The sequence below is a fragment of the Falco rusticolus genome, chromosome 15, assembly GCF_015220075.1.
Source record: "Falco rusticolus isolate bFalRus1 chromosome 15, bFalRus1.pri, whole genome shotgun sequence".
NCBI lineage: Eukaryota > Metazoa > Chordata > Aves > Falconiformes > Falconidae > Falco > Falco rusticolus.
In genome coordinates, this window is record NC_051201.1 from 10199501 (window position 1) to 10324509 (window position 125009).

General features: G+C 39.1%; 2 protein-coding genes across 6 annotated transcripts; both read left to right on the forward strand.

Moving 5' to 3' along the window:
* The first annotated feature begins 8483 nt into the window (after positions 1-8483).
* On the forward strand, positions 8484-37279 carry CDH5 (cadherin 5). Of its 4 annotated transcripts, none has more exons than XM_037409086.1 (13): positions 8484-8695; positions 19737-19825; positions 23895-24096; positions 26355-26643; positions 26733-26849; positions 27601-27765; positions 28179-28366; positions 30149-30402; positions 30955-31097; positions 31886-32010; positions 33164-33272; positions 33562-33807; positions 34608-37279. In XM_037409086.1, the coding sequence occupies exons 3-13, from the start codon at positions 23908-23910 to the stop codon at positions 35099-35101; spliced, it is 2319 nt and encodes a 772-aa protein (XP_037264983.1). In that variant the 5' UTR covers positions 8484-8695; positions 19737-19825; positions 23895-23907; the 3' UTR covers positions 35102-37279. The 4 variants fall into 4 exon arrangements, with proteins under 4 accessions (XP_037264983.1, XP_037264982.1, XP_037264985.1 ...); XM_037409087.1 differs by lacking the exon at positions 8484-8695 and adding an exon at positions 18415-18511; XM_037409085.1 differs by lacking the exon at positions 19737-19825.
* A 22861-nt stretch (positions 37280-60140) lies between these two features.
* On the forward strand, positions 60141-121384 carry BEAN1 (brain expressed associated with NEDD4 1). 2 transcript variants are annotated; one of them, XM_037409090.1, is made up of 6 exons: positions 60141-60411; positions 61456-61530; positions 73619-73753; positions 101421-101630; positions 104241-104382; positions 117730-121384. In XM_037409090.1, the coding sequence occupies exons 1-6, from the start codon at positions 60249-60251 to the stop codon at positions 118076-118078; spliced, it is 1074 nt and encodes a 357-aa protein (XP_037264987.1). In that variant the 5' UTR covers positions 60141-60248; the 3' UTR covers positions 118079-121384. The 2 variants fall into 2 exon arrangements, with proteins under 2 accessions (XP_037264987.1, XP_037264988.1); XM_037409091.1 differs by lacking the exon at positions 61456-61530.
* The last annotated feature ends 3625 nt before the right edge of the window (positions 121385-125009 follow it).

Genomic DNA, 125009 nt, shown 5'->3' on the forward strand with positions numbered 1-125009 from the left:
GGTAAAGGTCTGGGTCAGACCTGCTCTGGCTGAACTGCCCCATCCACCGAAGGGCCTGGATTTGGGATCTGTTGCTCTGGGGTTTGGCCTCGGCAGCCTTCAGAGGAGGCTATCAGTTACTCTGTAACACAAATTATATTAATTACCAGCTGCTTTATTTCATACATACTTGAAGCACATTTAAAAATACTGCACTTACTGTGCCTATAATACACAAAGGGTGGGTTTTTTTGAAAATCCTAGTGTTTTAAAAATATGCCTTTTCTTTTTAAAGTTAAATCAGCATAATTTTCCGCTGTGTTAAACTGGTGACAAGTCAAAATAGCTGTAAATCTACTTGCAGTAATTCAAGAACATTTACCTTTCCTCTTGTTTATTGTAAATATATCTTTACACTATCAATTAATTTAGTGGCATACTTTTTCAGGAGCACGCTCAGAATATAGATCCTAATAGAAGTGTTCATGTACAACCTCTGCAAACCAGCAAGATCAATCATTTTTCTGTTTCTCTGAATTTCCAAAATTAATGTAAATCCTGAAAAGTCAAAGCAAGGATTTAATTGTCCTAAATTTTCCATTGTGCTTTTAAATATACATATTCTCTCCTTTGCGATTCTGTTTGGATGTTAGTAACCAACTCTTATTCTTTTTAACCTCTGTAAAAGAGCACAGGGATGGGCACAGCATAACCATTTGTACATGCAAGATGAAATATCAGCAAAAGAAAATTTTCCAAGGCAGATATATTTCAGCATGAATCATTAATTCCTAAAGCTTGAGTCTTTTCATTATTCATTACACATTTTTCATTCTGCATTATTCCCTCAGTTAGCAGAGTTGCAATGAGATCCGTACAGCTCCAGAGTGTTAGCATGTAGCTGGGAAGACCAGTCCCATGCCCCAGCACTATCAAACTGAGCAATTCACAGGTAACCAGAAGATTAAAAATGACTTTTCCACTGCATTGCAAAGATCATAGCCACTGAAATTTGGCATTTTATAGACCAAGCCCTTCAATCTCTGTTGAAGGTTTCTAGTGTTGACTAGTTTCCCTGACTAGTTGCAGGATACTTCTTTATGCCAAAACTACAAACAAGAAAACCTAAACCCAAATCCAGATGTCATCAGATCTTCCATCACACTTGTGCTGTCGGAAGCTACAAATATATTTATTCAATTATAAATATATTCCTTCCATTAACAATTAAATGTTATTTTATCAGTTCTAGGGAAAGACTGAAACTTTATATTCCACATTCCACCGTAGTGGCTAAATTCAAACTAGTGAAATCAGAGCAGCTTCACTGCAGAGGAGACAACATCATAGCAGAGAATGGCCTTCAGCATTTAAATAAAGGAAAATACTAGCTGCTGTTGCCTCCACAAAGATGGCTCAGTTTCAATGGGTTGTGGGAAAAAAATCTATACTGACTGATTTCCAAGCCATTAGGATTTCTAACACATACACTCACTGGCTAAAAGAGGCACAATGCAGACTGCCGGATAGAACAATACGTGGGGGACTGTCAGCGATACACTTAAACCATCTGCATTTGCACAGTGTTTGGCAGCAAAACCAGAAATAAGGCAGCCTAGGTCTGAGGGTATAATAAAGAGAGTGGATATAAATGAGTAAAAGTCACTGAACCAGTTTACAAGGCATTAGTGCATTGGCTCCCAGACTCCAGCTCCTCAGCAAGAATTCTTTCAGAGCAGCTCTCTCCACTCTCCTTTTGGCAAACGCTCAGACATGCTCAGCCCAGTGGACAGATCCACAAACAGCTTTTATAGAAAGCACGTGTACTGCCTTCCCTTTTCCCTTGAGCTACTTTAACAAAACAAAACCTCAGTCTGAAATCCTGTGCCCTTGGGAAAAGGGTGGCAGCAATTTGAGACTCGGGTCCATCTGATCTCTGTCGCAGAAGCCTGTGGAGTCTCACACACAGTCTGTGCCGTGCAGCGGAGCCCAGACCCCACGCCTCGCACTTCTCCATCCCGTCGCTGGCACCTCACACATCAATAGCAGGGTGTTGCAGCCTCTCTCCCACTCCATGAAACCATATGCCAGAGAGATCTGGCCAGCCCCAACCGTGATCTGCCAACCAGCTGGGGCTGGCACGCCGTGCTCCCAGCAGGGCCATGGCTGAGCAGCAGCAAGACAGCACGTGTGTGCACGCGCCTCAATAAAGCACAGCCGAGCATTGCTGGAAGGTGCTCCAAGCGCAGCAGCAGAGCTCTTCTGCCCACCCCTGCATGATGAAACTGGGGGGGAAGGGAGAGGTGATCCATGACCTGGTTCAGGAGACACTAACGTCAATGGCATGACTTCACACGTGGAGATTAAACCACTGGAGTGTAGGCAGTTCAATGTAACAAGATAAAAGGAATATCTAGAGACCTCAAGGGGCATCAATGAAAGCATTTCAGATATGGGTCACCTCATGTCCTGTAAACACCCAGTGCAACTTCCCTTCCAGGAACTTGTTTATTTGCAGACTCATCTAGCACAGAACAAAGCACTAGTGAGACACACGCCTTCTCTGGCAAGTGTGCAAGCGGATACAGTGCATAAGCGTTGGGAAAGACACTGAGGAGAATGGCGCCCCAGCATCACCCTGAAAGCAGCCCCAACTGTGTGACATACACTTTATTGTACCTGCTCTTTCCACCTCAGTACCATATAATCTTACTCTCAAGATAAAACTCCTGCTGCACTTGATTAGCCACACGAATCCCAGCACCACAGAGCTATTTGTGTGCTGCAGCTTTTGGGATGACATCTTTCCGATGTCTGGAATGGTCATTTGGTATAGAGCCTGCAGTTCAAGCAGTAACCTGACTTTTTATCTCCCCTGAGGCTCTCACAGAACAGTAAAAGGCAAAAAAAAAATAGGTTTCAGTGGTTTTTGAAAGAAAAATCAACATCATTTCAACCTTTATTAAAGTTTATCTCAAATCTTCTGTTTTAGAGCTCCCTAGCAGACGTGCAACTTCAGAACAAGTCAAACAGTGTTGCTGAGCGCAGGGACCGAGCTCTGCTGCCCTTGGTCACCCTACCCACCGAAGTCAGGAGCTTGCAGCCAAGAGTTTCAGCTGGCAACATCTGACCCATCAATGGGGAGAATGTCATATGAAAGCCCGTATCAGGATGGGCATGTGTGTTATGTAAATAATGTAGGAAGGAAGGAGAGAAGGGCATATCCCTCCTTCCCTCCAGCTCCGTCCTGCTGATATGCTGCATCCCTTACAGAGCAACGAATCGCAGCACACAGTCAGGACACGAGCACAGCGTCCAGAGAAAACACAGGACAAGGCTCAGAGGGAAACCTCCCCAGTCCCTCTTGCCCCAGCAGCTCCACAGCACTACCCCTCCATCACCTACTACAGACTCTGGTTCTGTTTATTTTTAAAATTAATGCCACAGGCATAAAGAGTGTTTGCACTGCAAACTTTACCAAAAAATTAAAATGGATGTTGTCCTTCTCATTTCAAACCTGGCATAATAGAGAGAGAGAAAATCTTCTACACCAAAACATGAGCTTCCCATTTACATTACCAGAGGTGAACACTGTGCTGCTTCTACAATCAGCAGTGTTAATGAATGAAAGGTAATGATTTTCATCATTTTGGTTTAAGTGGGAGAAGAAAAGACTGTGTTGCTTTGCGTTTCTATTTTAAGGGACATTTCAATTAAAGCAGATATGTTCTTTGGGAGAAAAAGTTTCACTGAAATGACCGTTTATCAAAAAACATTTCTGGAAAATATTTAATTTCTGCATTAGAGTGGCTCTTCAAACTCAAATCACATATCAAGGTTAATGTGCCTGAGTTAGCCTGCAACCTTGCTTGTTAAAATCCCCGCAGATTGTGTTTTCTATGAACAAAACAAAGGGATTCATGATTCCTTTCTTTCAGTCCATTGGTAAGGCAGTTCCGTTTTACAGCTCCTGCTCAGGGTGCTACTAAGTTTTAGTACAATATGGGCACATTTTCTAACATTTATTTTTTCCTGTAATTTCCAAACAAGGAAACAAGATCATTTGGGATCAATCCCTGCTGAGCATTTTAGACGCAAATCCTGCAGTCATTAGTCTTTATGCAGCCAGAGGTCTCATATAAGATGAGAGATTTGCCTGATTATGGAGCATTGGATTTAACCTTCCACGCGAGATCCAGTTTAATGAAATGCATATGGTACAGCCACAACAGTACTCTGGAAAACACTTCAGAAAAATGCCATCACATGTCCCCAGCAAACGTTCAGTTCCACCAGTTCTAACTAAAATACCTCAGTAGTTTTTTTAATACACCTTATATTAAAAAATAAAAAAATAAAAAAAAGCAGGGCTACATTCTTTGTTTAACAAACCTGACAAAAGGAAGCTGAGTCAGACTCACTCCAGGATACGCACCTCATCTGTGACAAAAAGGAAAACAGTTACCAAGTGGAAATGACTAAGAGCACTGCACTGCCCTGATTAAAAATCCCAGAAATAACAACACAACATGGTGCAGATATTATGCTTTCCACATGGAGCAGTAATTGTTATTTTTTAAACTTTAAGTAATGTTTCTTCCAGAGAGGTTTCAGACAACAGTCAGATACAATTGCAAATTTAAAATGAGAGGGATTTTACAACGATTATCTGAGCTATTCAAAATTAGCATTTCAAGTTTATTTTTATAACTGAAGGAAACCTTATGCTCTACCCTGCCATAATTCTTAGCTGGTCATAAAAATACTAACACAATATTACTGCTGTGACTGAATTTCAAATCTTGGCAGACCTTCACTTCCATAGTGCCTGTAATGTGCTGGGTTTAGCAAGACAGACTACTAGGTCTAACCTTTACAAATTGTTACAAAAGCGTTCTTGAGCTGTATTGCCAAGTGTAAAGCCCTTCTCCAGTGAAGAGCTGAATATTAGGATGACTGCTTTTAAGAAATTAAAACATCATTAGTTGCAGCTGTGACAATAGCGGTCTTTGGTTTTGATGATGGTGCTTATTAAGGGCTTATTTATCATGTGGAATTTCACCGTAATTAGAATCACTTGCAAAGAAAAAAAAAATATCCATGTTTACTCAGTGAAAGGCATGGGCTGTTTTAGCAACTTTACTGGAATTAGTGCTGGTTAGGAAAGCAATGAACTTGATCCTAAAACCATGGTTTCCATGAATTCTTTGACGAGAACTTCACAGAGCACTGATCAGATGAGACAGCAAACAAGCACTACAGTGAAAAACTGAAACAAGATATAACCAAAAGCTATTAACATAAGAGTCAGCCTGCCTTGCTGACTATGCAGAAAGTAATGAAATTGGAGTTTCAGATCACCTGACCAATCTCCTCAGCAATAAATAAAATGTAATTCTGAAAAAAGATGCAAGCTTTAATCTCATATTTATTCTGTGCAGTTATCAATTTCACTAACTTATACTAACCTACTCACAAGTATCTGTGTTAGTGAGAGCAGTCAAATTTAATAGATTTAGCATAGTAAATGAGGGCTCTGTTTCTGCCCATTATAACACATTGTTCCTTTCAGCAGTAGCAAGATGACAAGTTATTAGATTCCCAGAAATGTAAAATTCAAACTATGCACAAGCATCTTCAAAGCAAAGTTGAGTTTTACCCCTTTTATACAAGAAAGGAAAGACTGTTTTAAACTTTACTAGCATAAATAGTCTGGAAGATTGCTCAGACACCAGCACTGAAGTAACATAGGCTAACATTACAAAGTTTCACAGAAAAAGACGCTGATCTGAACCAGACACATCTAATCCAGGTGCCACAAAATCAAAAAACAGCAGCTAGCAAACATCTGTGGGAAAACCTCAGAGAAAAAGAGAAATGGTCCAGTAGGGAAAGCTGGACATAACATGGAAGAAAACTTGTACAGCAGTGGTGAACAGACCAAAGAAAAAGGCCTGGTGTCATTTGGAAAAAGGAAATGCAGAAAAACACTGTGAAATGTAAAGTAAATAATTATCGCTCCTCTTACTCATGCCGCCAGCTCCATCCATGAGTCACACATAGTAGTGGAAAGTTGTTAGATGCCAAGGATTCTATTAACATTTTACCTATCCCTTTCACCTCCAGAAGTTTCACTATTAAATAGGATTTCTGGCATAAAATGAGGCACCTAAAAGGTAGGTATATCTGCTAATGTCTGATCATGCATTGATGTTTCTCAGTAGCAAAACTTGTGTGAATTAGTATTTGGTTTAAAATGTTACCTCCTCGCTTGCAAAGCAAGATGTGGTGCTTAGTGGTGTAGATGTGGTGCTTATGGACACGGTTCAGTGGTAGACTTGGCAGTCCTGGGTTAACGGTTGGACCTGATGATCTTAAAGGTATTTTCCAACCAAAATGATTCTATGATTCTATAAAAAGATACCAGTCACCAAGGAATTTTTCCCAAGTCTGTTGATTTGGCCCTAATGATAAAGAAGTCTGAAAGCTGAAGATCTACAAGAAAACATGCTTGCTAGCATTTGGAGTCAGTAGCTTTGAAAACATGATGAAATTCATCACCTAGGAAGAGTAGCAGGACAAATGTCTGGGATTAACCAGAGGGCATGGCATGGTCTGAACCAGTAGGAGTTTTGCCACCTTTGGAGAGGGCTGCAAAGATAGGGTTTTCATTTGTTAAAATCCCAATGGACATAGCCAGAAACAAGACTTAAAGAATCCGTTCAGCAGAGATGAAATGTATAAAGCATAATGTGGTCTTGAGATATTAAATCAGGTTTCTAAAATTTAAATGAAAGTACCTTCGTCAAAGCTTATAAATAGTTTTCAGTTATACTATTGAGCTCTGAAACACAGCATGCTGAAAATACCTATAGAAACTTTCTCACTTCTTTCCTAGAAACTTTCTGTAGAGATAAAATAAACCAACTAATAAAGCTTATGCAGCTGGCATCAAAACAGAACTTGATAATCTATGTCTCGGGGCATACATAGAGAACATGGGGGGTTTCTCTTCTCCTTTTCTGAGCAGCGGACGTGAAGGGCTCCCTTATCCTCATTCTTTGTTTAGATTAGCTAAATAGCATGCTCACTCCCAAGTCCACAGATATGAACATCAAAGGCTATGCAACGGTTGTAAATACAGTTGAAGTCATTTGCAAAAGTAAATCATATCTGGGACCGTTGTCTGCTGTGCATGCCAGATTATCACTGAGCTGCATCCTGACCAGATAACTGCCGTTCCCTGGAAAACTCCTATCAACATCCTCCCTGCTCTTCTCTCAGTAATGTCACAGGAACGGCCTATTTTCTTGTAAGAAAACTTAACTCTGGTTGGTCTCCTTACGTAAGACTTTGAAAAATGTCTCCTCATTAGTTGCTTAACTTTTCTGAATAATTAATGCATCAAATATTTTAAAAAGCTGTTCATCTTTGCTGCTGTACATCATAAAAATGTGAAACAGTCTAACCAACCTCAGCCTTCTAGCAAGCCGGGAAATCAATGCCATCACCTGTGCTGGACTGTGATGACAAATAGGGGCATGAGAGTATTTAACTGTGGAACATTATAATTTAAAGTCCTACTTAAGATACATTGAACATTTGTCCACATTTATTATAACTGGTTCAAAAAAAAAAAGTGCGTTTTAAGTTCCACACTTCTCAGATTTCCTTCTGCATTATTTAGTAAAAAAATTCCTCTTCCATTTGTTCTGTACAATGCCAGAGATACACCCTTGCGTTCAGTTTCAAAATGCAGATAGGGGTCAGAAAACAGCAGGCAGCACTGAAGAATGCATCACCATACTGCAGAAAGGTTTGAGTCCTCAGGCTAGGCTGTAAAAAGGCCCACTGGCTCACCAGGCTGGGCTCACTGAACGATATCCTGGCCTAAGTTTTATGTGGGTGACAGTATTAGAGACACTGATGCCCGTGCTTTGCCACGGCCCAGCAAGCCATCCTCAGGAATGTCACACAGATGCTGAATCTTTCCCTTCTGTTTGCTCTAAGTGCTCTCAAGACTTAAAATTAACCATAATCAAGGTGTTACAAACATTTTCTTGTTCTGGAATGCCCACCTATGCTGTCTTGCTTCTAGGGTCATAAATCTACATCCAGTGGTGACAGAGCCTTACAGGAACCTGGCCACATTCTTATAAGGGCCTTAGCTTTTTTGCTTGCAGGTATAAAAATCCTTATAGACAGGACATCTCCAAACTTCTCTGAAATCTGTTTGTGCAAAACAGGCATAGTCTCTGCTGATCAAATACCAGACACTATTTAAAGTACTATTCAGATGTTTGCTAACTCCTAAAACTCTTTATAAAACAATACTAAATAACATACCAACTTTTGTGTTTCTGTCAGAGCCAATTTCCTTTTATTCAGCTCCCTCATTAGAGTCAGCAACAAGTAAGTAGGTATAGCAATAATAAGGCTAAGTTTATCTTGTTTCCTCCACTCCCTTTTCTCACTGTATTACTAAGATTTGGAACAATAACAGGATGCCGGGATGCAGGATGGGAAAAGGCTGACTCCCAGCTGGAAAACCTTGGAGACTGGAGAACTGAACACTCCCAGTATTGCTTAACGAAAAGAGAAGTGGATTTTTCTATTTGATCTTCATTTTCTGTGTACTGCTTAATATTTTGGGATATTGCTGATTTTAGTTTGCCTGACTTGGGAACAAACCGAACCTTCACCAACTGTGACTCAGGTAAGGGATAAATGGTGTTTGCTGTCATTCAGTTATGAAGTTCATTTCTCAGCTTTTTTACTTCCACCAAAAATCTCTTCTAATGCATTCAATAATTCAAGAAATGCCAGCAGACAGGCTATGCATTTTATACATACCCACAGAATCCTTTGGGCCTAACTTTGATGGCACTTAAACCAAATTAAGTGCAGACAAAAGCAGAGCTGTTTACAATTGACACTGGAAGAGGAAAATCTCTGGCTTTCTTGGGCTATATCACAATATTCCCAGATTGTTTAAAAGAAGAGGTATTTTGTACTTTTTTGTAGTTCTGTTTTGTAATATCTAGATTATGTTGCCAAAGCTCATTCATAATGGAAAAGAGACAGAAATGATACTGCAAATTTCTCCTGTAAACTCTTAAGGAAAGGATTTTATTTGCAGTGTGGACAGTTACAGACAGTACTGTTTGAAGCAAGCAGGTGTATGCTGTGCTATGGTTTGATGCGGTATGTTTTATCAGAGTGGGGGGTGACTTAGTATCTGTCTTTAAGGTGCTATGGATTTATTGTGACCAATGCCAAGAGGAGGTGAAAGCCACCATGTATACTATCCAGTTTTGGCATCTCTCTCCTGCTGAGAGATTTGTTTAAGGCTTAGAGGAGAGTTTACATAAACACATCAGTGACTAGGTCCCCTAAATCTCAAATTTAAAGTGCCCCAGGTACTTTAGCATCCTAACTCTGGAATACCAGGTTTTACAGCCCCTGTTCTAAATGACCAGTGATTCTTATTTTAAAAGTTTCTTGATCTCTGTGGTTCAAAAAGAGCAACTTATTCTGACAAGGTATTTTACAAGCAGTGGCTTGATACATAAAGTTGGCTGAAAAGGCTTTATCTTATCCTAAAGATAGTGTAGCAAGTCCCCGAGCTAATAAGTTTGCTGTACGGCTTGCAGAGACAAAGTACTTATGCATAAGAGATGAATAGATACTGCTTTTTTTGTGAGAAGTCTATTCTGCAATAGTGGGTCTGTCAGTGTGCACAGTACCTTACTGTGCTGGTTGTCATGCTGTAATAAAGATAAAGGAAGGAAAGAAATGCAAGGGAAACAGATATGGAAGAAGATTAATTTCCGTGAGAAAATCTGTTCCATTCTTAGCTACCAAAAGCATTAAAAGTTGGTTGCTACTGCAGTTAACAAAGGTATAGTTAATCAATGTGTCCCTGCCTCCACTGATTAGAAAACATTATATAATTTGTAAAAGCATACGGTATTATAGATGTTTATGTAGAAGGAAAAATTAGTCAAAGGCAAAGATACTCCAATGATTTACAAAAGCTTCTCATCTTAGGTTAATTTGTGATTTGTAACAACAACCAATATAACAGAAACAAATCACAGAAAAGCTGACTTGTAATTTATCTGTGGTATCTCCAGGAGTTACTTTTTATCCTTAAATAAAGGGTGACTAACAGGAGAAAAGGACACCGAATTAATTTAGCATATGAAAGCCTTAGAATAATACAGTATACTAGAGAGAAGAATGTGAAGTTACAAACAATAAAACAAATGAATTTGAAAGGAAAAGATAAACTCAATTAACAAATCATTCCTGCTTTGTCCACAAACCTGGGCTTTATTCGTTATGCCTGCTACAGCTGCACTGCATTGTAACAAGAAGTATTTGCCGAAGTTTTGCTCTTTAACATAAGATCATAAAACTGTTTCTTAAACATTTTAAAACAAATGCTAGCACTGAAATTATGCCATGAAACAGCAGCTTAGGCAGAGACAGTTCCACCCAAACAGTTAACAAACAGGTTTGTTGTCAGGTTTGCTTCATATCCTGCCTCTGCTGAGTGAAACTGCAAACAGGATCTAGGTAAAACTCACTGGGCATGGTTTAGAAGCTCCTCTGATTTATAGCACTTAGGGAACAAAGAACTTCACTGTGCATATGTAAATCGATTACTTCAATTGATATTTCAAATGGAAAATAGAAAAACTTTTCTAAAATTCTTTTTTATTGCCAGGGCACATATCAAAAAAACTACAGGCTTAAATCAGGCCATCTAATCCTTTATCTTTTCTTAAAAAGCACAGGTTCGCAGCATAGAGGTAACTGATCATTTCTAGCAGCTGAGCTTTCTGTAAGAAATCTTCATGGTTATTTTTGTCATGCGTTCATAACTCCAGTTTTTGCTCAGGTCCTAGAAGTTTAATAAAGATGTTCAAATGTTAGTGCCAAGAATAAAATAAGAGGTTCTCTGTCTTTATGAGAAATTTGTCAGCCATGAAAACATTTTGGTGTATTTTTTTAAAAAAACAAGTATCTTTCCTTTTGTTATCCTTATGGGTTTAGAAATCAAAAATCCCTCAAAGTTTAGCCCTGACATGACTGGCTTCCCTTCCACCCTAGAACACAGCAGGCAGTGATTATTTGTGTAAATCAGAGATTTGCTAGAATGGAGAGATGCCCAGCTCATAACCACTAAGGTACAACAATTCCTCACCCATGCCTTTGAAGAGCTCATCGGAATCTGAACTAGGAGAACAGACCTTAGCAAACCCAGAGCTGGATACCAGCTTAATTCATGGTGAGAGTCTGCTTGATCCACCTGTGGATTTCAGTTCGGCACCCTACTCCATTTGAAGGGTCTATGCAGGTATGTTTCCACCACAAACACAAAGCAAACACCACTCTGGTGTCATGATCAGGAGCTGCCATTTTTGCTGCCAAGAAACTTACAGGCATCTGGCTTCAGGGCCTGTCCTCAGCCCACGTACAGAGGCCACTGCAAACCCAGGGATCCCACCAACACGACTAATGCTGGGAATAATGATGTGCAACATGAATGCACGTCTCTCACCAACTCACGTGCCACCTACCTCCTAAATTCTGCAATAAGTCTGATCTTGAAATATAAAAAAGGAATAAAAAATTGTGAAGAACATGTTTACAGTTCAGTGTGAAAATACGAATTAGCCCTTTCATTCCATGAGAACCTGAGCTTCACTCATCTTGACCTGAATTTCAAATCTGTCAATACACGTGAGACTAGCTATATTTTCAACATAGGATTTTGCTGAATATTTGAAGTAAGTTCTCTCTGTAACATACTTCTGAGATGGATGTTATTTGTGCCATGAGTCTGTTTTGTGCATATGCTGCCATACACATCTGTTGGGCAGGCAGTGAGAAGACTTGGGGCCCAGCCCCCCAGGTGCTAGTTAAAGCCCACAGATGGTCACAGGAACTGGAACAGTTCAAGAGCTGTGTTTCCCAGGGCTGGACAAAGACAGGGGAAGGGCAGAGAGGAAACTTAGCAATCCATTGCAGGTATTCACACTGCCTACACTTCAGTTTTGGTACTCTGAATATATCCAAGTAAAGATTTACAACCAGGAAACCAGAAAGGGTCAAGCACAAGGATGGACACTCGGGCAGACTTTTCTCCAGACAGGTATTTTGGTGTGAGACAGCAAAATTGTTTTACAAAAGATTGGGAGCCCCATGTGAAAGTGTTACATGGTATCATCCATGAAAGGATCCAGAACTTATAGTGAAAAATGACTAATATTTTAGAGAAAAGGCAAGCATGGTACCTAGGACACTGCAGAAATTGTACAGAGACCTTTCCAAAAGGCCAGCCCTAACACTGTTATCTGAAAGGCAAGGAATTACAGAGCACCACCATAGTTAGAGGTAGACCAAAAGCAGAAGTGTTTCAAATTCTGCATTTTTCAAAATTCGGAGAGGTGTTTTCAGAGAGTCAGCCTACATGTCATCAAAACCCTCCTGTTTCTGTCAGAGGTTTCACCACCATCCTCTGCAAAATCTTTAGGAGAAAGAGCCCCCTGTTTCTAGCACACATTATTTTAACAAGCCTACTATCAGTCTCCACAAATTAGCGGTGGCCTGTCTGGCTTTGCCCTCACTGAAGTCATCCATTTCTCTGCATCCTCCTCTCTTTCCCAAGCCCACCAGCAACATCTGGATTGGTCCTCCTGACACCTGGCAAAGTTCACAGGGCACAAGGTGGGTTATCTGCAGCACACACATGCCCTTGTCCTTATTGTGTATGACAGTGTGAAGGGAAATTCCACTTCCACAGTATGTCTGGAGGATACAGTTGAATTCCTTCTCCTGTCTTTGTCCACATTTCTAATGCTTTGGTAGGATCAGCCTTCCTTTTCCCCTTCCTTTTATGATGCTATCTGATATGAATTTCTGATCTGGAAATCCTCTAGGAGTGCAAAGTCTACCTTACAACATACCACTTGAGGAGACTAAGGGGCTAATGTTGCTCTCATGCAAATGATAGGAAATCCTGCCATTGATGGGAATTGTTCCTGTGGTAGGTTCAGCTTCATCGGCAGAACATTCCACTGGCACACAGTTTTAGGTTAGCTTCTCCATTCTTTTTGTAGGATACTCCCTCCCTCCACCTCCAATCCTACACCTGAATTCAGAGATTTGTATTATCTCACTGGCTTTTATTGCCATAGTCTTTCAGATATATATGATCTGTATGCAAGAGAACCTGATTATTCATGTTAGCATTAGACCAACCAATCAATACTACTAATAAGGTATCAAACTCTTCACCACCTGAACTAGGAACCCAAACCTACAATGAAATAGTATATACTGTCTGTTTGCTCAGAACTGTTCATTTAGCTTTTTCGACTGTCATTAAAACATAAACAAATACTGCTACACTATGCACATTTTAGTATCGCCCAGATTAGCAATGCACGCCACCTAAAGCACGTATCCAGTACGGAAATTAAGAAGCAAGGGCAGAAAGCAGACAGCAGAAAAAGCAGGAATGATTTTTGGAATGGGTTCATTTTACAAGGACAACAACGTGAACTGGACAAGACAAAACTGGTGTGGAGACCTATCATCTGTTGCGCCATTTAACACATTTGCTTTGTACAACAGATTTGCCAGCAGCAGCCTTGGTAAAAGTTTAGGATTAGAATAGATACTGAATCTTCCAGTAATTGCACTTGGAGACGACCTAAGTTTCAAACAGGAAGAAAGGGGCACATTTCTCTTTGGAATACGTTGCATCATTTTCCTGCTGTGAAATGGTGAGCTGTATTACCTGCCTTATATGGATTGATCTTGGGCTTCTTTAAATGAAGAGGAAGCCTTTATTCGCACAAGAAAGGAGTTTTCAGTGGCCATGATTAAAATATGAGCTGTGAGAGAACTAAATGTTCCACTTACACAGCCACTAACGAAGGAGAAAAAAAATTCCCACCTCAGCTTAAGAAGTATCTCCAGCTGTGTTCGGGATTCAGGCAGCAAACCCACAAGTGCAGCATTGATGTGAATAAGAACTTCCCAAACAGCCAGGTTACTTTAAATCCATCAGCTCCTGGGGGGGATGCAGGCTGCTCCCCAATGCTCACAGCGCTGTCCCCCAGCAGGGCAGCAGCAGCAGCCACCAGCCTAGATCCTGGGTCCTGGCTTAAGAAGACCTGTGAGCAGATGCGACCCCAGGCCAGACAGCTGAAAGCCCCCAGCTCTCACTTTTATCACTGCCACAAAGACTTCTTTCTTACCACATTGTAAACAAAAGCATGGCCTGCCTTGAAACAGGGTCGCTCCTGGAGTCACATCTTACATGTTGAACTAGCACCTACTATGGCTGCAATCATCGCCTCTGGGCTGGGGTTGTAAAATTCATCAGACTAATGACCTGCTTAAGCCAGTGCATAGATACTGGAGCAAAACACCACAAAACACTGTGTTAAATCACAGTCACTCCCACATGGAATCAAATCCATGCAGAAAAATGTCTAGCTCTAAAATAAGTCACAAAATTTACAACAGCTTTCCTCATCTATTTAAGATCCCCTGCGTCTGAGGCCTGAATTTTCAGGCCTTCCAGCTTCCCTTTATCAGTACTGTAAGCTGGAAATGTGCTTCCCTAGTGTTATTTTGATTTGAACAAGAGATTTTCCTGACAAGAGCTAAGCTGTAAGTAAAAACACTGAAAAGCTTGTTGTAAATTCATAAGAGCAGTAATAATGTCGTATCATCTCACAACACATGGAGATTATAACAATGGAAATGTTGCAGGAAAAGACTAACTCTAGGGGTGGGCAGAAAAGGTCTTAAAGTTAATTAAGCCTGGTTTGGAAGTCTAGCTGAGTAAGGGCAGGAAACAGAGAAGAATGAACTGACATTTGAGTTAGACATTTTAAAAAAGGAGAAAAATAGTAATTACCAAACAAAATATATCCAGACACACCCTGGTTTTTCAGCCTCTTGCCCAGCCAGAAAACAAGATATTTATGTATATGTACATGTTTTATCTGCCACAAAATTAATTTTCAGAGGAAATACTAATGCATTCAGTTACCCAGTAGAATAACCTGGACAAAAGAACTGGAACACACAGCCAGCTAAACATGGTTTCTCTGGTTCAGATTACCATTAGCGCAATAAATATCAATTACTGCGACCTGTGCATGATGCTTGTGTTCAAGACAGATACTTTTGCTCTTGAGCTTTTGTTGAAGGTAAATGTCAAAAAAATCTTATCTGCTGTAAACACAACTACACTGTACTTTTTTAAAAAATAAAAATCATATTTATTACCTGCAGTTCCTCAAAGGATGGGTACTTTTCCTTAATCAAAGCCACTCGGTTGCAGCTCTGTGCTAGGAAGCCTCTCTGATATTAAGGCTTTATCTGGAAACAAAGAGGAAGTGGAAGAAGCTCTATAATTGTCATAGTGTACCTTATTTTGTTTCAGCTTGGCCAAATTCTTAAACATTCAGTGACAGCTTCAGCTAATCTCTGTGTACAGCAGAGCTAACCAGGGGGCAGTATCAAAACAGATAAATTCTGAAATGTGCCTACAATTTGTTGCAGGAAACAAAGCTTCTGTTTAGAGATGCCTGAGAAATCTTTCTAGTGATCACAAACATCTCTAATATACCCACACCGTTCCACCTCTGCACTGGGATGAGCCAAATAATTTTTGGAGGATTTCCTTGTCCTCTGCTCACCCAAACCCCCACTCTCCAAAAATCAAACAACATTATCTAAGTGTGGGAAGTGCAGGGGACAAGGGAGGCTCAGTGCTGAGACACCTGCACTGTGCCTCTCCTACCAAACCAACCATAGTTTGGGCTAAGCAAAAGGAAATTGGCTCAAGCAAGCAAGAAAAAAGCTGGATCTACAGCCACATAAATACACCACTGAGAGTGGCAGAGACTCAATCATTCCTCAAAGTCAATGAGACCCTGACTGCTGTATCATCCCTGAAACAAATTTTTGGATACAAGGATGGGAACAAGTTCTTTGCCTGTCTGTAACACTGGTACTTCATCACTTTTTTCAGCATCTGTCTTTATCAGTAATTAATCTGATGGGACATATTTTCCTCTTAGCTTTGTATTTTGGACAAAGAATTAATAGGGGAAAATGTTTGCAGTTCCAAACTATGCATGCAGAGTTTATCCTACCCATCTTATTAGCTCACTTCAGAACAGAAAGGCTGTACTTAATGCAGCTAACCCCCCCAAAATAGCTCAGATTTCAACAGCATTTGGCAACTGTCATCAAAAGACAAGAACAAATTTTCTGTCAGTCAGTTGTTAGCTTCACCCCTGCAACATCTGTAAATGTCCTCCTACCTTTGAGATTTTGGGCCTTGGTGCTTGACCGTCCCAAAGACTTGCCTCTGAATTCTCTCAAATAAACCAGCATTCAGCAGCAAAGGATTTTTTGTGAGCCAAAGTGAGGTCATGATTGTATCTTGCACACCCAGCTAAGAGATAGTAAATGTTATGAGTCTACTGATGCAGTTATCAGGATACCTTTGGAGGTTTGTGTTGTAAGGAACAGAGCTGAAGTAGCACCACCAACAAAATTATTTCTCTGGTTGTCCCACAGGTCATGCCTGTATATAACGGGTCAGATTCAAAGCAATTCAGAGCAAAGATGGACAAGAGCACAAAGCACGATATTTCTGGCCTACTATGATGGCTGACTGCATCTGTAGTACTGCACTATTCATAGATTAAAATGAGCAAAGCTTGCTATAGATTAGTCTTTCCCCACTCATGCCAATATTTCTATTTTTATTAATCTACAGCTAACATATTATTAGGCACATCACTGATGTAAAACAAACTACAGTAAAGTCAGGAGAATTCACTGGTACAAGATCAGATCCTGCACCTGACTCATCCTGCTTCTCTTTCAGATGAGGAGACTTCTAGCAAACAAACTGCAAATCTACACATCCCTTTTCCATAAAAGCTTCTTCGCAAGGAACAAAGACCTTTGCAACCTCTTAGAACCTTCTTCCTCACTCCTCTAAAATCATTCTGTTTACAGCAAATGTCTTCTTAGACCATATATTTCTTATTTTTCGTTCATACTCAGCCTTTTCATACACCCTTCTCTCGATATTTACTGCAGCACTTTAGTCCTGGAATCAGCAAGTCGCTTGCTAAAATGCAAGCAGGGGAGTCAGGAAGCTCTGGGGGGACATTCAGGTAGATCTCATCATTCCTGCTCAACTGTCCTCAGTACACAAGCTCTCACTCAACTAGCCTGGAGGGTGGCTTTATTTCTTAAAAAAAAAAAAAAAAAAAAAAAAAAAAGCACCAAAACGGTGCTTGCCTCCACCATTTTAGCCAGTTCTGTATCTGAGGTAGAAGGACCGGGAGACCAATTTTGCTACCTGCTTTCCACCAGGCAGTGAATCTTTAACATATACATGGTATTTATAGATCTTTATAGCCAAATTTCTTTACTGCTGAAAGAGTCATCTGTCCTGGCTGAGGACTTCATCCACCCATGAGACGAAGTTGTATTTTGTATCATCCAGGAGGGAATTTTTGGGTGAGTTGAACAAACAGGGGAATAAAATCATTAATACATTTTCCCCAGACCTACCAAAAACTCAAACCTGAAATGACAAAGAACTTCCAGATTAGAATTAGTCTCTTTTTCCTGGAAAAAATATGAGAAGCCAAAACCAGAGACAAAATCAGAAATGCTGAATTATGTCCTCAGCAATATTGATGCACAGTGCTGCAGCATCAACACCAAGAACTGAATAGGACCAAATGCACACAAGAGGGCTCTCACAATACTGAGTGACATGGGGGATTTTTGAAGTAGCAAGTTTAGTTAAGATATTGCTGAAGTGGTTATTCATTCAAAGGTACTATCACAAGTATAAAATGTCATTTTATAATCAGTTTTCAGGCAGGCATTTGCTCTTCAGTCTGTTTAGTCATCAAAGTGGCTATTTACTCAAAGATACTATCACGCATATAAGAAGTCATTTTATAGTCAGTTTTCAGGTAGGCATTTGCACTCCAGACTGTTTAGTCATCAGTGGAAACCACTTCTCAGATGCATAAAATCAACATAAGGACAATCAAAAATATAATACCAGATAGGCACTAGGTCTGTTTAAATCAGCTCAATAATCTGGAAATGAAAAAGCACCGCAATGTTCTCAGGAAAAGCCTATTTTTAAATGAATCATTGTACACTGCTGAGAACATGTGACAAGACAGGTTTAATAAGAAACAAGAGAAACACTGAGTAACCACCCGAAATAAATTGTATCTGAAAATGCAACAAAAAAATGATTGCTCCAAGTCAAACATTGCACAATTTACTTCGGTTTTTTCAGTGATGTTACTAAAGTTTGAAGACCTACCCTAGTTCCCATTCTCACTGTACTCATTTACGTGCCCCCAACTCTGCTCCCATTGTAAGCTCAAAGGAGCGACAGAGGATCACAGTTTTGCAGCTTCGATGCCAAGCAGACACTGGAGTGAAGGTAACAATTACACCTGTGTGATTGCTTTGCTGCCATGTTTCTCTGGGTTTGTTAGCAGCTGGTTAGAGCAATGTTGTGTAATTACGAGACAAACTGGGAGGACAAAATCTGAGACTTGTTACTCCTGACCCTGGTCCACTGTCAGGAGATGACAAACACACTGAAGTCCTCTGTGCTTCAAAGGTACCTTTTGAAAGGGATATTGCTTTTTACCTAGCTGCAGTACTTCACACAGGAATGAGGAGGCTTTATCAATTCATGTTTGTGCAGCCATTAAAGGCCCCTGACAGGCAGTGTTAAGTATTGCTAGGACTATTCTCTTTTAATGATGTTTTGCTTGCTTACCAAAACTACAAGCATTGCAAAGAAAAAGGTAATTTATCCCCCTCCTGTGTTTGGTATATTACCTTTCCATTTCTTAATGCTGACTGCATTCACACATTTACCTTCAGTCTTAAACATCATATAAATGAGAAATTAATGTTAAAAATGGATTCTGTATGGCAGGGTTGTTCAGGGTCGTTTTGATACTTGACACTAGGTCAGATTCCGCTCTGTATCTATCATGGCTTCATTGAGCATAGTAATTTTGGAGGTGTTTAGATGATGTATCAAAGTAATTTTCTTGCATCTGAAAAAAATTTTGAACCGCTGTATATTGTAGGATTTAATACACTGCAAATTCAACATTATTTTTTGCACACAGCTCCTTAGGAATATTGGGAAGGGGTGCAACAGACACGAGGGGGAAACAGAATCAGAAAATACTTATTAAACTAAACTAAAGCTATCTAAAGTCAACTTTCCTGAAAAAGCTTTTGTGAAGAATTCTTTCTTAATTTTCTTTCTCTTTTAGCCCAGCCTGCGCGTGCCCATGGGCACACACCCATCCTGACACCCCACTCCCCAAGACACCACAGGGCCAGGGCCCCCACCCACAGCAAGGGCAGCTTAAGCTGAGCAAAAGCCCTCCTTCAAGCTCCATTTTTCTCCCAGTTGACTGAATACAGTATTTCAGATATTTAGTATTCCCTACATTTACATGGCTGCAGGCACGACAGCTAAGGTTTGATTAAAAACCAGAAATAGCAAAATTGCCAGTACTGTGGAATGGAATAGATTATGTCCTATAGTATCAATTTACTAGTAATGTTGTTGATATTTTCTGCTTTGATTAAATTCTCATTTTTGCATGGGGTTTTTAATTTTCATTTACATTGTTCAGATTTCAGCCATGACACTGTAAGAAAAAATAATCAAGTTTCCAGCTCAATCATCAACAATAATTTCATTTCCAGCTTTTCTGACAATCAGGTATGCAAATTATCTAAACAATATGGACACAAACCTTTTTAAATATATTTCTTTTCTGGTGAATGATAGCCACTTCAAGCAAATTTCTCTCTTAGGATGTTCCTTATCACTATTTCTAGTACTATAGCTGTTTTTCAGATGCTGAAAAATTCTCAAAGTCTAGCATAAGATTTTAGTCCAATCAACCAGAAAAATACATCATTTCAGCTACAACTGTCTCCTCATTTACCAAAGTTTAGAAACCTGGTTTAACATCTATTTAACAAGCAAGCATAGAACAGATTTCTTTGTCAACTAACCTAACCTCATACAAGCATTAATAAAGAATTTTAGAGTGAGAAGTAAACCAGATAAGAGGCAAATACCTACCACGGAAAAAACCACAAATGTTCACAAGAATATTTCATCAAATGTGTTTTCATTACATGGAGACTTTATTTATACTGGCTGCTCATTGACCTTACAGTTGATTCCTTACCAAAACACCTTGTAAAATGCAAATTTTTAATTAGTACAGTATTGTCTGTATCTCCGCCTGACATTTGTTTAGTAATTACTCCCAATCTGCAAGAAGAAACTATACCTTATGAGTCATGTGTCTCATAAATCAGTTTGAATACCAGAATTTCTCAAACTGTCTACAGCACCCTGCAGACCAAGAGTTATTTGCTAAAATAATTCAACGCATAAAATGAATAATGTTGGTGGGAAACCCATCATTCGCTGAAAGAAAATTTAAGAGCAAAGCAAGAAACTTAACTACTTGAATAAACCATTACCCTGCTAACTTTAAGGAACATTTATAGTCCCTGCTTAAATTGAAAAAAAAGTCTGAATTATTGGTCTAATCAGTTAGAGACAGAGGGGTAAGTGGAGACTGTATGTGAAGGTAGACTAGTGCTGGGGCCGCATGGCAGCCTGCCAGGGAGAGCCACACGTGGCAGGGCATGCTCTGCCATTTCCTTCTGCAGAAGCATGTGGCCACAGGGTCATTATTTGAAAGGGTGCATCTTATTCCCTTTTCTCAGTCCTGGCTGCCACAGCAGACATAAGAAGAAATGAAAAGCCAATCACTGCACATCATCCAACTGTCACCCCTCAGAAACTCGCTTGCTTCTGACTCCATGGGAACACACTCCCCTGCTCAGGCATGGGAATATCTCTCTTCTGCTGCTATCTCTGGCATTTCAAATGAGGTCTGCTGGAAAGGAAAACTATCATGGCCAGAAAAAGAGAGAGCATTTAGTACAGCTTGTCAAGAGCTAACATCCATTCAACATGGCCTTCACACCAGGACAGTCCCCTTACCCAGTCACTACTCGGCAGGGTCCTGCTTCTGAAGCGTCTGCATGTGCTACCGAAGAAGGGTAGTCTTAAATATTGTGATGAATTCAGCTATGTATTCAACAGCAGAGGACTTCCAGCTGCCAAATGGAAAACTTGCACGGTATCACAGAGACAGTCTTTTCAGACTCAGCCTGTCCTATAGAGCAATGCCCATCAAATGTCCCTAGAAAAGACAGCGTGCAAAGTGCTCGTGTGCTCGTGTTACTTCTACCAAAACGAGAAACTTTGAAAGATGCTAGAGACAAAGTAGAAGTCATTTTTTTGCAAAAGGCTCTTTATCTCCATCTGTGTTTGACATACAGTGCATACCAGAGGGCAGACCAAACTCCACCAAACTGCTCACAAAGGAACCACTGACTTACAAAGGAGGCTGGATGAGTATTAACAAGGAATCCATTAATGAGGAGTTAAAGGAAGTCAAGCCACCTTAAAATCTAAGAAAATAAAGATGGATCTGCTGAGTGGAAGGGGTAGCTTAAGCTTCAGCTGAAATGTGCATATATTTAAAAAGATTCTGTCTAGTGCTTCCTGTATTAACAGCCATGCTTCCAACAAGGCCTGAACGGTGTGAAACACGACCTACTTCAAAGGAGAGTTTGCATTTGCTGCATGGATCCATCAGAATCATCAGGATATTACCTAGTCCCAGAGCTCCTACACAGATAACCACACACTCGTTATGAATTTGAGCCTTCAGTTTCTGATAAGCAGTGTCCCTGTATGAGGATGCCAAAGGCCCAGAGTTGCTGTTACTGGTAATCACCTACTGGTAATCGCCCTCAGCAACACCAAGAGAAGTACCCTGAGGAGTCTGGCAGAGGGCATGGCTGAATCTGAACTGAGCATTAAGAAACAGAGAGGCAAATACTGGGAAAATATTTCTGGGAAGACACAAAATTTCTCTTTACAAAGTAGATTTCACTGAGACCAGTATGCTTTAGTGGAGATTTGACTATTTCAGTTTAAAAATGCTTTCTGCAAGGATGTTTGTAGATGTGTCACTTCCAGTGAAATGAATGGGCAACTGAAGTGGCCAGTATTGTCCTCGGTTTTCCCAAGTAATCTCCACCACAGCAGTACAGCAGATCTCCACTGTACCACAGCAACAAGAGAAAATGACATTTAAACACTATGGCCTGTTTTTTTCCAAAACTACAGCCTGTACTAGTCGCTGTTAACCAACTATTTTCTTTTGGTTATCATGTTTTGTAATTTTATGAATAAAAGACAGACTTAAGCGATCACAACAGAATCCTATCAATGGTGTCCAGTTTCCAATTGTAGAATGTTCATGTACACAAATAAAGCACAGTAAAACAACTAAATCTTACTTATTTTTCTAAAAATATTCAGAGCCAAAGTGCATAGACTACAAAAAAATAGCTAAATTGATTCAGTTTCATATGACTCCACAGAACTGTATAAAACACAGCTGAGCTATTAAAAAGCAACTTCAAAGCCACCTTAGTCATTTCCTGCACAATCGTAAAGAAGGAATGTTCCTCAGCTTATGTACAACAATGCAGAAGAGAAGTACAGGAAAGCAAAATTTTACGGCAAATAAAATGTTTTTACTGACAATGATGCTGCACCACGGGATAACACTGATTGCCTAGTTACCAAAGAGTAATTTTGGAAACATCTCAACACCTTCCTGCCGAAAATATTAATTTAATCTCGCATCTAGCAACCTGCGTGATGTCAACTTCTCTGTCACAATTAGCAGTTTTATTTTTGATGTGCATGCTGACAGCTCCTAAAAGCTAATGGAAAGTGATTTATGTGTAATTTAAAGTCTGATTATTTGAGTGTTAAAAGTTTCCTGACAGTCCTTTATATTGGGAAGGGGAAATTTAGCACAAAAATGAATCAGCTTTGCTACATGAAAATAACTTCTCAATCTGATATGAAAGTCAGGCCTCAAGTTTGCTAATATTAACATATGATGCAAAAATATGGTTTAACCTGAGAATAATTTCACAAATGATCATTTTGTAGATGGCAAAATCTGAGAACAGGGGATGAACAAACTTTACATGCCTCTTCAAACATTTCAAAAGACAAGAAACTGAATCAATAAATGAGCTCTCTGAGCAAGATAATTTGCTAAATTGTACTTGGAATCGATTGAAAATTTCACATGAATCATTTTTTCCACCAAAAAAACCCAGATTTCATTTTAAGTCAATATTTTCCATATGAAGATATTGACTACAGTATATTTTGTGCCAGGGAAAGTAAAAACATTGCATTTCGGTTCATCAAGCTGGAACATTTCATTTCAAGTTAACATAAACTTTGACCTGGCTCAGCTTTGGTGTTGCTTCCCAAGGCTGGTCTCCCCATGAGCTATGCTCTGCAGCCAGACTGTGCTTCCCGCAATGCCCAATGGGTAACCTTCACTACTCAATCTTCTCTTCAGAATAACTACAGTAGCTCAAATGGATAATGGCTTTTATGCTAGCTTTCAAAACTTGCACATTTTTTTATTTCATTAAAATATTTTTGTTGGGGTTTACAGTTGTCATCTAGTTAAAACCATTTCATGGAAGGAAGCAGCCCAATATTTCAAATTTTGATGCTCAGACAAATGAAAACAAATACAGAAAGCAATTAGACTTTCCTGTAGAAGGAAAGTCCATTTGCACTTCTATGTCTGCTCTCTCTGATTAATTTGATTCTGTTGTTATTTATAGTTTTAATATTTTATATTACTTTCTAGGCTACAGAAGAAGATGAACCACCTTATCCTACTTTTCTCATTGTTCTTGGCTCCAGCATTTGCTGACAAAGAAAGTCAGAAAACAAACCAAAACTTTTCTTCAAACAATGCCAGTCATAAACGACTGAAAAGAGACTGGATATGGAACCAAATGCATATCAAAGAAGAAATAGATACACCATTACCACACCATGTTGGCAAGGTAAATGGCAGTCTGTTAGCAATGAATAATTAGAAATGCAGACAGCAAATTAGTATCTTGAAAAATATTACTTGTTTGCAGTCTAGGCAGAATAGAATCTCATGTTAAAATCTCAAGAATGTGGACCCAGGGTAAATCAAGAATAATGTCAAAGGGATTCTTACTCTTTTGAAGAATATAAATAAATTCTAGCGAATGGCAAGTATGGAGTATCCACAGTGCAGAAACAATTGCATTGCATGCAGGTGCACAGTTAGGAAGGAAGTCTGGCAGCTTATGTATGTCAATATTTTTCTGTAGCTCAAGATCCTTTCAAAAACCTAGGAGATCATCTGATAAAAACATATGCATTAAAAAACATACACCTTACAACTCTCAGCTTGGATACAAAAGTGTTATGTTTATGAATACTGTTACACAATTAAAAAATTTCTTGCACAAAGTGAAAGAAAATAACTTTTAAAAATAATAATGAGCATTGACCTGCTTGCAAACTCATTTTCTTCAGGGCAGCGCTCATAAAATCCTATGATTAACTGCATATCACCCAGACAAAGTTCTTCCAATCTAGTCTTTCAAATTGAACTACTTTGACATTTTTCAGATAAATGCAGTTGTACGTTTTCCTCCCATGTACAACAATCAGCATCTGTCAAGGCTGTCTCAGTAAAGTGAAACAGACCTTTCTGGATCAGTGCTGCTCACTGGCAGAAAGCACAAGAGAGAGAAAAGAGGCTATAGGGTACTCTCAGCTAACACAGGGTATCTCTGTTTCATTTCAGACCAATTCAGTAGCAGATTGAGGAGAATGCTTCTATTCCTCGAGCTGTCCTAAATAAGAGTAATTCACTTTGTACTGTGTGTGCTCTGTGGACTTTCAACAGTGGAATGCTTCTGATTGCTTTTGCAATGGCTGTGTTCAGTGCATTGCATTTGCAGGATTGAACACTTGATAAACCCTTTAAAAAAGGCCACAGCAGCAGCGTGGCAGAACTGAGTGACAGCTGCAGGAATATGCTGATACATTTTGATTTTATCTTTCACGACCTTGGATGCTTTCCTTTGTATGTTCATCCCCAGTTTTAGAAAAGGCAGTCTTGGCAGTCTATACCTTTTACACTGAATAAGTAAATAAAAATTGAGAAAGAAGACACAGACTATACTATCTTTGAGACAAGGGTGAGGTATTTCTCATGTTATGCCTCCAGATCTGTAAACTGTTCTTCAGCAGCACCACAGCCAGAAGCATGATTAATTATGTGGAATGAGGGAAGAAAATTTTAATGACACATTTCAAAATAGAAAACAGTAAATGACAACTGCAGGATAAATCAAATCCTGAATACCAAACAGTTGCAATTTATGATAACATCAGTAACAAAAGACTAGAAATTCTTGATCAAACCCAGCAATTGTTGATAAATAGCTTGCTGAAATAAGAATGCTGACATAGCGCATGGAAAAATTGTGGTTTAAACCTTCTACAAGTGTCCTTAGATGGGTGAAGGTATAGAAAAGGAAGATTCATTAGATTATCTGCAGATTAAATAATGTGCAAAACCATTCGGGATTGGATTAAATTACATTTTAAAATTGATTGATGTTCTTTCCTTTTCCCAACCCTTTTTCATTGCATATAATCTTTAATTGTAAAACCTATGGGGTGGAAATTTAATCTTACTGTCATAGCATTAGCCTAAAGACTGACTGTCAAAAAACTGCATGTGACTCCACACAAGGAAGCTGTCAGCTCTGGCAGGAATTCTGCTAAATGCTAAGCAATAGAGACTGATGTTGAATAATGTCAGTAGCTGTGAACATAGATATGATTCTGTATTTCTGTGAAATCTAAGCAAAATCTCTGCTAAGTTCAGAAGGTTACTCGCCAACAAGAGTAGCTCAAATTGAATGTGGTAGTGTCTGCTATTTCATACATAATGAGGTTAATGATTTGTATGTGTTAACTGCATGAACAGTTTATGTCTTTAGGAAATGTGAGGTATGATCTAAAAAGAAATTGCTTCTTGATATATAAGCAAGCAAGCTTCAGTCTGGATGCAAGTTTCATCCTTTAACCCTGCATAGCTGTAGCTGCTGTGGTGCTGTTTGCTCAGTAATACTTCAGCTGACATCAAAAGTCTTGGTGGTTATCCTGGTTTCAAACTGAGTCTGAAGAAGTCCTGATTGTGCGTATCTTTCGTGTTGCATCTGGATGCCAAAGCCCACTTTTATCTCTTTGAAATATACTTTCCTTCTAGATCACATCAAGTGTAAGGAACAACAACGCTAAGTATATTATTGAAGGTGAATATGCCAACACTATATTTAAAGTGGAAGAAACCAGTGGTGATGTATATGCATTTGAGAGGCTAGACAGAGAAAAGAAAGCAGAGTATGAGCTGACAGCTCTCATTATTGACAGAAGAAACAACCAGTCACTGGAACCTCCATCTAAATTCATTATCAAGGTTTATGACATTAATGACAATGCCCCTGTGTTTGTACAAAAAGTATTCAATGGATCTGTCCCAGAAATGTCACCAGTAGGTACGTTATTCCATCACTCATTTCCCTTCATGTCTCTGATTAATAAACAGAATTTATACTAAATATGGTGTTTGAAAATCTTTTTGTAGGAACCTCAGTCACCAAAGTGACAGCTGTAGATGCTGATGACCCAACAGTTACTGGTCATGCCACAGTTACCTACCAAGTCATTAAAGGAGACGAATACTTCACAGTTGATGACTCTGGTAGGTCAGATACACAAGTGTCCTTACACTTTGTAGAAAACAGTTTTAAGGGTTTTCATTCTCACAAGAGGGATAATAATTCAAAATATAATTTTAACCATAATTTAGAAAATATTTTTCATTCACACTCACACAATGCCACTGTTCGCCTCTGGAAATGAAGTAATAAACTCGGGGTATCAGGTGCCATCAACTAAATGAGAAGATAAAAGGTCTTTTTTTTTTTCCCCACTGATTAAGAGACTGACTAGGAACCAATATAAGTTCGTGTTTTCAGTTTAGCACAGATACCATTCCTTTGACCAAACATGAAAAGGAAATACATAAATTCTGAAGCAGCATTCAATAATCAGTAACTCAACCCTTTGCCTTCCTAAACTTTCTTGTTTAAATTTTGCCTACTTTTAAAAAGAATGTCAGTATCTCTTGTAACCTTACTACTCCTCTGGAGCAAAATAGCTCAGATAAAGAGGTGTTCAAACAAACTCCCTAGATGCTGTAATGACTAAGTTTAGGCATTGTTAGACTGCTTCTAAGCAGCAAAGTTCAGTTTAAAGGAAAGTATAGTACAATATCTTCCAAATATTTCATCGTGTAGAAAGACTTGTAACATTTCTAGCCTTAGAAAAATACCACTGTAAAAATGCTACTTAAAGCTGAATGTGTGGCGTAACACAAAAATTTGCTGTTAAAATTAAGAGATGTTAGACATGCTGCAAAATCTAATAATATTCAACATTATTTTTCAAAGGTGTGATTTCTACGACAAGGGCTGATTTAGACAGAGAGAATCAATCAACATATGAAATTATTGTTAAAGCAAAAGACGCTCCAGGGTCTTCTGGGGATTCAAGCACAGCTACAGTCATTATCACTTTAACCGACATCAATGACAACTTCCCAGTATTCAAACACCGTAAGTATCACGCAAGCACTGTAGTATTTGGAAACCAAGGGGTGACACAGCTATAATGAATTTATATCAGGGTTCATCACAATTCAAATCTTCTTAGAAGTGGACAAAAGAATCTTACATATTCAGAAGGTCTTCTGTATTTCAGCCCTAGCTACGCTTCCTGGGTGAAGCACACCTAGAGAAGAAAATAAAAAACAGTATTAATTTCATCACTTTGTACAAGATCTTGACAATTTTGAGAATTACTTATACATTTATAAAAAATACATCAAAGTTCTGTCTGCAGAGATATATAATGCTGAATTCTCAATGAAATATCTTTCTGTATGTCTATAAACTAAGAAGAAATTTTAACTAAGTTCTAATTTCCGTGTACTCACACTTCATGCCTTTTTTGTTGTGTTTTTTAACAGCATCGTTTCACTTTAAAGTTCCTGAAAACATTTCAGTCGGAGGAGAAGTTGGCAGAGTCAAAGTAGAAGATATTGATGAACCACAACATAGAAATACAAAATACAGTTTTGTCAGAGGAGATTACAGGGACACCTTTGAAATTGTAGCAAATCCATTTACAAATGAAGGAATCATTAGGCCAAAGAAGGTACTTCTCCCAGTAACAAAGATGATTATTTTGTTTTTCCATGTGTAACAAGAGTGTTTGATTCAGTTTGGGATTAGCAGCAGGAAAAAATGGAAATGCGTGGAAGTCAGCATGAAATACATTTATCCTGAAAACCCTGTTCTGTAAGCTCTGTGAGAAGAGCTGGTGATTCACTAGTTCATTTCAACTGCCAGTCCCAGGAAAATATAGAATTACTGCAGAGCGCAATGGGGATGTCAGATATTTAGGTTACACGCTTCAGGCTCCTCTCAAACTCCAGATATTTGGATGGTTCAAAGTGATTTTAAGAGCTGAACCAACTGACCAGGTCAAAGAATCTTTCCCTTCTACAGCCCATGTGAAACCAAAGTAGAAAATGTGAAGAACTTCACCTGACCACGCTTCTAAAAATGCTCTTTACAGTTTGGCACTTGCTCCAACCTGAGCCACAGCTCTCTTACTTTCCTCAGGGTGTTTTCAGAGGTTCCCCACTAATTCCTTGTAACTCTGTAAGAGGGCCCAGACTCTCCAAAGCCTTTATTATGGTTTGCTCTTGTTTTTTTAATTCTCAAATCTACTTGATTTGTACCAAGGGACTTCCCTGCATTATGCAGAGCACTGCCAAGCCAAGAGTTCATTGGTTCATTGATTTCATTGACTTACAATAAAAAAAAAAAAAAATAAAAAAAAGAGGGAGAGCTATAAATCACCTCCTGTAATCCTCAGATTGACAGGAATGTGTTTTTCACTTCCAAATGTCTCTCTAACTGTTAACACTAGAAATGTCATTAAGAAGAGAAAACTTTAAGGAAAAAAAGTACCAAATATTCCAAGACCAGCAGTAAAGTCTTCAGTTGTGGTCACACTAGATGTAAGCAGCTTGCTTTCACCAAATTCAGCCTTTCCTCTGGTCTTTCCAGGACCTGAGGAATCCATTGCTTGCAACTTCTGCCCAGAGGAGAAGCAATAAGAGACCCCACAGATATACACACTGGTTGATTTGAAATCAGCTCATCTTTTAACATGCAGTGGGCAAAGTTCACCCCACTGTTTGTAACATGCTTTTGGCTATGCACATGTCATGATTTTAAATACGCAATCACGTGAGATAAAATTTCATCCGCTAGATAAGCACTATCACTTCCATTTGCAATGTCTATGTCTACTCAAAGAGAAAAACAGAAGTCACCACAATTAATTACTGTGTATTTCACGGTGCTTTTATAATCCCAGGCGATAGTGCAAAGGGACCCAAAATTTGAAATAAGCGATAGCTTGGGCATTTCTTAGTGCTCTGGCTCCTGGCCTTCCTTCCATTGTGTGACTCCTTTCACAATCTCAGTCAACGGGAAAAACAAGGAAGCGGATGCCAGTTATCATTAAATGCCCCGGCTATCAGTCAGTGCAGCTATGAAGTCTGCCTTCAACGACTTCAGAGCAGAAAGCCTAGCAAAGAGGAGAATATGGTCCCCAGCCTTTGAGAAAAAGGAACTAAACAAGTTTTAGTAGCTACAGAATTATAAAAAGAAAATTACTTAAACCAAGAAATACTTGCTGACCCTAGAATACTGGATGGATCTGTTCAAAACCAGTTGTTGTTCAAGTCACTCTGTGAAAGAGAAGTTCTGGTTGGAAATGCTTTCCCAAGATTGCTAAGATGCAATTTGGTAATATTTCCAAACATGAATTAGAGCACAGAGCTTAAATTTGCATAGATAGCTAAGGCAAAGTTTACTTGGACATCTCCAAAGCAAGAATATCTGTGTTTGTCTTTTTTTCTAGCCCCTGGACTTCGAAAAAGTAGCAGAATACAGGTTTGACATTGAAGCAACAGATCCCACCGTTGATCTTCGCTATTTCAAATCCGGTGGCTCTAGGAGCATATCAACAGTCACCATTGAAGTCACGGATGTTGATGAGCCTCCTGTCTTCACTAAACTACCATATGAATTCAAAGTAAGGGAAAATGATCCAGAAATAAAAACACTTGGTTCCGTTTGGGCACAGGACCCTGACGCAGCTAAACGGAAGATCAGGTAACACGACATCAGCTTTAGTAACTATTTTAAAGTTGAGAGTTTGTTAATGATTCCAAGAATTTGACAAAGCACTGAGATTTTGGCCCTAATTTTTGGAATGTGCATGCCATTAAAAAAAAAAAAATCCGATTTGATTTTTCCAGCACTGCAGCCATGGACATTTATATATGGTAATCAACAAATACGAACACAAATTACATTTACCCATGTAATTACCACATAACCTTACAATAAAACATTTGCACATTTACAGCAAAATACATAATCCTGGGTATCTTCATATGCTTATAATTTATTGTTACATTGTGTTAAAGCATGTGCTTTGGAAAGAACAGATTCTGAAACAGCAAAAGAATAATGTGGGAACTTTTCTGATGGATATATTTCGCTCTCACAGCTTGCACAATTTCAGGGAAATATGCTCAGGCCACCTGGTCAAGATATTAACGTAATTTGTCAAGAAATCTCTGACCTTCCACTACTAAGAACTAAAGTGAAATACAGTATTATCACCCTTGCATTGACATATTCTTTTTAAACAAAAAACAGATTTATTCGACGAAGAGCTAGTCCTAATGGAGACTATATTAGGGTATCTGATACTGGAATTATTCAACTTCCCAAGCCCCTGGACAGAGAATTCAGCTCCTCATACAACATCACTGTAGCAGCTCAGGAAATCCTTGAAGATGGTAAGTGCTATCCACTTCCCTATTCGGAAGAAATCAGTATACAGCTTTACAGCAGGACTAGCTTATCAAAAAGGAAAGCCACAACCTGACAGCCTGTTTCCACTAAGCTATGAATGAAAGGGGTGTTTGCAGGGTTTGCACAATAATCTTCCAAATCAAATGAGTACCTACAAATAGGCCAAATACGGTTTTAAGATTTGGGCCCTGGCTGTTATAAAAATGAATTCAGTTTGTTACAAGGAATAAAAAGAGCGTGAGGAGAGGAAGCAAGCTTGGGAAACAGGAACAAGCCTGTGGTTAGAGCAGAAACATCCCAGCCAACTGCACCCACTCATACAGGTACAAAATCACGCTCCCACCCCGCCGCCCAGGCAGCACGGCCGCACAGGCATCCCCGCACAGCTTCGCTCCGGTTCAGGAAGCAGGGCCGGCCTTTCCTGGAGGGTGACAGATATTTAATAATATCGACGTGGCCTGTTCTGTGTCTGGTGCCTTAGTGCCAGAGAATGATGCTGGATCTCATAGCCACACAAGGTGATGAATCGGGAAGCCATAAGCAATTGTCATTTTCTTCCTCACAGATCATTGATGATTTAGCCGAATAGGAGAGGTTTTAGGAAAATATCTGAATCTGTCAAAGGAAACGTTTTAATTAATGATGGAGCTAGAAACTCACCGTATTCATCATGCAGGAGGCACAGAGGTACACACAAACAGTGGAAAGGCAGGACTAGACAGCACTGAGATTCCAGACATCTCAGAGACCTGTACTACTGTTGTCATTGCAGGCCGTCTTTCTGACAGAGAATCACATGCCCAAGTTCACGTAATAGTTACTGATGAAAATGACAATGCTCCAGAACTTGTTTATCCTGAGGAACCCAGAGTGTGTGAAAACGCTGCACCAGGAAAGGTGAGACAGGAGGCAGTTTTTCCCCTTAAATCTGTATTACCTGCTTGCAAGCTCAAGGGAAAGATGTCTTTTAATAAAAGTTAGTCTCAGCTTTCATACCTAAGCACTTAACCATATCACTGATTTCCACAACATCAGTGGTCAGAAATCTCTCTTCAGGACTTTACACTCTTGGAATATTGAGTTTTATCTGCTTACATACTTGGGCTGCACAGTTCCTTGCCCTACAGGCTTTTAAATACATACACGCATCAGCAATTGAACTGTGAAATACAGTCAACCCTTGCAGAGCAAAAATTAGCAATTCAGTTTTATCACACAAATGTTCATGTGATACTGAGAATAAAACCACTTCAAAATACTAAGAGAAAGACTGCTGTATGTAACACCACTGCAGTGTTGGATAGCTCTTTGAGGAACCTGTGCTAGTGGAAGGTGTCCCTGCCCATGGCAGGGGGGTTGGAACTAGATGGTCTTTACGGTCCCTTCCAACCCAACCCATTCCATGACTGCATGACTCATCAGTGTGCAAGTATCTGCATGCACAAATGGTGTGAGACATTTGGCCTCAGACACAAGTATTTAGCCCATACATGTAATGTTTGTTTAATTAAGAGACTTTGTCACAGACTGGACTCTGATGGAATCTGTTAGAACACACAAGGTGTTATTTCACCTTTAATTTAATTTTTGTAATACCCTTGGGCCATAATCATACACATTTTTATATTTTATACATCTACCCCACTTGATTTTTTCCAAGACAAGCATGTCCTTCAAGAGTGGCAGTCTCAACGACATTCAATGAATAAGTCATACTTCTAAGTTGAACACTTTAGAAGAATCCATCTTAGGCATTTAAATGAGCCATATGCCTTTGAGGGGAAGACTTTTTTTGTGCTTTAGTTACACAAGATTTCCTCTTTTGTTTCCCACCTGTGAATGAAGGGGCAAGACTGCTCTTTGTGAAGACCTACAAGGAAATTACTTGCCTTGAAAGAACTTGAAGAGGAGCACCACAAGATATCTTTGTCCTGCCCTTTACTGAAGGGCTATACAGGATACACAGCCCAGCTCTAACTTAAATACTCTAAGCTGTTTTATCACTGGAGGCAATGTATGCTGAAAATTATGACCTCTTCCATCTTTGCAGGTCGTCATCAGGATTTCAGCTACTGACAAAGATGAAATATCACCTAGAGGTTTCTTCAAATACTCCCTGGCCACAGAAGATAGCAACTTCTCCTTGATTGAGAACTACGGTACCGTATCCCTGCAATGCATTTTCTCAGTTAGTCTAAGTGAGACACTAGGACACAGGGAAGAAAAGCTGTGGCAATGACCTATGATTGGTCTAGCTGAGCTAAGTAACAATTTATTTTTAAAGGTTTAACTTACTGAGGGGAAAAATGTTGTTTGTTGCCACCCAAGTTTCACTGGGTTTGCTAAGGGCTGTCTCTGTCTGAGGGGAAGATGTACCAACTGACTGATAATCTATAAGGAAAATCTGGTAGAGATTATCACTTAATTAGATGTCATTACTTCTTCCAGATAACACAGCTAATATCACTGTCAAATATGGACAGTTTAATCGTGAACTTGCCAAAATCCACTACCTGCCTGTCATCATCTCAGACAATGGTGATCCTGAGCTCAGCAGCACAAATACACTTGTCATCAGTGTCTGCAAGTGTAATGAAAAAGGCAACTTCACTTTTTGTGAGGAAAGAGCTAAACAAGTTGGAGTTAGTATACAAGCACTGGTGGCAATTTTTATCTGTATCTTCACAATCATTGGTAAGTATTTGACTTCTGTAGTGTTCTCTGACTTAAAACGTGGGGATTTTGTTTTGTTTTTTCTTAACTGAGATCTACAAAAGCTTTGTGGATATAAAATGGTCACGAAAGCAGAAATACTGTAATTATTGGACTCATCTCACTTTTCTTTCTATTTGGCCTGTTAGCATACTTTCAGCTACAAAGCTGTTCATTCTATTGGAACGGCTGAGACACTGGAAAGGCTAATGCACGTTTGCATAATATACTAGATTTACTGTTACTAGGCTCACATGCAGCTATAAAACAGGAAATTTGTGCTGGAACAACAATAGGATTCCTGTTTCCAAAGGCTGAACTAGTCTAGAAACCCTTTAAACAGTATAATGAATGTATATACATAAAAAAATCTGTAACCAATCAGCAGATCAGTACCTATTTGCTGTATTTGGAATCTGTCAGAGAAGGGGCAACATTTTTTCTTGTCTAAGAAGAGGCCTCCTTTGCAGTTACCACATAAGTGGCATTTGACGCCTGGCACTAAAAGATTTAGTTCAAGGCAGTAGTTGATTCAATGACCTTGTGACACTATGCATTTGTTCTTGTGATTCCAGCTCAAGAGTCAGTTGTACAATTCCTGTACAGACTGAACTCCTTTGAGAACATAAAAATCCTACAGCTAAACTATTGTTTAATAAATGTTTAAAAAAAATCACTCCAGAAAAAAAAGTCAATTCAGACTGTGTTACATATCTTAAATGCAATTTGTTTGACTTCCTTGCTTCTCTATTTACACACGCTCATCTAAGTTTTCTTTGCAGTGATCGCATTGTTAATTCTTCTAAGAAAGAGACACAAGAAGGATTTGAGCAGTCTTGGGAGGAATGTGGCAGAGATTCATGAGCAGCTTGTCACTTATGATGAAGAAGGTGGTGGTGAAATGGATACCACCAGCTATGATGTGTCTGTACTCAACTCCGTCCGCAAGAATGGTATAAAGCCAGAAGCAGTTCCCTCTCCATATGCACAAGTCCAAAAGCCTCCTGGAAATATACCTTCTGCCGCTGGAGAAATGGAAATGATGATTGAAGTTAAGAAGGATGAAGCCGACAATGACAGGGATTTGCTGCCATATGACACACTTCACATTTATGGCTATGAAGGTGCCGAGTCCATTGCAGAATCTCTCAGTTCTTTGGAATCAGGCTCCTCAGACTCAGATATTGATTATGACTTTCTAAATGACTGGGGACCCAGGTTTAAAATGTTAGCCGAGCTGTATGGATCAGAGCCAGATGAAGATTTTGTGTATTAAGTTCAATTTAGCCATGAATTTTCTCCCTCCCCCTACAGACAGACATCAAGAGACTGCCAATGGCCAAAGAAGAACTCGCCGCTCTTCACTCAAGCCATACTAGGATTTCAAACAGACATGAAAAAAAAAAACCCAAAACCAAACCTGACAGCAGTAGAGTTAAAAACAAACACACAGATCACATATATTGACTTCCCCAGCACTGCTATCCTTGCCAACATTCAGTTCTTTCCCCAAAACTGCTGCTCGAGGACCTGCTTGAGTCTTCTAGGAAACAACTCCTCTCCCTATCCAGATAGACACTTCTCCTTAAAAAGTGGTTTTGTCCCCAGTTTCTCCTTCATTCCTCTCCTCCTGTACTGTTTTCATCAACATGCATTCAAGGTCACCATCCACTGGAAGAGAGAGGTGTGCTGGTGTTGGGAAGGAATGTTTTTAATAACCTCCTGCATCTCCAGCCAGCTGGTTTGCCTGGCCCTCTTGTAACATCTTTATTGGTATTCCACTCTTTACACATACTCAGCAGACGAGAGGTGGAACACATGGTCTATCAATTAATATTAGAAATTATTCCATCACTTTCAAAAAGAGACACGATTTATCCTTTCCAATCTATTAATTATTCTTGCTTTATAGTCTTCTACTACATATATGAGTTGCTAAAGATAAAATTAGACAGGATTTTTAGATGCACAATCTGGTTTCATCTGTCATTTTTAACAGCCTGATAATGATTTCAGGCACCTTTCTGGCATGCTAGAATTTGCTCTAGCTAGCAGAAAAAATTGTTTTTTTCTTTCTGTAAATAGGATCTCAGTGTTACTCAATGAAACATATCCTGCAGAGCAGGAAATGTGCAGATCAGGGGAATGTTAAGACTCCAATACTGTAAATCTCTCTAGATGGAAACATAGGTCTCTAGATTTCTAAAGAGGCTGAATAGGGTTTTTTATTCAATGTTATTAAAGCAACTGTAATTTTTCAGGGACAAAAAGATGAAGGGCCTCATTACTGTGAAACTGTTTTGACTTTTTCCTAAGCAGGTACTGTAAAACGGGTATTTTCCACCTAGGAAAATATTGTAGACTTCCAAACCAGAATGCTACACACCCACACATTTGTCTGCATAAAAGACCCGCAAATGTAAGTAAGGTTTTGGAGCTGCAACTACTATGTCCCTGGTAAGCGTGTGTTTAGTTTTTCGCCTGATGAAGAGCTACAGAATGAACAGAATGAAACTTCCCATGCAGGAAATTACCCAGCCAAATACATTTTGTAAAAAGTGGGTCTCTTAGGACAATGGCGTGTCTCTGGCTTCTGGCAATGCAGATTCCCATTGCCCTCAAGAGGAACAGAGCCTTACCACACAGATACTCAATTTGCAGAATCTGTGCTGGAGCTGTATGTATTAGTTTAGCTGATCTGATTATTTAAATTTGGTAGCTAACCAAATAACACTAAATCCTTTTTTTTCCTAAACCAGTGTAGTGGAACCTCACAAATTTGCTTTTCACTTATTCATGTCATCTCTAATTTACACTCCTTTCCCCCAAAATGCTTTCTTGGCAGGAAACTACAATGCATTATAATATGGGCTCACATTAGTCCTCAGTACTGTAAAAAGTTGTCTGATACAGTACGTAGCTGGACCCTAACGCCTATCATTGTCAACAATGCTATCACTCAAAATTTCAAATATGAACTAAAGGAAAACTAAGCAGAATTCTGTCCATCAGTCCAATCAGTTTGGGATCACAGCCTTTATAAAAGACATACCTTTTGGGATGACAGCCTTGGTTTTATTTTTAATGTGTTCATTCTCTTCTGTGTTGCTTAATCCAGTCAATAGTGTATGCTATTGTGGTTCCACATGTTAGTATATTATAAAAAATGCTAACTAATAATACTTACAGTTTAAGGTTTTCATCAGTAACTAAGGTATTGCCTATCAACAGCTAAAGTTAGTTATGAAATTATTTAGTTCAGTAAGTAAAGTACTTTGGTAAGCATCATACAGATAGTATTAACTGTAATTGCTATTTTTAAGCCTGTTTTATAAAGCTGTTTTAAGGAACACTGTATCAATTTCCACTGTATAAAGATGTTTGCACTGGATAGTTTCTTTTTATATTCTTGGACTGTATTTTTTTTTTTACTACATAAAAGCCAGTATCTCAAGTTTGGATTTTCTGTGCATTAATGAGCTTCACACAGAAGACAATACCAGGCTTTGTACCACAGTGAACTCAACCATAAAGATACTGGTACCTACACTCTAAACACACTCGGACTAGACATATATTCACCAAAGGACTTTCTGTAAAAGAAGTTTTCTTCCACTCCTTGGAAAACTGTCAGTAAATCTCCTGGGGTAAGAAAAAAAAAAAAAAAAAGCTCTAACAGTGAAGTCTGGTTTCAGCAGCTGGTAAGGTTGAACCCTCTCACTTTGGAGGACTCGTGTATGCCAGTGCTACAGGATGCACTCAATTTCCGAGCAGATGTTTGGTATTTTAGCAGCCAGGCATCCAGGAGTGATTTTGAACCACCATGTTTACTGAGATCCTGCCCTTTTTTCCTACTGGAAAGTACTCCTCTTAAATGGTAAAGGACACACTGCAAAACAGAAAGTACTAACACCCTGGGTCAGTGCATACACCCTTACCACTGTTACCTCAATGAGAAAAAAGGATGACACTCCCAGCACCACCACCCCAGCCCCCAGCCTGCTATCTTCCTCTTCTCTGATCTGCTGCTACAGTCAAATGCAAGCAGGATTACCCTGTAGCACAGAGAAAGTTCCAGCTTTCTCACAGTCCAGGATTTAGATAGGACATGACAGAAAAGTACAGACCAGTGGCAGAAAACAAAAAGACCTCTACATTTGCAGCTTTAGATAGCACAGTTCCTTACCACTGCCTTTTCTCTACTAGCAATGATTACCCCAATATATCCCCAAGATTATTCCAGCACTTTAAAAAAATCACATCAATTTTCCCCAGATATAGTACTTAGAATTTACAAAGTCTGGAATAAAGCAAAAAAGTTCAGTTCCTTCTCTGCTAATTGCCATGAGCAAACTCCAGATCAAACACACTTTAGTAGAAGCTGTATTAAAAACACAATAGATGTGCTAATTATGTTATAATGAAATGCATTTTTCCATAGAAAGAATTTGATTAAACAGCTACTTGCAACTTGTAGCAGAGATTCTCATAAAGGTTTTCATTATTCATTTAATTAATATGCATTTTAATCTCTTATCCCTAAAAATATATCATAAATTATTTTATTACATTCAGACATAGAAGTTCCTGCTATTTAATAAAGGTTTTTTTACTCCCACCTCGTTAGAAATTTTTATGAAATAATGACTTGTGATCAGAATCCTTGATAGGTATCAAAGCAGCAATGAAAAGCTGTTTGAATATTAACACCTGGCACACTGCCATGCTTCCCAGATAGGTCAGGTGAGCTAAGGTCCCCTTATCAAAACAAATTTCCAATGTTCAGAGAAAGAAAGAACAATCATATTAGGTATTATCTGATTACAGTCCAGTATTACTGATACACCATCTGGAAGAATTTAACAACAAATACCGTGAAAACAGAATAATTAGTTATAAAAGGAAAAAAACATTTTTTTTTCTAGTTCTTGTTCTTCAGTCAGTGGGTTCTTCCCTTTTCTCCCATCAGTGACAAAGGCTTAGAATGCCCGCAGAAAGGACAACCCAACCTGGCAATCAGACTTGCTGAAGCACAGGTACTGTCATCCAGCCAGGACCAACTGTAGTGAGCAAGTCATGTAAAGCCACACTCGTTTTTTGGAGCTTAGAGTTCAGAGTACAGATCCACATATATATATTTTAAATGGTTTCACTCCTATGCATATGTCACATGCAGGAGAAATGCTCAGGGTGGTAGTAAACATGTAGATCACTATCCTATTTGGCTAGAAATAATAGATATACTTCCTTCCATTATATTTCAGGTAGGGCTAGGACAGAAAAAAGAATAATGGCCATCTTTCCTCATCTATTCTCCCTCCCTACTTTTTTAAAATAAATGTTTCAATTTCAAGTTTGAAAGAGTAAGAAATAAAACTATAAAACTCTTGTGTTTTTACCTTCATGCTTCCTGGAATGAAAGAAATCATCAAGGTGATATCCTTCCCATTTAAGAAGTTATCACAATTTTACTTTAGCACAAGTCATCAAGCCTTACCAGAAACTGAGTAGCTCTGATCAGATCAAAGTGCTTGATTTAGCCTAAATCTAGTCCATAGAAAAAGCATGACAGAAAACAAAACAGCAAAGACACCCTTTTAGACTGCATCAGAAAAAGGAAAAGAAAACAAACCAGCAAAACTCTTTTTTGAGCAATAAAAACCCACAGATCTTTGCTGACCTCTCTCAGTTTCCTGACTTTGTTCCCGCCTGGCCTCAAAGAAACAGGAAAAACAGCATTTCCTTCCACTTATCCCCAGCAAGGGGTTGTCCCACCTGCTTTCCCACAAGACTTTTTAAATTCATCCTAGTTAACCCCTTCATCAATGCCCCAATCAATCACAAATCTCTGCAATTCTTTCATTCCCCATTAAAAAGGAACCCCTACTCGAAAGCCAGTGCTCTGAGTAAAGTTACTGAAACAAGCAGAACAAAGCAAGGCAGAATCCACCAGGAAAACACCTCCAAAAAATAGACCAAATAAGGTTTTTCAGAAAGTCAGTAACAGCTGGGCTGCAAATGGTCCAAGGAGCTCTACTGGCAGCCTCGGTAGAGCTCAAGGCCTCACCTGCAGTGCCTTCTACCAGCCAGTACATTCTCAAATGGAAAGGTTCAGAAGGAGACGTCATGTAGCCATCTGCTGCTCTGACCCACAGAAAACCTCCTGCATTGCAGATATTTCTTGGGACAATGTCTAGCCACTAGAAACGACTTTTATGCAACTTGGGCAGTACAGAGAAAACAGACTGAAATGTGAGTCCATATTCCATCATTTTAAAACGCCTTTTCTGAACAACTGTCCATGTTTTCCTGTCCCCATTTAAAAAGTAAACCTGAAGAACACAAAAATGCCAAAAAAACTGAAAAGGACCTGAAGCACCAGAATTTTGGCTGCCACACTTACTGCACACGATATGCCCCACCACCACAGATGTCTAAAATGCACGCTAGTGCAACAGCGGAAAATCACAAGCGAATGTAGCACGAGTCAGTGCTGTCAGTAGTGTGCCATTTCATAAACTGTACCAAGGAAAAACCGGTAGCAGCGGCTGCCATGGCCGGGAGCGGCCGCCCGGTGGCACCCGATGGCAGCGCTCGGCGGGGACGGCGCCGGCCGCGCCCCGGCTCCCAGCCACGCACCCGGCTTCGCTGCCGGCCGGCCGCTCGGGTCTGCGCTCTGCCAGCTCGCGAGAACGTCTTACTCGTGGGCAATAACATTCCTAATTCCAGAAAGTTAATTCAATCAGTTTGATGCTTTAACGCTGCCTTCACAAAATTTCTCAGGCTTTTCCAGAAGCCAGAGAGGCTACAAAGCCTGAATTTAGAAAGGAAAAAATGGTTCCTTGTTCAGGCAGGAGTTTTGAAGGGCATAGAGGGCAAGGCAATAATTTTGGGGAAAGGATGCAAGCTCCAGATGTCTCCTTTATTTAAAGGTCAGTCCAGATCACCCTGCTTGGGGCATGTTTGTCTGTTTGCCAGGATTCAAATACTAAGTCCTGACAGTTTTTCATATGACATTGAAATCTGGTTTTGATCATAGATGTTGTCCAACCCCACATCTTTAGAATACTTTTCCTTCCAAACCAAACTGCAACTACTGATCAGGATTTTCTCAAGCAACACCAAATAATTTTTATTTTCAGTGACTTTTGTAAAACTTGGGGGTTGCCTTGAATATATACATATTTGCCGAAAATACACATATTTGTGTATGAATCCATGCATTACCCACTAGTCATTATTTGTTCATTATTTTTATATTACGACCATGCAGCAAACCCTTTCCAAGCAGCCAAACAAGCAAACCAGTAAAAAAAAGTACCAGGAACCTTTCAATGACCACCTAAAAATTGAAAGTATTCGCAGAAATCACTTGTCACACAATTACAGATTAATGGCTTCATGAAAGGCAGAGACTCCTTGAAGTGGATTTAATTCAGTATTTGTAATCAGTAATGTAATCAGCCTTCATCATCTCTCCTACTCCTCCTCCTCTAGAAAGATTACTGTAACTCTGCTGATCCACCAGCTCTGCAGATCTCAGTGTGCCATATGGTAGGAGAGGCAGGCTCTGTCTTCAGGACTCAAAACAATGGTGTCTGCAGATCTTCAGGATGAACTCAAGCTGGTCAGCCACAAAAAGAACAGAGGCAAACACCTACACCAGTTTAAAATCTGGTTATAGTATTTTACTGGGCTAAGGTTATAATAAAGGTTTATAGCAGAGTAAGTGATTGTGCACACTGACAATCCGCTGTGACTCCCACAGCCATCTTCAGGAGCTGCTCCTCAGTCCACTGCCTCTCCTGGTCACTCCTTTCCCACTCGTACTCCAGCCTCACTCTCTTCCTCCCTCTCTGCACAGCGGCAGCTGTGATGTCCCCCCTGTTCTGCAAAAAGCCTGGTGCTCCTTGTTCAATGTCAGCCCTAACACCACATAACCACATACAAGCTGTGCTGGCCTACACCAACACCACACCGATGGAGAGCCTCAGCAGTCAGCCTTGCTTAGGAACAGGCAGAATGACCCAGCTGAAACGCACAGACCTCTTTGAGCACCCATACCACTGGTATGGGCAGCACTATCACAAAGGACTTGGCAGAAACCACCATCTAGTCCCACCGCAATTACCCCTTAATTACTTCTTTCCCATGCTACAGACTGAGCTCTCCCATCCATGTCATACTCGGATTTCCCAAGCAATGTTCTGCCTGATCCTCTGCCATTGCCAACAACGGTTTGCAGCACACTCACAGCAGGAGGGTTGGGAGGCCAGCACTCCCACTGCATGCCCTACCCTACCACCCCTCCCCTTGAATGCCTAGTGACTTTGCAAAACTTTGCATAAGAATATGCCAAAAACCAGCTCCTGGATTGCAAATAAATCTTGCTAGGATGAGGAGAGAGGAGAAGAGAAACAGCACTATTTGAATTTGTAGGTCAAAAACAGGAGAGAAAACTAAAGTTATTTCTTCCTCTGATCCAAAAAGTTATGTTATATACAAGCAGCAAATTCTCTGTAAGCAGAGACTAGCCTGAGGGACATGCAGCAGCAGCTGAGCCACCTCAGCCTGCTCAGCTCATACATCTGTTCCCCTGACACACATGGGGTCCCATCCTGCCGCCATCTGCTCCTCTTTCCTCCCACAGATGCCAAGTACAACACAGCCAGCAACCAGGGCTCTGCAAGCAAACCACACACTGACCGCAGGTCCCACCCTGCCAGGCCTCCTTCTCCTTTAGAGAACCACAGCACATTTCGCCAATACGTGCAGCTGACAGTAGCTTAGGATTTCTTCCGAAAACTGCGGTCCTGGCAGATTGCCAAGCAGAACTGACAACCTGAAGCCTCCACCCAGGTCAGCAGGTCCTGCACTGCTTGCAGCCAGCCCTGCTTGCACAGCCTTGAATGTCAGTGCAGTCGCCACTGTGATTTACCCATGCCTTGGGGTACAGCAGAGTAGGTGGCTTCCTGGTTGAGGAATTACTGTTTGAACAGGAGGGAAGATGGACAGAGATTACAGAAGTATGTAACACAGCTGGGCAGACTACAAAGCTCTCCTCGAATCACTCAGTTGGGCAAGAGCCATGCACATGGATACTGGAACTTCCCAAACAAAATTGCTAACTACTCCAGCTTTGGGTGTCTGACAATTTCCCTGGAGTATTTTGCCATTGCAAACATAGGGGGCAAGCAGAAATAAGCCGTGTGCTGCTCTCCTGACAGTACTGTGCTTGAGAATGACATGAGCTCTGCAACTGCAGCCAGGTAAGGATCCAGAGCAGCAAAACCCACAGCCTTTGTGACCAATACAGCCCAGATAGAGGGCAGAAACACACAATGGCCGTGCCCGGTTTTGCCACCTTCTAGTACTCAACAGCAACCGCCAGCAGAAGCAGATGTCAAGGCTAGCAGGGATCCACTGCGAAAGTCAACCGTGCAAAAGAGCTGGCATCAAGAAAGCTAGCAGAGGGCCAGACACAGGGCAGTCAGAAATACCAGGCAGCAGAGCTACATCTCACACTGACAAAAAATCATTCTCGTTCTGCTGTTTTGGCAATGACCACTAGTCACCTGACTGAGTAATCACATCTTGAACACACACAGATCTGTCTCTCAGTACCTGCATGGACCTGGCAAAACCTCTTATCAAGCCAGGCAGCGCAATCGCTTTGAGTAAGTGAAAAGCATAATAAGCCTTACTGAAGAGACGTAAAAAAAAGTGTTAGAATATAGGCAGCTTCCTCTTCTTTCTTTAGAAAAAGAGCTTCGAGCTTGCCAGAAAAATTAAGTAATTCTCTTCAATCCTAGTAAAATAATCTCCACAATTAACTACTTACTATAAATAGATGATTAAGCATCAACCCTAATTAGAATGGAGTTTCTTAAATTTTTGTGCAACATCTGGATTTTTGGGGATGTTGATGCAAGTACTTGGCAAGCAGACAAGGCATCTATGAGAACAGCTGTGTATAATCCATCTGTTGTCACATATATCACTTCTGAGTGAACTGGAAGCATCACACAGCCTTCCAAGAGAAGAATATCTGACAGAACATTAAATGGTCACCAAACAGACCTGTGCAAAGCTGACTGCCTTTGATGTAGAAATAGTTCAGGAGGAAATGTGTTACATAAATAATATGCACCAATAAAGCCTATTTGCAAGAACAGAATTCTGGGCTCATATCCTAGCTGTGACACAGACTTCCCTTTTCATCTCAGGTACGTCATGTAGGCCGAGATTTTTGCTTTTACACATCAAGTGTTCAAAGTGGAACTCCCTTCTGAAAGGTTATCTGGCCATTGTCCTCCCCTTCATGTGCCATGGCAACCACACATACACACTTCCCACCATCATCTCAAGGGTTAGTTAATATGCATAAAAGCATTCTGAATAAGTAACATTCTCTAATGCTTACGCATCTTAAGGATGAAAGCTTTAGTACTATTCATTATTTTACAGCAACTTCCAGGCACAAGAGATTTTTGCAAAAGATCTACAAAGACCTATAATTAAAACACCCTCCTCTGCACATATTTACAGCTCTGCATGATGTATACGGTACTATTCCCATTGCAATTAACAGAGAACCTGTAGCATAAGGCATAAGCAGGACCTGCATTTCATAGGTCACTGTGAGCAAGAGTGATGGGTAACACAGTTAATATGAGGGAGAGTTAGAAAAAGGTAGTCACATACACATCTGGAAGTTAAAATTACCATGTTGGGGGTTTAAAATCCATGGCATAGCCACAAAGAGTATTTACTGCATGCAGAAAACACTGGTGAGAAATAAAGCACGGATTTTAATTTTATGAGATGCTAAATGTATGACCAACATACCTCACGTGGCTCCATATGGGATGGAAAAAGACTTACAAGGACTCCGGTTTCAGTGCCTTTTCATTACTTCAATTCTTCCTCTAAGAAACATGTTTATTTTAGCCATTCATACTACTTACATCAGACCTTTATTGCAGCTGCCCAAATTACCCCATTTTAGACCACAACAAATAATCAGCACTCAGCTGTTTTTCTTGCATAGCTCTAAGATTAGCTTTTTTAATTTCTACCCACCTCTGATATTTTTAATCACCAGGTTTGTAGGCTCTCTGGTTCAAATCCTTTACAGGATGTTTACAGGAAAAGACTCATGAAACACACTCATCTCTAGTTAATCTTTCCTTTGACCATGGAGAGCTCATCCTAGGACAGTTCTGAAGACCCCAAAGAACAGCTGAACAGTTGGACAAGCTTTCATTTCCATGACAGCAGTTGTTTGGGCTATCCAAGGAATCAGCCTTGGAAGCATTCACATGTAGAATTTAAACTTAAGAGATGACACACTTCAGAAGTGGCTAAACTGGACTCCAGTTAGGTAGAGAATGAAAACTAACATGTACAACTAAGGTTCTACACTTTATGTGTTTATGCAGTGCATTTTATTTTGATGCTTCTCAAAGGTGCCTAGAATTGCATCATTATAAACAGGACCTACCTCTAGTCATTACTGAAGTGATAGGAGCCATGGCTGCATAAGCTACTAAGAAGAGTCACTGCAACATGTCCTTCATGTGTGGTAACACAGGCACTATATGTTACAGGGTACTAGTCTCAGAGACTTGCTTACAGCAGGCAGTATTAAAAAGGCAATGTCTCAAAACTCTTCTTTTTTGCTAGGAAAGGAGAAGCCTTCACACACCAATATCCATATGAAGCCCAGTAATGAGCAAATTTTTGTCCAGAATTGCTACAGACTTTAGTTTAAGTCTCTGGACTTACAGCTAGCAAAAACCCTGAATGAACATTATACTTTACTTATTAATGTCGATAAGGTATTGATAGCAATTAATATCAATATTAATCCCAAAGGAGATGGGAGAGACTGAACTCCATCATAGCTAAGCTGATAGCACCGAGTTCCCAAAGGAAAACTGAACTTTACATCCACAGGCTCTCAGAAGCAGCACAAAACGCTAAGTACCTTCAATAGCCCAGGAAAGCATCCTTGTATTCACATGCTGCGTATAACAGTATGGTTAAGTGCTGCCTTTAGAAGCTAAAAGCTTCCTGAGGCGTCCTTGCTTTCTGAAAAAAAGACAGGACATTCCTAAAGAGGATGCCCGCCTGAGTAGTTGTTAAGCACCCAGAGTGTGCAGAAATTGAAGTTTACCAAGTCTCTTTCTTCTCCTCACTGCAATGAACTAGCAATCTTCTTTAGGTCTCTTATCAGATGAAGTATTTTGAATGCAGATCCAAACTTCTGCCCACCTACATGTGCTAATGGACATTCAGTGGCTCCTGGATCCTCTTAAACCTGAGAGATTTTCTAATGCCGCATATGGCGAGAAAGGGACTGGCACTGATTATATTCCTCCTCAAGCAGAGAAGATGAAATAGGAATCAGACTGTGACTGTCAGTCCACTGTCACTTTCCTGCCCTCTTCTGAGCACTGCACAACTACTTCATCATGCAGGGATAAGGCTCTTACTGAAGACAAACGCTGTGATTTCCCTATACCCTCTTGTTCAGCTGCCCGTTTCCCCACAGGCAGGACAGCCTGCAGAGAGCCAGCACTGTCCGTAGAACTGCGGAACACATATATTGCTCTAAGCACCTCTGATCTGAACAAGGGTCCACCACGATAAGAGCAGTTTCACATTATCATCTTTGGACAAAGGTTAAATCACAGCACGGTATATTGCAAGCACCAAATAAAGATTTGAAAGCTGGGTTATAGGACCCTGAAGATATGTTTATCATAGAAATGCTGGCAGAAGCTTAATTACAGCGGTACTACTATATGCTGCTCTGCTAGGCAAGCTATTTAAGTCCTTTCAATAATGTTTTGCTGTAATGGGAACAGTTCAAGCTGCAACAGCAAGTCTGTGACATAGAAAACATTATAGCGGTTGATCTTATTCCTTCCAGTGCACTCATTTTAATAGGGTTTTTTTGCTGCTCCACCTACCAGCTGCCCTTATCTCAAGAGCACAATTGCCTTTTTTCTGCCATTTCCACTTGGTTAGGATTTTCAGATTCAGCTTAGAGGAACTTCACTCAAACTAAAATAAGTATATCTTTCACGTATCTCATTTGAGGAAACCAAAGGGTTCTTATTGAATGCTGAGGATGTGACTGCACTGCACCCAAGTCACTCTTTCTACAGGTAATACAGCTGCAATACTTACCCTACCAAGAAGCCTGAGAAAATTAAATACCACCTGGGTATTTCTACAGAAGTAGCCAAAGGAAGGAATAAGACAGTATGAGTGGGGGTCACCTTGATATACCTTTTCCCCAGCCCTGACATCAGATAGCATGATGCCAAAAAAGGAATGAGGCATCTCCTCTTAGAACACAGTTTGGACTTGCTCAGCCTCAAGTTTATTTTCCTTTCACCTTACTTTCCCAAAATAGGAACTGTTCCCTCCCTCCATGCTTCCACACACATTTCTCCTCCCTTGCACCCCCACCTTTTCCAAACAAGATCCTAAGCCCATCTTCTTGTCACATCTTTACCCACCCAAACAATCCTCTCACCCACACTTCCCTGCATCTTTACAAATAATACCATGAGGTTCCTATCTGCTTTGTTTTTCTACAATTCTACTTCCTGTCATCTAAATCAAGAAAAAGACACTCTCTGCAACTGAAGACAGGGCAATGGAGCCTACAGGCAAATCAAGCCCACTTGACTGTGGGCTACGTAACATTCACAAATGCCAGTGACAGCAGTACCTACTGTAAAAGAGGGCATCATAGCACAAATGTGACCTGTAAAGAGCAGATCAATTCAGTGCCAATCAGCTTGAAGGTTCAGATTGACTCATCTTCAACAGCAAGACATGATCTAAGCCCATTTGTATACAAACATTATTATCAATTGTCTGCCATTTATCCTCAGCCTGTAATACCATGTCTAAATATTAATACATTTAGCTTAATCCCATCTCTAGCTACAGCTTCCCTAGGATTCTGACTTTTCTTATGAGTAATCTTCTTTTTCATGTAACAGCCTAATGATGTGTCAAAAAATGGTATATTATTTGCTCAAGTAATTGCTTGTTTTTTAATAAAGCATTCTAAAACATAGGTAATGACTGTAGGCCTATATTTCTCTAAGGAATAAATAAGATTGGATCAACTGAATTTTTCTTAACTTAGCAAAATAGAGTAAAAACACATTATTCATATGACAGCTTTATATCATCTTGTCTCTTGTTACATCCTTTTTTTTGCATTAGCAATTAACTCAATTCAATGGCAGGAAGATAATTTCCATAAACTGATCACTTCAATAAGAATTTCTAAGTGAATTAACCAGGCTTGGCTGCCTTTACACAATAAAACTTGAAATATTAAATGTCAGACAGACATAAAGGTATACTTTTACTGTACCTTGTGTTAAGCTTCTAAAGTCACATGCAAGCCCACATAAATACTAGCAGGGACATGCCCGGTTTCCCTATCTCTTCTGCCCATTTCACCCATGCAGGTTACAAGATCTTCCAGGGAAGCACCATGCAGTTCCCAAATCCAAGTTTATACATAGCCTGCCCAAGAGCCGCTTTAGGATAGGGGACTCTGTAAATAAACCTCTTCACAGCAACACTAACCCATTTCCATCAACAAAAGGAATGCTCTCTACTCTCCCTCACCTTGGAGCCCCTGCCTCACAGGCCTACATCTGCAGTAATTTAAAATGCAGCTGGATACTGGTTTCTAGTAAGTGCACGGATCTACATCAAGTCCCTCACATGGGGCAACTGAGGGGAAAGGAAAGAAAGAGCATGTACAAAAAAAAGCCACTAAGTGGGTGGGACACATGTTCATTTTGTTGTCAGTTCACATTGTCAGAAACAAAATGATTTTGAAAGTAATAGAAAATCAGTGTAATAACACTGTCCTCCACATGGCTTTGAAATCCATTTATTGGAGCCCCACTGGTAAAGCACATATGTAATTACAGCTGAAGCTGTATGTAGCTCCAGACTAAACACCGTCATGAGGCAGTGTATTAAATAATGCATTTCCCTAGCGCTTTTTACTGAATATGTGATCATTTCATACGTTAAATTTATTGTTTTGATAATACACTCTAGTAACTTCACAACCAATGTGCATACAGGTTTTGAAGATGGCACTGAGGCAGGAAGTATCTGCACCCTGAGAAGTGATCACCAATACATAAAAAATTTCACCATGTTTCAGCCGCACTCTCCATGCTTCACCTGGGGCTTAAACTACATCCCAAAGAACTACTGTGTTGAGGGAAACAGGGGCATTGATGCTCCACCAACACCACAGGCTCACTGACTCTACAAGAGGTTTCCCCACTGGACTCTGGGCCACAACCATGTTGTGCCACACGTGCTTACCTCTCACATGGATGCAGAAGAGTGAGCAAGCAACAACTACGGTCACTCTGCTATCATAGTCACTGCAAGGATTTTATCTCAACACATATAAAACATACACAAGGGCTTACTATCTTTTTCTAGAGTGCTCTAACTCTTTTCATACCTTTCTTCTTTCTCAAAAACAGCCTCTATATATTCACTGATTATTTTTTTTTCATTTTGACTTGACTACCAAGCCCCATCACTGAATTTTTTATCAATATTTTCCATGCCAGATGCACACGTGTGTCAGCTGGCATTGGCTTTCATGTTGTCAAAATAATAGTAAATCCACAAAAGGCGGCAGTTAAGAGTGGTGATACCAGCTATTTTCTGGACAGTTACCACAGGAATATCTTTGTCCATTTAATTTGACATTTCAGAGCAGAGTGGAGATGTGCTTTCATTGTAAAATGTGGTCACTGGAACCTGGCTAGTTAAATTGACACTGCACACTCTGTATTTATACCTTCTCTGTTATTACTATTTGTTGTATTTACAAGACAAGAAATGCATTTGCCTATTCAGGACAGCAAACACATCTGGAACTTCAAAATCCACACCTTCTCTTTCCTTCTTAAACTTTGGGAGTTTACAACCAATCTTTCTGGTGGGACAATCTGCTACAATTGCTCCTTAGCTATTATCTCAAAATATGGTAGCAGAGATCATACAGAATCATTTTTATATATATATATATATGTATCAATAAGTAAATCTTTTCAATGGTAAGACTTAACAGCTATTCAGTTTTGGTCTTGACTCTAGTACTAAAAAAAAAAAAAAAAAGTGTTATCTTCATTTTGGCCATAGATATTCCTTAGAAGTTTGACATGCAGTGAATTTATGATGTAGAAAATACCAAAGTCTACCACTGTACAAATCACTTCCGAACACAACAGGATTTGTACTTCCTTGTGCAGCAGCTAAACTCGATCTTTGTTCATTCACCACGCCGTGGCTGCTGCAGCTAAAATACAGCAGATGGCACTGAAATCAGTTAACTATTGACATCACTGTCGATTTCCCCTAAATAACAGCCACAGCATGTTACAAGCACAATTTCAAACAGGAGTTGAACCTGGAGGTTTACATTATCCATAGTGAGCGTGAATACATAGAAAAAAACAACAGATGATACGTAGATGAACACACTAGCTCAACTTTTGGAAACCTAATTTGGTAAAACGCAGTAGTTCCTGGTTAAGTCACTGTAAAAACACTTAAGAGTTCCTTGGGTGGTATCAACAATGCAAGCTCCATAACAAGCAAGACTCTACCTTCTCAATATATTCCAAAGCCTGAATAATTGTGTTGGTTTTCAGAAAAAAAACAAAACTCTCAGACTTATTTACAGTGTCTCACACAGTGTCTAGAAGCAGAGGGCAGCACAGGTTGAGTCCTTTTCCTCTGTAATGATGGGTTGAGCAAAGGTGCCTTACTCTCAGAAATAATAAAACAGGCTCTTGAATGTATTTTTGGCACAGGGACGAAATGCTGTGAGGTAGATTGGTAGTTTTAGATTAGCTTGGAAAGCAGCAGTTCATACTACAATTTTAGTTAGTTTTGTTCCCTCTGTATGCTCATATTCTTAAACACAGGTAACCACCAGTGGGAAAAGACAATGGTGCTGACTGGGGAAGCTGACTGAAGGCATCACTCACAAGCCTGTACCGAGCTGTGCAGCTGCAGCCACCACCAGAACACACAGCCTAGGGAAATAGCAGGGGAGGCAACAGGGACAGAAAACAGAAGGGACGGAATTTCTGTCCATGTCCCTCACATCTTCGGTTTTGGACCATTTTTGGTTCTACCAAGACAACCACCGTTACGCTCCCAAGAACACAGGCCTTTTAGATATACAGTAGCTGAAATAGTAGTAGTAGTGGTAGTGAAGAACCTAACACATAGGAGAGGAGCGGATTTGCGCTCATTACTTTTTCTCACAGCCAAGCTTCATCTGTTGGGAAAAGATCCAGTGAGGCGCAGGAGCCAAACTCATGCTACAAAACAGAAATGCATAAGTATATGCCATATTACTGGTGCCTTAGGCTCCCAGTCATGTCAACGCTGGATCACATCCTTGTTTCTGATGCCAGATGATCTGAAGGAAAAATACAGGTGTCTGGAACACCACCTTTTTTTTCCTAGTGCACTTCCTTCCATTGTTGTGTACCAGATCTGAAAAGCTAACTGTTGGATCATACAGAAGAAAAAGATCTACGTAGCAAAGAATTCCAGAAATAAAGTAATATTTTTTAAAAAATCATAACAACAAGGCTCAATTCTGAAGCCTATTAAGATAAACCTGATACTTCATTTACAGTATTTGACAGATGCTCATCTTGGGACACTTTGTTGACATGCGCTGCCTTGGGACTTGTTTTTTGTTAAACCTCTGAAACAAAGTAGGATCGGAGCTAATTGACACTATGGTCAGAATTTGCACACTGTGTTCAAGTATATACTTTAATAGCAGCTAGTTACTGATAAGAACTTTTAACAATCTGAATAAAGAAGCCCCAAAAACACTAACCCACTCCAAATAACAAAGTACAAAGCATGTATGCTTAGAATTTTTTTTTAAAAAAAGTCAATTTTCAAGCTAAGAACCAAAAAAGAAAAGAAAAAGAAAAAAGAAACAATAAAGCCTAGCTACCCTTCACTTTCTTTGGCCTCTGTTTGACAGTACATTTTCAGCTAAGCTTGCAGCAAATCTGGATTGGTAACAAAGCCATGCTCATCAATCCAGCTTGCAATATAAAGTAATGAGAGCAAGGGTGGCAGACACAGAACTCTGGGTGCATGTGTTCGTACCATTTCAATTTTTCTATTGGGCTCTTGATAGAATTCAATTGTCCTTTTAAGCACTAAGAAACTATGTGTCCTTCATAATTACAAGTCACTAACTCAAGCAGCCCGTGGCTTCCGCCCCCTTCAATTCCTTTCTGTTTTCTCCACTGATACTTAAACCACAATTTCCCTCTTCAGACAGAAGCCAGCTGTACTGGCTTTCACTCACCTATACTCTAGAGTGGTCATTCACAACTGCTCCTTTATAATTTCATCCACAATTTTGAGAATATCTTGTTTTGTCAAAAGGATACACAAAGGCTGACTAGAAATTGATGCAGCCAGTCTTCTAAGTGTGGTCTCACTTACCAACCTTTCAAGTGCTGCAGCAGCCCAGTTCATCTGATTTCTTTTTGATATCTTCTTACTAGTTTGTGCCGTGCTATTGTTTGCTCTTTCCACTGCATTAAACACCATGCCCAAGCTGTCAGAGACAAAGTTTTATCCTAAACTCCATTATAATCTTTTTGTATTGTAAAACCCTCAGGGTTCATTCCTTTTTCTGTGCTTTGCTCTGTTCCTTTTATCCCCAAGCCTGCCTTACATTTCTCTGCAAATGAATTGCATAAGCCACCTAACTGCCCCGGTTTCCCAACTCTCCAAATCGTTTATCACAACGCTTCTCTTTCCTAGCAAGTTCACTTGCTAGAAAACCTCTGCTCTTGAGGTTTTAAATTAATTGCCAGTTCACTTATCCTGCTGCACATTTATTTCCACAGGTTAGAACTATTAAACAGGAGAATACATTATATCCTTACTTTATCCATTAATAGTTTATAAAAAAATACGTCTGACTTCCTAAGTGATGCCAGTCTGTCAGGATAGAGGGAGAAACACAACCTGGAAGTTGCTGATATATTTCTTTTATTCAGTTTCATATAAAATCTGGCTGCATTTAAATCATTCTCTGTGCAAGGTTTTTTTCTGTCACTGGTTTCTGCTTCTCACAGCAACTCCTCTCAGGCAGGAGCCTCACCATTACATAAGACTGAGCATCACTTCCAGCACCTTATTTTACCCTTGCTTTTGCATGCACAATGCCAGTGAAACCAGGTCTGAGTTGCACAAGAATTTCATGAGCCTGGGGGTGGGTCCCCAAGCATTTTGATCTCTCATCTGCATCTCTTCCTTGCTGTTATGAAAAATGTTCAAGGTTCCAGTGAGGAACTTTGCGCCTTTGTGAATTTATAAATATTTCACCATCTTCCAGAGGTCCTGCAGATTCACAAACACTTCATAAATAAAATAGTAATAAAATGGAGCAATACTGGTTTGTGTATTCATCAGTAAAACACAAAAGACAATGAATGACAGGGGTTTTACTTCACCAAGGTACACTAAATATTTCTTGCTACCACACAACAGTTTTGGAAAGATAAAATCAATTTTAGAGTCACATACAGATTTTCTTTTGCTGCCATACTGGCTTTTTCTCATTTGTACTTTTGTTTTAAGTTAACAAATGCATTGCTAGGTTCATATGCCTGCCTACACTAGTAATACTGCAGGGCGTGCCTTTTTTCCCCAAGAGCTCTCTATCAAAAGGCACTTTTAAAAAGATTACTGATAGTAAATGGCAAATACTTCACTTTAGTGTCCATCTGTAAAAAATGAGAAATATATCATAAAACTCCTAACCTCCATGAGGGTTACACTGACCAACAATCTTTCAAATATTCAAGAAACCAGTTTGTAGTATAAAGCTTTCTTTTATTTTGCTTTTGTTTTCTCCTTCCCCGTGACACCTGACACACACAATCAGGGCTCTGCCTGTGCAGGACGTGGTCTCCATAGCAAGTAACCAGCTTTTACGTACAGCCCTCCCCGAGATCACAGACACCCTCACCTTAGGAACAGGTATCAGTGTTTTATGGGACTACAAGTGGGTCTGATCATCCAGAGGTAGGATTTTTAGCACTGAATGTGACACCTATGTCAAAGAGTGGACCTACAACATATAAAATGTTTTGTAGTATCTAACATGCAGAATTACTATTATTACTAGTGCTAGTGGTGTTACCTGATTTTAAATGCTGTGTATGACATAATTCAGAATTTCTTTTTATATATCTGTGTCTATTTATAGTTATGTAGCTCCAGGGACACACATATGTTATTACTTGTTAATAACCCATTGGCCATCTTTAATTCCAGAAGTACCATTAGAACTTAAGATAAATTCATACAAGGACTCATGGAAATAAACACTGAGACCGTGCATTCACCGTCAGATGCTTTAAGGTCCTTGAAAGGTCAACACAAAATAAATTGGATAATTAACTATATATTTAATTACTGAGTCAAAGACTGAGAGGGAAAAGAACACTGAGATCAAATTTTCTATTCTACATCCTTAAACATCAGTTGGCATCGGAAAGATTGAAACCACAGACAGACAGGGGAAATATTATTGGCTTTTCAGTAACAATCTTAGACTCAATTATTTCCTAGTGTGTACACAGGAATTAAAAAAAAAATGTACAGAAGGCAGCAACATCATAATTCACCATCTTAAAATGTACAGAAGGCAACTACATCATAATTCACCATCTTCCTCAAAAGTCTGCAAGCAGGTGAATAAATAAGAAACTAAATCTGGCCCCATTCCAAAGCCTAAGAGCATCTTTTGTTCCACAGAAAAAGACAGTTGGTAGCTTTAAAAATCAGAAAAATAGCCTCTGAGAATTTGCCCATGACATAAAATTCCTACAGAATACTTTCTTGACATAGCAACTATAGAAACAAAATGAAATGCCTCTTCATTCTAGATCTCATTTCTTTACATGACATGTAAAACAACACGACTCCTGCCTTTGGGCCTTGATGCTGCTGTAAAATATTTTTTATTGCTATGTTTCCACTGTATTATTAATTTAAAATTACTTTTCCTCTTGACAGATTTTATGCCTAAAGAACTAAATCACTTGATTTAAACCTCCAAAAAATATTTTCAAAATAAATTTACCTGTCCTATAAATGCTAGCTGAAAAATGTTATACAGTAACTTTATATATTTAAAATGGGATCCTTTTCATCAAAATAACTTTTAGCATAGAGGCATTTCCTTTTGCTGGTAATTCTACAATACATCCAAACTCAAAAAATCATTAGGATCTTGCTGGGAATTCATGTGACTGATTGTATTCAAATCCATTGCTTGAAAATTGCTAACCTGAAAACTATCTTCACCCTAAGATTTCTTCGAAATGTGATTTAGTGAATATTAAATAAAAAAATGAATTTAAAAATCTAACCACCCATCCTACCCCTTCAGGAATTTCATTCACAACAGATCTGAAAACCATAACTGATTTCATTGCTCCCCATTGCCCCTGCATGAAAGCCAGCATTAAAATGAAAAAAAAAAACAACCCAACAACAAACCCAATGAAAATGAGGAGTAAAATGTGGACAACTGGTACAAAAAATCCCAAAGCATTACACACAGACTGGCCTGAACAAAGGGAATGATACAGCAGTTGTGTTAATATCCCAAGCTACAATGCACATGTAATATGTCTGACTTTAAATTCAGATTTAAAATAAATAACTCAGATTTCAAATTGAGTAAAATCCATGCTCATGTGAGGCTAATCCTGCTCACTATACTCATGCAAGTAGCTCCACAGGCAGTGAAATGATTTCTAGCGTAAGGCAAACAGGAGTTACCTTGAACCTGAAATTAGCCATCTGGATTCCTGCCTGCCTTCTCTGAAGTGATTATTCCCCTCAGTTCAGCACTCGAGAGACCACATCTGGAGCATTATGGGCACCTTTGGGTTCCCCAGCACAAGAAAGATGCTGATACACTGGAGTGAGCCCAGCAGAGGGGACCGGAGTGTCTCTGTCCAGGGAAAGACTGAACCTACTCGATTTGGCAACATGGAGAAGGTTTGGGGGATCTCACTGCTGCCTTCAGCTACATATCAGGAAGACACAGAGAAGAGGGAGACAGACTCTCTCTGGAGATACAATAATAAGGGGCAGTGGATACGCATTATAACACAGAAAATGCGGATTAGATGTAAGGAAAAAAAATTTCACTGTGAGGATAGTTACCATGGGAATATGGGCCAGAGAGATTTGAATGTCCCACTTCGGAGATATCCATGACTCAACTGGACAAGGCTCTGGACAACCTCCTCTGGATCTGCTTTTAGCCAGAAGATGAACAAGGTGATCTCCAGAAGCCCCTTCCAACCTACACTGTTCCACAGCTCTGTGAGATGAATGGGAATTGTATGATGGGAGTAAGGACAGCAAAAATAATTAGTGCACAAATTTATGCCTACAAATATCAAGTTTATTCTGCTGCTCCATTCTTCAATGGTAAATGATGTTTAAAAATATCTGAAAAACAATTCCAAAAAGTTTGAGGCTTTTCAAAAAAATTAAGTTGAGCATAAAAGTTAGAGATTAAAGACTCTCCATGCAAAAATTACTTTTTTTTTTTTTCATATTTTAAGTAAATTTCTGAGAAAGCAGAACAAACATCTGGGGTTTTTTCCTGAAAGAAAATAATTTGAAAAATTTTCCTTCAAAGGATTCTTTTTATTACAATTCAGAACACAAACAGCTACGAAAGTATGAGACGCTTCCTATGAAATTCCAGTCCCTCTTTTCCTGACCTCTTGTTTTCAGCAGCCAGCACAGATTTATACAGCCTGGTCCACTACACAGTGGAAACTCCCAGCAAGATACTACCTTAGCCCTGGGCCTGGTGTAATCATCTTGCCCAGAAATGGCAGAGCACTGGGAATGCCCAGCATTTCTGGCACTGCTGGTCTAGCACAGGTGCAGGGCTAGCTGAGCTGGCCCACGGCCTGGCCAAGTAACGTGAAGGCAAACATATCTGCATACATTTGGTGATGAGACGCCTACAGCAGCTAGCACTGATGAAATCTCACTGCTACTAGATCAGTGCTATTACCACCACCGAGGCACTGAATTTTCTATACAGAAAAGACTTCCCTGTTCCCATAAACAGCGATTAATCAGTTTTGCTCATCCTGAGGCATTTTATGTAAGGGTAATTCTATAATCAAACCAACGTTAACACCTTTTCCATTAAAAAAAAAAAAAAAGTGATGAACAGTATCCCCAAAATGTCTCATTACTAATCCATAAAAATTCCCAGTCAAAAAGAGATCTTGTTATAGCAACAAAATTTATTTTGCCTTACAAAATTCGACTGTCACAAAAAGTCCATGTGGGTAGCACAGCATCAGTTCAGCACTGAGCTCCAAGAACCTCAAATGAAACCACAGGAGACAGTAAGCCGAGTTAAGGAGGTCTGTCACTTCAGCAGACTGCACTAACAGTAGAGTTTTATAATGAAGTCCCTAGACCGAAGAAAATGTAAAATCATCCAAGAATAAAATTACCTGTCTTCAGCAAAAGTTTCTCACTGATTTTCCTTTATCAGTAAACTGGGAAACACCCACTAAGGATGGCAACTTAGTACAGTTCCATCCATAAGGAATGCCCTTCTGAACTTCACCTAAATGTAGCTCCTGGTCAGTTACCCTCCCTATTTCTAAAGACTAGGAAAAAACTTCCCTAAGAAACTGACAGAATTCAGATTGCACACACAGGCCATAAACCACCAGAGACGGACACTACTTTGGTCCTCCTTGTTTTGTAATGTTATCAGAAAGACAATCTAACCCACCGTAAATAGCTATGAGCAGCAGAAATGCTGAATATTTTTTATCTTTGTTCCAGCTCTCCCAAATGCAGCCCATAAGTAAACTCCTTTGTAATAAATCCCTTATTTATGGAAATTTTTCTTTAATATAAATCTATTTTACCAAAACAGAAAAGTAGATGCAATTAAAAAAAACACAAACAGTGTAAACTACCCATAATATCACTCTGACACAACACATCACTGCTGAAGTACTGCACTAAGTCTGCAAATGAGTCTGGCCTAAGCCTACAACACATCCAGGTTTCATTCAGGTGCACAACTGAATGAGAAAAACAGGAATCCCTAAAAAGTGAAAAACTGCCACATCTCCATGCTCATCTGATGCAGATATAGAAATTAGTGAGGTGAGCAAAACCTACAACATTTAAGTAGATTCAAGATGAAGATGCTGAGTATCAGCAAGTACCAATAAAGTTATTGTTAACTGTGACAATGTTTCTGCAGGCTTTGATGGATCAGATGTTGTACATTGTGGTGTTTGACCCAGAAACAAATGTATGCTGTGTCAGAAGTAGTTGCAACTCCTACTAGAGATAAAGGACATGACTCTCACAGAAAGGGGTCTAAAGCCAGGGCAAGAGAGGGATTTTTTCTCAGAACTGTCAAACACTAAGCAATTCCCCTGCGTTCAAAGTCAGTTACTAAGGCCTCTATATTTTCCACAGTTTGTAATTTTATGTAAGTTTATGTAATTGTCTAAGCGTAGATTTTTCAGTCAAACATAAGACTCCAAGTCTGTCAGTATTAACTTAATATCAGTACTATGGCTAAATGTAAGGCACTGTTTGGGAACGATGTCATCAGCAAAATTTGCAGAAAGCACTAAAGGTTAGAAATTCCTGAAATGTAAAGTGAAGAAAACATTTTCATATCCTTAAGTATTACATGCATACATGACTCATCACATGCAGACTGAGGCCAAGTAGGCACACATCCAAAAAACCAACACACAGAATATCAGCTCTTATGTGTACATAGCTTGACACCTTCACAGCATAACTAAACAACAAAGAGCCCTAAAATGAATCCATACAGTTTGCATTTATTGAAATAATAGAGAAGGAGTCTTTCAAGGAGTCAAATATTCTGAGGAGCTTAAGAAATTATCACAAGATAACTTTTGCAGCAGCATTTGGAGGGATTTTAGGGTAGAGATGTGTTACTTAAGAACAAAAGTACGATAGTTTCAGCAAAAGGTACAGGTATCCCTGAGCCATAATGAAACACCCATGTAAGTTTCCAGTAAACCCTCATTTCCACCACCTTAGACTTGCTTAGTGCTTGCCTGGATTTAAAAAGAAAAGGGGAGGGGAAAGGTGATCGATGACAGCAGGAAATTCTTTACACAAAGACCAGAGCCCACAAGTTTTACATCCACCCCAAACTCCACTACAACTCTGAACACATCACTATGGAACCAAGGAGATATTAAACAGCCTAGATATCGACAGTGAAGTTGTTCCAATGTGAAAGAACTTGCTCTCTGGACTACAAAGCCACCCAGGGGCAGGGAGGTAAAGAAGGCTGCCTACATACTCATGGAGTATCCATTTCCACTGCCCTCACTGACAAGCAGTTCCAGTGGGACCACTCTGCAAGTGCCTGCAGGGCTTAACGCATTCACAGGAGACAGAAACTGCCAGTATATCTCCGTTCCTAAAAAACCCCAAACTGGTGACAAGGCGTGCCAAAAAAGGCCTTGTTCCTTGCATTCTTTACCTAAGCAGGAAATGGCATGCTTTCCTTAAGAGGTAGACAAACCAATTATGAAAGCTCATGTTCTTTTAGTACCCACCACAACCCTATTTTCTCCGTCTCTCGCACTAGGGCTTTAACATTCACAATGAGAAACGTTTCCAAGATCCCTGGTAACAAGTCGATCTTACTACAGTAAAGTGGTTTTAGCTCCTACTCGGACTACATTCTTCTCCTGGCCCCGATCCAGCTACAGCGACTTATTTCTTCTGCACTGCTCGGATAATCCCGTCCATCCCCGCGGGTTTATTCCCAGGCAGTCCCCTCCCTTTCAGCCCCACGGGCTGGGCTGGACTCGGCTTTCAGGAGCCGTTAACCCCGTACAGCTCCTTACCCAAGCTGCAAATCCCCGCAGCATCCCTAACGCTTCCCTTCCCTGTCCGCGGGGCCGGTAGGAGGCCGGGGGAGGCGCGGAGCCGGGGTTACTGCAGGCCCCGGGAGCTGGGGAGCACCCCCCGGCCGGGTCAGCCCCCCCATATGTGCAGCCCCGACCACCCCGCCGCCGCCCGGGCCGGCGTGTGGCCTGCGCCGGCCCCGCCGCCCCCCGCCGCGCCCCCCGCTCCGCTCAGGCCGGGCCGCCGCCCGCCCCCCGCCGGCTCCGTCCCTGCCCGCCGCGGCCGGAGGCAGGGCAGGGGAGGGGGAGCGCCGGCCGGCCCCCGCGGGGCGGAGGTCACCCGCCTGCCCCCGCCCTCCGCCCATGGGCGCCGGCTCCGTCCAGCCGCCGCCGCTCCGACCCCGCACGCAGGAGGAGGCGGCGGGGCGCGTCTCCCGGCGGCGGCTGCGCCCGCCTCGCCGCCCGCCAGCCTCCCGGGAGCCGCGGCGGAGGCGCATGGAGACGGCGGCGGCGGCGGCGTGCTGGGGTAAGGCGCGCCGGGCGGCCGGCGGGGCGGGGGGCGGCCTCCGCCGGGCAGGGCTCTGCCCCGGGGGGCGCGGCGGGGCGGGCGGGGCGCCGGGCCGGGCCGGGCCGGGCGGCGGGGAGGGGAGGGGACGGGAGGCGAGGGCCTGGCTTCCGCGGAAACTTTCTGCCGCTCGGGAGCCCCCTCCCAGAAAAGCAGCAGCACCCGCCGGCGGGGCCCCGGGCGGCGCGCAGCCGGTTCTGAGCGGGGAAGCCGGGGGCAGCTCGGCGGCGGGGGCGCGGCCGGAGGGGCAGAAGCCGGCACCGTCCCTGTGCCCGTCCCCGTCCCCGTGGCACAGGGGCCAGCACCCTGCCCCTGGGTGGAACGACAGCGCAGGCAAAACCCCGCACAGATGCCGTGTTACATCCCACTGACTACCTGGAGCTCCTGCTTTATGTGCATCTGCAGGAGCAAACAAGCCCATCTTTTAAGAAATCTAAACATTTTGTTATTTAGGGTTTTGCGTTTTGTTGCCTGCAAGTCTAAATCTTTGAAGTGCAAGTTATAAATATTAAAGCTTAAATGCATAGGGGGAGTACGTGTATCAAATTTTAGAATAAATTTATTCCAACCCAGTTTGACACACGCGCCTAATGTATTCAGGATGCACTTACACAAAATAGCGAACAGTTAATTTTACAGTTAATTTTACAATGGTAGGTGCCTGCTTCAGAGACTGGTGAATGACTTAACAACAATAATTAGCATATTTATATAACACATTGTTGTTTGTACAGGGGGGGTTGAATTTGAGAGGCACTGAAATTATATAGAATATTATTTCCTGAACTGGAGTGATTCCTGGAAGTATGAAGCAGTGACTTGCTTGGTTTTTTCAGCCCCATTCAAGCTACATCTGTGCGTATGTTCAGTCTGAGGCGTGTAGTCCTGCCCCAGAGAGAGTGGGTGCAGGTTAACACCACGAGATGTCTTCAACTGGCATCTGGTTGCAAAACAAAAACTAACTGCTATTAAGGGCTTTTTTTTCCCCATTTTTTCCCTCCTTAGTTCTTTTCTTCCATCTTCCTCTCATCTCTGGAAGCTCCATCCATATTGGAATAGGCAGCAATTATTCCAATCTCTGTAAGTAGTCTTTTTTTTTTTTTTTCCCCCTAACTGCATTAATGGCATGCCTTGCGGTCATGTACAGCTGTAGGAATAGTATATTTAAAGTCCTCTAGCAGATAAACATCAATCCATTAAAAAGCATATAGCTTCCTGACTAAGAAAACAACCGAGTTAACAGAAATGGACTTAACCTTGTGATCTTTATACAGACAAAACTCACAGAAATGAATGAGAGAATTGTCTGAAATAGAGGACGATGAAGTTTAGTGTCAGGTACAAGTACTTCATTATTTCCTTTTTTTAAAAAAAATCCTCCTTTTCAGCATTTTCTCCCACAAAAACAAATTAACGGATAGCTGCTAAAACTGATTTACAAATTAAGCACACTGACAGCAGTCAAAATTTATATTGTTTTGGCACTCAATAGTGAAACAAATGTGGCTAAAAATTACTTCCAGTTATTGAAATAAAACAATTCCTGACATTTGACTTCCTTCCACTCTCCTTTTTATGACTGACTTTTGTAGTTATTACATGAAAGTTTTTTGAAAAGGAAATATTATAGGAGCCAGTTCTGCCCACGTCACTGGTCCTATTTTGGCAGAAAACCACATGTATGCAGAGAAGCAGAGTAGCATGCCCAATCTCTTAGACAAAAGAATGCCTAATGATAAAAATACATGCACAACCATTAAAACAACCAAAATACCTCTCAGAACAAGTGCTGCAGCTCAAGAGCCACGCTGAAATGCTGTAATTAGATTAAGACTTAAGTAATAACTTTCAAGCCAAGATGCCCATCATGGTTGAGAAATCATATGATTACACCCAAAGTTTAAAGAAAGAATAGGCAAAAAGTTATTTTTCTTACTTTGGAACATACATAAAGGAACAACAAAGTCAGACAGCTATTATCATTCCCAGACTAGAAATATTATCAAGCTTAACGCTTGCTGCCACAACCTACCAACTTGGAGAAATTATTCATAGTGTCAGGACCAGCTTCTGTCAACACTAGATATTGGTAGGACCTCACCCTAAGATAACTTTGGAAACTAGGAGCTGAGTTTAGTTGGTAAATCTGAAGACAGTACAAAATGAAGTAAATGCCAAGTGTTCTCTTTCAGATTGCCTGGTAATCCCTTAAACTGCCAAAAAAAACATGTTAAAGTTGGGCTCAAGAGCAAGTGCAAAATTAGTAGCTACTGATTAAAGTCCTTCACCTTATCTGGCTACCTAATAGATGACCAGGCATCACCCAAGTTGTAGAAAATACATAATAACAATACAGAAATGACAAGAAATTGCAAATGCTTACATTAGTGTAGCTACATGTGGCAGTCTACTCATCTATTAGTGAACTGCTTGTAGACTTGGCAAAAAAATAATTGTGTGCTTATGTTATTACAGGTTAATATTGAAAAAATACTGTTTAGATTATTTTTCCACAGAACTGTTGGTTTTACATTATGCATTTCATAGTACTTCATTACGTATTAGGCAGTATATGTTTAGTTTAGGGATTCATATCAGAATAACATAATTTCTTACCCATTCTTTGATTCCATGATCCTTGACCCTTAAACTCAGATTTTTCCCTGCTATTGCCCCTCCCAGAGAGACCACTTCTTCATGGCAAGACAACTTTGTATTGCATTAACTTTAGATTAGTAGAGTTTTGTAATAGAACTATTTCAGCAAACAGTTCAGTGTAGTCTTGAGTATTGCCCTGATTTCAAAATGGGTACCTATGTCTCTTCAAAATTAAGTGTTCTTTAGACACTATTTTTGTTTTACTTTGGCCTTAACTGGGTACAGTTCAGCCAGGCCAAACATTCTGGCCTTCTACACAAGGGCTATCATGTTTAATTACTAATGCCTAGACTATGAATCGTTCCACTGACAATAACAGATAATATTAACACAATGCCATGTGGGCATTAACTAGGAAAAAAAAAAAAAGAAGAAAAACCCCAAACAAACAAAACTGTGCCTTGTATTATGCTTTTATAGTGAACAACTGAAGAGACTGGTGTTATCCCAGGTTGTTACTATATACTACAGGAAGGAGACTACGTAGTGGACTGTTCAGCTATAAGAATTCACATATATCAGGTCCTAGACCTGTTTACTCTCCCAACACTGAATTTCCTGAGCAAGAGCAAAGGCCCGGGAGCAGGACTGCAGCCCTTATAAGTTGGCTGTGCCTCAAGAACACTGACTGCTCTTGTACAGGACAAAGAGACAGTCACACAGGCAAAGGCTATGCAAGCTAATACTCAGGAATGGAGCCATGTGACTTCAACCACACAGTACAAAGGCAGGTTGACAGTTTCAGCATTAAATGGAACTTTCTGATCAGAAATAAAATTTGCTATTAGCTTTGTTGCTTCAGATGTTTCTACAAGAAACGTTGGATTTTCTTTGCAGTGTTTTTAGCTTTTGATCAGGTAGGTATGTTCAGTTTTTAAAGTAAAATTGTCTCTAGAAAATATTGATGATGATTTGTATAAATCATTATTAATCAGCAGTCATGAACCTCAGTCAGTGTTTCTAATACTTAAATGAAGGGGGCCCAAAACTGTCAGAGAAATAAAAAGGCAGACAAATGGTTCTACCCAAACTGCCCTGCCTTCCTGCATGCAGCTGCCACCTCCACCTCCTCCCCAGCAGTTCTGAGAATCATCTCTGAAGACACTGATTGTCAGCACAGGTAAAAGCAAAGAAATCAACTGATTTTTCAATCAATTATCCAGATTGCCAATACATATCAGCTATTATAAAAAGATAGTTATTTTACAACTACTGACTATATAGTTACATATTTAAATATTATTAATCTTTACTATAACCATATTAACCTATGTCTCTGCTGTTGCACTTAAAAGCACAAGGAATGTCCAGAGATACGGAAAACACTCATCTGGATGCATGGATCAGGAGAAACAAAACTATAAAATATTCAGACAGCATTTTAAATTCCAGCCTTAAGATTCATGTGTTATAACCCTTATAGATCTTACAAACTTACTCTTACTAAACAGAATTACCTCACAAAATCAAGAAGGAACAAAAGCATTCATACTGTGGCTCTCCTCTTTCTGCATGAAAGCCCACCTAAGCCAGGCACAGGGACATAGTTGCTACAAAGGAAAAGTGCAGAAAATCCTGATCCTAAAACCTGTAGGCCCTTGAGAAGACACTTTGTATGCTGTCCCTCAGCATTTGCTCACACAGAGTAACAGCACAGCTGGCTGCCAGCTGTGTTGTCATTGACTACACTGCTGCTAGCTGTGCTCCAAGACCCCAAGACGATGGTGGAAGGTTGAATAAAGTTTTACTTATAAACAAGGAATCTTTCTGTACACAATGAAAATAAAATACTGTCTCCACTGCTGCATACTAGAGAGTCTGTAGCTCTTGTTCTTGATGGCAAATGCTGTATTTTTCCCAGAATGGCTTCCAGAGTCAGCCAGTTTAACACAGCTGTCTAGAGGCCCAGTACTCAATGAACATAACTTCACGTGCACATGCACAGGTGGAGCCGAGTGCCTCAGTTCAGACAGGTGAAGAAACTGGGTGATTTTGTGTCTGTGCAAGTATCTTACAGTGGTTCTGTTGGCTGCACCAGACTTGAGACATGCAGAAAGACAAGAGATTGCTGCAAGCCCTTGCATGACAGCTGTGCTGTGAGCTGGTGTCCTAGAGAGAGTACATTACGCTAGGAAGTTTAAGAGACAGACTTAAATCTGCACCAAGACTTCTGCACCCCACAGCAGCATATTCCCTTGCCCTTCTGGGATGCCTTGACAAGTGTCAGTGATCAAAGCACCAACATTTACCACCCCTTACCAGTCTCTCCCTTCTGTAACAGAGAATGCCAGAAACCATGTCTGTGATGGCAGGCAGTGAAGGAAACACACTGTAATTGCCCCCCTCTTCCCTAAGTGCACAGCAAAGTTTAATCCCCAGAATAATCTGCTCTTTATTTTCCTTCACTTATTTTTTTCTCAAAGTGTGGATATTTTCTGAAGGCACCAAAGAGGCTTCCATCTGTCTCTCCTTAAAGGCATACCCCGGATCTCCCTACAGTTTTCCACATTGCACTTCAGGCTTTAATGACTCCAACTGTGCAGAAGGGAAAGGTGTTCAAATGCCTCCAGAGCCACACCTCAGAATTCTTTGTTCTTCTCCCCTAATAAGTCTTATCCCGCTCAGTATCTTTCTGCCATCAATTTATTTTATGATGGCTTGAAATCATCTGTTACATCAAGAATGATGGTTTCACCTTTTCATTTGTTAGACTGGAATCTGCACTAGGAAGGTATCAATTTCTCTCCAAGCATGACAATTTCTCATCCATGGTTATGAGGAGGTAGGCTGACAACTCTAAATCGTTAATTTCCACTGTAACTACTGACTTAATGATTTTGTTTCAGCAGCTTCTCCCAACTCCTGCCTGCTGATTATATTTTTTTGGTGGAGAGAATAATAGATCAGAGTTAATACCTATGTAACTACTATGCAAGAAATACAGATTACAGTCCAACTCTACTTGCTATCAAATAAATAGAAATGATGCTTTGGTTTTCGAAGGGGATCTCATCAAACTGGTACAAGCAGCCATGCTGAGAAATGTCTCAGAGAAGAGTAGGGGGGAGGTAGGTTTTAGAGGTGCTGAGCACTATTAATTCTGGCAGTCTGACATTTCATTATTATATAATGATTGTATTTGAGCTGTACATTCAAGCACCTAAAAACGTACTAGATGCCCAGATGCCTTTATGCAGAGCATCTTTCAAGGAGAGGTGGACACCTAAATGATTATGAGCTTTTGTAAAGCCTACTTTGAGTCTCTGTCCTCAGATGCTTTGAAAATTTGGCCTCGAGTCCAGAGCTGGCAGAAACAAGCAATCCATTTGGCTTTAACAGCATTTATGCAAACAGTGATTTTAGCTCCAGGACTTCATACCTGTCTTGCTAGAACTTCCTGAAATCCCTCAGACTGCTTTTTAAAAATAATGACATTATGTGACATTGAGACACCTACAGTCTTCAATGACCTGTGTGAAGATAATTCACTGGAGGATATTCCAGCCAAAGCCAGTTGATCACTGTTTATTGTTAATGCAAATACTGCTTCTACAACACTTTGGGTTTTGACCTCTTTAATTCTAAATTTCTTATCTTTTATTTGCTGGTTTTAGTTGCAAGGATGTTAATCCCTTTAATTCTATCATTAAAATGAGGATTTTCCTTTCAACAATTGTTTTGCTTCCTCATTAGAAGCATTATAAAAAGAAATAGTGAAATACATGCATTTTAAAAATGTTTTACTTTGGAATCTCTCCTATTGGCAAGTAATCTTTTTTAGTTCCATGGTTTAAGAGAAGCAGCTCTGTAAGCATCTGATCTTTACAGGTTTTCAGCATCCTAGTTTTATTCCTAGCTGCAAAATTGTTACAGGATGACTTCTACTTAAAAGACCCAACTAAAACTGAAGCTTTATTGTTCTAGGACCCACACAAAATAATTAGATTTGTCCTTCCAGATTGCAGGTGTCTAAATAACACAAAAGGTGGGAGGAAAAAAAAAGGTTGGCAGAAAAATTAATTGCTTTATATGACACAGCCATTTACAGAGAAAGCAAGGCTCTCCTGGCGCCTGGATTGGTATCTGTCCATTACTTGGCACTGACTTGCTAACAAGCTACTGCACTAGTTATTTTCTCTTGGAGCATCTTTGTCCAATCCCATACCTGTGTTTATTCTTGGACTTGAAGAAACAGACTTGCTGCAAGACAATCTCCAGAACATTTATTCTGCTTCTACTTTTCATATGATTGTTTTATGTAGCTGTATTAATTGTCCACATACAACCTATTGCCTGTCAGGCTCACACATGATAGAGAAATATTCTGAAGTTACACTTTATCTCAACGTTCAGTTCCCACTTACTCAGGATAGAAAAGTAACTACAGCTGGCCTGTACAGTTCTTCTAGTTAGATCACAAATACAGGTGGGTCTCCCTTCCACTGGAGAACCCAAGAGATACATAGAGATGACATATTTTTTATCAGAAAGTTACACACTTATCCTGAAACCAGGACAACACTTCAATCAGTAAAACAGCTTTCTGAGTCATTCTCAATCATTTAATGGGATGCTTCCAATTTTTAAACATTTAAAACAGGCCCCAACTTACAGAATGGGTTAAATCAGGAATTTCTACAGCAAGGACTCAGGATCTTAAAGAGGTGAGCTTTACAAAAGAGATCCCACATCCTCTAGGGGAGAAAGTAATACAGCATGTGGCAGAGCACCCAGCAGACTGCAAGGTATTTAGTCCCAGTTTGAAGATTAGTTCTTACTAGGATAACTTCATACTGAACTTTGCTTCTAATCCACACTTAGCCATCTCCTTTTATTAGCACCGTTCAATATTTTGGGGTAAATGCTCCCCATTTATGATTATTTACAAGTTAGACTACTGAGGTACACGATGGCCATTTTCACTTTCCAAAGGCACACAGTATGCAGCCAAGTCATTGGCCCAAACAACTGGCAAAGGAGCACAAAACTTTTTTTAATAAAGTAGGTTATAGAAAGCCCAACACAGAAAAGAAGAAACTGGAGTTTTTAGAAATTTGTAAACCATGTTTCCTTGTTGTCATCTTAATGTACTGCTCTGAAACTTGCCTCTAAAAGGTGCGGTGATTAGGCAGCCTACTGTGTGATCCTCATTCCCTGTTCAGCAAACAAATGTAAAAACCCTGCGGACTTGAACAGACAATAAAAGCTCTGAATGACAAACTAACACTCCCGCTTTGTTGCAGGTACCATGTTGACAAGTAGCCAAACAATATCTAGTAATTTGGTATTGTAATTATAATGCTGCCTCAGAGACACATCAGGAGAGGAATGTGAATCCAAAGCGATTTCTGTTTTGGCCTTGGTGCTAGAGAAAGAACACACATACGCTGCAAAGAGGAGCAACAAAGAATGGCTATTTGGGATTACTTTTATGCATCATTTGAAGAGTATGTTAAACTATGCTAATAATCACACTCCTCACACTAAACACATTCATGGAATCAAATGTTCCTTTAGAAAGAATATGGGACATTCAATAACAGATTGAAAAAACAGTTAAAATGTATTCGTGCTATTGTTTGTGTGCTGGACTGTGTGCTGTATAGTACTTTCTTAGCATCAGTCCAATCAGAAACTGTCCCAATGTTCAAGGAGAGCACAAAACCAGAATACCCCAACAAAGATTTTGTATATACAGACACTTTTAGAAAAGACTTTGCTTTTAGAACAGCACAATCCTAAATGGAAACATGAGTAGAAACTGTTCTTTCGCAACTCGATCCTGTTAGCCAACCTGAAAGGTGTCTAGAAACCTGATAGTAGTCTAAAAGATAAAGAAAAGAAAAAAAAGAGAAGGAATAAAAGCTACGTTCAGAGCTTTCAGAGCTACATCTCTGCTTCTGATTAAAAAAAAAAAGTTTCTACTGATGAAGGAAGCTGTAAATTGGAAATTTTCACAAAGCTGGAGACATAAGATCATACTTCAGGAGTGCTAGAGCATCTATAGAGGTAGAAAATAAGAAATTTTTCCCAGATTTTCAAACATAAAACTATGATTCCCAAATACAGCCAAGAACAGCATGGTAAAATGCAGGGCTAAAGGTATTAAGTATTAAGGTATAAAAGTATTAAGGTACCTTAATAGTATAGAAATGACATATTCTGTCTGTCCTCTGATTTAAGGTTACTGTAAATTCCTTTAGTTGCCGTCAACGCAACTAAGGAACTGAGGGGCACAAGAGGTCACCAGACAGATAAGAATCTGTCTTCCTTAAATTGTGTTTTGCACAGTATTCTGTGTCATGCTCATCTAACTCATACAAGCACAACACAGCATTAAGCATCAAACTAGCATGTGCCATGTGTTGCTTATTCTCTCATCCTTTTGCCAAGCTCAAAGAGTTACTAAATCATCCCTGTGTCACTGGAGGCTCCTTCACCATGACTATCTTCCCACAGCTGGCTACAAAGGTTTCAAAGCCAAGCTGCAAGCAAGAACGAGGAATAAGTTTTTGACAAAGTGCAAAGGGTTACGCTGCAGAGAGTAGTCCCTGCTGGTGGATGATATCAGGGCATTATCAGACTCAGTGGTTGATGCAAGAAGTGCGTACCCACTTTAACAGATATATATAACTCAAAGGTCATTTGAATTAAAAAAAAAAAAGTGATATTGCCAACATAGGAAAATACAAATTTGGATAATATACAGTAGCTCTAAACTATCACATGTAGTTTAATGGTGCAGGTTAATTTTCAACTTGTGGATTAATTTTATGCATCACATTTTCATAATATTGCATCTTAACCTAAATTTGATATGATCATTTTGATATTCTTAAATTACTAATTTTCACTTCATAAATCCATTCAAAGGCATGCTGATTTAGAATACAAACCTTGAAAACAATCAACATACCATTGCATGGCACACTCGGGTTGGGAACAGGTGGGCTTAGAACTGGGAAGTGTTTCTCTGAAACAGACTTTATTAGCTCCCTGGCATCTGCAGAAAAAAACTGTTTTCAAATAAATTTTACTTCAGGGTAAAACACACTTTAAAGACAAAACACTTTGTGCTAATCTCTATTGAGATAGAAACATAATCTTGGAAAGTAATGCATCTTGTCACAAATGAAACTATCTGTCTCAAAAGAATTTTCATTGCATAGAATTTAAACATTGTTATTTGTTCAGTCAGTACCAAACTGAATCTGATGCCTACTTCTGTCTCTGCCTCCTGCATGACTATAGGCCTGTGCCTCAGTTTCTTCCTCAAAAAAACATTTACATATTTTCAGTCTTCGTGGGTTTCTTGGTTATTTTGCAGCTCACCTTGAGAACAGATGAAAGATTTGTATCATCAGGATTCACAAAAGACAATTTACTTTCACTACACCTGGGAAAATTTCCCAGGAAATACAGCTTTATGGGATAGGTTTGCACACCCCCTTTTTTTTAACCATCATTGTCCCCCACTGCTTTTCAGTCAAAAAAAAAAATTGGATCTGCCCATATAATTTCTTACAGCTTGCAATCTTAATGGTTCTCCCTAAAGATAATAAAACATCGCAATGGTTTTCTAGCATTTTCATAAAAATAAAATAAAAATAAAGTGACTTAGTAGTTCAACAACAACTAGCAGAAACAGAAAGCATATTATTACTTTCTGGACAAGAAAGAAGAGGCATTTAAGTGACCTTTGAAGTAGAGCCAGTAAAGCGGTGAAAAGTAAAACAGGAATTTTATTTTGCAGGAACTGTAGAAAACTTTCTTCTATCCAAAAAGTAGTGAAATCGTAGCCAGTGATAGGGAATTGGTTTGAGCTAGTAAAAACAGGAACAGTGAACAGAAAGAAAGGGTGTAGACTGGAGCAAGTCCAAAGATGTTTAAAATAATTAGGGCAACTTCAAACTACATTCCAAACTAAACAGACTTTATGGAAGATACAAGTAAGTGAGATGCATGCCAGGACCACTGATTCCAATAAATTTGCTAATATATTATTTTTTGCTTTTGCATAATTTTCTTCCAGTCAATTATGTTTTGATATTTGCAATGACTCTGTAACCAGTCTAAAGTTAACAAAAGTTGTTCCCCATTTACACAATGACTACATCTGGTACCACAAAGTAATTATTGCTTAACTGCTTCTTCTGTAATATTTTAACTCAAAAAAACCCCCACCACCAAACCAAAACTAACAAACAACAACAACAACAAAAAGTCATCGGACCAGAATCCCCACAACTTTAAGCACTGGGAATTCTATGCCATTTTACCCCAAAATTGTCTGAGATGCCTACCAGAAATACAGTAGTCATTTGGGAAATGTACTGCAAGTTGTTCTGAAAGTATAAATTGACATGATCTGATTATTGGCTTCTAGACTGCAGAGCTGACAGGTACAAGCGTACAATCATAAGATTTACTTTAACAGAATGTTGTCAGTGCTGGTGGTATTTATTAATGCATTTGGGGGTACTGACATCTTCTACTGGAGCAGCTATGTGCAGAATTGGAAACCATGAACAATTACTCCAAACTGCACGATTTCATAGCTACGAAGGACAACAAAATGGTTTCAAATTAAAAATACCAGCTGAAACCAGGACAACTGGAGAGCAAACAAAAATGTGATGTAGCAGAACTGCCTGTCTTCTGTTGGGTACCAATTTGCACACCACACTAGCCTTTCAAGGCCTAGTATTTTTCAAGTTGGGCTTGAACTTCTATTTGCCTGTATTTGTAATGTTTTAGATTGTTCACATAAAGTAACCTGAACACTCTAGAGTAACAGCTCTAACACTCTAATGAAATTTAAAGCTGAATTCCAGAGTCTTTCTGCACAAAGGTCTTCCTTGCCAAACTTTAAATCTTTTTATTTTGTTACTAATGAACTACTTTTTGTCTGTTTTACTTCTTTCTCTTTCTCATTATTGGAAGGCCCTACAAAACCATGCAACCAAATTATGTCAGTGTATCCATTTGCACACTCAGATGCACTTGGCAGAATAGGGTTTCCTTTTATCTACCATCAAAACAAGACCAGTTTCAATAGCACTACTGATGAAATGTGGAAAAAAAATTTATAAAATAATCCCATCTTTGAATAATGTAGGAGGTTTTTTCCCCTCTTTTCCTAGGTAGCTTTCTGACTTCCTGATCCCCATGAATTTGTTTGTTCCTTACAGTATGTTAAAAGATTTTTAACCTAACAAACTGAAATACATTTATATAACAAGTTCTTTTTCAATTATTTGCTGTGTGTTTTAGATGGTATGGTTGCTAATTGGCATTCCGTGGGATATTTTGTATTGTGCAGTTAATGTGTCCAAAAAAAAAAGTCAAGATATAATCTTCCTTGCATAAAGATTCCCCAACTCCTTTTAAAATTTTGTATTATGCAGCTGCTGTTTGAATGCTTATGGACATCAAACAAAACAGCTGTTTTGAGTAGCCAGTGAAAGCTAAACACCTGTTGCTTGCTGGCATTGCATTTGCAGTGACCATGCTCTCCCCAGGCGTACCCGCATCACTGCTGCACTAGGAAGGGTGATCCTGTTCAGATTTAAGAAGTGATGACACTCCCAACCAGCACTCTCATTTCTTGTGCAAATATGTTTTGCACAGAAGCACGGCCTGAAACCCTACTTTTCTTGTTACAGGGCTTAGACTGGTATCATCTCTCCTTTGAGAGTTGGAAATTCCTGTTCATGCATGTGTGTATGCATAAAGATAAAAGAAACCACAGTACACTATCAAAAGGCAAGATAAAAATTACTCCTTTTCCTTCTTTCTAGGCAGAGATGTGTGATTCAGTTTTTTACTCAGCCCCCAAGAATCAACAGTAGGCCTGGGAAGCATCTTCAATCTTTCAACTGAGGAGCTAGTCAAAGATTTGGCTTCATGCAGAGCTGCAGACCCTACTGTATAGGATTTAATGTCTCTGCAAACCCAATCTAAGTTCATGTCTCCATAAATTTACCCAAGGCTTTACTAAGACGATTCAAAAAATCCTTCCCCGCTCTATCAGACTGAGTTCCTACCCTTAATTGTCAAACTGAAAAGGGATTGTGAGTTATACTTACAGCTAAGAAGCCCTTAATCCAGTCCTTCAGGTTTATGCAAGATAGCAGATCTCTTTTTTCCCCCTCATTTATCCACTTTGTGTGTTAAGCTGGGGCAAAGGTGGATTATTTGGGTTTGGATGTTAAAGCATGTAAGTCAGTAGGCTAGGTGCCTCAGAGACATGGTACCCTTGTAATTTCTTTGGTATGCTTCACCTAGACCTCATCTGTCTCAAACACTATTTAAATGATCAGCAACAGCAGTATAGGAAATATTTGTCTGAGTCTGAGACCCTTTTCACACCTGACAAAGAGGAAAGAGTGTTATGATCCACACAGGGCTTTCAAAAGCAGAAAGATTGACTTTCAGGAGACTGTGGCTTTGTTGCTTAGGATGGAGTTGCTTGTTACACAAATTTATCTGTTGTTTCTCCTCCTTTCAGATGAACAGCACATTCTGCCTTGTAAGAAAGAAGAACTACAGTGTGGTGACGGACTCTGTCTCTTAAACTGGCTGCGCTGTCACTATAAGAAGGACTGTGGCAGAGACTACATGTCCATCAAATTAACATGCTCAAGTGAGTTACCCTTCACTTTCCTAAGTCATGACACAACATCCTACTAATGTGAACGCATTTGCTCACCAAATTGGTAGCAATATACAGTTCTAAACATTAGATTTGATCTGGCTTTGCTGTTGCAAGGATATGGATATTTAGAGGTTTATTTATTCATATGTCTAAATCATTTATAGTGCATGCTGATTTCAAGTAGAATGGTAGACAAATACTAGCAGTAGTGGGAATGGAAGATTTGGTCGAGTTCAAAATGCATTAATCTAATGTATTGTGAAGACTGCTGCTCTGGATAGCCAGTTGAGGTGCAAGAAGAAAGAAAAGAAAAGGAAAAAAAAGCCTCAAAGGCAGTCACCATTGGTGGAAACAACTAGACACTGGCAGCTCTGTGGAGCAGCACTGCTGGCCAGGCCCACTCCATTTGCAAATGTTAATGTGAATACACAAACAAACTTCCAGCCAATTGCAACAATATTTGGGCAGGGGAGAGGTAAGATTTACTGTCATGTCAGAGATACCTAGTGTGTTTAAAAGAGACTTAGGGCAACTTTTGTAAACAGTGCAGAGAGTTTTAGCCATTTGGGTTTAGAACCAGATTTGTTGCAAATAAGTTGAAAGGTGAGTTGGAGGAGCTCTGATGAAAAGTGTGCTGTAATCTCAGCAAACTTGGTGATGTAGCCATCTCAGCTTTTTCTGTTCCTACTTTTAGCTTGAAATGCACAAGTAAACGTAACGAGCAACAGTTTTAACTCTTGGAACCTTCCTTGTAACATACCCGTTTTGTAACTAGCAACATCTAAGAGGATAAATTACTTTCAGACCTCTATTCTACATGATACAAATAGAAGGTATCACATACTGCTGTCGCTAATTACTTGCCAGAAATATTTGCAGACTTGGCCGTTTTAGTCAACACATCATTGTACACAGGAGAACATAGTAGCAATTCTGCAAAAAGACCAGAAGTTAGAACAGAGAGACAGATTGAGAGCTACTGGCAATACACTTCAGATGAAAGTAAACAAATGAGTTTTAGGAGTGAGCCTAGTATGCTCCATCCTCTAATTTCATGGAGGCAAGATAGAGCTAATCCAAAGTAAAACCCTCTGAAACATGCACAGTGTAGAGAGCAGGTGTCAACACCATTTAGTCTCCAGATCCGTGCTTGTCACAACCCGCTACCTGCTTTACAGTGGAGTTCCAGCACTCATGCAACACAAGCACTCTACAGAATTGATCATAGTCCATTAAGTAGAGCAGGATTCAGGTCAGATCCATGGAGCATGAAAGCTTATGAGTTTATAATGGAGAATTCAGAAGGGCTACAGTTAACATGCATGGGAGGACATACAAAACCTGAATTTAGGCAAGACCTCAGGTTCTTATGCTCTTAATTCCTAATCTAATCAGCAGATATTAGAACTAGGCATGTGGTTTGCTTTTTTCGCTGAGAAAACATATTAAGTGTGGTTGTGGAAGATTTAATGGAAACACATCAGTTTTGATGGTCTTGCATCTTGCCTGTACCACATGAAAACCTTTCGCCAGCTTACATTGCACAGAAGTATATGTTATTTTCTGCCCTTCTATAAAGTGCATAAACTAAGTAGTGAGTGGCAACAAGCTCTTTTTAATATATGTAAATATGTATTTTTTCTAAATGCAAAGCTGTCATTCAGTGCTAATAAGAAAAAAATACAATGACAACTGAGTAAAATAGAGTCAAATAGTCACAGATTTGCTTTGAACATGTTACAGTAGTTAAGAGCTCAAAAACACAAACCCAACATATCATTTGCAGTAGTTACAGAAGCACACACAAATCAGAAATTGCCTAAAGGAAAAATTCATTATTTTTCCTTGGAAAGACTGATTTGTTCTTCACAGATGAAGCTGAGAGCAGAGTGTCATCCAGCAAGACACTAACACCTGTCACTTTATATATACTTCACAGACAGAGAAATGTTTCAGACGAGTGCCGAAGCACCTTTATCATGTGCTGGTTTTGCTGAACAGCAGCAAGACCTGTTAGAAGATCAGTACCAACAGAAAATCTACACAGAATGACTATGCAATTAGATCAGGTGTACCATTTCCTTCAGTCTCATACTGTCCAGAATAGCACTGCTACCTAGTAATAAAGCACAAGGCAGTGACAGAGCTAGATGGAGTTCAAAAGCTGACAGATTTCCATAGGCAGTTAGCATTCACATCAGGAAGTCACATCTGAACATGCAGCTAAATAAGCACATGAAAAAAGTACTTGTATATAAAAAAATAATCCTTTTCTGACTAATCTATAGGTAACGTATAATATATATATCAGGCTGTGTGTATTTATAAAAATAGATATGTATCATCTTTATTCTTTTTCTTTCTATATATGTGCACAATAGAGGCACTCCACATGAGTTACTTCTTGTTCTTATTTCTAACTTTCTGCTTTTGTGATACTAACATCTAAACATTTAGCCCATAGGTTAGAAAACAGTTTCATTCATTCAGTCTGTTTCATCCTAATACATTTTAGAATTTCTTGGAAGGATCCAAGAACCTGTGGTGCCCACTGAAGGCAATAGTCATTTAAAGCACTACACCCTTGAGCCATAAAGCATGAATCAAAATATCAGGCTTTTAGATATTAGTTACCATTATTCTTTCTCATCTTAAATGTGTTACTTTTAACTTTACAGTTTATGCGTTTCCATTCAGTATTTTAATTTTATTTTGGCCAAGAAAAATTCATCTATTTCATATGAAACCCACACATAATAAAAAGAACAGGTACCGAGAAGGAAGTGTAGTTCGCTTATTGCATGCTCTTTTATTAAAGCACTAGTAAGAAACATCTTTAAAGCTTATCTCAATCATACAACCTATCCAATGATTACCTTGTGTGTCCTTGGACAATTTGTCATGCTGTTTAAGGAAGCTGATTAAAAATGCAAATAGATCTATCAAATGAGAATGTTGTTTTCTTCTTTTGATGTTTTCAAGAGACATAGGGACTGTCACTTTTTATTTTATATATATATATAAATAGTACAAATTTACTTTCACATTATTATTTCAACAACCTGAAAACCTTTTGGTAAGTGGCATTAAGTCACTTAAACTTGTTTTTTTAACAACAGGTAAGTGCAGTGTACTACAGCACTACAGCTATCAAACTGTCGCTAATAAAAAATGTATGGCCATCATCTCCCCACATATGTTTAGAGGCCACATCTGCATTCCCCCACACTCATGCACACAAATTCCCAGTGAAAATTTTGACCTTCTGCTAAATTTCTGTTTCTTCAAGGACAAAAACTGACAAAATATTTTCTGAGTCAAAATGCTGGTAGTCACCAGCGTCATCGCTACTCTGTGTATTTATGAATGCATATTACTAGCATGCAATAGAGCCTGCTACTACTTGTAGTTGTGATGAAATGGGAAAGGAGCTGTTGACTGGGCTTTTTTTTTTAACCCAAACAAAAGCTATAGTCCAAATTTCTGCCGTGCAATATGGTACTCCTAGACTAAAAATGCCTCAGTGAATGCTAAGCAGATGTTTTGAAATTGTTTTCCATTGGGGTGGAAGTTTGGAATTGTCATGATAAATCATAATGCAAAACTAGTATACAGACAGGTTAAAATTTCCATTTTCATCATGTTACAAATTAGTAATTTCAGCATAAAAAATAAGAAAATAAAGTTATATTCCACCTTTTGAGCTGTCTGTGAAAACAGCCCTTGTCAAAGTTATTCTTAGCTATGGAAACTGAAAATCGTGACATGCTGGAATTTAAATCCCTTTCTATTGCTTAAAGTAAGTTGTTGGAGTAGTGTTTTTATCATCAATGATTTTATGCTTACAGCCTGAAATTATGCAGAGGGCAGTGAAAAGCTTAAGCACGCAGCATTAAATGTTATTAAGATTTGAGAGGATCTTCCACGGTGTACAGTTCTTCATCTAGCATTTTTGTGTATCCTGGGAGCTGTAGATCAGCTCTTGCCTGCAAGTCAAGCTCTGTCAGTTAAAGACTGTGCCATCACAGTTGCTCACCTCCATCTACTAGGAATCATCCTCATAAACCAGTTGATGGAGCACTTAAAATGAGTACTCCCTAATCTGGTGACAACACCAGCTAGGAAGGATAGGTTTATATTTAAATAGGGGGGTTGGATCAGCTCCTCAGATTTTGTCAGCAGCTGGTTAGGAAATTGTCTGTGAGCCTCAAGAATTAGAGGGAGAATAACCCTTGGCAAAAGGAGAAAAACTGTCACAGAGAAGAGGGTAGTATCTTCACAAGCATCTGTTCTGATTGAAGCATAGCTTGTTGAAGCTTGACCCTGAGAAAGTAAGCCCGAGATTACTTCCTGAGCCTAAAATTCCCGAGTAGGAGGTCCCCATTATACTATAGAGAGAGCAAAGTGTCCATAAGTGCCGTTCAGATCACAATCCTTGCTTCTCATGGAAGGACTGAACATACAAGCATATACCACTGCACTCAACAACAAGCAGATTAACCCTCTGAACCCTGCTCACAAGACTGTTTTCCATGTAATTAGCAAAGCGCTTTTGTGATACGATCAATTCATTACATCACCAAGCGGCTGGTGATACTGTCACATAGTGCGCAGAGTTCTATTTCTTAAATTCATTATATGGAATATTTATCAAAGTCCAAAAAGAATTTCAATATTGATAACATGCTTTACTGTGTTACTTCGTTTTACTCTTTTTATTTTAATTTTGTTCCGCTTCCTTCCCCCACCTCTGGCCTTCTAAAAACCCAACATACCTTTTAGTAAAGCTGAAACAGCAGTAATAGTACTGTTTCTATATGACAATTAGTGAATACACAACACATAAACTATAAAGAAAACACATATCTTTTGGAACCATCTTGAAAAACCTGTACAATACTATTACTTTCAACCATACATCAACACGCATCAAACTAGAAAAAGAGAACCTTTTCAGGATCTTCTGAAAACCAGTACAGTTCACTCCCCAGTAAACACCTACAGTCAGGACTTAGGTACTTAGTTGTTTCTACTCACAGGCAAGTCTGTCATCAGCTTTTGAAACTGCAGAATAGGACTACAGCTATACAGGGATTCCCAGGGAAGCTGATCACATGCAATTTTATTTGGCAAAGCTGGAATAAAACAGCAATTCAGTCTCAGCTATCAACTCGTATAATAGAACAGTCACCTAGAAGAACTGGGATAAAATACAGCCACCAAAGTAAAAGGAAGGGATGTCTTTCCTATTGCCCCAAGGAAATTATCCCATCAATCTGAAAAGTTGTCAATCGTTCCTATCAACACTAGAGCCCTTAAAAATGCATCACAGAAGCATGGTGGTACTTAGGTTTAAACTCTTAGCTCTGACGTGAATATTCAGGCCTTTAAACAAACACGCAACTTCAGATTACAGAATCCAAAAGCATGGAAGGTTGTGCTTTGTGCAGGTTTAAAAACAAAAAGCTTTTCCATAGTATACCCATTAGAAGTTTATTTGTCCAACAGTTTTCTTTTTCGGTCTGAGAAAGCCTTTTTTCTTTACACAGAGAAATAAATGGCCAAATTCCTCAGTCTGTTATATGTGCTCACTGTGCATGTACATTCACTGCTGGGGATTTTGGATGTGTCATTAGCTAAGGAAAATGTGCAAGATCTACTTCTTAAACACTGGCATTACATCAACCGCAGAAGCAGACTAATGACAGAGTGAAAGGGAAATGACTTTCAAATCACCTCCTGCCCACTGTGTCATTATGGCCTGACCTAATAGTCTGGATTCACGTACTTAGGCGTTGGGAGGGAATAAAGTGAGAACCTTTTGTTCTAGTATGTCTAAAATCAGATACAGTAGCGTCTGTAATGGGGGCTCCTTCTACCAGTAACCACTACCATGTGGTCTCAGTAGTCATTTAGAGTGAGATTGCTTTGTATCAACTATGCAGGTAAGCAGGATCTCAGAAATGGGAAGGGCAAAGGAAAAAGAGATGCTAAGAAAGGAGTTCAGAAATAAATACCTAGGAAAGGGGGAAAAGCAAAACTGACAGTTCTTTCTCAACTGTATTACAGCAGTTTTACTGCCATGTAGCTCCCTGAAATCTCTTGTGGCTTACCGCTGTAAGACACAAATGAGGCCATGGTATTTTAAGGATATCCAGCACTGTTGTGGACAGTCCAGTCACACTGGAACTGTTGACGTTATTATTTGTCCAGTTACGACCAAATGGCAGAGACATTCCACTTTTCCTATTTGAGATGGTGAGAAAGATTCCAGAGGGGTTACACACAGAATAGTAGTTATAGAGGAAAGATGGGCTATAGAATTTTAAGCATCCTTTCAGACAGGAAAAGCTTTGCAGCTAGCCACAGTAGTGAATTTTTAAGGGAAGGGAAGGGGAGAGAAGGGGAGGGGAGGGAATCAGGAGAATCTTGGGTCCTCAGAATCAACATCCACAGTACCTACTGAGAGTAACAGTGGTGAGTGATGCTATATTCCAGGAGAGATGTCCATCATATGTTGAGCATCCTGCTACAAGATGGAAAACACCCATGCTGTCACCACTAACCATGGTCTAGTTGTGGCAGGAAAAGCCTCAACAAGTGGTGGAGCAAACCAGAAAAATGTGGGATAAGTTATTTTGAGAGGAAGGAATCTTTGTTGTTCTGTAGCACCTTGCACATCCAGTTTCCTAACCATGGTTTCTAGGCGTTATAGTAACATAAGTAAAGAATATCAGTACCAGTCAGTGTGTTGAGCCATAGCTCCAATATTCCTAAAATGTCATTTATGGCATCACAGTAATCGACAAGCTACGTGTGTGCATTCATAGAGATGATTCTTACACAACCAACCGTATATGCTTACCAACAGATGATGTGTGCATACACATACACAAAGCTCTGTAAAAGAGATGCTTTAACTCAGAAAGAAAAAATAAACTAGGCATTAATTTCATATTACAGAGTTATAAGTCCCCACAATTAAGTTATTTTTTACCCTCCACAGTTATCTTGGCTTTCAGAGACAAAATAGTTACTACCTTAGCTTACTCTGAGAGCTTAATTTTAGCATCTAAGAAACAAAACACTGGCATAAAAGTATGTCTTTTAATGTGCACCTACCATGAAATTCGGCCTAATGGGAAAGAATATGAACTATTTAACGTGTATTTGAAGAATGAATATATTTGCCTATTCCTTCCTGTATCAATCAACCAGAATCACCACATGAAAACATGCATTCTTGTATCTTTCTTCTTCTCTCTTTCTTCCCCTTCCTTGGGCTCCCTTTTCTTAACTTGACTGGCAGTGATTTTTCACTGTTAAATCCTCTTGAATCAGAAGTAGAACCACCGCTAAGTCTTAACAAAGGCATTGTACTACACGTACTCAAGGAAAACTGCCCTGACAAGCAATGCAGGGATTTGTTCCAGTTGAGAAAACAAGCTAGTATTTCCCTTGCTGTAAAAGGAAATCAAATCTATAATCTTTGCTCAAGGGTTAACCATACATTTCTCAGAAAATACACCTAGCAAAATAGTGTTGACCTGTAGCACTTAAGATGTTCTTGCCTTCACCTACTTTTTCCACTCCTCTAGCCAACCATTTAGCATAGAAGCTTCCATGCACGCAAAGAATTTAGCTGTCTTTTAGTATCTCAAATTACCTATGTGCTTAGGGTTTTTTTTAAGGCTGTATCTAGAGACTTTCCTGAAACTATGAGAAAGTAGTATTAAAGGCTAAAATCCTGCTTCAGATTTAAACATACATTTTCATGGGAGCCAAAAAATCTGCCCCACTGAAGCCAAACATAGTCATAACCTGTGCAATCATTGTTCCCATTTCCAAAAGTTACATGACTGGAGTCTTTTGTACCAAAGAAATTGTCTTTTATGTCACTTGATACTTCTTTTTTTATTATTGAAGTAATTAAACACTACATAAAAACTTAAAGTAACTCTGTCATAAAGACTTTACGTAAGGCTCATTTTAAAAGGAGCCAGGTTTATGTTTGTTCTAAAAGCTGCACCTACACAGATAACCCCACACATTGCTTTTCTATTAAGTACCACAGGCCATTTGGATTAATAATCTCCATCACTCTCTATGCAGCTTTATATAAAATCATGTAAGTAGTCCTGCCTATGGAAAGCTGTATCTAGATAATCCTGCCTAGAGTCAGCCAGGATGGTTAACATAATTTTGTCACGAGACAGTTGAAGGAAGTATGTTTGAATACTCTCCAGACTTTGATTGGGGACAGTTCTTGTCAGAAAAGCAGATTTCAAGGGAGGCATGGTACTGCTATTTAAACAACTATTAGATTAACATAACATCGCTTGAGATAATAGAGTGACAACAGTCACTCTATTTTAACCTAATGAATGCATTCTTTTGTTTCCATTGGTTCCAATTCCATAAAATGTCCTTTTAAAGTTATTCTAACTGAAGAAAAGGAATTTGTCATTTCACAATCTCCTTGCAAATTTGTATTCAGGCTTCTCCTAGTCCTTGCAAACAGTTTCAGAGAAGGTATAAAGAACCTCTCAGTACAGGTTTACATACTCTAGCTTTCCAGTGGAGACAGACAGGTACTCAGGAAGGTGACTTGATAGAGGTTCAGCCTGCCCTGTAGATGCATCCAGTCTTTTCTAACTGCCCAAATGGTAGACCTAGAAAGTAGTGATTCGTAAAATAAGCTCCAAAGTGAAATTCCAAAAGTGGGTGAATAGTTGCCCTTAATCTGTGCGATACTGTTATGTACCACTGAAATAGATATGAAACCTAGTTTTAGTGATCTGAAGGAAACACAAATGGAAGGCATGTTGGAGGCACTGTCTTTACAGGAAAGAACTCCGAAATCAAGAGACCCAGTCTGTCCTGTATCTGTCAATTTCTTCCCAAAAAATCATTTCATCTTCCGTTAACTTCACTACTTCTCCTAGCAAATGTGCATAACTACATTTGTCAGCTTTGAATATTGCAGTAATATAGGAATCCTAGCACTCTTATGAAGCAACAGAATTATATTCCTTATATTCAGGAATATCTTTATATTATATTTATGTTATATATTATATATATTACATATTATATAATATATTATATATATTATATCATATTTATATTATATAATAGCTTCTCTATTAGGAACAACACTTCAGCATCCCAAAAATAGATAAAGAGAGGGGGGAAGGAAAAAAAACCACCTGTCTGTATCTTATTCAGGGGCACATTAGTAAATCAGTTCTTACAATCTTGCTGACTAATTCAGGCTTCTTAAGACATCAAATTGTTCATTGTAATGATAATTTAAACAATCTTTGTCATGCAATTAAGTTCTGAATTCAATGCTACTTGTTACTCTTATTTCTTCTTTCTTTGTTTACTTAAAAGATGATGCTTTGGCCTCCAGTTTCATTTCATGAATGCTCCAAAGAACTGAAATCTCTTTCTGTTTTATTATGAAAATTTAGATTGTTGCAGAAATTACTATCTACTCTTTCCCTATTACAACAATATGCAGCCTTCTGCATACAAAAATGCTTTTGCTGGACTTGTTTATAAATTTAACGTGCTACCTTAGTCTGGGTTACCAAAACTAATGACAACAATATCCTCTTCTCTTACAACTTTTATTCATCCTTTCTAAGGATTAATTTGAAAGACTGCTTCTTACAGTGTTGTTGTGTTTATTTAGCATATTTTTCTCTTATTTGCTGACATTAAATTTTATTTAATGCATATTGTATTGCCTGCTGAGGGTCAGTATTTGTTAATCTTGCCCGGTATAAAAATCCTACTCACATTCTACCAACTTCTGTAAGCAGAAATGAACAATGGACGTAATTGAAATAGCCCTCAAGTAAATGTTAATTAGAGCAGAACTTTTATCTGTATAATACATCTTTAATTTAACAACTTATCTTTTTATAAGCATGCAGCAAAAAAGAATAGAGAGTTTAGAAAATAACAACAAAGCATAGAAATCTGGCATACAATAAACATAGAAGACAAGCCTGCACAGCTCTGGCACCTTTTGTCTCCTAGCTAGAGGAATTAGCAATGGCTAATGGAAATCAGTAGCCTTAAGAAAGGAGTATGATCAGGTACTATTGAGCAAAGACGCCAGTGTCAGGTCTTCCTGAAATGGGACAGTTATTCTGAGGATGACCTCTCTTGCCCCATGAACTTAGAAAATATTCAATTCTGCTAAATACATCTATTTTCAAGGTAGAGATAATAATACTAAGTTATTTGATAGGATATAAAGAATTACTAGTTCAGTTTCATAGTGAGAAATTATCAGTATTATTGTGGTATTTTGAAATATATTAAAATATTTCTATGTGCGGTTGCATTTTTTTCAGGAAGAGAAGCTCAGGTTTAAAAGAGCAGTTTCTATCAAGGCAGCTCTATAAACCCACAAACACAGACAAGAAACTACTCTAGGAGTTATCTTGATATGCCTTGTCCTTCATCTATAATATAAAGTCTACGAATTTTAGAAAAAGCTATTTTAAAACATTTCAGTAATTTTTATTATAACACTTCTACATACAAACTTTCAAAATGACAAGACAAGGAAAAGAACCCTTCAGCTAGGCAAATACTGTTCCCACAATGTAAATAGGCAAAACAGTGAAAGTTTTTGAATGTGCATCTCAGTGTTCCCTAAATTGGAAAATTTTGCATGAATAAAATCAAGAATGCATTTACAGTGCATAAACTATGAACATAAGCGCTTTCCTGAATTGAGGCCTAACTTCTTTTTCCACATTTTCTTTATTAATAAATAGCAGAATTCAGCTTTTTGGCACACTAGCTTTAAGAAACATGAGTTAGAGGGGAACATTATATGCAGTAAAATTGAGAAGATGAAAAACACAGAGTAAATAGAAAACAGGCAGTAGGGCCAGGGGGCATAAAGCCTCCTTGAAATCCTAAATTCAAATATGCCTTAAGTCACGACTGAAATAATTTGGTTGGTTTCATCTGAGTGGCTAACAGAAGAAGCTTGTTCATATCATCACATTGCAAGAAGTGTTTATAGCTGCCAGACTTTGTTCCAGAGAGAAAATTAGCAAATAAATGTATGTTATATATAAATACATAGGTAGGTTAGGAAAAAAAAAAAGTAATGGTAGAAAAAAAAATATTCTCCTGATCCATCTTACTAAGCATCATTGGAAACTCTCATAAACAACAGTAATTCACAGACCTGGTAAATGATGTTTATAAATGAATGAAACCCTGCAATCTCGTCAGTCCTTCTGCATAGGAGAGCCAGAGAAGCACACAAAGTGATATGTGAAAGGAAGACTGAAGAGTTCAGTCTAACTCAGATGATGCCTCTGGCCTAAAGCACTCGCAAGTCCTTCACCATCTTTGTAACACTGCACTTGCTCTAACAGTTAACATGGGAAAAAAAGATTCTTTGCTGGGAATTAAGCATCCTATTATAACAATTTCAGTGCAATTACAGGGTTAGCCTTTATTTTCCATGGATTCAGTTGTCTGGCCCCAGGAGTGCTAGAATAATTTGAAGTTGAATTATGTACCTGTCTGGGATTATGGATCTGCTTGGTGCTTGTAGGTGAGCCCTGCTACTGCAGCATGGCTCTCCAGAGCTGCATCAACTTAGTTGTTTGTGTTTCTGCTCTAGAAACAAGGCCTAGGGACCTGCGCAAGGTCAGGGTGTTGATTCTACTTCCAGAACAAAATTGTTGTGGGGAAGGTTTTTATTCACACAGTGTGCTTCACACCATGGCTGTAAAAAGTTGTGGTGACTTAACTCGAGGAATGGTGCTCTACCAGATGAGGGTCCGGAATGATTAATGCTGGCGTTGCTTCCTGTGTGCCTTTGCTAGTGAAGCCACCAGTCTGCTACTAAGAACAAAAACAAGCCATTCTGGGGATTCTCCCAGGAAAGAGAAATGTCAGAACTGACACGGTGATTGCAGTAATAAGCTGTGTTGGCAAAATTCTTGTAGATGTCACCAAAATGTAAATGAACTCCACTGACTCAGGAAAGCAATCTCCAGAAGAGACTTAGAACTTAATTGCATTTAGCAGGGAATTACAAATATCATTGTTCTCTCTCCTCCTCTCAGACTGAAACTGTTGGCTCAGCATCAGCAGTGCAGAGATGCATTTCTTTTTCTTGAAACTTGTTTAATACCAAGAGAATAAAATCTATAACCTTGTGCTTGTCAGCTAGCTCTTCTTAACACATACTTTGCTGCAGAAATCCTGATTCTCAATACGAGGAATGTAGTATATGATATAGTACAGCAGAAATGTAGAAGTACATAATTGGTACAGAAACAGAGGTCAGTCAGTCGATGAAAATACAAGACATGTTCATTATGTCAATAAGATACAGCGAGGTAAGTCCACAAGCTTTTGTTGAGCTCCAAACAGTTTCTTGCACTGAGTACTACCCTGGAGATACTAGTCAGCATGGTCTTCACAAAGTACCATAGAAACCCTATTCTAGAAATAGTCTGTGGAACATGAGTTAACAAGAAAGACAGTAAGTTTACTTGATGATAAAATTGCATGAAAGAGATATAACACAACATTTTAATTTTTCTTGTCTGGAGAAAGGAAACATCAGGATAAAAAACAAAATACACAAAGACAGTAGAGGAACATTCCTTACATTTCCTACTTTTTAAGAAATATAAAGCAAAATACGAAAAATTCTAACAGGCATAAGCATCATACTTTCACTGTGAAGAATAAATAACACAATAAGCCCCACTACAGAAGAGATCAAAGCATGGGGGGGGGGGGGGGGGGGGGGGGGGGGGAAGAAAAACCCCCACCATGTTGCTATAGCAAGTATCTTTTCTCCTATTTTCTATCTTCGTATAACCCATGTAATATTCATTAGAAGGAATTGCTCAGCTCAGCTTAAGAAAACAGTGTGCTGGTAATTCATCCCTCTTCCACAGGTCATAGAAAGTGCAGGAAAAACATGCAGATTTAGAACGTGACTTAACACAGAGCATAACACAGAGATCATATGCCACAGAAAGTGTCAGTTGGGTTGGATTAAAATCACAAGGCAATTCGAGGGAGAGCAGAGTTAAGGTATTGCCCTTTGGTTGTTGACTTGTGAAACGCATTGAGTTAAAGCAGCGCTCTACGCAAATGCATTGGTGTGTCAATTCACAGCTTCAGTGTAACGATCTGTCCTCAGAAGACAATGCAGTTTGAGCAGTGCCAGCCCTTTCAGTCGGCACACAATAAAGTCTTCTTCTGACCAGATTGGATCATACTCATACTAACAGAGGACAGCATGGGATTTCATGACTGAACAAGCCAGTAAAAAGGGTCCGTGTGTCTCAATGTGCTAAAATTGCACACACTTACTTTACTGTTTGGTCCTTGAGAAATTCACTTGTCTCATGAGAGATACTAATATCCTAATGGTTCGGTGTTTGGTAACGTGCTACTCTTTACCACTAACACCATGCCTTCCCTTTGTAAAGAGAGCAAGCATTAAGACTTTGGATGCCAAGTTCCTGAGACAGATCTTCTCTACCTGGACAGAAAAAACTACATTAGGTATATACATGGTGGATTTCCAGTCACGTAGCTGTCCATTGCACTGCAAAGTCCAGCAAGCACCACATCCTCCCCACTGTGCAGGACACTTTTTTATCCTAACAAGGAGCTAACACAAAAAAGACAGCGTTCCCCCAGCACATCTTACTGACACCCTGCTCATTTGGAATCCTACCTCAGTGAAGTGTCTGCTTTTTTGTAATTTCATGTTTGGGAATAATTGAGAGATGAGCAGATAACTGAGCCAGTGCACAAGATAATTTGACTGGACATAGTATTGATTCCTCCTATAAAGACTCAGGAACTAGTGGTGAAGACTTGTTTGGATAGGGTAGTAGTAGTAGTCGTTCAAAAGAAATTACAGAGTACCCATGCTTCATCAGTGATATCTACCTCATAGTCAATGTGAAAGTGAAAAAAAAGAAATCTTGTGCTAAATTCATCAGAGGAAATAGGACCATAATTCATACAGCCATAATCATCTTGACAAATATTGTAAATTAATGCATTATACATTGTTTATTACTTTCTATCTCGGTCACAGTCATTTTCTAAGGTTCATATGGATATGTTTCTCTTGCAGATCTTTTGGGTAATCAAACACTGAGAAAGGGCAACATGAAGAATAAACATACACATTATTGGGCTATTTCCAATCTCTCTTCACAGACAGGGTTTATTTCCAAGTAGCATATGAGATGAACAGGAGCAGGGACTTTCAGAACCAAAAAGCTCACTGAAGAGTCTTAGCACTTTCTGAATCAACAAGGTTGCCCACACCTTCACAAGCATTGAGTGCTTGCAAGCTCAGGTATATTGTTAGCAATGAGGCCATCTGTTTTTATCATCAACCCTGCCTTCCTTGGCCCAACCCTAAAATCTGGTATTTTAGGAAACTGTGCAGCAGCTGCTAGTTAGAGAAATCTGTGATCTCATCCCCAGAAGGACTTAACAAGATAGTATTAACAAGTGACACAGTAAATATGAATACATCAATTATTTTAATAATCCAAACAGCATGATATTTCTTGTATCATATGCTGTCAGCACAATGGAGATCAGAGGATCTAAAGTGAAAGTCCCTGCACTATACGATATTCAGCACAGCCTTTAGAACAAATTGTAGTAGGACAACATGCACAGGCTGAATATTATAAAGCTGTAGGTGTAGCTCCGTAAAACATACTGGTTATCCTTGTTAACATTTCTAGCACATTTCTCCAATTAATACCACAAGCAGAAGCAATTCTAGAAGGTGGCAGGGGTCCAAACAGGATTTTATTTTTGCATAGTGTTCATACATACCTTCCTCGGTAAAGAATTCCAATCTGTTCCTTTATCTCCACTAGCTAAAAAAATACACAACACAACAAAAACCACAAACCAAAAGCACACAACCAACCAACCAGCCCACACAAACCACCAAAAAAACACACCTAACTTCAAGTAACAGTCCTTTACCAATTTACAATGGAAGGCAGGACCTCTCCCTTCTCAAAGTCAGGAACAACGTATCACTGTAGTACAGTTTCAAGACACTCACACCACTCTTGATTAAGACCCCTCAAAAGATACCTTGTGATACACAAGACAAGAATGAGTAGTTAAAGGAACTACTTGATACATGTAGACATTTCAAACCTTTCCCATTCAATGTTTTTCCTCAAGCTTCAGGACAGTGGGCACTTCAGATTTAAAAAAAATAAAATTAAAGCCATCATAAAAGTATCCACTTTCCACTGCTATTCTAACTGGGCATTTTGCCAGTACAATTATATCTAGGATATGCTATGAAGTCCATGGTTTTATAAATTCTGGGAAATAGCTGTTCACCTGCTAGTGCAAGGTAGCATATTTATTTCAAAATTGCTTTGAGGTGATAGAGCAATTCTGAGTTTACATCTAGCCTCTACAGCAGATCAAAAACTTTCTGTTAGCTTTTAAATAATCGAAAGCTCATCTCAGCTTTTTGCATATTTCACTTGCCAGTTATGATAATCATCAGGAGTTCATGCTTACATTAAAGCACAAGAGCTTTAAAGAGAAGACAGTCACCTTTCCTAAGCTTATTTTTGTTCAATTTCAGCAAATTAATCCGTCATTGCATTGCTCTTGCTTTAAGCAATTGAAGTCTAAGGCTTCCATGTTGTCTTAGCATTCACTTGGTTCACTTATTCAGCTGACACACAGGCTGGTGATCTTCAGTGGAGGCCTCAGATTTCAGCCGTGTGTCTCACTGGACTTTGGACAGGCGACCTGTGGAGATCGCTAGGGTAAAATGTGAATTCCAGCCCTGGGGTTCAGTCATGGTTGTTGTTACTCTGTCCCCTCCAAGAGCCATAGCACCTTTTCACAGGAAAGAACCAACTTTCTATGTTGTTCAAAGCTCTGTGGCTGCTGTTGGAAGAAATTTTCCCCAAGGCTTTAATTGCAAAGTCATTATGAAGATAGCATCCAGCACAGATGACACATATCCCATTGTATTTTGCTAAGATTTGATACTTCTCTAGTAAGCCTGGAGCACCATTTTCCCCATTTTATTACTTTCAGTGCTACATCAATTTCATGAACAAGTCTTTTTCAGAATAGCATTCACTTTTCTCCTGCTCACATATTGTATTTCTACTGTGTCATATAAAATAGGACCTGTTTTCGTGCTGTCAGTTTCTTCACAAAAAAGATCGTTGTCAACTAACATAAAGAATATATAATTTCAGGTTGCTTTTAATCTTTGAATGTCTTTTAATCTGATTGTTCTAAGAAAGTGAAGATGTTCATATACTCACAGCAGAATTGGCAGCGTGTCCAGCTATCTCACATAAACATTAGTCCCCATAAGAGCAGGTGCATACAATTTACATATGTAAATTTAGCAATATCTTTAAGATGGTGATAAATTCTTCTAATGTGAACTCTTTACATCACCCTCATACTGAAGGACATTCTGAGTTCTCCTGTACTGCACAACTAGCATGTAATATATACCTTTTTGGTAGGGAAGAATTATGTTCAGTTAATTTTAATAGAAACACCTTAACGGGCCACATCACATGAATCCTCTTGGCCTCTTTATAACCCTAACAATGTAACTCTTACCTGCCAGCACAGTTCAAATAACAATTAAGGCAGGTAAAAGGAAACTGAAGAAGGGGTTCCTTTTTTTTTTTTTTTTTGCCAATCTTGTTTGATTTGTTAATCAACAGTTATAAAATCCCTGCTGTTAGCAAGTATGTAGGATGAAAATCCCTTTGCAGTCATCAGGATAACCAGGAACAGAAATAACTTTATTTTTTCTGTTACAAAGTTGTTTATACCTTTATCCATATATTTGCCCATGCACTTAAAAGGGGATAGAAGATGATTTTACATCAGCCTAGATACTAGTTTCTCCACCAAGAATCCCACAGCTTTTTTTAAAAAACTCTTTTTTTTTTTTCTCCAGTGGGTAAATGGGAACAATTTAATATTCATAGTAGAAATTCATCTGTTAACAGAAGTATTCCTGAAAGAGTTTTCATTTGGGTAGTCTTATTAGAACCACCCTTACAGGGCACACTTATTTTCTAGGACTGAACCATTTTCTGGTCCCTTTTGTTTGAAAGGCTACAAAAACTAGCTACCCTTAAAAACAGTCAGTATTCCAGGTAAAAACATTGTCAAGGCTGCTCTATGAGCATTGCCGAGGTTCCAACCTACATGCAACACCATTCATTACAAAGGGATTTATAAAAGCTTTGTAATTCAAAATTTTATCAACTTTCCCATAATGTATACTTATTTAAATGGAGTCTAATCTAAGAAACAGTGTGCTCATAGAAAAAGCCAAAGTTTTTGTTCTAGCGTTACTCTGCATCTTTCTACTAGTATTCTTGCTCAGTCTCACTCGGTAGCAACACAGAACAATGCACAGTGCAATTTCTGCTTCCTTTAGAAATATATTCTTTTTTTTAAATCCTCTTTGAAAAAAATAGTTTAGTTTTAAGAACAGGGAAGAATACCCACAGCCTGGACTTCTAATTGCCTGGAGAGAAAATGGTGCAGCATACACAGATGTTTCTCAGGGCATCTATAAATATCAGTCATCCTCAGCTTATGTCTTCTGTTTGAGGAGCAACACAGAACCTCTTCTGACTTCCCAGCAGATAAGAAGGTGTAGCTACTTCATCTCTAGCAGCTATTGATGTTTACCCTATGCTGAAACTCCTTGAAGTGGAAACTGCATTTTATATTTAACATTACACATATACACACTGGAGTTTATACAGGAAGGTGAATAAATGTACTTTCCTAAAGGCTGCACCTGTCTGGGGTTTTGTTTGGTTTTAAAGTCCTTCCTCTGCCATTTCAAATGGAAGAGCAACCAACATCATGTTATTTATAAGAAGGAACTACGTAGAACCTATAAAATAAGCTATATATGCAAGGCAGCAGAATGTTAGGCTACTGCAGGAGAAACACCACCACCTATCAGCTGGGAGGGAAGTTACTTTTTCTAGCCCTTCAGTGGTATAAGTCTTCAGCTCTGCCAGCCAAGAAATATGGGAGAGTGCAGAATACATGTGTACCAAGCAGCCCCTACACACTGCACAGCATATATATGGAATGGTGTTTGGCTGTATGGCAAGTCCTGCACTCTGGTTTACCGATCCTCTAACCAAACAGGTCTTCCTACTATAGTACAAAATAGGGATTTTAAAGAAAGATATTCCCCCCGCCCCCAGTTTTTCAAATATTAATGTTTGAGCAATTTAATTTCAATAGATCTTTCAGTGTCCTTGAATTTGGGTGGCTCCTTCAGCAACAAGTGATTGAAATCATCCCAAGAATCAGTATCTGGTTTTGCTGTTGTTGACATTCCTGCAGCCATCTACGCAGGAGCCCTAGTCCTATTCAGACAAGATCTGAGGGAATTAAATCGCTTCTTAATGGTATAAGAAAACTCCTTGATTTATGCAGGCAGATACTGCTGTAGCTTTTACAGATACAAATGATAATGTAAGTCATACTATAAGCTTCGTATACTCTGTGACATCAACACCATAATTCATATGAATGTGCATAACAGCACTGCAAAAGCATTTTAACTATTTAAAAAAAAAATCAAAGTCACCTTGAAAGAAAGACTGAGATATATCACATATGATATCACCTCTTAAAGAAAGATCTTTGGATTCCAGCATTTGTTAACAAGTTTCTATCTTAGCGCCCAGTTCCTTAATATAACTAGCTAACAAAGATTTCATTATTGTCATTATTTTCTAAGCAGTAAACATCAATCATTCCTCTACCTATTTTTTTTAGATTATTACTATTAAAGACTAGAGATGAGGATGGAAAAAGAAATAGGACTATTTCAGTAGAAAAAGTCCTAAATAAGAAGGAGCACATAGCCACAAGCACTCTAGAAGCGTTCGAGGTATATACAAGGTGGATATGATTCTGAAGCTCAGTTAGTAATTCAGTCTCAGAATTTTGTTGCAGATGTCATCTTTACTAACTCTTTTCCAGTTTCAAATCACGTGAGCAGGTTAATGATTGCTGAAAGATGCAGGTTAATAGAACCAATAGAATAGTTCAGTGCAGCACAAGAAAAACACAAAAACTTCATAATTTAAAAAGTCTCATAAATTTGAGCTAATTTAATAATAATCATAAGTGGATAAGGAATTTACAGATTCATAAATGCATATGAATTTATGAAGCAGGCATTTTTACACAAGTCAGCTGCTAACCAGTTGTTACTGTTAGAGCTAGCAAAATTTTTATCACTGCCTTTCCATTTTCTCTGGGGAGGTAGAAAGTAAAGTTTGTAAAGAATGGAACTTTTCTGCAGAAAATTTTGCTTTTGGGTTCCCCGCCCCCCCACCAGTATAGATCAGGTCTCCTGTCTGGGCTACATCTTCCATGAGCTGTCATCTGCCCTGTAGCTACATCCAGTTCAGACAGAGTTTAGCCTCCTAAAGGGAAGACATGAGACATCTAGATCACATTTCAAGCAGACAGACTGCTGAGGTAAAATACAGAATTATTTGCCAATTACATTTTTTTCAAACCTTTCCCTCTCAAAATAAAAATTATTGTATTGCTGTGGTTTTTTCCACATGCTATATGAGAAGGCTGTGTGCCAAAATACCAGTTTCTCACAATTAAAAAAAAAAAATACTGCTTTTGCCCTGGTCAAGTCACTACCAGCCTAAGTTGGGTCTGAGCTTATGAAGGTAACTTTGATAGGCAAAATAGGATTCTCATCATACTTATTTCCAAGCCCTAATACAGAGTTTCTGAAAAAAGTAATGGGTTTGGGTCCTGCTTAAAAAACTGTTAGTTGAAAGTTGTTTGTATATGAGAAAGTAGGGGAAGACATATATTGTCCATCACAAAGTGGGCTACTATACTTGCAGAGTGATTTGTTTCACTGCAGTGGTATTTATCATGTTGATAAAATAGACCATGGATCTGAAAATCGGAAGATTTTTCCTGTTAATTTGAAACAGCACCTATACATGCTGCTGTGACATCAACATAATACCCTAAAGCCACAGTATCTGAAAAGATTTATTTTCTGAGCCCTTATGCAGCCACATTCTCTTTGCTTCTGACATTCTCAATTTGCAGGCTGCTGGTGATCCAATCTTATTCATTCTGGCTCTATAATAAGGATGTCAATGCAAGAAGAAAAAAGTCATTATCTGATAGCCAGCAGACATGATAAAAAGGCAGAGTTAGATATCTCAGAGGAAAGGCCACCCTTTCTGCCTTGGATGAGCTTCTCAAGGTCATGGGCGGCTTTTGTACCTGTAAGTATGCTTGAAATTCACTTTAGGCTGAGTGCATCAGATAAAACTGAAATGACCCTATCACATACTCTCATGTCTGAATAAGGTTTTGATTTTTTACTATTAATCAGTGAAAATTTTTAATTATGATTAGAACATATATATGCCGTGAAGATGATCAAAGAGGTAATGTCAGCTGCAGAGAAACTTAGTCTAAATTTATGGGTCCTTTGGATTACGCTGATCTCTCCCATGATAGCAATAATTAGACAAGACTAGTTAACCGTTTGTATATAAAGATTTTTACCCCAAATTTTAAAATAATAATGACTATCATCTGGTTTGGGGAACTTTAAATGTCACAGTTGCAGCAGCTGATAGCAAAAATTTATTTATTCAGCAACTTTGTCAAATAACTACCAAGTACCATTCTAGAAGAAAAGCTACCATCAAGCACACGTTAATGGGCTCTCATAAGCAGTAAGTGAATGAAAGTTTGAGCTGTAATATATACATGAGCTGAACTAGATCAACCAGTCTTTCATCTATGAATAGGTATACCATACAAGCCACAGTAAGGGAAAATTTGAAGCAATCCCTACACAGTTATTATTGAATATCAATTGTAGCTTAAAAGGCAGTTTAATTTTATGTGTGCAAATGAGAAAAGCATACAGAAGGACAACATGTGACCGGTCCCTAGGCTGTAGGTAGCAGAGGCAAGCCGTGAGAGAGAATTAAATATGCTCCTGGGCCTCCTGACCTGAAACTTCTTTTCCCCATACTATTTCTATGGCTCTTGTAAAACTGATTTATAGAAAGGACATTTCCCAGATTATTCTAGTCTTTCACTCTTTTGCTTGACTTTGTTACAAGACAATAAGATAAATGCAGAAGGATCAATAGCCTTGCCTGTTCTTAGCAGCAGCATCAGTTCCTTTTAAACACTATTTAAACATTAAACAGTTTTTATCTGCTTTGTATATCTTTCTAGAATATGGGAAGAATCTGATGCACAATGTTCCCATAGCTAAAGGAATATAATTGGTGAGCTGAGTGGGTTTATTCTTTTGGTTTTAAAAACACACAGATCTGAGTTTGCATTGTAGCATGACAATCTGCACTACTAGTAGTTCAGCTGCTTTAGAGGGCAAGAACCCAGACATTCAATGCATTCAAATATTAAAGACAGTGCCACCTAATTCATTACACTGACACAAGTAGCCAGACCTACTAAACACTTTCTTTAGTGACAGATTTTCTGTTTTCCATACTTTAATGATAGTTACAAACTCCCTGTACTTAGCTTTTAAGTCTTTCTGGGTCCCTAGTTATTCCTACCTTACTAAGCTGCCATCACAGCTGCTGTCGATCTTATGTGATGGAGCACTCAATAATAGGTGTGCCAAGATCAATCTTTCACCAAAGGCAAAAGGTAGCCTTGTGAGAAGACAAAAAGTAGATTGCAAGAAGCTATTTGAGGAGAACCTAGTTTCTGCCCTATCCATACTTGTCAGAACTAGTAAAAAGCACAGTAATTTGCTCTTTTTTCATAAGGGGGGGGGGGGGGAGCATTCAGTTCCCATTTTATCATTAAGTGGACTCTTAACAAGGGAGTCAGCAAAAAACATAGATCCATCCAAAGCATTCCATGGAAAATGCACTGATTTCAATATCACATCTGACAGATTTGAGCTGTTCTCATAATCTTTTTCTTTTATGGAATTACTGAAATCTTCTTAATACTTTCACTACACCTACGCATTGGAAAGGTTAACAAAACAAAATCAAAACTTGTTAAATTGCCATTCTGTTTAAAACTGGCAGGTTATTTGCACAAAAAATGAAAGTTGAACCGAATATAAGTGTAAATCAAATACAGACCAGATTTGGATCTGAAGCCACTCCTAATGTGTACTTGGGATAAGCAAGGTAAGTCCTGTAAGCAGGTAACATCCTGGCATTTATCTAGCATAAGTGAGAGGTTACAGCCTTCCTCAGGATCCAGATGGAATAACTTTGAATCCAACAGAGACTTTTTTCTTCTTTTTTTAAGATTTAGCTCCTATGGGAACTTGCATTCAATGATTTGAATAATATCCCGCTCTTCCTTGCTATAGTGATGCTCCCTACAAAGCTGATGCCTGTGATGCAAAACCTTTTTTCAGTTTGGTTTTATTATGCACCTACCTTAATGATTTTGTGAGCTCCTGCCTGGGAGCTACAGAAATAAGCAGTGTGATAGCAGCCTGATAGCAGCTGCAGCCAGAGGCTTATTTCACAGTGCAGCAGCAAGTGCAGAATCCAATTGGTCACTCTTGGCCAGACTAAATCACCTTTGAACAGGAACCATTTATAAAGGCAGAATCAACAAAATCTTCATCAATTCCACTAATTTAGCTTATCTGTGTGCCTCACTGGGACCTCTCAACTCCTTCTTGCCATCTGTCAATCTGCTCCCCTTGCTAAAGAGACTGCGTATATTCTCATACTATCCCAACCAGGGATTAAAAAAAAAAAAAAAAGATACCAGAAACATGCTTTGAATTGCTTTGGTATTTGAGACACTTTGTCGTAATCATTTAAAAATCAAACCATTTATTCACTATCCTATACTGAGCTTCCTCCTACTCATTTCCAGTCCTGTACACTTTGTTAATATAGCATATTTGAAGGTAATAGGAGGCACTAGATCAACCCTAAATAACTTGTACTAACCTAAGGCATACGTACATGTAATACAACATTGTGCTGTCAGTGTGCTTCAGCTCTAGTTCAGCAAGTAATCAGTAAGGCCATTCTGTCCTCAGGCAACTTAACTGAGGCTGGCAGGGATGTAGAGGCATATGATTCTGCACACAGAATCCTTCCAGTACAACACATGAACACTTCATGAACTGTTCATGCACATTTCAGTCTGGGAAACAAAACCACTCCATGTCTCATCCTCTCCACCAGTGATAACATGAATTATCATCTTTATTAAGATGATAGATTTTAAACCAGGGGAAGATACTTGCTTCTCTTAGCAGATCCAGCTTTAAAATAATCTCTGGTTTTTTAAGGGAACAAAGAAAACCGTATCAATTACAGAGACAATCATGGCTTCACTAGAGCTGATTCGCCTTCAGAGGAAAAAAAAACAAAAAACACCAACAAACCCAAACCAACAAAAACACAATCACAACTACTCCAGTATTTCATTTGTATGTAGTGTTGCCCTTCTGTCTCAGCTGGGATAGAAGCAGGTAACAGTGAAGAAGAGAGAAGCCACTCCTAATAAAGGGCTACATCTTATTTGAACCAAGCTCCCATGACACACCTGCATACCCAAGACATTTTACTCTGACAGGATCTGACCCAACTGAAACTTCAACATTACTTACTGCCAAGTCAGAAAGGGATGAGAAATGTCCCTTCAAAGACAGTTAATGAGAATGAGAAAGCACAACATACACCAAAAAAGTCAGTTTGTGCTACACCTCCTTCAGTTATGTGGAGTTACTTTACAAGTTGGTTTATTGAGAGGCAGGAGCACTGGGTAAAATAATATAATGTGATATTTAAGGGATTTTGCAGATTGATAATTTATTGTCTAACACTGAACAGGTAGTGTAGGTAATTTTCCACTAATACTCTCATTCTAAATTGTTCGCTCAGCCATATGTGCCCCTTGCATTGTATTCATGGCTGCAACAGCCAGCATGTTCCATTTGTGCCGTGTCTGGTTAGTTACACAACTACTATTGCTGGATAAAAGCAATGGTTTGTGCATCCAATATAACTCGTACTTAGAGGATTACATATAATGTATGACATTTATGGATATATTGTTTACAATTTGCAGTTTCATGGAAAAAATACAGCTTACCTCAAAAAAAAAAAAAAAAAAAAAGGTTAGTATTGCTGTTGTGTTTATGGGCTTCACATACATTTCCAGATACTTCTATTCTGAATGAAAAAACATTGCATTTTTATATACAGCAATGTACAGTTTATCAATAGAAGATGTATTTGGGCAAGAGGAGAAAAATTTTTAAGACATTCCTTTGCCAGAAGTAATGTAGACATCGTTTACCTCCAAAAAATTAAAACCCAAAGATTTTATACCAACATAGCATCTCATTCTGTAGTTGTTAGTCACCTGAGTAATTCCCATAGTAGTCAGTCAGTCTGTAAAGTCTAGAGGACTAGACTCAGTGTGTAATTTAAAATAATACCGTAAGTTTATCTACTTCATATTATTTTAGGAGCTAGGCTAAAGGGAGTTACTCTTTCCTTCTAATAAAAGTAATATTTCAATATATCTTGTCTTTACCAAAGGCTGCGTTCAATTAGATTAAGAGCATTAAAAACGAGAAAGATTCATGATGGTGAGAAATTGGAGATAACATAGACAAGATTTGGAACAGCTAAAGAAGCCCTGAGAACATGCTAGATAAATGGGCTGTCTTGAAATAAAAAATAACACCTCAAGTACAGGTGGAGAGTGTAAGATAGAGGAATTTCTATCTGAAGTCACTGCTAACCTGTTAAATTCCTATAAAGCAAAACAGGACCAGATATTAGTGTTCACACTGGGTGGCACCACAGGAATCTCCAAAACAGTCAATGTGTTAAGATACCAGTTGGTTTCCATACACAACTGAAAAAAAAAGAAAAAAAAAGAACAAAAATGAGGGGGGTGGACGACCACACACCACAAAACACTGGCCTACTCTTCTTTAGACAGTCCCTTCGTGTTAAGAGGATCATTTAGAAGTTTTCCAAGTTTCAGAAGATCTCAAAGTAGCAGTCACTGCAGCAGCCTCTTTTCTTTCCCACTGAACCTGACAGGCAGTTTTATCACCAACTCCAGGTCCAGAACTGGATGCAATACCAATGGAGATAGTTTAAAACAACTGTACAAATGAGAAACATGATTAGGGCCGTAAGATTAGCAGGACCTACCCCTCAAGCATATCCCATACCTGAAAACTCTTTGCACTAAGAGTATTCAGTAGGACAGCTTTTCATACCCTTTTGATTTAATGCTACAGAATCAGTTCCACTATCAGAAAATTCAGTTTTCTCTTTTGGCATAAAATGCTTTGTAAAAACTCAGCATATTTCGTGGCTGTTTATCTTAATTACTCATAAAGATTTTCAGCCAACAGTCAAGTGCTTCTAAAAAATTAACGAAAACCCTACTACATGCTAATTCCCGAGGTTTTTTATATTTCTAGTCAGTTCTCTCAATGTCAGGCGTTAGCCAATGATAATATACATTGGCTTGAAGCCATCATCATCTTTTTAAGCTTATTGTGACTGCAAGACACGAAGTGGTATATCCCAAAGGAAAAGAGTGGGGAAAACACTGCTGAAAACTGTCTGCTAACATCTATCCACGTAAAAAGCGCTTGCACTTCTAAAACCACACATTCACTTTACAGAACATTCAAAAGAGCAAAATTTTGTTAGCCTTAGTTTCTGTAGGAAAAAAATCATTTATCTGTTCAACTGGCATATAGCCAGATATAAAAATATATCCATGCCATATTTGAAAGTTAGTCTTGGTATATATGCATCTCCAATAACTTCTTGCATCAATAAAACTCTCGTTTACTCAGTACGTAGTCTGATCCTGAGCAGCTAAAGGGAGATTTCTTTTTAATTTTGGGGCTTGGGGGGATGGGGTGGTGGGGTAATAAACTGTGGATTAAGAATAGGAAAATGGGTGGTTGTTGCAACTTCTTTTCAAGACCTAGGCCTAAATTTGGTTAACTTTACTGCATGCCCAAACTTTTGTCCACAAACAAACATATGGAGCCTTTTACTTAAGCAGGGATTTCAGCTGCTGAAGTCCTGAAACCTTATTCCTATCATTTCAAACATTTACCTCCCCTCCTTTAGCAGTACAATCCCCCATAAATACATCTATGGTCAATTAATTCACATGTATAAACATATTTCGCTCTGATTCTCTAGAGAATACTTACTGTTTGATTCTCTTTAGGTTGTCTCCAAAGGATAGTTGGCTTGGGAATAAATTACTGTAGTTATTCTGACTTTTCATAGTTTGGGATATTTTTGCATTTTCCGTTTTTCTCCCTTAAGCAGATTTATTATTTAACTTAAATAATACATCTAGGGATTTTATTTTTTTTTACCGGAGGAAAGCATTTATAGTTTTGCCACATACAACTTGAGTGCATTTTGACTGAAAAATCAGAATGGGGTGGAAGTAAGTGTAGAAACATTGCTGTGTAGAACTGTTTGCCTGGAACAAAGGCACACAAGCCAGATAGAGCTCAGCTTAGTCTGTGGTCACCTGCTGAAGCACAGGGTACCTACTGCACCACAGTACTTCTACACTGTTTTAAGGTGAGGTCTGCCTGCCTGTATAGCTCCTTCCTTACACAGTATCAGGCCAAACTAGGGAGGATGAAATGAGAATGACTGCGCTAAACCTGACCTCTCGGCAAGGCATGTAGCCAGTTTGAACACTAGGAAAGCCTGGACTAAAGCACAGGTTTGGCACCATCCCTGGGTTACTGTTTAAATATACGGGGGACCCCAAAGGACAGTAAACTAAGTTTATTTACTTTCAGGTTTTTAATGAGTAAATTTCAAGTGCTCATTGTGATGCTTTTCTATTTCAACAATTTATTAGATGTTAAGGCCAAGAGGACTACCACATTGCCCAAGCTTCTGCCTAGTAAAAAGCCACACCTTTGATGAAATTCCAGTGCCTCACTAAAAATCCTACTCAATTAATCTCTTCCCCTCTCCGCTCCAAATCAGTTTTTTGGGATGCTGACACACCCCACAAACTAAAGCATGCCCTATGCTACAAAAGCATGCTCCTCCATATCACTCTTGCCTGAAACTTCCACTGGAAAACCTTGGAGTCTTTTCATACCTACTAACAACATGCAATTCTTCTGTTCCACTTGGAGCCCATATTGTTGAGTTTTCACATTCCTCCTTGTGTGTTTAAGTTCTTTCAGCATCAGTCAATTCATGATACAAAGAATCTTTCCAGGAATGAGCAATCAAAATTATGTAACATACATATTGACTCTAGCAGGATATTCCTCAGTAACTGGGAAACAACTGCCATGTGACTTTCCCAGAGTCAGTTACTAACGGCTACAGAAAATGGGCTAATAAATAGGTTGTCCATAAAAGTGAATTTCTACGATGGATCTGTCTCAGGCTGTCTCTTAGGACTTTGAAAGCACTTAGTTTTGGCATCTGTATAACCATACTTTGTAAATGTCTCTTTTCACAACTGACACGTTCTTTCTCTCTCTGCTGTGCAGAAGTTCACTTGAACCAGAGCAGCCCAACCAGTGAATTCCCCAGCTACGGTGAAAATGGAAATGATACCAGTTTACTTGTTTCACCCCTTCTGGTGGCTGGAGTAGTGATTGGACTTGTGCTGTTTCTGTCCTGTGTTACAATCATTGTTGGCAGTCTGCGAAAGGACGGACGGTTAAGACACCCCCATCTGAGGAGAGAAGCTGTTTATGGTAAGATACCCAGTTATAGCAAGATAATGCTTAAATTTATTAATATCTGGTGCTAAAGGCAACAAAAAACATCTGGCTGCTGTGCAAGGGATAAAAAAATAAATTAAAAAATAGGATAAGTAGGTCACAGGCAGCTTTGAATTCACATAGTACAAGCTCTGTAGTTAATGGTTAAAATAAACAAGGCCAACGCCAACAGCATTTCTTAAACAGCTTATTTTCCCTTGATAAGGTATAAGATTTCTTCTCCATCACTAGACTGCTGGTAGTTTTTCATATCCTATTACAGACTTTGTATAGCATACAATATAATTTCTATTTGATGGAAAGCCAGGAATATTTTCACTTTTGCAGTGTGCACCAACCTACAACAATAAAGGGGCAATTATTTCTTCTCTGACCACAGAAGTTAATAACTGGATATAAACAGATCAGGGCATCAAAACATCATTACAACTGTCAGCATCATTAATGATGTCATCGATGACATCAAAGTCATTACAACTGTCAGCATCATTAAAGAGACTGGCTTGCTGTCAAAAAAGTGCCTATTCCTGTTCCCCTACTCCCTGACAAAACTCCCTGTACTTTAAAAGGGTTTGGGAATATGGAGGAGTTAATTGTATAATTATATTTTTGGCCAGTTTGGGGTTTGCTGACCAGAAGTTAATAACCACATTGTCAAAGAAATGACAGAATCAGATTATTTATATATTTAAGGAAAAAATAGTTACAAAAAGTTACTTTGTAAGTCTTCATCTAATAAAAATTCAAATGCTAAATAGATTAAGGAATTGAGTGGAGTATCAACATTTGTGTCATCTGTAGTTAGGCTCCTACATTTGCAGTTTGTTATGAGTGTACAGTTCTTTGCATATTGTTGAGTTTTTTTCTTTATATAGAAAAGATAGTAATAGTGAGCCACATAAAAATACATTGGCTCAAATCTTGATTTTGCTGACATATATCAAGTATCCACTAGTCAACTGTACTGCATTTAATTATTTGGACTAGAAATTTGTATGTCTAAAAGAAAGAGTTCCTAAGATCAGTTTGTCCATCTGGAACCAGGAATAATTATTTTTGGCTTTTCCAGAAACATTTATCCAGATAAGTGAATAACATCTATGTTTTGGGAATAAATTTTAGACTCCAAAAGAAGTGAAATGCAATCTCCTGTGGTAACCTACAGAGAGGAAAAAGAAAAAAAAAAATACCCAGACAACTAATGTCTACTAATATTGTAACATCTGTTTTTCCTACCTTTCAGCAGCTAAATTTGGGATTAAATAGTTAAACCCAAATTGGACTTACTGTTTTACCCATGAACAGTAATATTTTGGAACGATAAAACACTGACCATTAAGATTCAATCACTACATTTAAATCTACTGCTATGTTAATTTCAGCTCCTTTTAAAACCCTGAGGCCAGGCAAAAACATAAAGGACAATTTTCAACCTCCTTGTCAGAAATAGCAGTACTAGAGAAATGGAGAAATAAAAGCATGGTGATATTTTCAGAGAAATTCAAAAGAGTAATCTTACACTATATTTTGCCAGTCTACCCAAGTGAAAATTTTACATTAGCACATGCCATCCTAATATCTCAGCATGGCCAGCATGGGAGCCGCGGGAATCACTGTGAAGTTGGCTTTCTTCATTTGTTAAGCAAAAGGAAAGCACAGTGCGCAACAGACAGGATTAGTCCTGGTAAATTCCTTGAGAATACATTGGCAGAGGTGAAAATTGCCAGAAGGAGGAAGAGGCAGTTCTGTGAGTCCTGCCCATTACCCTCTGTTGAGAGACACTACTTCGATGTCACTTTAGCAGCTGGCCCTTCTCTCCAGGTACTTAATGCATCAAGGGAAAAGGAGGGATTACTTTATTTGGAAGATGGGGGGTGGGGGGTGGGGGGGTGGTGTCATGGGAGTAGTTTGTTGCATTTCCACAGTGTTTGGGACATTCTTAAGATAATTTACCCCAGAATGTTGAGCATTAGCTAACTATCCTCTAAGACAGAAAATATCACTAACTTCTTGGTATTTATGGAGCTATGAAGCTCTTGCATGACAGCATTAAGAAACTTCTGGAGCAGGCAGCAGAATGATCTTTTCTCTACTATTTTCCAGCTTTCCTCCTTTCTGGGAGTGTTTTTGAGAACAGCATTTTCTCAAGACACATATCTACAGTCAAACACCTAAGCCTCTTTTTAAAAACCTTCACAGAATTAGCAAGATTTCAGTGTATGCAACTCCTGGCAACTTCAGCAATCCTGCTAATATGTGAAGCTGCATGCAGCAGAATCGACACTCCTTTTCAACCTTTGAGGCACAAGAAAAGCTTTAGATACTTGCATCTTGTAGGGCAGCACTAACTATATAGTGCCTGTGCAATAACCTAAACCACCAAAGTTCATCTACAGATGATGCTAACTTGCACTTAAAGGAATAGAAGTAGCCTGGAAAACCTGATTGTTCCAGAATACCAGTAACTCCTTTGCCTGATGTAGGTTTTATTTTCAAATTTGTGGCAGTTATAAGCAATGATATTGTCTCAGAGAATCCACCACGGAGGAAAAGAGCAGCAAGTATTAATTGCTTGTTTTCCAGCTCCAGATGGTTTCTCTTATGGTGGCTCTTTTGGAGAGCTGAGATCCACCTGCATGGAGGAGTTTCCCCCAGCTTTTGATTTTGGTTCCTATCTGGATACACTTTCTCAGGTCAACGTCATGTATCCTGATTCACCTCCACGGTAAGCACTTTTCTAAGTTATAGTCCTGTAATTGCAAAGCCTGATAAAGAAGAAAGTAAAACTGCTGGACCTATACCCACTATAAAAATGCAGGCCACACAAACTCTAAATACAGACAGACTTCATTTAGTTTAAGTTTGAATTTTCCATAGCAGAATATATCTTTATTAACTAAAGGCATGTGTGCAGCCAATTCTCATTTTCTAATACCTTAAAATGTATCATATTTATGGCATACTACTGAAACACACAAGTAGAACTACTTATGAACACCTTTCTTTGAAAGAAATTATTTTAGAAGTCAAAGTTTCAATTCCAAGAGAAAAATACACGCCAATACATACTTTTTTTCAAGAACTTTCAGGTTACATTTATTACTGACCTTGAGACTGTTCAGGTCAGAGTAAACAGGAAAAAACAAAAAGGAAGGAAGAAGTGCCAGAAACCTTTAAAACTTTCTGTATTTTTTCACTAACTCTCACTTCTCAGCTTCCTTAACCCTAGTATTCCATCAGAAAGCAGAACTGAAGAAAATATACCTTTCTGACATACCTACTAATTATACTTAAATTCCTAATTTAGGATAGGATGAAAATTGTTTGGAGTTGTATCTTGATCTTATATTAGTAATCTGCAAAGAAGGATGATGCATGCCATTTTAGCTGTTTAACCAAAACCTGCTCTGGAGAGCCATAGTGGCATCTCTGGAGAAGAGCATCCTTCAAATATCAGGCAGTTCTAATTGCCTGGGGAGGCAACATCACTAGAAGAGGCTCTTTCCAAAGATAGTTATTCCAGAAATTGTATAGCAGTTCCTTCCACATTTGTGTGCCTGCATTCACAGGATACAAGAATAGCCATCACTAGTGACAAAAGCTGCACTTTAGGCCATCTGTATCTCCTGTGTGTGCCTCATGCACTCTGAGGTTAATAAATGAAGGAATTCAGTTACTCCCTCCAATGAACCAACAGAAATCGCTTTAAACAGAACATCACTTCAAGCTTTCTGTAGTTCTCTGTCTTACAAACAGTAAATAATGGTTGAACAGGTGTGACAACCACCACCCCCCTCCTTTTTTTTTCTTTTCTTCCTTTTACGCTGACTGTTTTTAGTTAAACCAATATATAAGACCAGCCCTTTTGTTACTGCTTGTATACATACACAATATAGAGCAAGTCAGTAGTATGAACATACAGTATATAGATCTTTGCTTTTTCTGTTCCATGCATGTTCTACAGGAAAGCCTTGATGTATTACAAATCATACTATATCATAAATGAGCTTTTAGAGATGGTGTAAATATTTTAGCAGAAAGCTCGCATGTGAAAAAAAATATTCTGAGCCTGGCATCCAAATCTGTAGAACTTCATATAAAACCACTTAAAAATTTAGACTGGTTTTTGGACCCACACCCACGAGCCTTTACTAATAAAAGCCAGCCAGCTGACACCCAAGCAACAGCTTGAGTGGGCAGTTGGCCAGATTTCTGAGAACAAGCTCAGACTCTGTGAACAAGCTCTGAGAACATATTTCTTTAGCAGACAGGTCTCCTAAGATTATACCAAAGGTTGCTTCCATTTCCATTTTGAAACAGGCCCAAAGATGGATTTTCCACCTCTATGGAGTTCTCTGTTTGGAAGGAGATATGTAAGTGATACAGGGTAGCACTAGATGATCCATGCTTTCCTGTAAATCCCCCAACTACTTCTGTAATAAGCCTACCACAAGTTATCTTGTGTCCTATCTTGTTCTAAGAAACTATTGTGGGACATCAATAGTAGGATCACAGAGACATAAAGGCGTCCAGCCACTGCCTCCTCAAGATTCCCTTCTGGGCTGAGCGGACTGCATCCCCCAGGGGCCCAAGATTTGGCTCTGCATACACAAGGAAACACTGCTCATCCCATCAATTGCAGTTCTGCATCACAGGTCAAAAGCAAAGATTACTGTTACAGGTTTTGTTGTTTTCTCATTGCTACCATAGTTAAATATTTTAGAAAAAACAGCACTGGCAAATCATCAAAATTTTACTAAGTTTTATATCTTAGCAACACAATTTGGAGAAAACTTCAGGAAAAGTAGAGCTTAGCAGATGGCTGAAAGCAAAGCTACGTAGAGACATTTAAACTTACTATTAATACATTATATAGTCCATTGTAACTTGTCCACAAAATCAGTGGTTGAGAAGCATTGCATGAATACACTGCTTTATGTAAAAGCCTGAAACATTTCTTTATAGCTACCTTTACACTCTCCTTCATGGCATAACACCAAAGTATATTTTTTCTAATTATTAGAGCATGCGGATTATTTGGACTGATGGGTGCTAACAGCAGGAAAACTGTCAGACACAGCCTTAAAGCATAAACAAGACATGCTTGTGCATTTAAGATATTAACTCTCTGAGATCAATCTTGGTACATATGATAATGTTTTGAAGAGTAGTTTTACTGAAATGTAGCACTGGCTAAATTAATGCAATTCCTCCTTCTAATTTGTGTAGTTCAACATGTAATTTAAAGCTAAACTAGCATGCCCAAAAGCTAATAATGCAACTGTAGCAAAAACAGAACAGAAATGAAGAGCAGCAAGGAAAGCAACTGCATTGGCAAATGACTCTCAATGCATGTCTGAAGTGAAAAAAGTTCCGCGAATGAAAACTAGTGCGCTGCTGCCACAAGCAGACACCAAGGCATTAGCTTCATTTAACAGCCTGCAAGAGGCAACAACATTAATCACTGCATACTAGGTGCTGCAGAGCTGATTTTTTTTGAACATACCATTTTTGCTAAAACCGTACTTCCTGAAATTATTTCAGTAGAAAGCATGACACCTCTATTTGGCCAAGAGGATGATTATAATCAGTCTAGAATGTTTTCATTAGATTTTACAGGTGGGCTTTAAACCATGAAATGAGTGGCAAAGGAATTTTAGGGGAAGGCTGATGAAACAAAGAGTCAGAGTACCCACTTCTACAGCTGAAGGAAAGATAACTGTCCAGAACTGTCCATTGTCATCTCTTCAGTTGAAAGTCCAATACAAAATATGATTTATATAAAAACTTTAATTGGGAAATTAATTTATGAAAAATGCCTTGGTATGTTAGTAATTTAATTACTTTGATATCTAATCACAAATTTCATTTGAGGCTCAATTTGATTCTTACATTAGATTTTACATTAGATTTAGAGGAGTATGAGCTTTGTCATTAGCCTGCCATAGTTGCAGGGTGGTTACAGAGAAGCTATTTGGTCAATTTGTCTTGACAGCCCAAAATATACAGTGTTCCTCCTATCCATAAACATCCCATTAGGATAATTAATGACTTTCTAATGAATCTCAGATCTGTGTTAACATCTGTCAGATTGATTTTACATGGGGTGTAGAAGGGAAATATAAAACCAAAATACAGCAGGTATGAACTAAGCCGTTTCAAGCTACTGGGGGTTTGTATTTTAGAGTCTATTTCTAACATGTACAGATACTTGTAGTAGTGCTGGAGGTTAAGTTAACGTTTCACAGTTTGTGTTACCAGAGACGGCAGAGTATTTGTTTGTAAGAAACTTCAGTCACCCGAGACAGATGATCCAGGTGATCTAGCAACAATTATAAACCACAGAATTCTTCTCCCCCTAAAATAGGAAAGTTGAACAAATTTAACCAGGGCAAAATAGAAGAACAATCTCCATGCAACATCTTAACTATCATCATAGTAAATATGACTTTGAAAGAAATACTGGAAAGTCTGTAAATCCAGTATTTGCTAATTTATTCAATATTCATTGTGACTGTATGCGTAAAATAATCTAATTGAATTTTTAGTATCTTTAAACTTTCAAGAATCAAAGAAAAAAAAAATCCAGAGTATTATTTGGAATTACATGACAGGCAGCAAACCTTTAATGAAAAAAGTATTCTGGAGTTTGATCAAGATGTCTGAAGTTGTCATTTTATATATTCCAAACACATGCTGTTGACACTGTGAAGATAATACCTCTGTAGAGAGAAATCAGGAGCTCGTGCTCATGATCACTGTGCTCAGAGGCTGCTGTAACACATGCCCTTACAGTAAGCTTTCCTAATTATCTTTTCATATGTATGTAATAAGAAAGCTGTTTAAAAATATTTGAGCTTACATGTTCTAAATGGCTTGAAGTACAGTACCAATCAAGGACTAAGTAAATTAAAAACTGCATTTTCTTTATGAGAGTCTCTAAAATCTGAACAATGAGGAGATTTAAGGTTCCCTGTATGAAAGGAATTTTACCAACTTTTCACCTTTTACCAGAGGAAACACATTTCACCCCACTCCACTAAATGCTTTTTCACTCCTTAGTGATTGGATATTGATGGTATGTACAGACCTTTAGGCTACCAAGATTATCACCTTTTTGATCTGTCATTCTTGACTGTCTAAAACAGATCATCATTGAGGAATGACTCCAGAGATGGAGGGATTTAGCTTCAGGTATAGTTTTAGTGGAAGCCACTAAAGTCCTCTATTTCACATTGAATTGTGTCCTGCGGGGCACACTATGATAAAAAGCTGTTAATCACCCATTACTCTAGCAATCACATTAGAATACATTAGGATATTTTTTTGCTTGTTTGTTTGAAGTCTGCTTACTTTACCCATTTGGTCATCTTGCCTAATCTATATAGGATCAATTCTAGAGAAAATTGTCTCGTTTAGTCTTGGTAAATTCCAGTACTCTTAATACCCATGTTCAGTCTGCATTGTTTAAATGGGCTAATCCATTTATAAAGTACTTTAAAGTGGCAAAAAGAAATGCTTATGTTTTACAGACAGATCATCTTTTCTAAGACATTATTTTCCATCCCCACTTCTAATGAAGTAAGTTAGCTGTATCAGACGAAGAAGGCTTGAACCAGCTTCCTAAATTTTCTTGAAAGACAGAATTAGGCTTGCAGGAAACTAACATAAAAACCCGCTATGTTGTGCTATATTCCTTTGCCAAGGCCACTTTTCCTGCAAGCATGCAAGGTAAGTAGCTTTTGACACGTTACAATGACAGCTGGCAAAGCATGAGATGGACATTTGTGGTTAAGTTCAGATCTGATTTCAGTACCTTCCTTGAGATTTTCAGTCAGTAAAGTAAAAAAAAAAAGGAAATACGACAGTTTTAAAACCATTGGAAATTATGACAGGAGATAAAATTCTCAATTCTTTCAAGTCCAAATTCTGAGCAACTAAACCCTCAAAAGCCCCTCTCCACATCCTAGTGCTATTCCTAATTACTGTTAAGTATAGGAACAAGTTAATTGCTTTGTTGTTACTTATTTGCTTTCTGATGTGAAGGGATTTTTACATGGTAGTCACATTTCACAGCCCATCTAGTGAACAGGGAAACAGCCTTAGTGTCTGACATTGAGAGGTCAGAGTGTGCAACTGAGATCCCAACAAGCGTATCTAGACTAGTATTTCACATCTCTGGTATATCTCTGAACAGAGTCCAGTCCCAGTGAGGTTCTTAGCTGATGTGAATGCCACTACACCAGTTCTATCTGTTGTATGGACAGGTCTTCCCTCAGGCTTCCTTCATCTTGATATTTTTTACTAACAGACCATCCTTCAGGAAGCCATTTCAGTCAGAGGAACACAGGTGTGAAAGGACCTTCTGCAGTCACCCAGTCCCACCCCTGCTGCTGCAAGTCATCATTTTTAATAGAAGTTTACTTATTCCATAACAGAGTTTGCAAGGATCTTGTGTACCCATTATACTCACTCCAGAATATCTAAGGACAGATGCAATTCCTAATTATTATGGCAACCTTCTTATTTTCAGCTTAAATTTGTTTACAGCCATTTTATGATTATTTTTTTTTTGGTCATTTCCATTCCTCTCAAATACCCATACCTTTGTCTTTACTTACTTCTTGTATTTGTAGTCAAAAATCTCACATTCAGCCTGTATGTTATCAGGCTAAGACACAAAGTTCTCTTTGCTTTCTGTCATCAAAAACATCTGTTGGGATGCAGCCTTTCTCTACACCTGTCCCAGTTTCACTCAAGAAGTGCAAACTATTACTGCATATAAAAAAAACCCCACCCAAACAACCCTGCAGCAGTGAAAGCAGAAAAACCTGATGAAAGAGAGGCAGCGAGTATTTCTAACCAAAAATTTGTGCCATGCAGAACACTCACAACTTAAATCTGTTAAGTCATTGATAACAGTACTGAAAGAAGGATATTTTTCTGTAAATTCCTAGTAGTTAAACTTTCTGTTGCATACTGCAGATATTATTTCCTTCACCTGCTCAGAATTCATTCCTAGAATAATACAGCAAATACCTGTCTAGGAATATGATCCTAAAACATATCACATGGCAAACTTCCTCAAATATTAATAGGTCCTAAGCCTTCCTGCCAACAGGCAAAACTTGGTATTGTTGTTTAGAACACTGTTGTAGATTAACTCCGTGACTTGGGAGGCTACAAGAGATTAATCTGAAATAAATTTGTCTTAAATTATTATTATAACTCAACCACTACCCATTGCTTCACTGTCTTTTACAGTATAATGTTTACAGAAATCCAGAGACTAAACACTGTGATCAAGTGGTTCTTATTATATATAAACTTAATGCTAGGATTAAGTGTGTCATGTAAAATCTTCATCACAGAATGACTGGTTTTATTTAAAACATTTATTTTAATTATTTAAAGCTGAACAATTTTGTTGAAATTGTATTATGCCAGTTTTAAATGCTATCTGGTATATGTTCTCATGAAAACACTGTTTACATTTAATTTCATTTTCCATCTGGAATATTCATCAAAGACTCACAAATTCCTCAAGATTATTTGACATATTGTACTGAAGAAAGATCCATGCTTTTAGTGCTTATTAACACAAATAGTCCTAGTGTAGTTGCTGGGAATCAAAAATTCCAGAAATAAGTAAGAAGAGAAATAATAAGCCAGAAAAAAAATTAAGTCCAGGTTTCCTGTCTCTTCAAGGTTTAAGTTACTTAAGCCTTAGACGTTGCCTTGAACAATACCTTGGGTTACATGTTTTACTATTTAAAAACATTAAAATAGAAAATAACAGTGTTATTTGTCCACGGTTACCTACTCCAAGATCAGGCAGGCACCTTAGAGGTGCATTTACGGCACCTCTGGGAGCTTAAAAGTCAATTAAGTTAAGAGATCAGCACCACTCTACAACGAATAAAAAGGGAGAGGTTCCTCCAGAGTACCTTAAGAGGAGTCTCCCCCTTGTTTAAATAGCCACATTTCAAACACAGGTGACAAAACATTTCCAGAAAATACTCCAGGGATTTTATGGAGCATCAGATCATTCCTTCAGGGCCCTGTCTTGGCTGACACTGTGGGCTTTTATCTCTAGGTGTTAAATGTTTGTTATTTACCCCCTCGCCCACTGTAACTTGGGATCAGTCAGAGTCAAAAATTCTGACGTAATACTATCCAGGCTCAGACACAGATGGATATTGATTTCATACTAACACAATAAGTAGGACTGCATAGGAGGAGGTGCCACTTAACCACATTTGCTTACTCTTGCACTGTCACTCTCCTAATTACTAGGCCCCAACAGTTCAGGGTGTTTCTTTTTTTAATAAACAAATTTTGGCTCTTCATTCTAAGTCACTGTGCAAGAATTAAACTAAGTGAATGACTGAGACAATCAGTGATATGGATTGCTATTATATGAAAATATTATAGCCCTGCTTAATAAATCACTGAAAGCATGCAAAAAGCCAAAATATAGTTAGTAAATGTACCTAGTGCCTCAAATGGAAACTGTCAGTATCAAAAATAAACCGAAAACATATCCTGTCTCATGACATATGTCACTATAAGAGCAGTTCTGCCAAGAATGATGCATTTCTTCATGATAGTTATACATCACCAAAGAATATATGTATTCTAAGAAAAAACACCTCAAAGGAAACACTGACAGATTTCCAAGCTGCTGTCCTACAAACCCTGCTGTTAGTAGATTACGGGCTCAGAGATAGCATCATCAGCTGAACTACTTACATGGTCATCAAACACATTATTTTTTCCTTTGATCTTCTTTTTAAAGATTTACAGTATATTTGTTCTAATTTCAGGTTTTCTTTATCAGGTAACATCATATAAACATCCTTTGTATTGTTTTCATCATAACAAACCTGTCAGCACATGTATTTTCTAGATTTAGTGATTCTGTTTAGCATTATTAAAAGAAGACAGTGGGTCACCAGTAAAACGGAAACAGTGCAACAGGACCAATTTTAGTGGAGTCGTAACATATAACAAATGAACAAAGCAAACAAAAGGAAACAAAAAGACATCTATTTAACAAAGAAGAACCCTTCATTCCCCAGATTTGCCTTTTTTTCACTAGTTACTGTTCACATCTTAAAAAATTTTGTAAGTAGAACCTTCTTTCCCCGGAGAGTAGGTCATAATTTATGAACGACAGCTAGTTAAATAAGCTCTTTTGGGTTTCCTTAGCAACAAACCTATCCTAATACTTACTGCAATGAGACCTGACAAATTCGTGAAGTTACTCCCCCCCCCCCAACATTCCAAGTCAACAAGGTCAGATTGAAAAGTTGCTGTATTTGTTAAGCAACATTCTTCTCTTTGCATATCACATTTACATGTGGTAAGATGTTAACAGCCATCAGCCTTCCCTGTCTTTCAGAGTATAATTATCCCTTAAAAACTCAGCAGCATAGTCTACAATGACAATGAACTTATTCTGACAAGAAACAAGGCCCAAAAAAACCCCCACCAACCAAAACTGTAGACAACAGCACATTTCATAACTGCCTGTACTAGCAAGTATTTTTGGTTTTCCACTTCAGTCATGCAAGCTCTATGCTCTTGCATTTTCGGTTGCAAAGCAAATATATAAACTCACATATATACATAGGTGTCATTCCCTTAGCAGTTACTGAGGCTGCACTTTCATAATATGGCTGAGAAGTTCTGCCTGTGAGCCGTGGTCTAAGACCTACCCGACTTCCTCCATCTCTTCTACTTCCCTTGTGTTGCACTGACGCCCTTCTGACTACACTGTGACCCTCTAACTTTGGTACCTAATTCAGTAGAAATTCAGCCCAGAAAACACACACACACAAAACCAAAAACCACCAAACCCCACCCACACACAACATTTATGCCTATTTAGCTCCAGAGTGGGTATCACGGTTTGGAGGAAGTAGTGCAAGGAACACAGTGGGAGTATGCAACAGGACAGGGGACAGACACTTCCTTTCAATTAAATGGACGTGGGCTCATACTGAAACCACAGCTTTACACATCTAAGCTTTACAGCTGCCACCTTCTCAGATGAAAGTTGCCATACTTAAGTTACTGGCATGTAACAGTATAATTTTAATATTAGGAATCATCATTACTGATTGTTATGGATGCACTGGTTCTTTTTAGTGGTAGCCATCATTACATAGTACCTCTTGGCCCCTGTGGTATCAAGGTTTCCATAGTAGCTGACAAGAAAGCAGCTTCTTCATGCTGTTCTAGTTTGTGAATAAAGAGACCTAAAAGCTCTGTCAAAGGTGCAGACCTCACGCTGCAGGACAACTTAGCCATACCACTTCGTTCATGATACACGCCTCACTGCAGTAAAATGCGAGAGTCCATTCACCTCTCCTCCTTAAACATGAAGCTTTACTTTAAGACAACAGTAAAGGTTTAGTCCAGTATCACCCACTGCAATCAGCTGCAAGAAATTATTTCTGTTACAATTTTTTATAAGTAATCCTTTAAATCTTTTGAGGAATGATTTTCCAACTGCCAACATACATGGACAGTGGGTGCTTATCAAATTATGTATTACTTATTATACTTGCTTAGAATCCTCTAATACAAAAAGATCTGGTAAAGCTGAATAAGTTTACGTATTATGGTCTCTTTGAAGGAGAGACTGCAAAACAAAATTCATGCTTGTAGTGTTGATAATTCATTAGTTATATTACAGGAGTACCTCTATAACAGTACTGAAAGCACAACCAAATTACTGAGGCTATTAAAAGGAGGACGGAAAAAAAAAAAACCAAAACAACAACCACCATCCACAACACACTTGGAAACCAGGGGAAAAAGAATACACAATTAAAGTTGCTTGTATGACCTTAATTCACCTCCTTTCTATCCTCAACAGAAAACACAGGAACTTTTATCTGTACCCTTCACTACTAGTATTATAACAATAGCTGTTTGCAATGTCAGCGTTACAAGCAAAGATATCATGCTTTGAAGAGAATATAGGAAACAGTATCAAAATCATAAATTGCTAATGAAATACAAGAAGTTATTTAAAAAAAAAAAAAAAAAGCTAATTGCATGATTTGTACTTGCCTCCTTGGCCACAATGATGTACAGGCACATCTATGAAGGTGCCAAAAAGTTATTTGATTGAGAATCCTGCATGTGTTCTTTACTGCCCTATTCAGTTTTTAAAATGTGATCTTAATTGCTAAAAATGAGGGGGGAAACATCACTTGCATTGGAGTTGGGACAAAAAGAGAGAAATATTTTTAATCCATCATATGTATGAAGAAAAAGTGCCCTAACACTAACATACTGATATTTGAAACTAAACACTAAAATGCCAGGTCTTGAATACCATAATTTGCTACCCATTTGTCTTGATGCTTAAAAGTCCACTTCACACAAGATCATTTCACTATTTATCCCACCGAGCATGTTAGTTCTACAGAGCTGAGCTACAGTCCATGAAAGATATTAAATTAAATCCAAGGGAGAGAAATGCAGATGATCATGTAACAACAGTAAGTAGAAGGTTCATACTGTGTCCATTTCTCCTTTAGGTCAGTGGCAGATTTCCCTTGTGCTGGGCCTCTGCCCAGAATCAGGAGGCAGAGGAACTTCTTCTCTTTTGTATCTCAGCAAAGAAGATTCAAACTTTTCTACCTTGAAACTCACATTACTGTGGGCTTTTCAAAACTGAAACACTTTCACTATGTCGGTGCTCTTTGTTTACCTGATTAAAGTCAGTCAAAAACCATGGAAAGATTTTAAATAAGTTCACTAGGCTTTGGGTGAGCAAAATGTAAATTAACTAAAGACACATCTCATAGTAAGTAATCCTGCAAAGAGTGGCTCTTCCTTTACTCTTGCTGAGTTCATGACCAGTTGTGGACATCATGTCCTCAATCTCTGCCTGAGGTCTAAGATCTCTTAAAAGATTATCAGGTATGCTTCAGGGGCCTTCGTAGAGGCTGGACTGAAATCTTTTCCACATGCTATACAAAAACAATTCGACCTCTAGAAGTATGTAGCAGCCCAATTCAGGATCTTCAGAACAGATTTTTTTAAACACCGTTCTTTCTGACAGGAAATTTAAAATTTTCTGATCTGAATTTAAAACCATTGTCCTCAGGAATATAAAAATAAGATAAAAGGGAGGTAAAAATAAAACCATCTGTGGATATTTGAGTTACTAGTAACCTAGTACTAAGATTTCACTTTCTTACCTTTCCCTTCCCCAAAAACCACTTCCATCACCCAGACTAGGAACAATATCATCAAAATCATCAGGAGCGCTCTGAGGGAAAGGTATGAATGAATGCAGCAAAACCAAGTAATTTTCTAAGGCAGGGCCTCCATCCTTGACTGCAGTAGATGGGAGCTCTAACCAGTGCAAGCTGCCCTGCTGCAAGCCACTTACAACCTACAAGTAAGGTTTATTAACTATGGTTTAGCCTGGCAGTAATGCAATTACAGGGGGCAGAATGACTGCCTGCAGTCTCCTGGGAAGCCGTATGCTAAATATCATAAGTTTCAGGAAATATCCTCAATCTTAATGGCTCTGCAGTTAGTGTGGTTGAGGAAATAGGTTCTTAATTTGTCTGGCTCCAGCAGAACTGTTTTTCAGGTTAACTGAGGTATTTTACAGGAAACATTCCCTTCTTCAGAATTGGATTTAAAGCTATCCTGAAACAGTTAAACAAGGCAGCCACCAACAAAGCAGGTCCAACATTTAAGATGATGATGTTATGACTCTTCCTCACCTTTGTAGCCAGTGAACCAGAAAACCAGACCTTCCTTCAGACAACTAGACCTGGGCTGATTTGACAGCAAAAGCGGAGTCAGCTTTAGTTTGTGGACAAACAAAACAGGTGATGCTAAGACAGTCAGGCAGCGGACCACCCAAATAACAGACTAGATCCACCAGTTCTGGTTCAGCCCTTCTCAGGGCCACAGTGCAACCTCTGCAGAGCCCGTAAGCTCAGAGGGCTGGGCAGTGCCAGCACAGCACAGTGCAAATGCATGGAGCCTGCTCATGTCCACTCTGTCCCATCCCCGTCCTACAACACAGAACATGGGAAAACTCAAGCACAAAGACACACTGGTCTATTCAGGCTCATTATTTACCCCTCATGGGCCTCCCAAGGCTGTGCAGTCCGAGCTCCAGTCTGAGGTGTCCGTTTGTGTTCACACAGGGACAGCAAGCACTGAGCATGGCAGTGGAGTGAGGAGGTAATTAATAGGTTCCCCTGGCTCTAGCTCAGTGACACAGACAGAACTACAAGCCTGGATAGACCTGAGTTGGCTCCTCACAGAAACCCCACAAATTGGTCTGTCTTGCATTCCTCCTTTTTGGAAGGAACATGACAGGTAGTCTGCCAAGTCTCAGAATGACCAGCATGAGTCTGTCAAGATTATTCATCACAACTCTGCACCTCAGCAAGAAATCCTGCTGCCTCTGCCAGCACAGATCTGCAACCCAGACAACCCACCACATGTAACTGCTGGCTGAGCACCAGAGACCTGCGAGTCAGGAGGACACCATTTGACATTATACTCTAGAGTCCATCTAAAGTTCTCTATACCTTATTTCATAACTAAAATGGCAACACCACTTCCTTTTTCCTCAGCCATTTTCTAACTTCACTGCTTAGAAGCAGCTGAGAGCAGGACTGAGTCCCCACTGTGTTACACTCACGTGACTGGTGCAGCGTGCACAGCCTTGTGTGAGCCAGCAGTGTTATTCCTCCTGCTCCTGCATAACAGGCTGTAAGGAGCTGGGCTTATCCCCAGGGGCCCCAGCAGAACAATGCTGCCACAGATGTTACTTTCATGCAGGAGGATGGGGTCTGAACTGTCACTGAGACCTCTGGGATTATCTTTAGGTAGCTGGAGATGTGCTTTTAAGTATTATGCTCTGGAGTGTCTCACATGGCAGGATAAGCAAGGATGTGGCTGAGGAACAAAACACCAGATGATCCTTTTCTTCTCGCGTTACCTGCCCCTGTTATGCTGAAAATAATGTACTGTGGCATTTTTTACAGGAATCTAATGAAAAATTATTTTTTTCTTTCAGCTACGATGAATGTGTGGGGCCAGGAGCAACACAAATATATATTCCCACAGATGATCCTCCCCCATATTCTCTTACGGACCCTTGTCAAAGAAATGAAATATCTATAAACATTAGCTTGGAAGAAGCAGCAGCATCTGGGACTGCAGGACAAGCTGCAAATTATGCAGTCAGGCTGCAGGACTTGCAGCAGCCCATTTCATCCATCTCTTTGTCATCTCTCGCTCTGGAGGCTGCTCCCCTGTACGAGACGGTAGTGTGTGAACAGAATATCCCCATCCCACTCGTTCCAATGGAAGTACTGAAAAATACTTCCACTGACTACCAGACCCTTCTGAACCAAATCATGTGAATAAAAGTGGATCTTTCCTTCAATTCTTCTGAAGAACTCAGACCAACAAAAAACATTTAAATGGAAGAACAAAACCTCTGAAAGTTTTACTTATTTTATATCTTTAAACAGGGATGCAATGGGATTTTATTTTTTACAGCGAATTTTGAAAGTTTACCTAAACCTCCCTCTTTGTGCTTCAAAGTGTTCCATGACATCACACAGCATAAAAGAGCAGCAGTGACAAGTGGTGCATCTGACCTTTTTGAAGCATTTCAAAACACATTGAAATCAGCCACTCTTAACATAGATACATGTTATCCAGTCAAGCCTACTTGATTTTATGATAGTTCGCATGTTTTAAAGCAGAAGGAAAAAGATGAGCATTTTGTTGTCTTTCTAGGTTTCACTAGTAAGTACATTTCATTCAGTGTCTTGGCAACAAAGCATTTTTAAACAATGCTTTGTCTAAATATGTATTTCCTTAGACAGAGACAGAGCACTGCCTGCAAAATATGACTATCAGTGCCATACAGGAGTGAAAGAAAAAGGAGAATAATATTGTGAGTCACACTTTTCCTTTGGAAAGCCTGGCCAGTACCAGGCTTTCCAGAGCATTGCAAAGCCTGCTATTCAGTCTTCCTCAAAAAGAAACCAGCGGCAAGCGATGGAGAGGTGGCAATGGAAACCCAAACACCAATTGGCTTTACCTACAGAAGCTGAACTACAGCTGTGTGCAGGCTGGGAGCTGCATGCCCTTCACAGGGACTTGCTATAGCCAATGAAGGGCAGTGCCTGGAATCCCAGAAGATGCTTCATGCTGACTCCCATGCATGACTGCATTTTCAGGCCCTAACTGGTCTCTTTCTTCAGTAAGGAGCCTGTAGTGTTACAAAGGACCTTGATCTTTAGTAATTGCATTAGTGTGATATAAATCATAGATGCTGGACTTGGCATGCACAGTAACAGAGAACCTCACTTTGTACAGAAGCCTCTTTTATTAGGCATGATCCTTTTCACTGAAATTTTGGTACCCACAAATCTAGCCTCTGTTCACTCACATGTTCATTTGGTAAGTGCATACAAGTTGGAGATGCACACTGGCAGGAACAGCAGAGGCAAACTGCAGCTGTGAGTTTAGTCTTGCACAGTACACAAGCACCCTGTCTCCACGTAACAACTAAACTACATGTTCAACCAGTACGTGTTAGTAGAGTTATCAGAGGCTCATCTCCACTAAATCTTAGAGGTGTTTTCAGTGAAAAAAATGGTATTTTTTTTTTACTCTGATAAAACAGACTACCCCCACTGAAGGATATGTAAAAATGAGTATAGTAAATATAAAATCGCGTTTTAGAGGAAGCATCATCCAAATTATTAAAATTGCACTTAGATTTTTTGTAAATACTAAATAATTTTCAACTGTAATCATCATTCAACACTGAAGATTGACACAATTATAATTAATACTTAGATGGGAAGTAATTATACGGTTCTTACTGCTGTATAAATTATACCATTACTGACTGAGTCATATGCACATGATGAGATAAGGTAAGTACACATTTTTTGCTAAGTAGATAAGAGTAAATATGTATTTTGCTAAAATAACAGAATTCTGTTGCAGTTCAGCAAGATTTTCAATATTCTTAGTATACTATATCCAAAACAACAAAAAAATCACAATTTTGCATTGCAAAACCGCTAGCTGGAATTGCCAGAATGTAGGCTGTGTTTCACATTTGTACTTTTAACAGACAGAACTATTCCTCTGTATAAAGTACAAATGTAAAGTTTTGTGGCATGCAAAGTATCCTGCAATAAGAGAAACAACACTCTACACCATCTATTAGGGGCCAGAAATGAAAACCAACATAGAAACGTACCAGTCAGTTTTACTGGCAGGAAAATAAAACATGAAGGAAAGCACAGCGGTTTATTTATGCAGAATAGGACACGCTTTCATAGCTGTGTCTTCCTGCAGCTATTGGAGACCTGCCTAGAATAGGGTAAGGCACTGGGACCAGACCGGCTTACTTCAGGCTGCTACTGGGGAGGTGGCGGGGGAAATCTAATAAACAAATATTAGGAAGCAAATGCGATTATTTTTTTCCCCCCTGAAAGCATGTCTCTTACATGTCTTACATGACAAACCTGAAGGTTCTTCTGAAGACAAGCACAGAGCGCTTTTCACGCCTGGCAGGCAAACCTCTACTCTGTTACAGATGTTTACAGTTTCTGTGCATGCTGGGAAATCCTTTCAACCTGTTAGGCTTTTTAACCTGACAGGGATTTCATGCCCTTCCACTAACTTTCTATCTGTGGTTTACAAAGTAAGCTGATTTTAAGTAGGCCTGTGATGAAAGTGGGAAATCTGTATTTTACCTCATGATAGAAATGCATTTCTAAGATTATAGAAAACTAATCAAAGCCTTTCTTCATTTGGTATGAGTTAAGCATCCTTAGCATTGCGACCTGGATTGCATGTAGCAGCATTACTTACCAATAGCTGACTACTCCCTCTTGTGGTGTACTGCTTTATAAAGTCAAGTGATCTGGTTATCACACCGCAAGGAGTTCACAATGAGGGGCTCGTCCAGCAAAATAATCTCAGCTCCTTTGTCACACAGATATGGAAGCCAACCAAAACATACACTTCCATACTGCAGCATTTTTCTAAGTTACCACTAAATGCATAGGCTACATCATTTGTTATAAACAAATACCCTAAAAAAACCCAAAACACCTGTGAATTAAAAGTAGAATATGCTACCTTCAGCGATACCTTACCACTATCACTTGCAAGAGTGGCTTAAAATTCTCTACTCTTGTTAATCTTTTTAACGAGGAGATACCAACAACGTTTTGGGAAAAAAAGCTTATGAATCCAACCCTGCAAACAGACAATACTTGAAAGAGAAGTTTACAGCTCCAAAGCTGCTCTAACAGCTTCCAACACTAAACTGGAACAGCATTGAGATTTCTAGTAATGATACAGTAAGAACATGTTTTCATTTCTTGAAGAATATTTAAGATCCCAGAAAAATCTTGGCAAAGCTGACAGCGTCTCCTAACACTCCTCTTAAGAAATTCATGTCCTCCTATCAGACTGTATCGTAAACTCTCACATAATTTTAATGGTAGTGCTAAAACTGGCTTAACACAGGCCTTTCATTTATTACATGACTAATATGAGAAAGAAAATTGTTTGGACATGCTGTTTCTTGCTACACGATAACAGTACTGTATTTCTGTAGTCACCTCTTTTGCTTTGATTTTTAGTATATTGATCTTTACACAAAACTTTCAGTAAAGAACATACATGTATAGCCTCTGCGCTTTTTATTGTGTCAGTATCACTTTGGTACTACCCACAGCCTTTATTTAGCCTCCTGTTAATCAGACAACTAAGCAACTGTTGACTAAGCAACATCACAGTTCAGCCACTTATATTTGGATTTTACATTTGTCAGAGATCACAGGAATAAGCAGCCATCAGAGCAGTCAGGTCTCTTCTGCTCAGGCAGACGAGTCCATGTGTGCCCAGCCAGGATCAGCCCAGCTAAGCAAGAGCAGAAAGGGAAGAGTCTACAGTACTGCTGCAGTGAAAATTGTTACCTTTGAAATATTCTCAGGCATTTCAGGAAGCATCAGAAACCCTCACAAACACATACATAGGTACATCTGAAAATTACTGAGGTCAGGAGACTGGAAAATGGCAACATGTCACCAAGGGAAAAAGAAAAGGCAGGAAATAACAAGCCAGTCTTCCCAGAAATATTCAAACAGGTAACTTTTTAGCACAGCAAGGTGTGTAACAGTATTTCCTGAATGGAAACTACATCAAACTGATCTAACTCTCATGGTACAGTCTGACAAATTATTCTCCTCCTTAAACTAAAGACATACTGTCTACATAAAATTATAACCACAGACTTCTGTAAATTAAAATAATAATCATCATACAAGGGAGTATCAACTGCTGTTAGTTTGAAAGGATGCATCAGGTGGGATCACCTATGTCCTAATGAAAATGCTGAGTGTTGCGGGATTTCAGAGCTTTGAGAGAGAATGGACCTATTAAAAATCATCAATTTACGTTAAACTAAGAGAGGCAGGAGTATGTAAGACAACAGGACTGGAATTCAAAGAGACAGAGGAACAGCCTGAAAAGCACAAGATACAGCTCATTGAGGACAAATACAAGTCCTGCACTTGAGAAATGTAGGCTCAAATTCACAAACACAACACAGAACAACCTGTTAAGACTACAGGAGAATGTCTGAGAATTAGACTGAAACAAATACGGCCTAACTGTGAGCCAATACTGTCACACTACTAGGAAAAAAAGAAAAACTAATAACAGCCTGGGAATACAAACAGTGCTGTTATTCTTAGAACATTCAAAATAGCTCTTCACTCACTACTGGTCTGTTAGGAAACCAAGTCCAGGCTGAAGCTGTACACTTCAAGGAGGACGACAAACTGGACTACCTAGGAAAAAAGAACAAGAAAGTTAAAAGGTCTGGTTATTATTTTTCTTGGTTTTCCATGACAGAGAATAGAAAGCTGTTCCCCACTGCTACATAGAAATGAGATACTAGAATGAAGGGGAAAGATTCCACATGTTACTGAGAATGGAAAGCCCAAGTTTCAGTCCTCTCCTTCTAGTGGAGCTTTCCATGTCCTCTCTTTAACACTGTCTGACAGTGTCTGACACTGCTTCATGGCCTGGGAATTGTCAGTTGTACTTTTGTTTCCAAACCCTAGATGTTCTGCCAATACCCTCTGGGAAGGACGATTCTCTTAGCCCAGACCACATTAGTGACCCAGTGAGAACTACAAGATTCCTAACACCATACTGTTGTCACAGCAAAAAGCTACATGTGAAATGAGAATATTTCTGTTGATATATATGTTGATATAAATGTTGATAGATAGAAACTAAATCCATGTTTTCTGAATCCCCAACGGCATCTCATGTATTAAAACTTCTTCTCAGCTAGCAAAGTTCATCTTTATTTCCCTTTTCCATAGCTCACAGTAACACATGCTTGAACACTGCCTACTGAACTCATAAGCATACCATAAATTAACAGCCCAGATTTTCAGACAGGTCCACATGCTTATTTGTTCTTATTTGTTCTCCTGCATTTCCTATCAATGCCATTACAATAGCCCTTCTCTGCCTAAATTAGCCCAACTACAATGAAAAAAAAAAAGAAAAATCAGGTATACAACTTGATGGAGTTCACCAGCTATTGGCATTATATCTTTTGAACTCCAGGGAAACAGCAACAGTTTGCATGCGCAGCTGGAAGCGGCCATTCCTTTCTACTGAATTCCTCTTCTCCCCTAGAACTAATGACCAGGCTTTTATCTTGCTGTAGTCTTTTTCATAAAGTCTATCTTCTGTAACACCCCAAATGAAACTAAATCCATTCACAATGGAGAGACTTTTTTTTTTTTTTAAATAAATTCAAATGACAATGAAGCAGTGAAAGAACCCTGTAAAACTTAAGATTATTTTGTCACAGCTTTGCTCCTCGCAGTATTTTTTATTTCTTCAAGAGATTGAAATCAATAATAAACAAAATTAATACACCCAGAAAAGAGCAAAAGTCCTTTGCAAAACCTCATTGAAAATCTCTTTCAAAATTTCATTGATGAAGGAGGAGCAAGATGGGAGACCTCATAGCTTAGGAAATTGCAAATGGACTTTTGAGCACCCGGGTCATGGGCAAGTACTCTGCCCTGTTGGCAGTGACAGGATTGGTACCACACACACATGCCAGGGAAGCAATTAAGTTTCCCTTTTAGAAAACAGGCTTTCAAAGTATTAAGACCTTCAAAATACAGAAAATAAATCCCATTTTTGGAGGCTGTACTGGGAAACTAATTCCAAGTGTAACAATGCAATAATAGGTAGATATATGAGATAATACAGAAAATACTGAGTTATACAAATATGCTCTACTGAGAAGCGAAACTCTCAAAAGAACCAACGCAAGATTCCCTGAATCATTCTACTAAAACATGCCTGGCTTTAACAAAATGCAGCTATTCTATACATTAAGGGGAACTGCAAAGCATAAAGAATCCAATCCTACCCCTGTGGGAGCGGGTGTGCAGAAACATGAAATCCAACCCTTTCATTTGGGTCAGTAAAGTTTTGCACATGGCAAGAAGAGAACTAAGTTGCCTGCAGGCACCCTGCTAAGAGTATAGCCAAGCTTGTCTGTGTATGCATGCGCATATGGTAGAGGAGGAAACGCAGACATAGCGGCAGATGGCCAGATGGCCTCATTTTAACATGTGGTGGTAGTATGGGGATTTGTTCCCCCTTCCCTCTTGGCTAGATGAGCAATTTTTATATAGCAATTATCCATACACAAATTCTACAAAAGTATTTCCTAGTGACATTTCACTTGGAATGACGATCAAAAGCATATGTTTTTGGAAAACCCACTTGCCTGGAAAGTCAGAGAGAAAACCGGTTTGTTTGCAACTCCATACAGCCACTTTCTGCAAGAAAAGAAACAGGACTGCGGTCAAGCCTGAGATTTCACTTAATCAGAAGAAGCCACACATTCCCAGTGGTTAGCAGTGAGACAGATATTCATTTAAAAACCTATAGTGTAATGAAGACAATCTATAATAAGATGAGCCATTAAAAAAACATTAAGCCAAATTCACACTTGCAGCAAGTAAAGTCAGCAGAGACACCACTGAAGGCACCAGCCCAGCTGGTCTACAAGGAAAATTAAGGTCAAGGGAGGCCGATGCTGACACTAAGTTATAAAATCACACAGGTGAACTACATTGTAGCAGCCATATGAAGTGATGCCAAAATTCAGGTTCCGAAAGTCAAGATTAGCAAAACCATCTGGACAAAAAGTCGGGTTTGTTTTCCAGCTGCTGGACTCGACCTCCATTTCAAACCCTTTCCAGG

What these genes read in the sequence shown, in the direction of transcription:
- BEAN1 (XM_037409090.1), top strand. Translation starts at nt 60,249, where the DNA reads ATGGGCGCCGGCTCCGTCCAGCCGCCGCCGCTCCGACCCCGCACGCAG. An exon ending in GGCGGCGGCGGCGTGCTGGG is followed by an intron (nt 60,412 to 61,455) that starts GTAAGGCGCGCC and finishes TTCCCTCCTTAG; the next exon opens with TTCTTTTCTTCCATCTTCCT. An exon ending in CATCAAATTAACATGCTCAA is followed by an intron (nt 73,754 to 101,420) that starts GTGAGTTACCCT and finishes TCTGCTGTGCAG; the next exon opens with AAGTTCACTTGAACCAGAGC.
- CDH5 (XM_037409086.1), top strand. Translation starts at nt 23,908, where the DNA reads ATGAACCACCTTATCCTACTTTTCTCATTGTTCTTGGCTCCAGCATTT. An exon ending in AAAACGCTGCACCAGGAAAG is followed by an intron (nt 32,011 to 33,163) that starts GTGAGACAGGAG and finishes CCATCTTTGCAG; the next exon opens with GTCGTCATCAGGATTTCAGC. An exon ending in CTCCTTGATTGAGAACTACG is followed by an intron (nt 33,273 to 33,561) that starts GTACCGTATCCC and finishes TACTTCTTCCAG; the next exon opens with ATAACACAGCTAATATCACT.